The sequence below is a fragment of the Opisthocomus hoazin genome, chromosome 6 (assembly GCF_030867145.1).
Source record: "Opisthocomus hoazin isolate bOpiHoa1 chromosome 6, bOpiHoa1.hap1, whole genome shotgun sequence".
Taxonomy (NCBI): domain Eukaryota; kingdom Metazoa; phylum Chordata; class Aves; order Opisthocomiformes; family Opisthocomidae; genus Opisthocomus; species Opisthocomus hoazin.
This window is the reverse complement of record NC_134419.1, coordinates 58,278,099-58,387,018: the sequence shown is the minus strand read 5'-3', so window position 1 is coordinate 58,387,018 and position 108,920 is coordinate 58,278,099. Positions and strand designations below refer to the sequence as shown.

The 108,920-nt window shown below is 44.5% G+C and overlaps 2 protein-coding genes across 5 annotated transcripts; both read left to right on the top strand.

The window, feature by feature from the left end:
- The first annotated feature begins 14,089 nt into the window (after window positions 1-14,089).
- Window positions 14,090-17,894, top strand: LOC104330392 (lipase member M). The gene is made up of 8 exons (XM_009935594.2): window positions 14,090-14,255; window positions 14,721-14,919; window positions 15,035-15,144; window positions 15,463-15,599; window positions 16,278-16,424; window positions 16,907-16,978; window positions 17,415-17,480; window positions 17,661-17,894. Exons 1-8 carry the CDS (start codon window positions 14,090-14,092, stop codon window positions 17,892-17,894), a joined length of 1,131 nt encoding a protein of 376 aa, XP_009933896.2.
- A 5,661-nt stretch (window positions 17,895-23,555) lies between these two features.
- RNLS (renalase, FAD dependent amine oxidase) lies at window positions 23,556-102,912 on the top strand. 4 transcript variants are annotated; one of them, XR_012764272.1, is made up of 8 exons: window positions 23,556-23,698; window positions 23,775-23,880; window positions 24,953-25,095; window positions 26,318-26,479; window positions 83,944-84,117; window positions 96,499-96,674; window positions 101,872-102,104; window positions 102,504-102,592. XR_012764272.1 is itself a non-coding variant. In XM_075423261.1 (7 exons), the coding sequence occupies exons 1-7, from the start codon at window positions 23,587-23,589 to the stop codon at window positions 102,654-102,656; spliced, it is 1,026 nt and encodes a 341-aa protein (XP_075279376.1). In that variant the 5' UTR covers window positions 23,558-23,586; the 3' UTR covers window positions 102,657-102,912. The 4 variants fall into 4 exon arrangements, 2 of the variants coding, with proteins under 2 accessions (XP_075279376.1, XP_075279377.1); XR_012764271.1 differs by having other exon boundaries at window positions 101,872-101,955; window positions 102,504-102,589; XM_075423261.1 differs by lacking the exon at window positions 101,872-102,104 and having other exon boundaries at window positions 23,558-23,698; window positions 102,504-102,912.
- The last annotated feature ends 6,008 nt before the right edge of the window (window positions 102,913-108,920 follow it).

The window sequence follows — 108,920 nt, the reverse complement described above, 5'->3', positions numbered from 1 at the left end:
GGGGAGGAAGGGTTCTCCACGTCCACTCTGAACCCCCCAGGCTGTGATCTGGGGCCAGGACCCCCTTGCTGCATCGCCTGTTGCTTCCGACATCCCTGCTGTGCGGCGGGGCTCTCCTTCCCCAGGGGAAGGCAGTGGAGGGATCATTCCCAGGATGCTCCTGAGGAGCGTGCAAGTCTCTGGAACACACAGACAGAGGTGGGAGGCACAGCAAGGACGGCAGCCAAGTGCTCTCAACACAACCTTCCCACAGTTGCCTGGCACCAGACAGCTCTGGCCTTGTTACTTTAAGACTGCGCCTTTCAGTAAAGCAAAGAGAGACGGAAAGCATTTTTGTGGCATAACATCATGAGAATAGCATGCAAATTCAAGGGAGGAGCCTTGTCCAGGATGGTCCTTTCCTCCCAACAGCCAGCCTGAAAAAATATGCCTTTTGTGAAGGGTCCCTCAGCTCAGCAGACCTTGAGACCTCCCAGTGACCTCCGAGAAGTGACGCACGGTGAAACCTCTCCCACCAGCAGCACAGTCCTGACCCCTGAGCGTTCCCACTGCCCCTCCCGTGAGCAGAAACAACATTCCTTCCGACTCAGGACTCCAGGGGAAGCCCTGCTGTCCCATCCACAGGGCTCTTCAACTACTTACAGATATCTTCTGCTGTCCCCAGGGTTGGCCCCGGCTGGCAGCCTGTGCAAAAGCAGAGGCACCTAAGGAGGAAGGATTTCCCGTCACAGTCCAGGGGCTGCAGCAGAAGAGGTGTGAGTGCCTTTCTGCCTGATGTCTGCCGAGCAGAAGGTCCCTGCCGCCCAAGGACGCTGCACTCACCCACCACGCATTGGGCTATTACTCCCTCTGCTCCACACATTTGTGAACGTCACGGGTCGCCACTCCCTCTAATCCCTTCTTCTGTGAACACGTAATTTACCTGAGGGCTGGAGACTGCTCTGAAAGGAGGCACCCTTCCTACCTGCACTTGCTTAGGAATTTTTTTGTGGCACTACAGAAGAGTTGATAGTAACAAATTGGTTATTTCCACTTGATGCAGCACAGCATCAGCTGACTGTCACCTGTGACCTCTGTGGACTGGAGGATCTGCAGACTCTAGACCACTTGCTGCCTGCACTGGGGCTGGCATTGGTGCATGGGGGTGGTGTTGGTGCAAGGGGCTGGTGTTGGTGCAGGGGGCTGGCACTGGTGCAAGGGGATGGTGTTGGTGCACTAGGGCTGGGGCTGGTGCACAAGGGCTGGCATTGGTGCATGGGGCTCAGCAGGGTGCGTGGGGCTGGTAGTGTTGCGTTGGGACTGATGTTGGTTCTCAGGGTGCTGTGGGGTGCATGGGGCACAGCGGGGTGCATGGAGCCAGCCTAGCTCATCCCAGGAAGCTCCTGTGGGAAACCTACCCAGCTCTTGTTGCATCCTGGTAACGAGTCACTGCCTGGAAATGCAAAACCTCCCAAACCCAGTAACGACTGCTGGGGGTGCTCTTTAAAAAATGAAAAAGAAATCCGTCTCTGAGGAGGGAAGAAGCTGGAGATGAAGCTACCTTTCACTCCCACTGGCTGTGGGGTGCAGTTTTGGTGGGAGGGTGTGTCTTTCCTCACTGAGCACAAAGTATGCCTGTCTGGACAATGGCAAGAGGTGACTTTCTGTGCTGGGTGTCTGTGCCCACCCAATTTTCAGTTACCTCCATCTGGTCAGACTGTGTGTGCTTTGCAGAGCCCTTGTTTGGCGTTCTTTGCCTATCCCGTACTTTCCCCACAGACTTCACCTCTTTCCAGCTGGCAATGCCTTTGGCCAGCTGCTGCCTGGTGGCTGAGGAGCTCCCTGCAGGGACAATGAGGGGTGGCACTGGCTGTGGGTGTAATTTTTGGCAATGCTGCCTTTGAGACTGCCTCTCTGCTCCTTGCCAATGTGCCCACGCACTGACACGCTGCAGTGACCCAGTGCTGGTTTGGCATGCTGCAGGCTCCTGTCACCTCTCCTGGTGTTGATACCTGCCAGGTCTGGCCAAGCCACAATTGCTGAAATGCCAACATGCATTCTTTGGAAAGCCTAAATAATTCCACCTTGATTTGAAGCTGTGATGACTGGTCTTTACTAAAGACTAGCTGGAGGCAGTGCCAGAAGGCTTCCCAGCCTGGTTCACCCTCATGTGAGGGGTGACTCAGACCAGAGTCTGATTTTTCCCCTGCAGGGAGAGGAGGAAAGGTGGAAAAACAGGATCAAATATGCTGAGGCAAGAACTCACTCCCCCTTCCTCCCAACATATATTAACATCAGTATAACTTGCCTTCGTTTTGGGGACAGGACATCAGAGAGGCTGCTGGTAGAGCTACAGTGACTCCTGGTCCTTGCATCAAGTCTGGGGCCATGTTACCTCCCTTATATCTTGAGTCTGATGGAGAGAGATCAGAGCAGCAGCTGAGCCTTCAGCAAGGTGTTCCCAGAGATTTCCAGTATGCAGACTCTGACATGGCTCTTGCTGTGGCATGGAGACTCTCCAGAGAGGATCCAGCACATCTGCTGAGGCTTTTTTCACCACTGGGATGCAGACATGTCCCCCCCTCCCCTGCATCCCCTCGCCCCTCTCTGCACCAGTCCTAGCGGTATCTAACTATTGCCAGTGCTGCAGCCCCAGGGATGCTCTCTACCTCTCCTGAAGCACTGATAAAATCAGGCCTGGAGGAGCCCAGAATGACCTCAGTTCAGGGTGAATTACTACACGGACTATTCAGGCATGAGTGAGTCAGGAAAACCAGCCACAATCAGATCTCAGAGCATCAGCATTTTCTTGCTGGCAGGTTTATCTGCCATCTGGTGAAAGGAGACCTGTGCATGCTGCAGCCAGCAGCTGATGGGACATCTGGACTCTGTTTGCATCCCCAGCCAGCCAGCGGGTTGCAGAAGGGGTTTATGTCAGGCAGCTGCAAGCTCAGCCCAGCATCTGGCCCTGAACAAGGACAGCGAGTACCAAGTATCAGCTAATGAGGGAGACGGCTTAGGGGGCTTGTTAGGCTCAGCACCCCAGCACAATCCAGGCTTCCAGGCTTGAAAGTGAAGGTCATTACTAGAGAAACAATATATTTCTCCTATCTGTCTAAAAGCAATTAGAAAAAATTCATCTACAAAATGGGGATAAAAATGAAAGAATTTGAGCTTAAAAGCCAAGCTTATTCCATAGGTTTTGAAAGTTATTTTATTTTCTTCCTGTAACAACAAACACCATCTGAAGGGGAGAAAGAGAGTTTTTGTTGCTTTTTGAAACTGGGTTTGGAATGCTTTTTTTTCAAAGATACATGACCTTTGGGGACACATCTGTAGCCAGATTCAGTTTGTTTTGGTAAAAGCCAGGTCACATCGGATGCCGGAGCAGTGCAATTGCAACGGATGCTGGAACAGTGCAAGGAGCACCAGCAGCGTCAACAGCATGGTGACCACCTGGCAAAAAGCAATGTCATCTGCTTCTCCTGAGCTTCTAGTACTTGGTAAAACCAACGCAGCCACACAGACAGAGCTCCTGTTCAAGCATGTGACCACCTAGGTTTCCAGATGTGGGATATGTGAAGGGATATTCCTAGAAGAAGAAAGTGATTGCAAGCAAGCCTGTGGGAGGTGTGACCAGATTGATGAACTGCTCTGCTTGGAGGCTGAGCTGCAGGAGGAGGTGGGCAAACTGAGGAGTACTTGAGAGTCTGAGAAGGAGGTTGGTCAATGGAGCCGTAACCTGCCATCTATGATGCATGCAAGCCAACTCAGCATGGTTACTATGGAGGCAGGTCCAGGATCTGCTTTGTGCCAGCAGGAGGACTGTGGCACAAGGGATAGGGAGGGATGGAAGAAGGTTACAGCACAGAATGGTGAGAGAACCCCCTCCTTACCGTCTACCCTTACCATCTTATCCTTACCAAACAGGTACGGGGCCCTGGGTACGGTAGATGAAGTGTGTAAATGAGAAAGAGGAGAACCCAGTCTTGCCAAGGTCAGAGAGACAAACCCCTTGCAACAAAACCTGCATTAAGATCAGTGCCGAGAAGAAACAACAGCGAGTTATGGACACTGGGGAGTCCCTCCTGTGCGAAGGGAAGCACCTGTTTGCAGACTGGACCCTCTTTTCAGGGAATTTTGCTGCCTCCCTGGGGCCCGAATTAGGGACGTCACCACAAGACTGAAGAGCCTAGTACAATCTTCAGATGTTGCCCTCTCCTCTCCGCAGTCCCCCATCCTCTTGGTGTTGTGGCTCTGCCTCCGAGGAGACCATCCGCCCAAAGTCTCTTTAATCTTCTGTACTCTTTCCTAAGTTGCTCAGTGCTACCTGCTTTTCATCTAGCTACCGTCTGGTCATGTAAGCCCTGATGTCTTAAACTGATTGTCATCCATGGGAAGGTGCTTAGAGAAGGAAAAGGGAAAGCCTGAGCAGCAGAGTGTGCTGTGAAATCACTGGTGGGGGACATGATCTCCTGCCCAAACCCTCATGGAAAGTGTAGCATTTTGATATATTTTTTTAAAAAAAGGTCATCTACCTCTCCTGGAGCACGAGGTGCCACCTCATGAGATGGTTCTACAGCCTGACCCACAGCCACCCAGGGCAGGAGCTCTGCAGGGATGGAGTCCTCTCTGTTGGGAGGATAGGAAACGGCAGTCTGGCCAGGTCCAGCCCTCTCACCATCCATGTTATGAACTTTGATGCCACAGGCCACATTCGTGCTGCTTTAGATGGGCTAGAGTTGTGGCTTTGTTGCATTCGTTACAATGCGTTGTTAGATCATACTGTTCTTTCAGGCCCTCAACAACCTGCTACAGCTGTGAAGTTGGCCCTGATGGGGGCTGAGGTTGGACCACAGAGCCCCAGAGGCTGCTGCCAGCCAGCATCACTATGATGCCCTGGCTGATACTACATTTCTTCACTCAGCAGTTATGGAGGAGCCGGGGTGGGGGGAACAGAATCACAGAATCATAGAATGGTAAGGGTTGGAAGGGACCTTGAAGATCGCCTGGTTCCAACACCCCTGCCATGAGCAGGGACATCCTCCACTAGACCACGTTGCTCAGAGCTCCATCCAACCTGGCCTTGAACACTGCCAGGGAGGGGGCATCCACAGCTTCTCTGGGCAACCTGTGCCAGTGTTTCAGCACCCTCATGGTGAATAATTTCTTCCTAATATCTAATATAAATCTGCCCTCTTTTAGTTTAGAGCTGTCCCCCCTTGTCCTATAACTACACACCCTTGTAAAAAGTCCCTCTCCACCCTTCCTGTAGGCCCCCTTCAGTACTGGAAGGCTGCTGTAAGGTCACCCCGGAGCCTTCTCTTCTCCAGGCTGAACAGCCACAACTCTCTCAGCCTGTCCTTATAGGAGAAGTACTCCAGCCCTCTGATCATCTTCGTGATGCTAAATAAGCCCCTTCGTAAGTCCTCCGTGTTTTTCAGCTGCCTATATAGTTTATTTATGTTCCTTCTGATGCAGAGCAGGTGAGATGTTTCTTCTTGTGTGTGCATCTGTGCTGTTGAGTTTAATTTTGCAAGAAATGTGAGCTCAGGTTTTTCTGGTTTGTCAATAGCAGCATGTGAAGTCTGTTACTGAAAAAAAGCAAAGCAAATCAAAAACCCCAGGGCACCTCTGTCTCCAGTTTTCTTTCCTCCTTTGTCACCAGTTCATGCAGTCTGTGCTGAGCTCCATTGCTACCTTATTTTACTGCTCACATGACTACCTCCCTACCTCCCCTCCCTCTGAAGCTATTTCGCAAACCACCGAAGGCTGGCAGCAGGGTGGAAGGATGGTGTTGCCTTCGAAGAGTGGCAGTTGCCCGCTGGATGCTGGGCTGTGAGTGACAGAGCAGCCCCCTTGCAGGCTCCAGCCTGGGCAGTGGGGTGAGTGGCTTCGGCATGCTGCATTGGCCAAGGGGCAGGTCGAGCCCTGGAGATGCATCTTCCCAGGCTCCATCCCTTTCCACCTGAGTGTCCCCAGGCCTCTCAGCTCCTGCTTGGTGGGGGAAAGCACGTCCTGACTCCAGCTACGATTTTGTTGATTATTGACCATGCACATGCTGGTTGTGCTGAGGGCAGAGACACAGTGGTGGCTGAGCAGATGGTGCCAAAACAACCTCCTCAGATGCTCTCAAAGCCTATTGGTAAGGTGCAAATATTTGGGAGCCCACCCTTACGTGGGCGGATGGAGCCACAGGGAGGTGACACACATCACACTTGTGCTGGGTGCTCTCAGGCAACCTGCAGTAGCTTTTCACTCACAAATAGCAAAACAAACATCACGAGGTACTCACAAGCAGAAGGATTTGCCAGGAGGGACTTATGCTGACATGTGGCTACCCTGGCCAAGAGAAAAAGCCGAATGCTTGATTCAATGAGCGGTTTTCTGGATCTGCCAGGCAACCTGCTGAAACATATCGGAGCCTGTTCAGTGGGTGGATACCTTCCTTTGAGCTGGGGTGAGGAGATTGATGACACGGACTCTGATATCCAAATCAAAGACCCTTTATTTATCAGAAAGCTGCGTTTTATACCCTTACAAAGCTGTCCATGCGCTCCAGCCCAAATGCTTATTCCTTAACATACATTGTTCACGTGCCTATTCTACACATTCAATTCGCTAGCCTAGCTGTGTATCATTACTCCTTCGTTAGCTCCAGGCGTTCTGCCAAAGTCATCTGCAAGTGATAAAGTCCTTATTTTAGTCTTGTTCAGAAACTCCCAAGGACATCCTGACCTTTGTTAATATAGAATGTTCCCACACTGGGGGATCCCCCACCACTCAAGGCCCCATCCCAGGGATGCTCTGCTTGCACGGGGATGGGCTGTTTCCTTGGGGCTCCCATGCTGCAGCTTGTGCTGATGCCTCTGGAGCTCTTGCTGTGCCCCTCCAAGCAGAGTCTGTCCCCAGCACCTCCAGGACCCTTTTGGGCAAGAGGAGGTGCTGTTGGTGCCCCTTCACCTCCTTGTCTCCAGCTGAGCAAGCCCAGCTTCCCCAGCCTCTCCTCACATGCCCTGGACTCCACCAACCATCACCATGGTGCCCCCAGGCTCACTCTGATTTGGAAGTGTCTCACTAGTCTCTGGGAACCCAAAACTGTATACTGTGCCATGATTTGGCCTCCCCAGTGCCAAGCAGAGGGAATAACTCCCTCCCAGGGCTTGCATCCGCATGTGCATCTCCTTTGGCTTGAAGAGAACAGGAGGGCCAGATGAGGAGTCATCCTTCCCATGGAGTAGCTGAGCATGTCCGGGACAAGAGGTTAAGGAGGTGAGGCAGGAACTGGAGGAATAGAGTGAGCAGGCATAGGGAGAGCTGTGGGCTCACAGCTTGTGTGGAGAGGCATGGGGGGGGAGCAGACGGTCATGGAGAGAGTGTGAAAGGAAGGACTTCTGAAGGACTGAGGAAGACTTGGTGGGCTTTGCTGCAAGCCACTGTAGTAGATGAAGGTGAATCTAGAGGCCAGAAGCTGCCTGTGAGGACACAGGGAGCACGAGCAGAGCTGGGTCAAACTCCTTTCTACCTGCTGCCCTTGGTGGGGAGTGTCCGTGTGTGCATTCTCGTGGGAGCTGGCTCTGCTAAACCTGGGGGCTTTCTGGGGAGGTCTGTGCAGGTCTGCCTGCAGAGCTGTGTGCGTCTCAGGGCTCCTTTCTGAGGGTTACAGGAGTCTCTTATGTCTGAGCCTGCTCTGGTGACAGGAAGGTATGCGAGTGCTGCAGAGAACCACAGCTTGAAGTTCATGAGCCAGGCAAGGGAGGCACAGGCTTTGGGGAGCATCGCTGCAGCCATGGCAGGCTCCAAGGTGGTAGGAAGGAGGGTGTAAGGCTTCAAGGTATCACTGGATTAGTATTGGATGCCCAAGCCATGGTGATGGGGAAGCTGAGGGAGAAGGCTCTATGTCATATCTACTGGTGGAGGCTGTCCCTGATGCTGGAAGCTGTGGGGGAAAGGCAGCTTTGGGTTGGGACAAGGCTGGGATCCAGGTTTTATGGGCTGCCTTGATCTTTGAACAATAACAGTCAAATACAAGAGCTCTTCCCAGCCCATCTTTATGCAATGGACAAGGTAATTCCCAAGCCTGGTCTCTTCTCCTCTTGTTGCTTCTGTTGACTGCCATGGAGGGAGCCATGCAGCTGTTGGCTCCTGCTGATGGTCCTCAGTCACTGTCTTGCCACATACCCCGGCCACATCCGCATGTCTCTGAGCGATGCCTGGTGGCCTGAGTCCAGCTCGTGTGTGCTAGGGATGAGCTGGTGTCAGCCCAGCTTTGCAGCTTGCCTACCTTGTAATATCTTTTCTCCCTTTTCAGCTGAAAACAGTGTGTGGTGGCCACCGTCTCACAATCTGTTAGGCGGCACACAGGTGGCCGCCAGTGTTAACGAACGCATCTATTAAATACAAGGATATCAAATGCACTTTTGCTGCGGGGCTTGCAGGCTCCTGGAAGAGCAAGCCATGACCTGCTGGCTTGACAAAGAGCCAAGCTGCTGTGCTTATGTGCTGTAAGCCTTGAGGTCCCTAGGGAATCAGTGGAGGGCTGTGAAGGACTCAGGAGGCAGTGTGGAGAGCCATAGGTGCCATGAGAGGGCCAGTCTCAGCATGTTCTCAGTTGTGCCACAGCCATGGGCTGAGCTGTCCAGAGCTGCCCAGGAGCCGCAGACAGCTTTTCAGTGCCTGGAGGTGCCCAGCAAGTTCAGGTACCCCAGGATTTGAGGTGCTGGAGAAGCTGGGCACTGCCACCCTAGACCATGGTGACCCTGCTGTGGTTCCTGGAGTCTATATTACCCCTTGACCTCTTTCCTCCAAGGTGAATTTTCTCACTTCTGCTTTGCCCACCAGAAAAGCAAGGGCTCTCCACCTTGTCTGCACACAGGGACTGGGGCAGTGGAAGAAACAGCTCCTTCGGGAAGAACAGATGCATGACCTGCTATTTGACAACCACTTCTGCTCTACAGGAAACAGCTCCAGGGTTCCCCAAGGCTTTTTCTGATGGCCAAGCTGCCAAAGGGCACCTGATTTCTGCAAGTGGGAGTTATCAGTTATGCTTCACCAGCATCTCACCCAGAGACTTAACTGTTGACCTGTTGTAGATGTCAAGCCAACATGATCTGCTCTTTCTTGGGTGCCACTTTTTGTTCCCAGAACGAAAGAAGGAGCATCCTTTAGACCTCGTGGTCATCATGTTACTGGGGCAGGTGGGTTGTAATGGTCCCTTGCTGGACCAGTGGGTTTCTGAAAGGAGTGTCTCTGCCCTGCACAGGCTCCTGGAGTTACCTGAAAGTTGAGTTTTGGACTGAAGCACAACCAGCATCGCTGGCTCTAGCTGTCATAAGGCTGTAGTATGAGTGATGTGCTGGAGGGGAGCATGTCCCAGAGGTCTCAGCATTGCTGCGGGAACTCTGTGCTGAGATGAGCTCTTGCAAAGATTGCTCATGAGTCAGAATGGGAGCTGGGCCATGGGCAGAAGGCTTTGGGTTCAGGAGTGATGCTATCAGTGATGAGAAATGTGAGTCTCAGCAGCCACAAACACCTGAAAGCAGCTACTGGGCAGATGTGGCTGCCCTGGAGGTTTTGGGGAGCTGTAAGGCTTGTCACCACTCTTGATCCACCTAAAACACTGCTAGATGCCTATCCCTTGTCGGAAGGTTTGCAGAGCCGCACGCAGACACACTCAGTGTTAGTCATGTTGCATATTTGATGGGAGCAATGCCTGAAACTTAGGGAGCCAGGAAGAGACAAAACAATGTTTTCTCTGCACCGAGTACTTCACACTAAAAAGGCACAATTAGGGCCTTATAGGAAGCCTCGTAAGGTCAGAAAGTCTCCAGAGAGGAGGCTGCCACATGTGAGAATGATGTCTGGATAGGGAATGGCTCATCTAGAGGACAGCTGGAAATCTCTGCTGTGCAGGAGGAGCTTGGAAAGCTCAGGCACACTGACACTTGCTAGGGACACTCCTGCATGGGTGCCTTCAGACATGTATACCCATGTGCCCTCCTTTGTACCTTCAACAACTTCTGTTGCACTTGAACTGCCATGGGACCCTGCTTCATGGAGCTGGGTGGCTCAGCAGAGTGGTCCTGGCTGTCCACACTTTGCAAAGCTCCTAATAACTCCTCTGTGGGGGAGTCCTCTGTGGGGAAGTCCTACCAAAAGTCCTACCAAAACCATTGGTTTAGTCCTACCAAAGCCATCATTCAGGAGACTTCCTCGTGTGTCTAGCAGTCCTCTGGTCCAACAATGTGTGTGTCTGTCAATCAACAGTTGAGGCACCTCTCCTACTGTGCTTCTGCTCTTTAGCCTTCCTCAGGCAGGCATGTAGTTTAGGTTGGACAGACCCTTGGACGTCTCTAGTCTCTAGCAAGTCTCAAAGCAGGGTGATTTTGTAAGTAGATCAAGCTGCTTAGAACTTTGTCCTGTTCAATTCTGAGCATCTCCAGGGATGGACATCCCACCAGAACTCTGGGCACCTGTTTCAGTGCTGAATTACATCTACTGAGAATTAATTTCCCCCTAAAATCTTGGTGTATTGCTAGACCTTTCAGCAACTGTTGGTCTTGTTCTGTAGGGTGCTGGACAATAGATAATGTATTATGTTGACCTTTCTTGGGACAACACTTTAGGAGTGTTGATACAGGAAATACCATTCCTGTAACACTGTAGGGCTGGGTAGAAGTCATGAGAGTATAAAAGCATCTTGTCCCAAATGGGAAGCTGTTGCAAAATCTTCCCATTCTTTGAGCCCAGTAATATCTTGCATGTCTTCTGGTCTAGCAATTGCATGTCTCTGGTCTTTTCTGCCACTTCTTTGCCTTCTACTTTTGTTTATGTTCTTGGGTACCTGTGGTTGAGGCTTTTAGTACAAGGTACAACATCTTGCATAAAAGGAGCCTTGGATCTTTTTCTTGGTCAAGTTATTGATTAAATGCCTACTTTGTTCTATGGCACTTCTCAGCATGGTTTTCACTCTCTTTTCTTGTAGGAACACTCACTTCTGCTGTGTCAGGTCCATGCCTGATGCTGCCTGAAAGGTCACTTAGGTCAGGGTGTTCCTAGCCCGGTGTTTTGCCACCTCTGTGTACCTGTTTTCAAGGCAGGAGAGGTTGCAAACATGGCCATTCAGACAAAGCAGGAGTAAAGTCAGCAGCAGGGTCGTTGGCAGAGATGTTTGTAGGTGCTTGAATCAGTGGCAGTGTTCCTGCAAGACTTCTATACTGCTTATGCTTCCTTTGGGTTTCTTTGCATTTTCTTCAATACCCCAGATGACTCAAAAAAACCCCAGGCTAGTTTTGCACTGTGTCCTCTCCACATTCTTCAAAACACTAAATGTCCTCTGCTGACCATGCTATATCCACTAGAAGCACTAGAGATACATGCTCAGGTTTGCACAAGCCACTGTAAAAGAGTTTGGAAAAAGTTTGCAGGTAAATAAATGCTGCCTTTTGGATTGTTTTGACTGTTCTGTCAGCACCATTAGCCCTGAATTTGAGTACTGACATTTGTGCTCAAAGAAATTCCATGTGCACGGTTATAGCCTTGCACTGAGTTACCGAACCAGCCTTCTCCCTCCAGGACCTCGGCTGGGTGTGGGGAATGGCCCTGCAATTAAATGAAGTTCTTGCAAAGTGCCACATCCTGCTCTTTCATGCGAGAATTTAAATTTAGGAAAACAAAGAAACAATAATTCTGATGGTGAAAACCACAACAAGCGTGGGTCCATCCAATCCACAGATATTTCTCACCAACAGAGGAAATATTCTGCTCATGGGTGATACCACTCCAAAACAGTCACGAGCACTTTGTGACCCATTCTGTCTTCTGATGGGCTAATTCCCTATCTGGATGCTCATTCCTTGAGCTCCTTCAACCAAGGTGACACTGTCCTTCTAGGGCTGTGGATAAGCTTGGTCCATGGAAGACAAGGCAGTACATCTCTATGGCCTGCAGTTACCACCTCAGAGCAATCTGGTGCAAGAGCAAAACCTACTTGTTTTGGTAGGACTGAACATATCAGTCAGTAAGATGGAGATCCTCCCACTGCATGGGAGCGGGCTGCTCTGTTTCTCAGGGAGGATTGTTGTGTGTCTGCTGGCACCCAAATTCAGGAAGAAGTAAGCATCCATGGAGTGGAAGCTCCAGCCTTTGACCAGGCTGCTGCTGTGTGTGTGAGACACCTACATTCTCTTCAGCCAGGGTAGCTCCTCACCTTTTGTGTACATGGCTGCAGGTAAGAGCAAACTGCTCAGGAAAACCTGTCTTAGACCAACATATGGGCAGCCTGTGGCAATTGACCTGTCACCTCGTATCTTGCCGCACGAGTCCAATATGCTCTCCAAACTGATGTCCTTGAATAACTTCCCAATACAAACTCTGCCATTACAGCTCATGAGCCAGGACCCAAGGAAGAGAGCTGGAGCTGGTGTCAAAGGGATCTTCTCGAGTCAGGCTTGTTTGGTCCTGGAAATGACGCAGCCTGACTTGAGTATCAGATGGTTGTGCTATGAAATGAGCAGGTTCCATTTTGATCCTGGTCCGGGCTTTCTTCTAATCCAGATGAACTGTTGCATCACAAACTTTGGACTTGAAGCTGGCTGCAAAGATCCTTACTTGCTGGTTGTCCTGTGGAGACCTGATGCTGTCACAACACATTTGCTGCTTGTTCTGATCAAGGCAGCAACCAGGAATACCCTGTCTGACTTGCGGTTCCTGGGGCTTGTGTAACCCACAGGCTGGAGGAACTCTTTTTTTATGGGTTTGCATGGCAAGGTTTTGGTAGTGGGGGGGTTATAGGGGTGGCTTCTGTGAGAAGCTGCAAGAAGCATCCCCCATGTCTGATAAAGCCAGTGCAAGACGGCTCTAAGACAGACCCGCCACTGGCCAAGGCCAAGTCAATCAGCGACAGTGGCAGCACCTCTGTGATAACATATTTAAGAAAGGGAAGAAAAAATACTCTGCAGTGAAATGGCAGGGTAGAGAGAGGAGTGAGACTATGTGAGAGAAACAACTCTGCAGACACTAAGGTCAGTGAAGAAGGAGGGGGGAGGAGGTGCTCGAGACACTGGAGCAGAGAGCCTTCCCTTGCAGCTCATGATGAAGATCATGGTGAGGCAGGTTGTTCTCCTGCAGTCCATGGAGGTCCACAGTGGAGCAGAGATCCACCTGTAGCCTGTGGAAGGGACCCCATGCCAGAGCAGGTGGATGCCTGAAGGAGGCTGTGACCCCATGGGGAGCCTGTGCTGGAGAAGGTTTGCTGGCAGGGTCTGTGACCCCGTGGGGGACCCATGCTGGAGCAGCCTGTTCCTGAAGGACTGCACCCCGTGGAAGGGAACCATGCTGGGGCAGTTCATGAATAGCTGCACCCCATGGGAAGGACCCACGTTGGAGAAGTTTGTGGAGAACTGTCTCTCGTGAGAGGGACCTTCACACTGGAGCAGGGGAGGCGAGTGAGGAGTCCTCGTCCTGAGGAGGAAGGAGCGGCAGAGATGACGTGTGATGAACTGACCATAACCTCCATTCCCTGTCCCCTTGTGCTGCTCGGGGGAGGAGGGAGAGAAACGCGGGTGAAGTTGAGCCCGGGAAGAAGGGATGGGTGGGGGGAAGGTGCTTTAAGATCTGGCTTTATTTCTCATTATCCTACTCCGATTTGACTGGTGATAAATTACACTCCCGTTTCTCCCCAAGTTCAGTCTGTTTTGTCCATGGCGGTAACTGGTGAGTGATCTCTCACTGTCCTTATCTCGACCCTCGAGCCTTTCATCATATTTCCCCTCCCCTGTCCAGCTGAGGGGGGGAGTAATAGAGTGGTTCCAGTGGGCACCTGGCATTTATCCAGGCCAAACCAAAACACCTTTTTACTTAATGCCTTTGCTTGCATGAAAGTCACATCCAAAAGCAGTTCAAAACCAAGGGCACATCAGCATGGCCAGGGCAGACACGTCTCCAGTGGTGGCTGGTAATAAATGCCCAGGGAAGGTATGAGCAGGGCTGTGGCATAGGGAGAGGACTCTCAAAACAACGTTTATGGCCAGTACTTCAGATCTTACTGTTTATCTTACATGCGGTGACCATAGTCAAAGGCAGTGGGTGTCATTGGGTCAGGTGTGCGGTGATGGACACCAGTGAGTCACTCTTTCCCCTTGGACTGTTGTCTTTGCAGAGCCAGAAAATCCGTTTCCACGGGTACCCCAGTGAGCAGTATGATGTGCTGATGGAGGATGGTTACATCCTCAGCCTCTACCAGATTCCTCACGGCAAGGGGGACACTGGGCAGTCGGGTGGGTTTGGTTTCACTGAGGGTGAAGCAGCTGTGACCCTGCTTAGAGATGAGGTAGCGTGCAAGGGGAAGCCAGTGTGAATGGCTGTGCCTTCAAACACAGTTTTGGCAGCTGGAAGAGTGATGAGAAGTTTTTGTCCAGCTGCCTTGAGCTGCCCCTGGGGATGCAGGAGCTCAGCATTGTGTTTCGCTGTGTCCGGGATGGGGTAGCACGACCCAGCGAGCCCCAGCATCTCCTTCCCTGGAGCTACTCCCTTGCCCTGGTCCAAGGTTTCCTGATAGCTCAGACCTAGGGGTGGCAAAAGTCCTTCAAATCAAAAAAGCAATAGCAGAGCCAGACAAATCATGGGAGAAAGGAATATTTAATGTGCAGCCTGCAGAAAATAATACTGAGATGCATAGGGCCATTTTATTTCCATATGGGAAGGGGGTTTTTGTGTGAAGTACCCAATTTCTCCTCTTTCAGGATCCAGGTCACCCATGTTGATAGTTCATGGGTTCAGTTTATATGGTAGTGACTGGGTGGACAATCTCTCCAGCATCAGCCTGGGCTTCATCCTTGCAGGTGTGGGGTACGACGTCTGGATCGGAAACAGCCAGGGTAACAGCTGGTCCCACTGGCACCTGATCCCTTCTATTGACCAAGAGGAGTTTTGGGATTTCAGGTGAGAAGGCCGCCAAGGATGGGGCTAGGATACTGGGCTGTCAGCGCTGACCACCTGAGGTCCATGGGAGGTTGGGAGATGGACACCTCCTCCAGCTTCTCCCCTTGCTCCCCAGTTTCCATGAGCTGGCCATGTATGACCTCCCTGCCATGGTGGGCTTCATTCTAAGGCAAACCAGGCAGGAGAAACTGTTCTATGTTGGCCATGCTCAGGGCAACTCTCTGGGTGAATGAGGAGGAGGAGCAGGCAATGGGCACGAGTGGGGCGCCAGAATGACATGGGAGAGGGGCATTAATGTCTATCCCACACTGGAAACTGCTGGGGACAGGGTTGCATTGTCCCATGCTGCCACTTTTCCTACCTGTCTTCTTGGTCCTTCTGCATGGGAGAGGGTTTTTGTGTCTTGCCCAGACGTCCTGGGCTGTGCTGACATCCAGGAGCACTGCAGGTTCATTTTGTTCAGACCCTGCATCTCAAACAGGAGCTCTGGGATGAGTAGTGTCACTGTTGGGGTTATCGTCATGATCTCTTGCTGCTTTTCAGGTCTCATAGCATTTTCGAGCATGCCACATCTGGCTGGGAAAATCAAACTCTTCTTTGCACTGGCTCCTCTCTACACCTTTCATCATGTCAAAGGGGCCACGTTAAAGATAGCATTTTTACCAGACGTGATGCTGAAGGTGTATGAGTTGTTTGTATGTTATTACTACTGAAACTCAGGATCTTGTTGCAACTCACATCCCCTGCGTTGCCACTGTGCACTGAGCCCATGCCTGTGGCAGGTATTGGAGGTGCAGGTGGGGACATGAGCGATCTCAAGATCCCAAACAGCAGGGATATCCCTTTTCACCATTTAAAATATCTGTACCTCTCTATCATTACTGTTTATCTTCTCGCTTATTGACCTAACCACACTCCAGTCCCAGAGCCCAGGAGGTGCTCAGAACAGCCTCACACCGCCTCCCATCCACCCTCTGCTCCAGCAGCTGGAAAAGGGCTGGAAAGGGAGCTGGCACTTTCCCTGGACATGCTCCACCTGAGGATCATCTGTCAATGGAGCTGGCAGATGAGTGATATGAGTCTGGATGTCCTGGTCTGAGCTTTGGAAGCTGGTACCTTAGAGATGATGCACCAGGACAATGGGGATGATGGCATGGTGTGGAAAGGACAGTGGTGGTTTCATGCTGCTTTGAGAGTCAAGTGAGACCATGGGTCAACCTCCTCAAGAGGCTGGCTAGCTCAAATGTGTCAATAATCACGTTGAGGAGCTGCCTGTCAGCGCTGGCCGGGAACAAGAGGTTCCCGTGCAGAGAAGTGTTGCAGGACCCACTGTGACCTGTTTCCTTGTGCTCTTGCAGGCAATATTTGGAACAAAACAGCTGACTCCGGTGGGGAGGAAGGAGAGAGCCACCCTTGCCAAGACGTGCAGCAATCTGCTAACAGCTGAAGTCTGTGAAAATGAGATCTTCCATATTGGCAGGTACAATAAGAAGAACTTGAACATGGTGGGTGCACCAGGGTCTTCAGGTCACAGCCATCTCCAGTTTTCCTAGACACCTGGAGATAGCTGATGAGATACAAAATGAGCATAAAAACCTAAAATCAGGTATGAAAAGCACTGTTCAAGGCAGAAGTTTGGAGATTTCTTTCAGTGATGTTGGGGTATTAATCCAAATGGAGGCTTCAGTGGGAAAGAATCCCTTGTGGTCTTGTCTGCAAAGGAAAGGTAACTCCTGCCTCATTCTCTGTTGACCTGCAACAACTTCACAGAAAAAAATAACGAAAATTGACTGGGCCAGTTGTATTTCCATTTTAAAGTGGTGGTTAACTGGTTTACCTTTAAAACCTGCTCCTAGCTCTGAACAGAATAAAGCTGTTGGAGCATATAACATTTATATTGCAGTTATAAGATAGAATGATTTTTTTCACCTAGACAAATTTTCATCATTCCCAACTCGCTTAGAAAATACTTCTTTTTTCCCTGCAGAGTCAACTGGCTGTATACCTAGCACATTTTCCAGACTATACGTCAGTAAAAACTCTTCTCCACTGGGGACAGGTAGAGACTCTGATTTCATAATATCTGTAAACAATGCTTTTTCTTTTATTCTGTGAATATGGTATTTTATAATGCTGCTTCATTTGCCCTGGAGACAAGTAAGGAGGTAGAATCAGACAAAGCCAATAAAAGTGATTTTTAAGTTGCTGCACCAAGGCGTTTCAAAAGCCACAGCTTCTAGCTACTGCTTCTGGCTGGCCAAGGAAGAACCACCCAGATGCCTATCTCTGTCCTGGGTAAGGACCTCACGCAGGTGTTTTTTGGACTCCCTCTTTGCTGTGGCCCATGGGATGGGTGCCAGCAAGCACCAGCCCAGACACCAGGGCTGTGCTGGGCAGAGAGCGCTCACCTGGACCCTGCTGGTGCTCTTTGCTTGCAGTGGGGCTGAACCAGGGCATTACCCACACGGGGTTAACCTTTTGCCTCTACCTTCCAGATTGCCAAACCCGAGGAATTCAAGAAGTTTGACTATGGGGAGAAGAACCAGGAGAAGTACAACGAGGTAAATGGGCACTTGTGGAATGAGGAGCAGAGGACGAGGCTACTAGGACCAGGATGGGGTAGCCTCCTCCAGTGGCCAGCGTGGCCTGAGTCCACTGGGATGCCAGGGGCAGCACATCTCCTTGATTAGTGCTATTAGTGCCAAAGCTTGCAACTAACTGGAGCATTTCCCACCTCCCAGGCCACCCCCTCCTTGTACAGGATAGAAGACATGACGGTGCCAACTACCCTGTGGAGCGGCTGGGAGGACTGGGTGAATCCCCCTCCGGAGACCCAGCACTCGCTTCCCCACATCACCAACCTCGATCGTCAGGAGCACTTCCCCAACTGGAAGCGCTTTGATCACCACTGGGGTCGGGATGCCCCTCAGTGCATGTACAGGCAGATGGTCGCTCTGATGGAGCAAAATCCATGAACAGTCCACGTGTTGCCCTGGGATGGAGGAGCCACGGGTTCCTATGTGCCTGAGGGCACAGGTTTTGTGTGAAGGCTGCCACTCCACTCTTCTCTTCTTAAAATGTCTCCTAACACCCTATGCCACACTGATTTAATGCCTTAAATGTAACTGTTAATTTCTGCCTGCCCTCTGTGACTGGAGATTGCAATCAACTCTTGCATCACAGCAGAACTCCAACCCTTTGCTTAGTGGGCCTCACTGGGGTTGTGTTTGCACCCATTACCTGAGAAGTCGTGAAAGGGAAATATCTGGGCCTTGGCATTAGGCTAGGTATTTCCTGGGAAATAACCCACCCAGAACAGTGTCCCATGTCACCTCTTGTGGTATGCCTTAGGGTGGAAACCCAGCTGTGTTTTCCAAGAAATTGAATTTAACATGGCCCACAGTGTTACCTAAGAGTAATGCTCTGTTCTCAGCATGTGTATCTGAAAAATATCCATCTATCTACCTACCAACCTATCTATCCATCTACCTACCTAGCTATCTATCTATCTATCCCTCTACCTACCCATTTATTCTGTCTGTCTGTCTGTCTGTCTGTCTATCTATCTATCTATCCATCCCTCTCTCCCTCCCTCCCTCCAAGAGATGTGTGATTGCTCACCTGTGAAGTCTTTCTAAGTTTAAGATGCATGGGAAGAGCACTGTGAACAAAAGGCAGGGGTTGAAAAGAGAATTTCATGGGTCTCAGGGCAAGGGACCTCCCGCAAAGCACTGATGATTTTGGTGAGACATTCCTAAACCGCCTGCTCATCCCCTGTTATGGTTTGGCTGCGACCGGCAATGGAAGTGCCACGCGGCCGCCCCTCCCCCCGCCGGGGTGCGGAGGAGAATGGAAAGAAACAGGCAGAAACTGGTGGGTCGGGATAAGGGCAGTTTAACAGAACAGCAAACAGAGGGAACAGGAATGTGAAATACATTCATCTGATTCGTGTCAATATGAAACAATGCTAGGGCAGCATGATAGGATGTGATTTTCTGTCTCGCATATCCTTGTATAACCACAGACTTAAGGAAAACAGAGTGGTTAATATACATTGTTTCTGTATCTTGCAAAGTTGCCTGACAAACACCCTGGTATCCCAGTTTAAACCAGTTTCGTTGTTACATAGTGTTACATAAGACAAGCCCATAGGACACATGGGTAAAGTCCAGAACCTTCTATATGAATATGTATTAGGGACAAGAAGAATCTATCGGAAAGTCCAGAACCTTCTCTATGAATATGTATTAACAGACCATATATAAACTGGAGACGGGAACTGGACGCTGTGTATCTTGGTCGAGCAGAGACTCCCGGCACACCCAGCGCTGTTTGCTTGCCTTTATTCACCTAATTAATTGGATACTTTAATTGAAACCCTGTTTGGGACTACCTCATTGATCACAGGAACAACAACGATACAGATGAGGAGAAAACACAACAAAAACCGCACAACCCAGAGATCCACCCTCCACGACCGCCTCGAGCTCCCGAGCCACGAGAGAGTTCCCCTCACCCAGCTCCCCCCCACCGGAACCCAGCATGACAGCACATGGTATGGAATACCGGGCTCTGTTTGGCCAGGTGGGGTCAGCCCGCCCGGCTGTGCCCCTTCCTGGAGTCCAGTGAAAATTAACCCTGTCCTGGCCGAACCCAGGACATCCCCCAAACACTGCACACTGGGTCGCCCTGCAGAGATGGGACAAGAGGTGTGCAGATGTGATCTGAGCTCATGCTGTAGGTAAATAGCCCAGAAATTTCCTGCATGACCCCTGTCCCACATAAGCATGGGGATAAAGCGGCTTTGCTGACGTAGCAAGCAGCACAGGGGCACTGGTTTTCATGGGATGGATGGGAGGGGTGTTGCCAGCCCTCTTGCTCCGCTGTCCTGTCTCCTTGGGACCCTTCAGCCCCAGGATGGGGGGGCACTGTGGGAGGGACAGCTGCAGGGTCAGTGCAAGGGTCCATCAGTTCAGAGCCTCTGCTTAAGCCTCCTGCATTTAGGCCACAAGAGCCAAGCTAGTAATGGTGGTGAAAAGATGGAGGTATATTCCCAATTTAAGGTATTTCTCAGGGCAGAAATGTTTGTCCCAACTATGTTCCCATGTGGTCTGACTGGTCTCCATCTGATTAAGCAGGCTGAAAAGGAAATTTACGGGATGAAACTCCAAGCATGCAGGATCTGTGAGCTGAGCTGCCCACATGTCTATGAGATGCTGCTTTCATGGGCTGTTCTGTGAAAGTAAAGATTCATCTTACGAGCACCATACTCTGACCCTGTTTCTTCCAACTAGTTCCTCCCCTGCCAATGGTGATGGATGGATTCACTGAGAGGGAAACCAAACTGCATGTGGCCACAACCAAACAAGGGGTCACTGGCCCTGGACAGGGTGCTCTGCAGAGCGTCATCATGTGTGACCATGCCACTGCAAGGATGTGGTTGTCATGAGGGAGGGAAGAGCAAAACTGCATGTGCTGGCATGATGCAGGTTGGAAGAGCCCTGCCTGCCCCTTGCAACGTCCCAGAGGCCTGGGTCTGAGAAGGGTGCACAGGAAGGGGCTCGTAATGCCCAGAGCTGGGATCCCCTAAGTCCTGCACAGCTGCCCTGCAGCACAACCTCGGTGATGCCCACCAAGGGAAGAATCAGACTGGGCTTTAGCATGGGAGTTTATTACTTAAATAGTTCTGAGAAAAAAGGGAAATAAATATCACTCTGCAGCAGAAGAAGGTTGGAAGGTAAAACACCAGGGCACTCTGTATTCATAGAAGGCAGAGAGAAATCACAAAACTGTGTTAGCTCACTAACATCCGAAAAAGGCTAGTCTTCCAGGCCATGAGAAATTTAGCAGTATATAGAAATCACAGCAGCAATGGGATGGATTATCAGTTTCCTTCCTTCTCATTATTCTCCTGCCTGCCGCTGTTGCCAGTATCCTTGTTCCTCTTTAATTTCTGTTTTGGGTATGCCATGAACAAGGACAACAAGAGGTGGTGTTTCTGGTCCCAGAAAAGATGCCAAGGCAATAACCCGGGCAGGGCTGAGGACATGACATGGTGTTTAACATGGAAGCAGACCACTGCTTTCCCAAACTTTTGCCTGAGGCATTGCAGGGTGGAACAAGTGGCAGCCCTTGTTTGTTAAGACCAAGATGGATGTCCTTGGGTGACTGGGTTAGTGTGACCTGTCCTCCAGGATGACTGATGGCAAAGAAAGTGATGAAGAGCAACACAAGGACCCAAGCTCACCAGCCACCTCCAGGCACTGGGAAGCTGCCCTCAGCACCCACTCATTTCTCCATGCTGGACAGACAGAGAGACCTGTAGGGCCAGGAGGATCAGGCCAGGACCACCCTGACAAGAGGCTGGTGCTGAGGCTGTCCCTTTTGTAACACCTGTGGGTCTCTCCCCCTGCCTTCAGAGCCCTTCACAACCCTCCACAGCTCTCCCAGGGACCTCGGGGTTTCAGCTGGTATAGCAGCAGCTCGGCTCCTCCTCAAGCCAGCCAGCTGAGACTTGCCCTTCCAGAAGCCCAAAGCCTGTTTGACATCCTTTTATTTAGCATCATGTTTGTCTGTCAGCTGAGAGACAATCTCCTGACTCAGCAGATGGTCGAGTCCAGCATGCAGCCTAGTCTGCTTCAATTACCCTTTCCCACCAGAACAGCACACATGCAATAAAATAGGTCTTCTCCTTTCCCAGAGTGATGGCCTCATGGCAGTGTTGATGTGCACTGAGGACCTGGGTGCCATCCCAGTGGTCCCAGCAAGGACAGCAGACCAGACTGGGCAGCCGGGTAGGAGTAGGGTGGCAGCCTTCGGGGAGTCACAGCCTATCACAGCGGCTGTGGTGGAAAGGCGTGCTGGGGTCTGCAGTCCAGCCCTGGGCAGAGCAGCCATGGTCCTGTCTAGCTGAGATGGGACCATCCGACTGCTGGGCAGAATCTGGGTAAAAGCACTGTTGGAAAACAGCATCAGCGCATAGAAAAATACCCCAGGCTGGTAATCAGTCCATTCATGATTTCTGGTCTGCACTGTGTTTCCCAGCTCCCTGGGTGTCCACCAAGAACACCATACTGGAAGCAGGTGCGGGGGACCATGTCCGGGCAAGCTGGGTCATCCCCAACTCCTGGCTGAGGTGCGGTGCCTGGGGTATCTGGTCCCCTCCACAGAGCTGCTGCCCCTGGGGAAGGATTAGGGATTTGTTTATTTATTTATTTCTGTACACCTCCTGGGTCCAGCCATGTGCCATATGTCTCACCTGCAAATGTTTCCGGCTGCTGGGAGATTATTTGTTTTCATTTTAGCAAGGATTTGGGTCACGGCTTTGTTTCAGGGTTTTAAAAGAGAAAGAAAATGCTTTGGCACAACAAAGGAGACAAAGCAATCAAGGAAAAGCCCTCTGTACTGATGGCAAAATACCAAGTGAAGCTGCGTTTTTTTGCTTCGGGCAAATTATTTCTGCAGAACTGGAAACAGAATTTAAAAAAAGAAAGATGTGTTTAAATAGGATTAACTTAAGCAAGAATTTGTACTACAGAAAGATGCTTAGGGTATTTCTTAAAGATAGAGGGACACAGTGTCAAATGCCTTAGTGATGTCCAGATAGACAATATCCACTGCTCTCCCCTCATCTACCAGGCCAGTCACGCCATCACAGTTGTTTATTTAGTTGGTCAAGCATCAAGTCAACACTTCAAGCTACTCAAAACTCAGAACATTCCAGGTAGATGCAGAGCACTCCAGACTCACTGGGAGCAGAGGGCTTTTGGCAAGACATCAGTTCTACTGATGATCCTGGTGGATTACCATTGGGGTTTTCACATTTAACAGCGTCTGATCTGTTATTTAAACAGCTCTGTTTACTCCTTGCAGCTCCTTGCTTGATCCCTTTCTTTCATCAAGGTGGAGCATGGCCTTTCACAGGCTGATTTATCCCTGGTGGCTTTAGCGCTTGGCATCCGACTCTCCTTAAGAAGAGCAGCTCAGCAGCTACCAGCCTCTCCGCGTAGCGGGCTGTCCCACCATGAAGCTTTACAGCTTGGAGGTTCCCCTTAGACCTGTTGCTAGATGGCACCAGCCACTTCTTTGCTCTCATCCCAAGAGGCTGCTGTCACCGTGGCCAGTTATCCACGCCGCCCTTTCGCTTTGCACAGGGCTCCCACCTCCACCTCAGCCTTCCCGCACTCGCACCCCTCCCCGGGAGGACGGAGCCAGGGCCGGGGCTGAGCGGGCAGCCAGGGGCTGCCGGGAGCCTCCCGCCTGCTGGGGAGGAGCAGCGGCGAGGGCAGCCCGGGGCGGGGCGGGCAGAGGCCACCAAGGCGGTCGGGGCTGTGGGGTGCGGGGGGCTCGCGGGGGCTGCCAGCAGGGCTTGTGTCTGTGCGCGCGCGCGTGTGTGTGCGCCGGGTGGGTGCGCATGGGGGCGCGTGTGCGCGCACAGGCGGCTGCGCAGGGCGGGTGTGCGCAGCTGCGCGTGCAGGACGAGGTGTGCGCAGGGGTCAGTGCGTGTGCACGGGTCTGCGTGCAGGGCGCGCGCACGGGTGCGCCTGCCGGGGTGGGCGCGCACATGGGTGCGTGTGTCCAGGCATGCCTTGCCACCTCCCCCGCGCGCCTCTCTGTGGGGGCGAGGCGGCGCGGAGGTGCCCGCCCCCGAAAGGGGCGGGGCGGGCCATGGCGCGGGTGCTGGTGGTAGGCGCGGGGCTGACGGGCGGCGCGTGTGCGGCGCTGCTGCGGGGGGCGACGCTGGGTCGCATCGCCGTCTGGGACAAGGCGCGCGGTGCAGGTGGGTCGGATATGCGGTGGGAGGCGCGCGGCGCGGCGTGGCGTGACGCGGCGGTCTCTGACTGGCTCTCGCGCAGGGGGCCGCATGAGCACGACCCGCAGCACGCGGGACGCCGCCTGCACCGCTGACCTGGGCGCGCAGTACCTCACCCTGGAGACGGAGCGCGCGGGGCCGCGCTGCAGGTGAGCCCCGGCCCCGCCCCGCCCCGCGCGTGGCCCGACTGAGGGGAGGCGCCGCGGGCTCGGCGAGGGGCGGCAGGGCCGTTCGGGCCCGTCCCTTCTTGTCCCCTCCCCGTGCTGCGGCCGGGCTTCGGTCCCAGCCCTCCCGCGGCCTGCCTCCCGCCGCCCCCTGCGTGCGGCCGTCCCGCCCGTCTCCGGCGCCTCAGGTAGGCGGTGGCGCGAAGCGGGTGGCGGTAGGCGGGGTCGGGCGGATTTGGCGGCCTGCCCTGCCCTGCCCTGCCCACGGGTGTCGCGGCTCGGCAGTTTTCACCCGTGTTGCGAATCCGCCCACATAGGAATCGCAGAGGAATGTGGTCCCGCTGCTTAAATCCGCAGAGATCGTTGCTCTCAAGAGCTAACGCGCCTCGGGGTCGCCTGAACACAGTGACGCAGGCAGTGGGAAGGCTGGGCATGAGAGAAGTGCGGGGGGTCTTGTCTTCGTGGGGATGTGGTGCGTCTGCCTGGAAGAGCAGTGGGGTCTGACTCGGGGCCGGGAGAGGGTTGTGTTGGTGGGGCCTGCTAGGGCTTGCTGGGTGCACAGGATGGTTCGCGTTGGGCTGGGGAAGGGGATGGGGATGTAGCAGTGATGTAAGAAGGTGAAATCTGTATGGTAATTGGGGAGAAGGCAGGTGTGTTTCAGGCACCTGCATCCAGCTGCTGGAATATTCCTGCTCTCCACGGTAGCGGTGCAGTTCGCACTGCTACTGAGAGCTTTAAGCAACTGTCGTATATGCCGCTGCCACAGTTAGTCCTGAAGCCTTCAGGGCAAACCACTAACAGTTTCCGTTACAGGTAGCCGTGGTGTCACATACAAGGCCAGCCCCCATTGAAATGGCAAAGGTAGTTTGTTGTTTTATAGCTATGGTTCCTGTTTGTGCATAGGCTACCTTGAAACACTGGTTGTGTGAGGTTATTAAAAACTGTTCTCTAAGTTCAAAAGGTGGCCAGTCTTAAATTTAATTATGAAAAATAACAACAGCTGTCATGGGTTTTAATGCAGTGTATTTTCGTCTCTGTGTTGTTTGCTCCATTTAAGCTTCTATGAGGAACTTCTGTCTCATGGCATCTTGAAACCACTGACTGCACCTGTTGAAGGAATGGTAGTGAAAGAAGGCTTCTGCAATTACATGGCACCCCAGGGCATGTCTTCAGTTGTCAAATATTATTTAAAACAGTCAGGTAATTTTTTAGATGCCTTTGTATGAAATGAAAGGTTTTAATAATTATGGTTTTGATGGAATTCTTGCATTGTCTTTTAAATTTAAATCTCCAATGAGAATGTTGAAGTTCCTTGTTTGTTTGTGTATGTCTTGAAGTTGCTTACGTGGAAATTTACAGAGCTCACAGACATGTTTATCCAAGTCCTGCAAGCGCTTCACTGACTTCAGCTGCACTGCTGTCGTATAAAAATCTCTGTACAAATATAACATCTTTAGGATCATGGGCCAAGTTTATATTTACACCGTCGGCTTTAGCATAAGTCAGACCTCAAAATTAGGACAGGGAAAATTTAGTGGGAGTGGGATCACAGCTGAGAAGAGATTTGAGTTGCAACGTGAATGGAGTAAGTGTTTGGGTGTTTTTTCATGAGTATATGCTTAAGTTAACTGTGCTGTCTAATCAAGCAACCAGTAACACAGTGGTGAGCTACATCCTGTGTTTTGTAGAAATGAGGCCTTATGCAGTATGTGAGCCTCCTGTGTTGAAAGCCCTTTAGAATAAAGACTGAAGGAGAAGACAGTCTGCTAGTTCAAACTGTGTAACTGCCGCATTAGGTGTAATGTGGCAGAACCACTTGTACAGTTTAGTGACTAATTTAACTGTAGTTTGAAAACTGCTAACTTTATGAGCAGTCAGGCTTTGTTCCTTTCATGTGATTATTTTTGTCTTTTTTTATTAGCTGTTTTTTTTAGACCCTAATCTTGCAAATGATTAACTACGTTCCTGTCTTCTGATACGTAAGAGGTGCTAACAGGGGCAACGTTCTCTTTTTCGGCTCCTGGGGATATGCTTTGATTGCTCACCCTGTGCTGCCTCCTGTGCTCATTGGATGTCATTCTGAATTGGTTCAGCTCACTAAAGCCGCAGTAAACTAACCTGACAAAGAGAGCAGCTTGGTAGTTTTCCATCTGTTTACTGAGCTGAATCATGTTAGAGAGGAGTCCGATGAATACCAGTCTCTAGCACAGGGGAGTGGTCAGATCTTTTCAGCTGATGAGGATCTCCTCTTTTAACATCATATGCTGTCTGTTGAGTTGGTTCAACCTAATTTGTGAAACTTTGCACAAAGACTATCTGCATGCTTTGCTGTTTGCAAGTCATCCAGTTACAAAGTGGAACTACTCTGCATTTTCTCTGTGGAATTCACTGTTACATATAGTTCACAACTTCTTTTTCCAAGCAGGTGCAGATGTCTTCTATGAACAGCATGTAACCCGCATCTCTCTCCGAGATGGGAAATGGGAAGTCTTCAGGAAAATGGGACCACCGGAACAGTTTGATGTAGTTATTCTCACAATGCCTGTTCCACAAATACTTCAGCTGCAAGGTGACATTGTAAACAGTAAGTTCATACCTCATAACTGCACATATCTAGCCTAAAATGGCAGTTGAGCATCTTGCATAGCAAAGAAACACTCAACAGTCTGAGCTGCCTGTTGATTTCTGCAAGAATAGGATGAATCTGAAAATGATAGGAGGTGGGTAATTTCAAGGCTGTATGTGTGGCGCATGAGCGGTAATACCTTGATAGCAAAACTATCTAAATAGACGAGTCAGTTTTTAATCTGATCTTTAATTTTTTGCTAACTTCTAAAACTAGACTTGTCTTTTGGTAACTTGAAAATAGTTATTAAATTGGAAAAGATCCTCAGCAGGTCTCCACGTGGTGACTTCCTTGTCACTATCTCTTTTGTTGACATGTCGTGCTGATTTTCAGTGCTGCCTTTGGTAAGTCTGCAGAAGGGATGACCCAGAGAGTAAGACCTGAATAACAACTGTGCTGTGGGGAAGATCGCTAGGGCATTTCGGTGAGCCTAAAGTCATACAAAAAGCAGGGGAGGAAGAGGTCCAGATCAGAACTCTTCGGTCTAGTTCATAAGATTGAAGCCTCCAGCTTGTTTGCTGTTTCTGGCTGCCCCCTGGGGGTTGTATTCCCCAAACATGAGTAAAACTCAATTATCCTTTGATGATTTATTGGGGTGAATGTGTTAACAGTGCCAGAAAAAGCAGTTCGGTGCTAAGAAAGAAGTGTAAGTTCAGGTCTGGACAAGTTTACTAGCTTAGTTATGTCAGGTGTGAGGCTTCCATGGCCAGCCTTTCTCTGGAGTCAACCTGATGAATCCTGCTCACCCGTGCTAGCTCTGTGCACAGTCAGTGTCAGTCCACAGTGGGCTCCCAGCAGCATTGTTCCTGGGAGGCCTGGTTAACTGAGGTGCTGCCGAGCCTGTGAACAGATTTGACTGTATTTGCTGTGAGACTTGATCCTTGCAGAACAGCCACCGTGAGGATTTACAGGGCAGAGATCTTGACACACCTCTACAGGAGATGGCTCTGTGGGCCACTGCTGAGCAGAAGCCAGGAAGCCCAGCTGAGGCCTGTGCTGACCCTGGCAGAGCCATTTGGAGTGTGCTGGGCTGTGGATTTACCACCTCAGCTGCAGTGTTGTACCAAAGACATGCTGCATGGCTAGTAACCTCTCATTGAACTCAGCATGATGGCAGCAGCGCAGGGGCATTCATGTGGCTTGAGTCAATTCTTGGTAACACAGAGCTTGTTGCCTCTCTGCTGCCAGCTCCTGAAGTAGACACTTTAAAATCTGTGGGGTTTCTGCCCTCTGGTTGATAGAAAAGACACAACTGCTGACTTTAATGCTTAGCTGCTTGTACTGTGCTGTATCTTATATCTTACTGGATTTAAATAAGTGAATGTGATTTGGAAACTGTCTGTTAAAAGATAGCAGAGCAATAGATGGAGGCGATTAGAGCGAGCTGCCAGGTTCTATCTGAAGTTGCTGCATAGTAACCAGGACCTATATGAGGGAAAAGAAATGGGAAGGGGGAAGAGAAGGATAGATGGCAGCAGGATGCTGAACTGCAGCGCAGTGTCTTGTGGTAGCAAAGGGAAAATTGATGTATGATCACAGTAAAGAAGAGAAGTATTTTCATTGCAACCTCTTATTTTAAGCTTTTTGCCTACAGAGATAAATATCCTGTAAAAACAGGACTTCTCTGCTGTTTGTTGTTTTATAAGCTCTCTCATTTCACCTGTCCCTTTACCATGGAAAGTAATGGTATCCCCACTGAATTTTCTTGGTAAGTGAGCATGCTCTTTCATTTCGTACTGTAAATCATATGAGCAAGGTAAATGTGTAGACATCCTTTGCAGAATTATCTGTTTTCCTTCTAATAGCTGCATGTGTACTGTTCTGCTATGTAAAGATACAATAAACTAATGCTAAAAATTCTGCCTGGTCACTAACTGAAGCACAGCTTTTCAAGCATTAGAAAGTAAGAGGAGAGTGATGTAGTCAACTATGATGGTTTGGGCCATTCCCCTCTCTGCAAGGAGAGACCTCATCTTGATTTTTTTTTTTTTTGTTAAGCTTATTGCAACAATGTAACATGGAATATTGCTCGGAGATGTTTGCAGTCATGGCTGACTCTCAAGCTGCTTCAGTTTGGTTAGCTCAGCTCACAGCAGATAGGAAACCTCAACAGCCCAAGCTGTACAAGCACGCGGGGACAGCTGTAGCGAGGTGGCTGTTTGATTGCTCAGTGGTGTCATCATTGGGGTAAATGACTGTGGTCCATCCTGTTCTTTCTAATGGTCCTCGATAGTGAATGTCCTGGGAGCAGAAGAAAAGAAGACACAGTGTGTAGTACTGTTGTCTTGGAGTCTTCCTGAGGTTCCTCTAGTCTGGATCTCAAGGCCTTCCTCAGTCAGAGCTGATGCCTTTGCAAATTGTTTTTCTTGGGGTAATTGAATCCCTTCATGTCCAAAATGTGAGCAGGTCCCCTTCAGAAGATGTAGTTAAAGTGAACGGTTCATTTCACTTGCTCTTGGAATGCTGGAACTCTCAGATGCTTTCCACGACATCCTTTTCTTAATCTCCTGTATAACTGCAGGATCAACTTTTATCTGAGGGAACGCAGCAAGTTTTGTCTTCTCCTCCCCTTCTCCTCATTTCTCTTCTTCTCTCTGCCTGTGCCTTTTGTGAGACTGGTTTCCAGGCTTCCAACCAATCATTAATTCTTCATCTTGGGCAACAGGGCTGACTCTCCATACCCTGGTGATCCCTAGCATTGAAACTGTTGGCTTCTTTACTATTGTTTCTTTAGGCTAGGAAGTGAGGGGAAGATGGTGAGCAGAATCTAAGGAAGGTGTTTCAGAGCCTGAACAGGGTGTAGATTTCAGATCCTTTTTAACTTGCAGAGACTCAGGGTACATCGCTGGATCTCTAAATCTCTATCTTCTATTAATTGCATGTCAAAGAGCTGAGTTTTGTTGATGGAGAATGGGAATTTCCTCCCTTGGGATTGAAGATGCCATTTCCTGTTGAGCTTAAGGCAGTGAACTGTGGACAGCTGCTGAAAGGAGTAGTTGTCCTCTGCCCCCCTTGCTGAAACTGATGCTTTTACCTCCTCTGTTAGCACTAGTGAGTGGGTACCATGCTGGGAGTTGGATCTACTCGCTGTTTTGACCCAAAACTGACTCTGATAGTGCAAATGAATATGTTCATTTTCGCTTGGTAATGCAACCTGATCTGACTGGTTGAGCGACTGCCTGGTTGGTAGTGTTAGCCTGCACATGTGCTGAGGCTTCTTCTTTACCCATAAAGCAGTTCAGTCATCTGTGTGCTCTGGTCTTCCAAATACAGAGACAAAATCTGGTGATTCTAGTGGAAAATGTACTTGTGCATTCCTGGTATACAAACTAGCAATTCCACCTGCTCCTGGAAGGGGAGGTTCCTGCTCCTTATTGGAAACTTCCCCCTTGCTGTCACTTGGGGTGGGAGGAATCATTTTGCTGCTGTGCTCATGCTGCAGCTAAAATGAAAGGTATGCGGAGTTGGAGGAAGGGAAGGGCTTTCTCCTTCTAGCGACAGCTGCCTGTGCAGCCAGCTCAAAGATCATATGTAACTACTCAGACTGCAGGCAAGGGGCTTAAAGTGAAGGGGGAAAGGATTTGGGAGTACAGCTACTTCAGGTGCTGATCTTGAAGGCCTTTATTATGTAGAAGAATAGACACTGAAGCTAGGTGAAAGATGTGGCTTGATGCCTTGTAGTAGTATTCATCTCGGTCAGTGTTGTGGCTTGAGATGTGCAGTGTCAGTGGGGTGAGCTTAGGCATTTTCCTGAACGGCCTTGTTTTTGACCATAAGTAGCCTTTACTGCATGCTCTCCTTTGCTTCAGTGTAGAATCCCTACTTTGATAGCTTCTTGATTAGGGACACCTAGTTTAGAGATCTTCTGTATCCCCCACTATTTTCCTACACCACTTTTCCCATCTGAGGTTGCTCTTTGAGATGCCTTTTCACATCAATTTTGCTGCACACTGGAGATTGAACTGCTAACTGTGGGCCTGTGCCAAGTTCCATTTTAGCCATGTAGGTATAATTAGATCTATCAGTTCAAAGCCAAGTGAAGTTTTGAATGGATTTTGATAAGAGATTGTTAGCATTAACATACAGATAATGGCTGTAAAATGAGTGAAGGTGCAAAGGAACAGTTGTGTGGAGTGGGTGATACTTTGATCCGTTAGTAAGCATTAGAATTAGCCTTCGGTATTTGTGTGTAAAAGAACCTGAGTTAGAGAGTTCAAATGACTAGCTAGAAGTGGTAATTCACCCCTTGCAGGAATTCACCATTTTCCTGTTTGAGCCTCGAGGTTGACTCTGTCAGATGCTTACTTTCCCCTTGCTTAAGAATATTTAATTGTCTGAATATTGTATTTTTAATCAGTGGTCCCATAGATGACTGCTGTAAACATGCAGTATGTTTCTTTGATAACAAAACAGTTTGGACAGCTATGCCCATGTTTTCGGAGATGTTCCCTGAAATTTAGGCTGCTATATTTGTAGTCAGGTGTTTCAACAAAAGCATCCTGCGCATATGGGCGCTGTGAGTTCCTCTTCATTGCAGAACTGGTATGTGTGACTACGTGGATTACGTGAATGCCCAGCACCTGGCAGTCACGTTACCTTAATGTAGGTGCCTTTGCTTCCAGTGGCTGATCTGCTCTTCAATTTGCAAATGTAAACTTTTATCTTTATTTCGATGTCTTTAGGACACTTAGAGTCCCCAGCAGAAGAAGGACATGGACTTGTTGGAGCGGCTCCAGAGGAGGGCCACAAAGATAATCTGAGGGCTGGAAAACTTCTGCTAGGAGGAAAGGATGACAGAGTTGGGGTTGTTATGCCTGGAGAAGAGGAGGCTGCAGGGAGACCTTATTGCAGCCTTTCAGTACCTGAAGGGGGCCAATAGGAAAGATGGGGAAAATATTTTTAACAACGCCTGTTGTGACAGGCCAAGGAGCAATGGCTTTGAACTAAGGGAGGATAGATTTAGGCTGGATATAAGGAAGACATTTTTTGCAACGAGGGTGATGAAACACTGGCACAGGTTTCCCAGAGAGGAGTGGAGTAGTAGTAGTACTCCATTAGTGGAGGCCCCATCCCTGGAAACGTTCAAGGTCAGCTTGGACAGGGCTCTGAGCAACCTGGTCTAGCTGAAGATGACCCTGCTCACTGCAGGGGGGTTGGGCTAGATGACCTATAAAGGTGCCTTCCAACCCATAGCATTCTATGGTTCTGTTCTATTCATTCTGTGATCTCTATTTAGACACCTTTGATATCCTGTTGGAGAAAGGCAAATGAAACGAGGCTTATCAATTTGAAACAGACCAATGTTTTACCTTCAGTGAGATGACTTACTAGTTCTTGGGTTTGTGTTCTGGCTTTAAGAATGAAGACTAGTGAGGAGGGAAGTCACAGCCTATTTCAGGGAGGTCTTCTTTCCCCTCCCAAGCTTTTTGAAAATAATTTTTATTTATTTACATGATATTCAGAGAATAAAGATTTTGAAATAATGACGCTTCCAAATGTTATGTTCAGTGGCAAAGTTCTTATTTTTATACTTAAAGCTCTGCAGACTAGAGCTTTTGTTGGGTTGATTTATTAGTTTGTGTCTTTTTCCTGTTCTTTAACCGTTTAGATGAGCCTAAACATTATGTCATTGTAAAGCTTTATGCATTTGGGAGGAGGCAGAATTAAGTGGCCTTTAGCAACCAGGATTATCATTTTAAATGGACTATGTAAGAAATGACTGTTCCAGAATTCCTTCTGAATGCAAAGCCAAAGCTTATATTAATGGAGAAGTGTATGAATGAAGGTGTACACACCTTTATTTTTTTTACATATATAGATAAAGACATGCATGCACACATATATATCTATTTACGTATATACAGTATTTTGTTCTGTTACTTGTATTCTTCTGCTTGTTTGTATTTGAATTTTGCCAGCACTTAGCAATTCTTAACTGAAAGGGGGCAGAGAATAAAGTGACTTGCCTATGGCCAATCTTTTTATTCATCTCCATATTAATGTGGAGTAGTGGGACTGGAGCATCTGTCCTATGACGAAAGGCTGAGGGAGCTGGGCTTGTTCAGCCTGGAGAAGACAAGGCTGAGAGGGGACCTTATAAATGCTTACAAATATCTGAAAGGTGGGTGTCAGGAGGATGGGGCCAAACTCTTTTCAGTGGTGCCCAGCGACAGGACAAGGGGGCAGTGGGCACAAACTGAAGCACAGGAAGTTCCGTCTGAACATGAGGAAGAACTTCTTCCCTCTGAGGGTGACAGAGGACTGGAACAGGTTGCCCAGGGAGGTTGTGGAGTCTCCTTCTCTGGAGATATTCAAGACCCGCCTGGACAAGGTCCTGTGCAGCCTGCTGTAGGTGACCCTGCTTTGGCAGGAGGATTGGGCTAGATGACCCACAGAGGTCCCTTCCAAACCCTAACATTCTGTGATTCTGTGATCTTCATTTTCAACTTTTATTCATTCCTTCTACAGCTATTGTGCCCAAATAGATGTATCAGTTGCATATTTAGCAACAACAGAGACAGAAGTAGTAATAATGCTGCTGGAAGTCATAAGCTTTGAAATCTCTTAAACTAGTAATGTCATTTGAATTTGTAGTCTGTGAAACAGGCATACTTAGGGGTCTTTGATACTGGTAGCTGATGAAATTACTCTTCACTGATTTGATTTGCTTGGTTTCTATTCAGAAATTGCATGTGTTTACTTGAAGTTACAGTAGAATTACCAAACAAAATTAATCAAAAGAAAAAAAGATCTTTTTGCTATGTCTTCATTTTTCCCCTGCTTTCCTTTAGTTAAGTAACATAGGCTTTTAAAATAGTTGAGTACTGGTATTGGGTTGAGGCAGAAGCGGAAAAGGGTCATAGCTCCTTGCAACATGTTTGGAACAACAGTAGGTGGCAGCAATCAAATGCTGTTTAAGACATTCAGTTTGAATAACTAAAGTAAATTTGGTGCACTTATTTGGGCTTGACGTACGTTGGTAGTAAATATTATGGTTATGCAGAAGGTAAAAAGAAAATGAATAAATGTGTTTCTGAGTTTTGTATTGTAAATTCGGTGTCAGAAAAACATTAAATTTGCTTAAAAGCAGGATCTTCGCAAATGAAAAGACTAGATCTTGTGAATGTTCATCATCTAATAGTATTTCAGACATGCTGGACAGTTTTATTGTCTGTGTTAGAATCCTAGATTTCTATACCAGATCCTATATGATCAATAAGCAATATAGCCCTTTTTTTTGTGTATTTTCAAATCAGATTGACAAACTTATTTTTGGTTTTAGCAAGACATTTGGCAACATGGCAATTAAAGATTGCAACAATTTGAAGTGGTTTTTATCTGTGTGTTTAGAATGTTTTCATTAACTTGCTTTACTTGGAATTTAAAATTACCGTTCTGCATGTTTAATCTGCTAATAAAATGGAATAGCTTGGCTTTTGTTTCAAGCCTGACCTGTTTTTTTTTCCATCTGTGTGAATGTTCCACATGTTTTAAATAATACAAGCTCATGAGAAGATACAAGTAAAACAGGATTGTATTTACCCAGGGAGGCTTTATAATATGAATTAGGGAAGCACAATTCTGATAATTTTTCATGAATCCCAAGTTCTTGCTGAGCACTTTCTGTATACGTGTTTATTTTTGGATAGTGTGATGATACATTCTGAATTTTGTAATTCCAGTTCCAAGCAATCTTAGCAGGGCTTATCCAGGCTTTGATTTTGCTCTCATTACCTAACTTATCTAAAATGTCTAGTGTAAATATGTACGCTGATTTGTTAGTTACTTATCAGACTTTAGGAGCTGAGGTCATACTGTGCAAATATTTGTGCTTTCTGGAAATACAAGCAGTTATTAGTTTTGCATGAGAGTAGATGTTGATATTAATGTGGTCCTCTAAAAACCTGTCAGTCATTTGAAATGGAAGCATCCTAGTACTGACTGAGGTTGTGATAGTGGAAGGATATGTGTTGGTGAAATTGGGCAATATGCTCGTACAGCAGTGTGAGAGGCCAATGTCTGGATTATCAGTACTGCAGCAGAAATGTGGGGCATCTTACTCTGTAGATAAACCCTCTGTCCTTGCCCGTGGGAGAGCTGTTTGCACCATGCAGTCAGACAGAATGCAGCTCTCCTTAACTCTAACTGAACAGTTAGATGAGCTGTTCTGTTTAGCTTCTGGCTGTGAATTTCACTTGTGATTCAGTGAATGGCATCCTGTTACTGTCTCCTGCTGCTGGTGTCACCTCCACCTCTTACTTTCCACTGCAGTGTTTTATACCCTCCTGTGAATTGATTTGACTCACCTGTCGAGCAAGGAGATACTATAGAGAGATATCTATCTCTCTCTATATATGTGTAAGTACGGGGTTGGTTTTGCTTGGTCAAGAAGTTGGGTTAGCTCATTGAATGGTTTGACAAGCATGAGAAAGCAGGCAGAAAGCAGAGGGTGGGACTACACATCTGAGAGCAGAGGAGGGTCTAAGGAGGCGCAGCGTTCTCTCATCTGTTCAGCTGCCACTGAAACCACTACATCAGCCTTTAAAGCATGCAAAGGTGTTACATGTTCTCTGCCTTCTGCAGCTCACATATAGCCTCCCTTCTTAGGGAGCACTTTTTTAAAAAAAAGCCAACTGGAGCTGGAATTGCACATCAGCAAAAAAAAAAAAAAATCGAAGTAGGCTGTGTTTTAAGCATGTGTTTGACTTGGCCTGTTTTTAGGTGTTTCTTTATATGGGTGCTTATAATGGACTTGTTCTGTAGTTACTAGTTGAATGCATTGAAAGCCTATCAAAAGTCAAATAGGCTACCACACTGATTCCAGTGACCCTCTCTGTCTCAGAAGTGTGAGGATTAAACCCACTGTGTGTGAGCATAAGAGGTTTGAAAAGGAGAATAAAATAGAATATATATTAGATAAAGGGCTACTTTGCATTTTATTGTTGTCAGTCAGAACTGCCTGCCTTTGGTAGAAAACTGAAACTTTGATTTGACAGATCTCGGAGTAAAACAGAAGAGAAAAAGCAAGATACAATACTGGAAGAGGAAAATATGCTGCCTTTTGTCTTCAGACTTGACAGGAGTGGGGCAGCTGCTTCCCACTCCTTGGAAACCTGCACTAGATCCTTTGACCAAACCAGGATGACAGCTCTTAAAGAGAAACCTTGCAGAGGGGGTCTCACTCCATCACAGCGTCTCTTCTATTTGCCTGTAACGTTGGAGAAACATTTCTTCCAGCAGTCCCTATTACTTTTTCTACCCCACCTCCAGCAAGTCAGCTGTATCAGTCCAACTGCCCGTGGGACTGCAATAATGCAGTCCCCTCCACCCCCTTCCCCCCCAAAAGGCGGAGGGATTTATTTTTAGCAGGATCAGCAGTGTGATCTTCAGTTCACCGTGTGGCCCACAGTCTTACTGGTACATTATGCACTTTCAGCAAGGGCAGCAGAGCAGCACAGGGGCTGTGCAAGTGATTGAGCCCTATGAGCAAGAAATGCTCATGAATCTGTGGTTTGAATTCTAAGTTTAGGTTTCCTGTGTAGTCCCAGGAGAGATTCAGTGCACCTGCACATTAAACTGATAGCAGGTTGTGCTGATTTAGCTAACCTGGTTTTAAAAAAAGTTACTTCTGACATGTAAGGCAGTGCTGCTTTTGTGTGTTGACACATTTAATTTAGCCTGATCTGGCTATCTGTATTTACTGTAACCTGGACATGCTTCTTTTTTTTCTGTCCCTGCTGCCTATGCTGGTTAGCAGAGTGCTTCAGTACCAAGAGACTTGATCACAGAGACTTTATTTAATGCTTGTTTAGCCTCTTTATGCCATTCTAGTAGTGTATCTCAAAACAGAGAATGGGACCCCAGGAATACCAGATCAGCTAAACATGAGCCCATGTACATATGCACACGTTAGATTTTTTTTTTTTTCTAAATAATAAAGGTGATGGTATTTGAACACAGGACGTACTTGGAACAGAATAAATGCTCTAAAATTTGTTTATCTCAACAATAGACATGGATACCTCTCAGTTTTTCCCAACAGCAGACAGTCTTTGGAACTATCCAGGGATTATGTTTAGACAGAGAAGTCTTTCCAAAGTTGCTCTTTGACATGAGCCCAAAGAAAAAAAAAAGAGTCCCTGTCAAAACATGTAACCAAACTGAGCAATTCTGCAACATCTTTGTTTGTGTCTCGTGGGACATGCGTTTAATGAGCTAATGGTTTCTGTGTTGCAAGAAGCTTGGATGTGCTGCCAAGACCTTATTCTTCAGTGAATATAGTGAAGGCATTCATACCACACTTGAATTTTTAGATCCTGAATATCAAATGATTTTGATGGTTGATTTTGGGAAACAATTATAATGTACATCCAGCCTCTCCCTTTGAGTAAAATCCTTTTTTGTTTGAAATTTTGCTCTTTTTTTTGGGGAGGAAACACATTTAGAAAGGCTCTCCCTCCTTTCCTGTTAACACACCTGCTCAGCATACTGGGGAGAGAAATGTGCGAAGATGACCATAACCTGACTTTGATGACTTCATAGCATTCATTTTGGTGTGGAATCTACAACTCAGACTATTGTTTTATTGAGTTGAAAACCTTTGAAAAGTCTGGTGCAGGTTTGCAAGCAATCAACATTTAATTGCTTGATTTGGGATTTTTTTTTTAAGTAGTGCTGCAATCAAATAGGCAGACAGAAGTCTTCACTGGAATGCATTTTTTTTTAATGCTACATGCATTTTAATATATACTCATAACTTAGGCAGTGCCTCTAGACTGGATGGGTTTTTGTGGATTTCTAGGCTTTTTTTAATAGTTGCTGACCACTCACACCACAGTAATTGAGACTGTTCTTTGTAAAGATTATAGTTATCTCCCACAGATACGCCTGCAAACTTGTAAGTTATTTTTGCAGTCCACATCTGGATTAGAGCAGGAAAAAAATTATTAATTTTAAACTTAATGAGATTTTGGCTGTATTGAGTCAAACATAACATTTGCATTGAGCTTGCAGTCAGCTTTTCACACTTGGCATCATAAATTCCAAGAATGTATGGTATGCTCTTGTATTAAAAAACTTCAGGAATAACTTACTCTCAGACGCTTTTTGTAGAAACTAAGTTCTGTTCCTTTTCCTGTGCCATCAGGTGAGATGATGCGGATGGTAAAGATTTCTATTTTGCAGAAGAGTTTCAATTCACATTGTCAGGCTGAAAGGTATCAGGTGGGTCAGCTCACTGATGTGGCTGAAAACCAATACTAGGGGAAAAATCCTACAACTAAAAAGGTTTGTGTCTCCAGTGCCAAGGCAGGCCCTGAGGAATCCCAGGCCCTGGAGGTAAGAGAGGAAGCCTACAGAGAGGATGACTTTCCCTTGGTCGAGGAGGACTGCATGAGGGATCGCTTAAGCAATCTGGACTCCCACAAATCCATGGGCCCCGATGGAATGCACCCACGAGTGCTGAGGGAGCTGCCGGATGTTGTTGCTGAGCCACTCTCCATCATCTTTGAAAGGTCCTGGAGGACAGGAGAGGTGCCCGAGGACTGGAGAAAGGCCAATGTCACTCCAATCTTCAAAAAGGGCAAGAAGGAGGACCCAGGGAACTACAGGCCATTCAGCCTCCTCTCCATCCTGGGAAATATGATGGGGCAGCTCATTCTAGAGGTCATCATCAAGCAAGTGGAGGAAAAGAAGGTTATCAGGAGTAGTCAGCATGGATTCACCAAGAGGAAATCATGCTTGAGCAATCTGATAGCTTTCTACGATGTCATGACTGGCTGGGTAGATGAGGGGAGAGCAGTGGGTATTGTCTACCTCGACTTCAGCAAGGCTTTTGACACTGTCTCCCATAACATCCTCCTAGAGAAGCTGAGGAAGTGTGGGCTGGATGAGTGGTCGGTGAGGTGCATTGAGAACTGGCTGAATGGCAGAGCTCAGAGGGTTGTCATCAGCGGTGCTGAGTCTAATTGGAGGACTGTAATTAGTGGTGTTCCTTAGGGGTCAGTACTTGGCCCAGTCTTGTTCAACTTCTTCATCAATGATCTGGATGAAGAGTTAGAATGTACCCTCAGCAAGTTTGCTGATGACAAAACTGGGAGGAGTGGTGGATACACTAGCAGGCTGCCATTCAGCGAGACCTGGACAGGCTGGAGAGTTGGGTGCAGAGGAACCTGACGAGGTTCAACAAGGGCAAGTGCAGGGTCCTGCACCTGGGGAGGAACAACCCCATGCATCAGTACAGGCTTGGTGTGGACCTGCTGGAGAGCAGCTCTGTGGAGAGGGACCTGGGTGTCCTGGTGGATGACAGGTTAACCATGAGCCAGCAGTGTGCCGTCGTTGCCAAGAAGGGCAATGGGATCCTGGGATGCATTAGGAGGAGTGTGGCCAGCAGGTCGAGGGAGGTTCTCCTTCCCCTCTACACTGCCCTGGTGAGGCCCCATCTGGAGTGCTGAGTGCAGTTCTGGGTTCCCCACTTCAAGAAAGATGAGGAGCTACTGGCAAGAGTCCAGCGGAGGGCTATGAGGATGATGAGTGGACTGGAGCATCTGTCCTCTGAGGAAAGGCTGAGGGAGCTGGGCTTGTTTAGCCTGAAGAAGAGAGGGCTGAGAGGGGACCTTATAAATGCTTACAAATATCTGAAAGATGGGTGTCAGGAGGATGGGGCCAAACTCTTTTCAGTGGTGCCCAGAGACAGGACAAGGGGCAATGGGCACAAACTGAAGCACAGGAAGTTCTGTCTGAACATGAAGAAGAACTTCTTCCCTCTGAGGGTGACGGAGCACTGGAACAGGTTGCCCAGGGAGGTTGTGGAGTCTCCTTCTCTGGAGATATTCAGGACCTGCCTGGACCTGGTCCTGTGCAGCCTGCTGTAGGTGACCCTGCTTTGGCAGGGGGGCTGGACTAGATGACCCACAGAGGTCCCTTCCGACCCCTACCATTCTGTGATTCTGTGATTTAGTCGGTGGCAGTGTGGGCCCTAGATTTGAGCAAACCTGGGAGAGATGTGAACCCCCTATCTATTTAGAAATTTGCAGTCAGGTCAGTTGAAGCTGACTGCAAAGCTTAGGATACAGGCTTGTTTCCTCCATCCCCCCTCTTTCTGCCTGTTCTCTGTTCCATACCAGTTTAAAACCTGGGCCAATTCCTTAGTCCTCTTCCCTGCGTGGCCATCAGGCAACTGTGTCAACCCAGCTGAAATTAGGTTGGGGATTGTAGTTGCAGAAAAGACTAGACAGTGCTGGCTCATGTTGTCAGAGAGGCTGAGAACAGTGGCCTTTTCCTTCTGTAATTTCCATCCAGAATATTATCATATCCTGTTAGTATTTTAACTGTATGGTGTGTTGGATTTACCTGTCTTGCCTTAGAAGCCTGCGTTTACTATTGGTTGGCTTGCTGTTCCTTAGGAGTTGGATTCCCTGCTAAATCCACCTTCCCAGAGATACTTAAAGCACTGTGTATGTCTTGTGTGACTCTATTCTTAAAAAAAAAAAAAAAAAAAAAAAAAAAAAAAGCGCCCTCAAACTTTGTTTAGGGACTAGTGTAGTTGTCATCTCATTTCAGGACAGAATCTGAGTTTGTAACCCAGTATTACAGAAGTTACTGATAATACTGCTTTCTTCAGGTTTACTGTTACTTCCCGTATCTTGTAACATGAGTTGTCGTGAAGAGTTGGTTGATGTTGGTGATATATTTGACAGAATGAACTCTGTTTCAAGACTTGTAATCGTAAGACCTCTCTGCTGTTCTGATACACGCGAGTTTCCGGAGAGCTTTCAGATGACCATGGGTGCTCACCTTTCTTGTGCCAAGATCCGATGGCCAGGAGTGGTAGTTGAGGTCTGTGCGAATGAGTGTGCTGTGTCAAATAGCATGCCTGGGGTAAGGCCTTGTATTTATCATGTACCTTAATATTTTGAAAATCAGAAATATTGTCTGAGCTTTATAATAAAAGTTGCATGTGAGACTTCCCAAAGATCTTTAGGTCTTGAGTTCATTTATGTGAATTCCTGTTTTCTGTAGCAGCTGTTTTAGTATCTGCTATTGGTTCTTCATCCAGTGCTGTTTTGAGGGGCTGAGAACATTTTCACATGTGGCTTGCAGAACAACTTTACTGCTTCACTTTTTTATTTTTTAAAATCATATCATTTTTAGGGGCTGGACTAACTAATAAGTATAGCAGTTGAATGTAGTAAACTTCAAACATCTCCTGTTTGCCCCAAAGGTGTTTTGGGCTTTGCTTTTGCACCTTATTTTATTGACTGAGTATCGAAATTTTAATCTTGGAAATGATGAGTTATCTCACTCCAGATGAGAAGTCCTCACATATGTAAACTTGATGTAAGGAAGATTTAAAACATTATTATTAGCAGGTTGTCAGGTGGGTGGCTGTGTTTGGATCTCGCTGGTCAGGATTTGCCGTTAGGGCGATCAGAGTGGGCCTGAGCGTTGATTGTGTTTCAGGAAGCACTATGTGCGCAGTTGTTCTAGCATTCCAGTGGTGCCTAATAGAGTAAGCAGGCAGTCTCATGGTCCCAAAGCTCATTTAATTTAGGAAATGGAATAGGATAGGTGAGAAATGATTGTTGACTTTATTGACTTAGTTGATGAAGCACCCAATGTTATAGCAACGGACTCAGTTGCTACAAATTATTAAAAATGTAAAGAATGTATTGCCTTATTTAAAGGGATTAAAGCTATCCTTTCACTTGATTTATTCAAAAGAACAAGAGACATGCAAATATAACTTTCCAGAGTCAGTCCTATTGCACCAGTAGCCTCCAAGTCTATTCCCAAAAGTAGTGCTTTAAAAATACAGCTGGACTGAAATGTGGCTGATTGAGTGCTCCTTTGTAAAGACAGGTATGAGAGGGTAAGTGTATACCTCTGCATAAAGAAGGATTTATTGATCTCTTCTCGTTGGATTTGCACTGTAGGGAGAACAGGGTAGCTGCCTGTGGAAATTTAGGACAGCAAATTTTATTAAATGAACTGTGCTGCCAGCAAGTGGTTTGAGTGTCTCGCAGACTGTGAAGTGACTGCAGAACAAGAAAGTGGTGTACGACTTTGTAAAGCATAAGAGAAATAGATTTTCTGGATGTTTACATATCATTTTCTCATCAGCACAGGAGAAAGTGTGTTTTGGAACATTAATCAAAAATCCTTTTGTCTATTCTGAACTAAAGCATGCTTGTTGCAAAAGTAAGCTCGAAAAATATTCGCATTTTGTAATGTATGTTATGCTCAAAGATGACTTAAAATCAGGCAAAAAAATTAACTTTGAAATGATCACTTATTTTCAAATAGCTGAATTGCTTTCAGAATTTGTTTTGAAAGCTGAATTGCTTTCAGAACTCAGTTGAAAAGGTTGGTCGTTTTCATAATATAGAATTGTCTAAGCAAGAGTTTAATTTTCTACTCTGAAGAAAATGCTGTATAATTCTTACTGAAACAAAGGATCGTTGGATGAATTAAATACTGGCTGAATTGAAATTCCTAGGGCCTCAGTGTCCTTTTCTATACTTTTTCCATACTTGCATTTTAGCTCATGTAATTTACCAAGTAAATCCTTGCTTAAACTTCAGAAATACAAATTTCTGGTAACTCTTAATATTTTGTATGTCAATATTTCTTTGCATTTACAGGAGGTTGTCATCTCTTTGTGGTATGGTGTGAAATCTTAAACTTTTAAAAATATCTCACGTTTGAGAGTGAGAATTTGTCTCCTCAGTATAAAAATTGACATTTCTTCATCTCTATGTTGTTAGCACTTTATAGGGTGCTAGCACTTGACAAACATTTTCATAAAACATCACATAGTATCTTTAGATGTCAGTGTAAGTCTGTTTGTATCATGCTTGTGGTGCAGGACCCTGGCAAGGTTAGCCTCTGTAAGGTTGGATAAAGGTAGACTAATAAATTACATATCTGTGATGCTGTCAAAATGCTTCCAGGAAGGCATTCTAGTCTTAATTTGTGTACTGCTGAAAATACTGTGAAAGGTCATAATTTCGGCAGGCAAAAGAGGTAGCACTTTTTAAACTTTGAATCCTCAAAGTTTTTGCCCATTCATTCTTTAGAAGTATGTGTGTTTTTTCTAGCTCTCTCCTTTCTTATGAAAACAGTCACAGTGCTGTGTTTTCTGCTTCAGATGCTGTGGAAGTAGAAATACCATCAGATATTTGGGAAAAAAAATGTAACACATCAGTTCTTTTTCTTTTAAAAAACGCTTAGGAGGTGGTAAAATGCCGTAGTAATCCCATGGAGAAGTTGTCTGACATTTGCGTGTGAACAGCTTCAGCCTGAAGTTCGTTAGGGAAAATGGTTAGCTTTGCTGTCTTGTAGGTGCTCAAAAATGTGGTAGCCTGGGGTTTTGGAACCAATCTAAGTGGGATTTTTAATTGGCTAGCTGGCCTAAACTGGGGTTTATACCAATAGCAGATTTAATGGTTTAGCTTTGTATTTTTTAAGCCCTCATAAATCTTCTGGCAGTGTGCTGCTGATACATGTGTATTTATAGGCAATGAGATACATACTTAGTTGTTTTTTTTTAATATTTGTTCTTTTCTGTCATGTTGCCTTTAGTCGTAAGTGTTATCTCCCTACTTTTTTTTTTTTTGTCACACTGGCAATACTTGTATTTTGCTGTAAAGTCAAATGTCAAGATACTAGGTATTATAACAGTTTGTGGGGTTTAACGTTCAATTTTCAGAGAGTACTTGCGTTTTCTAATGGGATCTGCAAGGCAGAGAAGTATGGGCAGCATTTTGAGATCAGTATTTCTGCTTTTTTTTTTTTTGTCTTTGTCAGATTTAGCTATTGGAGTTGGTAATCACCGTCTATAGTTGAAAAAGGTGTAAACAATTTTCCAAGAAAGGGTTTGTTGTGGCAGCAGGAACAGAGTCTGGCTTTTGAATGCAGCATTTGATGTACTAATGGCAAGGATTTTTTTTTTTCTATTCTGTTTTTTTTTTTTTTATTCATCCTCTGGTGGGTTGCAGCTGATCTGTCAATAACTATCAAGGAACCAATCTTTTTTTCCACTGTTACATTTTGAGCATTACTATTTTATAGCACTGGCTTACGTTCTTAGAAGTAAAAAAAGAGACTGGGGAACCAGTTTTTAAAGTTGTATACTTGATTGTATGTCTAAAATTGTGTGCATGATATGCACACTCCAATTTATGGAATTTGGATAAATTATGGCAGAGAGGCGTTTTTCAATCAGGTACAGCTTTCTTAATTTATCTGTGCTTTCAGAACATGTGCTATGCATACTTGGTTGTGTGTCTAAATCCTTTGATCCTTTGGAAAGTCTGAGATGAGAGGCAGGATGCAAAATGAAAGTGTGTGTGATAAAAACAAAAGCAATAAAACAGAGAAGACATGCAGAACATATGATACAGATGAAGCCACATGAAACAATGTACTGATTGTGGGTGAAGCGTAATGTACGTAGCTTTAATTCCTTTTTTCATCCTGTTTTCTGTTAGTGATTATATTTTAGGCATATCTGAATACCATGCAAGGAAGTTGTGTAAAAAACAAGCAAAGCCACCTATTATTAATGGAACAGTAGTCTAACAACAAGTGTTGTCAGAACATGGACCTGCGAACTCCATAGTGTGAATGTAGTTTGCATGCCAGTGCTGTTTTCAGCTTTGAGGAAAGCTTAACTTCTCTTTATCGGTATCTCAGCCTGTGCAAATGGAGGTTAATGCTTACCACACAGATAAACACTGAGGGTAGGATAGGAAGGTTCAATTAGGACATGGTTTTGAGACAAGAAAGCCTGTCTCGTGCTTTTCCGCTCTCTAGCTCTGCAAACAAGCTTAGTTATGGATGTTAGAGAACATGGAGATGTAGCATAACGTTTAGTGAAATATACAGAATTTGCTAAATATATTTGTATTAATCTACAGAAACACTTTCCACTGTGTAATGCTGCGACTGTTGTCAGACTCTCTGAGCTGTTTTCCACTATCCTTCTCACACATTTAAATAACCTGACTTTTTAGCCTTGCTGATGTGCTTTCCCAATGTTAATTTTTCCATCGTTATGGAACTGCAACATTTAGAAAATGTTGCCTTTGTTGTTGCCCCTTTTGTTAAGGGCAACCTTAATAACCGGTGAGGTACAAAAGGATAGGAGAATACCACCATGATGGTAACACATAGTCAGCTTTATATGTCTGCATATTACCCGATACTAGCCAAGAACTGGAAATTAAATAGATTCATATTACACTGAGAGGAGTTACGGCACTTCCCCTTTGGTATGTTTTAGATCACTAAAAGAAGTCCTGATACGAGAGATAAATTGGGTAGTTTATCTTTGTTCACTATGTTCTGTATTAGTCTTCCTTTGTCACCAAAGCACGTATTTTAAAAGAAAATAAGGAAGGAAAAAGAAGAACATAGTTTCAGTTAAAGAAACTATTACCATGGCATGTAAGAGGCATATTTTACAAAATGTTACAAGGAATTGACAAAATTTCTTGATTGGTTTCATAGCTTTTCTGAGGAATGCTACACAGTGCATCACTAAAGTTTTTAACTGGTAGGTCAAACTACAGAACTTTCTAACCAGCTCTAGATAAATCTGTTATAAATTCCATTATTTTTACTAGCACAGTGGATTGATGCCTTTTTTTCTCCCCATCATCATGAGGTATGAGCTCAGAAGATCACTGAAGTATCAGACAGAAGCTAGAACATCAGACATCCATCACAGTTACCAGTTAACACCAATTCACAACTGTTTCAAGTAAGAAAATAAGAGAGGAAGCCAAATCATGTAATTCTTGTAGCATGAAGTGTCTTATGCATTTAACCTACCAACTAGAGAAATTATTCTGGTTTTATCAGTTTCTCTGCAAACCTTAATGTACATGTGTTTGCAGGCTTTTGTTCCTGCATTGAGGGCTACCCCCAGCACTCCATTCAGCATGCAGCAAAATGGGAGAGATGAAAATTTCTTCTAAGAGCATATGGTTTTATTTATAATGTCTTTCATAGCTGTGACATTCATAGACAGGGTTTACTTGTGTACTACACTCCCACTCACTCTTCAATCAAGCAAGAACTTCTCAAAAAAAACCCTCACATTTTTAAGAAAACTAAACACAAAAAAGCACATGGAAGTACATAGAGCTTCAATTTATTGAAAGGAGGATAAACATTACTAAGATAAGAAAATTAACTTTTTTGTAGTAGAAAAACATACACTTCTTAAAGTATGTTTCTTTGCATGATAGCAGGTAATTGTATGTAGAAAAATGCTGTATTTCCACCAGAAATTGATGATTGATGTTATAGGAATGCTTGGAGAAGGGAGAGTGACAGAAACTAGTCCAAACATAGATATTGTGGTGTGTGCATGGACAGAAAAATCTATCGTTAAATGAACATATTGCTTGCTTGTTTTCTCTACTACATGACGTTTAACTGAAAAATGCTTGTAAACTACAGTCTCTGATCACATGCAAGTGATTAATAGCATCTCTTGGTACTTTAAAACAAGTTTTTTTAAAAAATTGATGATTTGAGAAGTATTTGATGTTCATGTTCCCCTGTCAGCCTTCTTTAACATTTATACCTGTGATAGATATGATATGAAAAGGGAAGTACAAATATTTCAGATATAGATGTTAGTCTTAAAACAGCTGGCATTTTTTTATGGTGACTGTTACACAGTGTTGGATCATAGTGGTAGCATAGACTTGTCATGTACCCCTGTCCTTCTCAGAGTGTTCTTTCTAATTTAATTTATATATACAGGTATTTGCAGATTCATTAAATGCAAGTAAAAAATTGAATGATCTCAGCTATGACCATCTCATCTTTTTTTCTACAAATTTCTGTTTTTCCATTGACTGCTTCTCCATGCTTACAAGAAAACTAGAATCTTATCTTGGTCTCATCAGCTCATGTGAAACAGGATCATGATTTACTGTCTCTATAAAGCTGGGGACTTTCTCTGGTATGTCCCCATGAAAACGAATGGAACTATGGTCACATTACAGACAGTGGATTTTTGCCACTTTCTGTGCAATATGGACTCTATTTCTAAATGAAGACAAAAGCCTTTGTTCTGCTGAGTCACACTCCAGAACAATAGACAGCTACAGAGAAGTTGGTACACTTTGTTTCTAGTTCCAGTTTTGACTTTGAAGTTCTCCCCTGTACTTGCCTCTCTTTTTTGTCTCCCCCCCAGTGCTACAGTTGCAATATGATTTAGCATGCATGTTTCTGCATGTATTTTTTCTGAGCTCTGTTATCATAGTTCTGCCTTTTGGTTACAGCAATCCTATTGACTCTCACCAGTCTACAGGTTTTGTCTACTTCACATAAAGCTGCTTTATGAAAAAGGAAAGTGGAAGACACTGATCAGCTTTCATGAGTCCAAAGCATATCATCTCCCAAGGTGATGAGTAATACTAAATTGTTATTTTTGAGGTGCCCAGTCACTGTTTGATTGCTTGGAAATGCAGCTGACAACTCGTTGTAATGTATTTGAGGGATGCAGGTTTACAGCCAGTAGGGTGTTATGGTAATAAGAAGATACGATCCATGAAAAAGGCTGTGTAACATCTATGTTACAATATGCCTGGAGCCATCATGAACAAATACCATTTGAATCTTTTGCGCTACCACTAAAAATTAATTGTGATATTGCCTAGCATTAAAGCCAGTGAAAGTGACATTCAAAAAGTGTGTAAATGTGATATTGTGAAAGGGATGGAAATAAAAGAAAGGGAAAATAAAGCACCCTGTGGGTGTCATCTCACTTTTGCACCAGGTAACAGTGGGATAGGAGGACTTGCCATCTATTAAAAGCTGTGGAATCCAAATTTGGGTTTGAGATAGCATAGTGCTGACTGATGCTAGCAACAGGATCACAGGCTTGTGTGAAATCTGTGATGCTGTCATCAGTTAAATCACTCTCCCTTACAGAGTAACGGGGCTGCTGGTAGTATGGGCAAAGTGCGCCTGCTGAATAGCTTGAAGTGGGGAGAGGGAGGGGAAGGAAACCCATAGTGAAATAAAACCCGAGATTAAGTTTTACACTCAGATACTTAATCCAATGTCTGCATGAAGTAAAGCAGATTGCAAATTATTCCCACGGGAGATTTTAATGGGGTCTTGAAGGCTTTATCAATCTCTTCTTGAAACTTCTGGCACCTCACCTTTTGTTACAATCACTGCTTGCAGCTTTATGATATTATAGATTTAGCTCTAGGAAAATCTATACTTTGAGAGTTTTTTCCTCCATGAACATTATTAGTGGGTTTTTAAAAAGAATTATTACTAGCTTTCCACAATACTAATGGGCTAAACTGATTGATGCTCTTTGAATCAACAGACAAGGGGTATTTTGGACTGCAATAAAGAAATGACATGTGTGTTCCTGTGGGATGGTATTTTGAACCTCTTCCTTATCTTTTTATCACTTCTTCACACTTCATAGCATGTCCTTCACTGAAAAAGTGCATTGCAAGGTTTGGTGTGTGTTTCGCTGCAGTTTAGGTATATGTATTTGTTTTACTCAAAAATTAATTTTAAATTGAGTTGCCTTAATTGTACAGGGGATGTTTGAGATCGAGGTATTAGGAGACAACACTGACTGAATGAATTTCTGGTTTTAAGTATTTATTTTGGGAGAACATTGGTAAGTGAGAAAAAAAATTACAAAATTCAGGAACTGTCAACACAAAAACAAGTCCCAACAGAAGGAAAGAGAGGAAATAAAATGTGGAATCCCTAAACTCGGGAACAAAAGGAAGAATTGAGATGCAGTCAGCAGAAGAAATGCTGATTATTAAAACTGATGGAAAATTTGAGTGTCTGAAAAAACTCAGAATTTACCAGTACGTGCTGGATATTTACATGAATATGTGGTAGTGCATGCCTTTTCAGAACCACGATAAAGCAGGGGTAACAAAATCTGGAAAAGTATATAGAAAAACTAAATTTACTTTTAAAATAGTACTGTCACAAATTAATCACCAGCAAAGAAAGAGGATACTGGATCTGACAGTTTGTTCAACTCATCCTGCTCAAAGTTGATAACAGGATTTCCACTGACTCTTTTATCATGACTAGATTTTGCCTTGTTGCATTCTTCAACCATATTGAGTATTGAAGGTTGTGATTGCCTCTTTATCCAAGAAAGTCAAATGAAGGAAATTAGTTTTGCAGAGCTACTGGGAATAGTAAGGGGATAAATAAATTCAGGTGAAGGTGGAGAGCAAAAAGATGTTGTTTTTTACTGTGAAACAAGTGGTTAAATTGGAGTCTCCCTCTCTGGAAATATTCAGGACCTGCCTAGACGCGGGCCTGTGCAGCCTGCTGTAGGTGACCCTGCTTCGGCAGGGGGGTTGGACGAAATGACCCACAGAGGTCCCTTCCAACCCCTGCCATTCTGTGAGAGGCTGTGTTGTCCTGTTCAGATTCCAATGTGATCGAGGCTCTCCATGCTGTTTACAGGATTCATTCAGCTCTTGCTGTGGAAAGTATGCCTGAAATCCCCAGGCTGCCTTGAAGAACTTGGTTGTGTTTGTTACAGGCAGAATGCTAGCAAAGTTAATGCCAAACCTGAACATTGCCTGTGTAACATCCTGCTTAAGGAAGCACAGCTGTATTTCAGTCAGACAATTTGGAAGAAAAGGTAGTGGATGCCTGTGTAGTAAAAGGGTGTTAGCAAAGAGGAAGATGATGCATACATTAGTCTTGCAGAAGAGAAAGATAATTACTGTCAGCTATTATCTTTTTTTTTCCAAACTATTACTTGATTAACATAATCAAGTTGCAGTCAGAGCAGTTGCTCTCAATTAGTACCAAGTTTGCCAATTACAGCTTCTATTTCAGACTTGATAAAGGCAGACAGGATTGGTAAGCCTGAAAGTGTGTGTCTTTTTTTTGTACGCTGTATCTGCTGAACTAATAGGGAGTATGACTTCTCTCAACAGCATGTGCCAAACTTACACCCTTAAATGATCAAAGGCACAGCGACACAGTTGTTTAAGATGCCTTCATGTCTAAGAAGATTTAACACACTTATTTCGTGGCACAGTTTTAAATTTTCCCTAAAAAGACATGTCAGAGTAAATAAAAAAGCTAATTTAGTAGCCCTGACAAAACTGGTACAAAAGATGACACAGCTGTGAACTGATTTTGGAAAAAGAAAATGTACACACCATATTTCTGAATATTTACTAGAACGAGTAAGTCCTTTGTGTCTTTTTCCATGTGAAGACTTCTAATGTGTGATCTGCTGCTGATTGACTTTTTTATTTTTCACATCAGTGAGGGAAGATCTCCCCATCCACTTCATAATCGTAGCCTCTGTCCTCAATCCCTCCTCCATTTCCAGTGCAGCCTTACCCTGGGGAAAACTGACTAAAACATCTCCAGCAGGATGTCTGTCTTCTTGCCTTTGTGGAGTGCTGTGATTGACTGAGACTTCCCAGGCTCATAAAGCTGCCCTGGGGACTCATCTAGATGTCAATCTGGCCTTCCTGGGCACCACTCTCGTCAGGGCTAAAGCAGAGCCCTGCAAGATTGAGCCATCTACATTTCTTCCAGGAGTAGTCTACAGCTGGGTGGTTGTGGTTGTTAAAATACCCTGCTTTCCAGGGTTATTTTGATGCTGTCAATGCTGAGCAACCATGACTTGATGTTTGCAAAATTGTCTTGGATTTTCACCTGCTCTTCTGTCCACTTCTGACAACTTGACAGATCTTGCTACCATGGTATGACACTTGTTTTGTTGATCTTCATCTCTGCCACAATTGCCTTCGCACCAAGAGATGGGGTTCCCATGTACTCTGAGTTGTCTCCTGTGAAGGGAGTAATGAGAAGATGCATCTTCTGCACTTAGGTTTCCATCAAGATAAAAAGATATGACACTGTTCTTCCTTCAGCCTAACCTTTGCATTTCAGTCACAGGACTTGTTTTTTCTCTCCATGTGGAACCCACTTCAGCTTACTTTGAGTAAAGCTTTTTGTGTCCTCTGGTGGCTTTTACACCACCAGCAGAAGATAACAAATAATCATTCCATGGCTAGAAAGTTTAATCAACTTTTGCTACTAACACTTTGTTGCTCTGTGTCCAAATTACAGTTCATGTTTCTTTCCCTGTGCTGAATGTGCTTCTCCTAAATGCTTACTTGTAGCAAAACTACTTTCTATTTCCAATTATTAAGCAGTCTCCAGCACCAGTCTTTCAACCTGACCATGGTGCTTTTGTCTCTGTGCTAAGACTCCTTATGTGCCTAACTCAACCAGCCATACTTTGGATTGAACATACCTCGTGACTTCCAGAAGTGGTACTCTTTGTCTCAGTTATTATTTGCCTTCATATTACGTGATTGGCAGAAGCTTGTGGGATTTTATCAGAATTTTAAAATACCTCATTTGACTGTGTTGGTACTTTCTGCAGAGGAAATGTTTGTTGTTCTGTAAATAGTTGTTTTTCCAACATGAACCTGGAACTGAAAGCTTTCAGTCAAATAGACCTGAAATAAAATTCTGCAAAATCTGAGGGACTAAGAGCTTTTGCTATTACAATACATACTGTTTAGTGAAATGCTTGTGCCAAGATACTGCCAGTAGCACTTATAACAGCAAATAAAAAGTTGAGGCAGAAGAGTGAAGTAAAAAATATGTATTGTTCAGTCAAGATAGATTAATAGTCTTACACACAAGCCACACTTCCTTATTGGTTATATCAGTTCTTTGTATTCTTGTACGATCTAAAAATGTCTTTGCTTCTTTTTTTTCCATTTGGGGAAATCAGAGTGAGTGTTCCCTTTCTGTGGGAACAGTTGGTACAAAAGTGGTTCATTTTGGTATGTAAAAATGTTCATTTCGGGGTAGTGCGAATACTACTTTCTGTGACTTGACTAAGTTTTAGCACTTTATGACAATTTTTTTCACAGCTGGTTGTATCTTATGCTGTAGAGAGCAGTGATCTCTAAGGAAACATTAAATCAAATGGCTTACTGAGGTTTGGAGTGCCTGAAAAACTTTGCTATATTTTGCAGAGTGGCTGCTGTAACAAGTACCTTTAGGAAATGGAGAGTTTTGCTCTTCCCATACTACATCTACTGTTTTTGTATAAAATGTGCATACGGGTGTCTGCAGGATGAGTTCTGGATGGTTTGCTGGATGTTTCTGCTTAAATAGGAGCTGTATTTCTGAAAGGGGACTCTTGAAGGCTGTAGTGCTGACTATTGGCTTTTACTGCTCTGTTTCATAATTTTCATGGTTTGTTGGGGAAACACACTGCATAGCCCCTAGACCACTTCCTTAGACTTTCAGTTGCTGTTGTACAAGGATGTTCAGTTTCCATCAACACGTGAAACAAAATCTAAACATGACATGAGTCAGTAATGGATTTGTGTATGGACATCAGCATTACCAGCATTTAGTAAAGGCATATGCAGGTAGGTTGGTGAGCAGGGCACACTGAATATACTTCGGCTTTCTTACATCAGTTTCATCAACACTGCAGTAAAGTGAAGAGGTGTGGCTATGGTATTACTCGTCGGGAGAAATCTGAGATTCTTCTCATCTTAAAATGCCTGATGTGATTATACTCATGTGTCACCTTTTGCATGTAAATGTGCGACGGATTGCAGGGAGGGAGAACCTCCAATAAATGTAAACCTATATTGATCTATAGGGCCTGACAACTCCAGGAGCCTTTGTAGGAGACATTAAATGGGTGGAAAGAATCCCATGTTTGTGACAACAGAAGCCCTCTTCCTATAGCACGAGCAGTTTGGCTGTGCTGCTGGTGCTGAGAGACTCCTGGGAGTGGAGTAAAACATGGCCATTAATAGTCAAAGGCTCTTGGAGAATGTAAGTAGTGCAGCACAAAGCCTAGCTGGAAGCGTGCTCCCTACATTTCAACTGTCACCCAAGCTGGCTGTTGTCTCACTTTTAAGAGTCTGTGGTGCATCACAGAACAATTCCAGAGAAGTGGGTTGGATCCTGTTGCAGAAAAGAACTCTATGTTTCAGGTCTCTGGGTTGATACTCTGTAGGTAGTTTGTTTTCTGGTGTGTCTTGAGTGGCAGAGAAAGAAGTCATGCCCATGTGGAAGAGTGAAGCATTGATTCTCCTGTATGAAGCCAGACTTTGTGCCAGGCACTTGCCAGGTTTTCATGCCTCTGTTGTCCCCTGTGCTATGCCTTGCTTCTGGGTGATGTTTGAAAGTCCTTTCACTGTACCCTACTTCTGCTTCATGGGAGGCATGATGGGAGAATTGACAGGAAGGTGGGAGAAGTTCAGAGAAGTAAGCATGGTGGGAATATGAGATGTGGAGTGTGGTAGCATCAGGAGTGCGGGAACCCAGACGTGGAACAAGGAGACCACAAAGAGAGGGACCAAAGCTCTGAGTTAGACGGCCTTGGTCCCACTTAGACAGCAAAATCTCATCTAGAGTACAAAGTTGAAGCTAGTCTCCTTGATGAGGTGTCCCAGTCTGTTGCTCATCCTGGAGCATCCTGAGATGCTACAAAAAGCAGCAAAAATGACAGCTAATACCCAGTCGTTGTGAGCTCATGTTAATTATTGCTCAAGTCAGAAAGGCAGTGGCAGAAGGGATGTGGACTTCTGGAAACAGGAGCCCTGGGATGTAAGAAAATTAGGGAGATTAAATTTGGCATTTTTAATACAGAGGGCTCCAAAACATAGATAAAAGATGAGGTGCTTGCTGAAGGAGTTAATTTGTGCTTTTGTTGACCTCCCGGATGCATATAGATAGAGGCTCTGATTTTGCATACAATTCTGTGCTTTCTCAAGGTGCTTTCTGATAAAGTAGGAAGTAAACCAGTACTGCACAGGTGTGGTAAATGTGTTTTTGTAATAAATGGTTATGTGTAATCTGACCAGCCCTGAATTTCAAATGTTTTTACAAATGCATGCTAATTGTTCATTACCAGTTGAAGCTTACGCTGGATGGTACTTGAAAAAACTCTCAACACAGTTTATAGCTTAATCTTCATTTTACAATTGTCTGATGGTTGTGATCCTTTGTGCTTTCGTTGCTGGGGATCTAAAACATCTTTTCATAAAAACTAAAGAATTAGTTGTAAATATTTTACTCTGAGCAAAGGACAAAACTGCCAGGTAGGAGGTTTTTCACAGACCCAGTCATTAAACTGGAGTTTTAGTACTCTGAATGCTGCAGAGAATATTTACTAGAATGCTTGTAGTGGAATGGAAACCTTCTGCTGAGTTCTTATAACTTTTCTTTTATAAATGTGGGAACTCTGGTAATTCAGACACTTCTCATTAGACCTCATACCTCTGGGTCTATTTTTGGGAGGCAGTTGGCTAACTGACAGTAAGTGGGCATAATTATCATGCGAGCTCACCATTGGCAATGATTTTGATGTCAGCAGTTTCACTTACCAAGGCTACAAATTGTGAGTCATCAATTGTATTAGGTTCAGAAATCTTGTGTGAGTTTTAAAGATGTTTGCTAGATGATTTGTAACTTCCTTTAAGTGTTTTCAGAATGATGAAGAGAAGTTCTTCATATGCACAAGCGTAAGAGGGGATTACACATTCTGGAAGCTAGACCAAACCCCAATTTCTGGCTCATTTTTTCTGGCTTATTCTTGTGTTATGGATCACTTCCATGTACTTGTTTCCAGGCAGTAGTATGTTGAGGTTTAATATCCGGATCAGATGGCTGATGTGACAGTTCACATGCAGCACGGGAACAGAGAAATACTCCAGCAATCTTTATTTGTGAGCATGGGAGCAGACACCTCTGGTGTCTCTCAACCTCTTCAGACATTCCTTGAGCCTTGGTAAGAGTTGTGCGGGTCCGCAATCTAGAGGGAAAGCTGCCCACTGAGGTTTGCTTTTTAGGCTGTTTGAAACCACAGTAACGGAGCATTAGGAATGACATCGGCAAAGCGGAGCATACTGGCAACTTCAGAGAGAACCTCAATTTCACTTATCAGTCTGCTTTTGTGCAAAGTGATCTGATCCAGCTTAGCAGACTCCTTCTGTAAACTGTTTCTCTGAGAGCACCTAAGCACTGATGGCTGTGTGTACAAAGACTTGGAGAGAGCGGTTAAGCCTGGCTGATTTGCGCTAGCTTCAGGGATGCTGTAAGTTTGCACAGTTTTAAGAGTATATCTGTTGAATATGTGTGTCTGTGTAGGTGTGTATATATGTGTTGTGTACAGACATTGTGTATGTATACACACATAGACAAAGGCACATAAAGCTTTGTATATGATATTCTTTAAAAAAGTAAGGTTTACTGGTTTTCAGTGAATTTCCCAAGGCTGGCTAGGTGTGCATGTGATGTTTGAGAACTGCATGTCATCACAGTTTTATAATTTTGAATGGAAACATCTGGAATGTCAATAGTTTCTCATAGGAACTCTGTCCCTGAAGTGATTTCTCACTAATCATGGTACATAGCATCCTTTCTCCTTTTTCTTTTCTTATTAACTGATATGTCTTATTTGTTTCAATTTCTTCTTTGCATGGGTTCCGAGCAAAATAGAAATGATTGAACTCTGTCTATGAGGGATTTAAGATCACCAGTGGGACATATTTTCAGGGTATAAGCCAGAAGGTAACAAGAAGTTCAGGTTCATGGCAGCCAAATTAAAGCAAGTCAGGACTCTGCACAATAAACCAAAATATCTTCTGCAAAGTTTTCTGTTATTTTAATTTGCATGGTGTTATTTTTTGTAGTTAATTGGGAATACCAAGGAGAAATCCTGTATACCCTTTGATAAATTGGTTTCTGCCAATCCCAAAACATGGAGCGTGCCAGAAGTGATTTATTTGTTTTCATGTTTTGATGTGCAATCTAATACTACTTTTTTTTGCAAATGGGGCCTGGGATGTCTTTAGCCCTCAAATGAAATGAGCTGGTTTTGTTAGTGTTTTGAGTTTTTCTGTTCAGCAGACCAGATAGATACTAAATGGGCATTGCTTGTCACTTACAGACCGTTTAAAGTGAAGTCCTGACTTAAGATCCATCCTTATTACAATGAGCAACACTCAGCAGTGACTTTTGCTGTGTAGCACAAGAACGATGAGAGGGGAGAATCTGGCTCAGTATTTTGAAGGTGAGGTCTACCTGTGGCTTTAGTTTTTGCTGGGGTTTTGTTTTCATTCTTTTAATCAAGTTGGTAAGACATGTGTAGGCTAAACCGGATGTGATTATAGCAAGCGTTGTCTTGGGTAATTTTGAACAGACTGCCTGAAACTTTGGAGTGAATCCAGCATGACTGGTTAAACAATACTGTGATCAGATCACATCAGGATGGAGATTTCATTTTAGAAGCAGCGAACCACAGTACTTAGATCAGCATCAGATTTATTCATGCAGCCTTTAAATACAGGCTTGTCTGGGCAAGTGATGAGAACTTTGAACTGTCTTACTGTTCCCTACATCATGTGTACACAACTTGATATTAATTTGAAAATTGTCTGTGATGTACATGGTCTTTCAGATAAAACATTGACAGCTGGTGCGCTTGGTCTGATGGTGCCAAAGCTGAGGTGCAGCAGTGTTATCTGTGAGTGTAGGCCTTAAACTTAATTTTCAGTTGATGCTAGTACCCTTGGTTGCATGCAAAGGACTGTTTGGTGGAGGCCGTCGTGTTTCAGGTAGCTTGAATCACCTTCCTTGTTGTCAGGTTTTGTGCTTTTGAGTCTTGTTCACAGTCAGTTTGAAAACTGTATCTTAAATTCCTCCCCTTTGAAGTAAAATAAATTCCGTAAGTGTTCATATTTGTATTATTGGTTAATATGAATGCATGAAATATTTGAGACTTTCTTCCGCCCGATATCCTCCATGTGAATGTACAATTTACAAATCAGGGGGCAGATTGACTCTTTCCTCAAATTTAAGCCCAGTCCAAGTTTCTATAAAACCTTAAAATTGAACTTCTCATGTAATTTACAACTCTTTAGATGCTGTTAGATACCTTTTGTATTTCGTAGCAACTAGGAAAAGGTGACCTGCTATAATTTGGAGACTTGCTGAATTAAAACTCTAGGTGGATGTTCTATATAGTGTGAAAATAAGGTGGCATGTGAAAATGCTTGATTGCTGGGAGCATGCAAACCAATTAACCAGAAAGCACATGCATCCACCATGTTTTAACTGAGCAGTGAAGTGGTGGCCTCCAGACGACAGTGAGGCTGGCAGTTTGACTTGCCAGACAGCTTCTCTGTCTGGCAAACATCCTGGAGCTGCTGGAGGCTGGGGCTGGTTCAGACAGACCTCTGCAAGCCTGTGGGGCTGACATGGCTGTCGGAGAGGACTGAGACATCCAAGAATCTGCACAGGAGGCCAGTTATGGTGGGGACTTGCCAGAATAAGTAGACACTCTAGTTTTATGGCTGGCTTTGTCCAGCTCCAAGGGCTGTCACCAGCTAAAAGTTAAACAATAAAGCAGACAAAGAAGGCACATTTAGGTTCAGGTACAGATTAGGTCCCTTGGAAATAAAAATTTTTGTAATTTCAACTGGTGAAATGAAGGTTAGAACACAGAGTTTTAAAGAGGTTCCTCTACTGCCACAGGTAACTCTGTATTTTACAGAGGCATCACTGGGTATTTCTCTGAATGGTTTTCTAAAATTCAACAATTGTTTTGATTTAATAACTTTGATTTGGATGCTGGTAACTATATTAGTTTAAAATTGGTGAGCTGTCTCTGTAACCCTGTTCATTAGAGGTACCTAGTTCAATTAGGAGCATGTTCCCCCTGTTGCGGAGTTGGCACCAAACATTTTTTTGGCCTTTTCCATCACAGTGACTCTGGTCATCCAGAGAAGGTACTGCTGTAGCTGGGTATGTGCTGAAGTTATAAAGCTGTGAGTGTGCTTCCAGAGAGGGCACAATGGTGTGCACTGGGGGAAACCAAAATTAGCTTCCACTTTTCCCGATTTGCTTCCATCATCGAGGCCTGGATGCAGTGACGTGCTGTGTTTTGATGGCTGTTTGCCTTCACAAATGTAGGGGAAAGAGTTTTGTTAGGCTTCCTTGTCCACTGAAAAATTCAACCACCTGCCTATAGGGTGGGCTTTAGTGGGTCAGCTTCTCGGGGCTACAAAGACAGGCAGCTGCACCATGGAGGGTGAGGCCACCAGCAAGATTGTGCTGTGGTGTTTTTTCTCAAATATCCCAGAAACGTGAAGTCTGTGAGACAGAGGGACAAAATGAGCCCTGACCCAGTGACCAGCTGAGTTTCCAGTGGGAGGTTGTTCAATGTTTTAGTGTAGCCTGATAGTGGAATATCCCTCCAGGGCCTTTCCAAATCCTACCATCTGACAACCAAAAAATTCTCTTACCAGTCAGGCTTCCAGGAAGCTAGGGACAGCAGGACCACCCCTACATTGTGCACGGGGTCAGGCCCTCCCTGGCTGAGCTGAGTCCTGGGTTTCAGAAGTGCAAGTAACCACAGTTCTCTCCATGAGCTGATGGCACAGCATGATTTTCGTATTGACATGCTCCCCACATACAGCACTCTGGAGGAAATGTGGTAGGGGTGATGCTGACATTTTTACTTCCTCTCCTTACATAACGAACTGGATTTATTTTAAACAGGGTTTTAGGGTGGTTAAACAGCTACATTTCCACTTCTCTGTTTTGAGGAATTATGAATTTTTTCAAAACTGTGGAATTTCTAAATTAATGTGAACAGAACTCATGAGCCTTAAATCTACTTCAAGGACTGTGGAAATGTGCTAAATGCATTGTGACTTAACCACAGAGCAGTCAGACTGCTTCTGCTTCTCTTGTGCTAACTGAAATGAAAGAAAATAATTATGTAGCATTGCAGCTATAGTAGATTAATTCTTTTCATTTTCCTTTTCTGAGACACAGATACGTATTTTGAGGAGTGATTTGCATAATTTTTGGGCTTAGTTTCTTTTAGTTACTGCAGAGGAAGTTTGTAGTTTATGGGTATCCCAGGCTGAGTGACTAACGTGTGGGAATTGTTGTCTAGTTACAGAGCTACATGGGACTTAAATCTGTCATGCAGAAAAAGACATGGGATGTCGTAAACTTCAGCTTGGCTTATTATTCCAGTCCATTAAGCTATTGCTCTGAAGAATCAACAGTAATAAACTCATGATGTGTGTTTTTGGTTTGTTAAAAATGTATGTGACTTTTTGAACTTTTAAATAACGGGCACACATGCTAGACAAGTCTTTGCTGTAGTATCACAATCTGAGCTCAGTGAGCTATTTATTGTTTGTCTGGCTGTGAATATGCTTTTTATGTGTGCATAGTCCTTTCATGTTAAAGGACCTCCCACTCATAAGCTCACGAAATACAGACATCAACGGATTAAAAGAATGACTGTCTGTCCAGAACACTGCAGTGTTGCCTTCCAGAAAAGCTTAATTATACATACAACTCTTGTGGAATGAAAATTGGCCACTTGATATTTAATAAACAGAGATCTGCTTATCATATAAAAAGTAGGAGACTGCTGATTTCAGAACAGTACTGAGTGTTTTCATTTATACTCAAAAGATAAGTAGCCCAAGGTTTGGAATTAGATTTTTTTTCATACAATTTTTATCTAGGCTGTGAAATGTACTATTAAAATGTTGTTTAATATTTCTTTTCTGGAGCCTCATTGAAGAAACATGAGTGATTGTTTAGTTTTGTCTGTTTTTACAAATTACTTTGATCATTTCACCATTCCTGCAGTTTTCCACTGAGCTAACTTTGTGTCAATTAAACTTCTTTCTAATTACAGACATTCTTTTCAAAGAAACACGCAAGATAAGAGCATCTTTTGTCTGTTGATCATATGGAGAATTGGAGACACTAGGGCATTCTTGAGCCAGGTAGATTTATTATTATTTGTTACAAAAATCTACCTAAGCTTTTGGCAGAGCTGGCCCCTGCTCTGCCAAGTGTGAAGTGTGTTGAAATTAAGAGCAGTGCAGCAGTGTCAGGCAGGTGGAAGAGCTGCCTGGCCACCTCCATTCTGGCAAATCCATAGAGAATTAAGTGATCAGAAGCAAGCTGGAGCCCGTTAAATGCTGAGCATGGAGACCATGATCAGACATGTTTATTTTTCAGTTCTGTCCCATTTTACACACCAGAATTTGTCAACAAGACAGACACACCTGGTCTGTTCTTAAATATGATGTCACTAAACCCAACATGAATAAATATGTATTTCGCTCCCAGGCTTTTGGGGGAAACTGATGAATGGAAAATGAAAATCTAGTGGCTGGCTGAGGAGCAGGCCATCTTTACTCATTCCATACAAGTAGAATTACTGGATTTTCTCAGTAAATCTTAATTGTTTGATCCTTGTTGTGTGCCTCTTGCTGTGTCATCTGATGAATGCTGTGAATTAAATGTAGTACATTCATTTAAACCACCTACAAATAGCCTTTCCTCCCTATCTTGTCCCAGTCATCTTTAAAAATAAGTGCTATGTGCTTTTATTTACAACATCCTGTGCCGCATGACACTTCCAAGGATAGAACCAAGAAGAGTACATAGTAGTCCCGTTCCATGATTGAAAATTAGATTACTAATTAGAAAGCCCAGAGGGAGCACTATGACCAGAGAAGAGTCCCCTGCAAGCCATAAGACTTTTAATTTGGCTGATCTAGAAAGAAACATCCAATCTTGGCATGAACACTTTCAGTGATGGATGATCCAAACGATGCTTAGTATGTTTTAGTGGGGTTTGCTCTGCCTTGTGATTTTTCAGCTTTTGGGAAGAGCCAAAGGTCTTCCATTCCTTTCCTTTGACTGATTTATTTCTCCCTTTATGTCATGCCTTGAAAGGAATCTACATTTAGCTAGCCACTAGAACTTACTAGACTTGTATCTGCTGAAGTGGACAGTCCTCTACCAAATGTTTGTTTCCCATACTTAGACAGTCACAGTGGGATTAAGTTATTCCTTAAGCCCCTCTTTGTGGGCTGGATAGAGTGCAGTCCCCAAGCTTCTCATTAGCAGACATAGCTTTCAATCCTGTGTCTTCATATATTCCTAAACAGGGCTCCTTGCATGTGCTAGTACTGCATTTCTTTCACTGAATAAACCTGAATGTCCAAGGTATACTTTGTATGACTGTTTTTCTTGTCACAATATATCTGATGTCCTGCACATGCCTAACATTTTTTTGGAAAGACCAAATACAAAAGGAAGTTGGCAGTGGGGACATTTGCTGATGCCCAAGGGGGCATTTGCAAAAACTGAGGGGAGACTGTGCCTGCATTGTACCCTGGAAAAAAAATCACAGAAACCATTTAAAAACTGTTTGTGTCCAGGGACACCATCTATTCAGACAACCTTTACCATCCTCCTCAAAGCAGTGCTCCTACAGCAGACAGCGTGAGTTAAACCTGGAGCCAAAAACCTCCTTTTCTCCATCTTCCCCTGCGGTTTTGCAGCGGCATTGATGGTGTGGCCAGATTCACTGGCGTGGTGATGCAGTGAACTTCCCACAGTTTCCCTAGGGACAGACAAGTTCTTTTGCAATTAACATAATTGACTGGGAAAGAATCCTGTTTGCCTCAGGATAAGGAACTGTGGGATTAAACCTAGACACATGTTGCACATGCTGAAATGAAGGCTGTAGTAAGATGTGAGGCACGCGGCTCTGGGAACATTCTTACTTGGGATAGGCACACTGAATGCATTTTACACCTGGACTCTGAATTTCTTTGATGGAAGGATACTAAGGTTATTTTTGCATTTATCAGGTGCTATCCATCTTGCTCCATTTCATCAGCATATCACAAATTCCTGTAATAAGCATAATTTTTCTAAAAGACTTGATTTTTGTAATGAGCAGGTGATTCTCTGATTCACTTTGGGTAAAACTTCAGCTCTGAAGCGATTGGAAAACATTCCTGTGACTTCAATGAAAACAGAATTTTACCCTTTTTGAAAATTTAATAAGACAGAAATATTGTTGATATAGGAGCATAATTCTTTGTGATCTATGCACAAGATTTGACCCAAAGTTGAATTAAATCTCAGACCTGAAAGTCTGGTTTAAAGGTCCTTTTTCATTTCCCAGACAGCAACAATTCCTTGGTCTGTTGCAGGAGACATATGCACGTTCATGGTTTCAAACCACTGCCGGTGACATTAGCTACTGTTTCATCTCCTCGTTTCTGTGAAGTTCTCCATGGGCTGTGCAGCGGGATATCCGAGTGATCTCATTCAGATGACTGTATCGACAGTGCCATTTTGAAACAATGAGCTGAAATAAAAGCACTTAATGCAGAGGTCAGTGAGTGCCTGGTGTTCTTTGCAGAATCCATTTGTTGTGTAAGCAGCTCTACTGTTGTGGCGCCTACTTTAATTAAGGCTCTGACGGTATTTCCGTAATAAACCGTATGTTAAAAGGATTTATTAGTCAACTGCAAAATCTGCTGCAGGCTGAGACTTGGACTAGGAAAGCTTCAAACTTAGTGTTTTCTTAACTTTAAAAGCAATTTTTTTAAAAGTATGGCTGCAAATAAATCTCTTCAATTGTGTAGGTAAAATATTTATTTATAAAAGGAAGAGTTTTTAGTCTTATAGACAATGCTTTTTTCGGTTGCTTAGGTTATTTTTAACCATGAAATATCCATTATGGTCATTCTGTAATTTGATGTAATTTGAATACTGAAGTATCTTTTATTGTTTGTGTGATGGTATAAAAAAAGCCTCATTTAGCACTAGGACCTAATGTGCTAGATTATTTTCAAACATGAGGAGAGTTCCTGCACTTCAATACCCTTCTTGTAAATCACAACAGAACAAGAATAAGAAGGGGCATGTGTTAAAGCCAAGCAAATGAGCATGAAGGTAAATTGCAGCTTTTACACATGTTTAGGATACACTTGCTCTGCTTTGTTTTTAGCCAAAGGCGTGAGTAGAAAATGTAGAATAACATGTTTTAATGAGGCAGATGCATTATGTATGAACTAACAGGGCAGACCATCTGTTAAGGTCCAGGACATGATTTTTGTAAAGAATTGCTTCCGGATAACCAGACAGGTTTTCTTTGCCAGCTCAGTTTCCTGCAGAAGGGACTGAGCTGTAGTTGATTTTCTCTTCGGTAACTGGTGGTTCAGAGATTCTTGTAGGACAAGAACCTGTGCCAGTAGGTTCTCAGCAGAATGCTCTGAAATATAACAAGGTTTTTGTGGGGTTTGTATTGCTCCAAAAGAAGTTTCCTTTTTTGGGTTGTCTGTTTTAAGTTGAAAAGCACTACTGTTATTTACTATTAATGCGAGAACATTTAGCTGCTTATTCTGGATTATATTTAAATATACATGAGTCGATGCAGGAAGAGATGTAACGCTCTGCAAAGCCTGGACCACTCAGTGGGTTTCTGTTGCCTTTTTGACAAATCCAAGTTCCACAGAATAAAAGGATTTGTCGAAAATAAGTTGTTCCTAATCCTAGTGATTGAGAGTGAACCTTCTGAACTGTAGCCTGAAGATGTAGTAGCAGTTTTATTCAGCTTTAATTGTGTTAATTGAAGACCTTTTGAATTTTGTTCTTTACTAGATATGAATTAAAAATGATGCAACGCATAATAAAAGGGCAGAGTTAAACATTGCCTAGGAAATGAAATGATCAGTATCATCGTCTTTTCTAATGAAGTGATGCTTATTGCCACGGTTACTTTGCAGCCTGGATGTTTCTTCAGTAAACAGTTCGACCCAGATAGACTTCCTACGGGCATTGGTGGGATTTTTGCTGTGAATCAATATATTTGGTCCCAAATTTGTAGTCCTCAATCAAGAACTTGGTCTTTTTTGAAGTGTAATTCTGCTCCACTGAAGATTTTTTTTTTTTTTTGTGATCTGCCAATGTAATTCTACTACTATTCTTTTTTTTTTTTTTTTCCTGTCATGAGTATGTTATGGGGGTTTGGGGCTGCAAGATTTTTTTCTCTGGAAGTTTTTGGCAGAGAACTTTGACTATGTTATACAGCTATTCAGAAATAGAAATACTGTTTCTGCCCCTATCATGATGGTATTTTTCATATGGTTACAGCAGTATCAGTTTTGTTCTGCAACATATGGTGGCTTTGGTTTTGGTTTGTTTTTTAAATCCAGAGTTAGAGAATCAGCTGAAATTCTAAGCTTCTTTGACCATGTCTGAAAAATCAATTTTATTCTTTGTGTAACTAGTGAGAGAAGTTTTAAATATGAGAAAAATAAATCGGCAAACAAACAGAGCGCTACACTTACATTCAAAGCCTGATCTGGGAGCTGGAGATGCTGAAGTTTGATGGTGCCTATATAGCAACATAATGCTTCAGGCAGCGAAGGCTGTTGCCTTTGGTACCTTTCTGTGTGAGCACTCAGTCCTAGGAACAGGCGGTGGTTTGCCCCGCTCTGCGTTCCGGTGGTGCCGTTGGCTGGCATTTGGTGTGCTCACAGCAGAGGGTGGTGCTGCCAGAGCTTCGTGCTGGAGGGACCCAGTTTTCGGAGCTCAAACGCCTGGCTGCTTGAGGGCCCCACTCTTCCCAGTAGCCGCTCATCCGAGCCACCGGGGTAGGGCAGGAGGGCTGTGTGAATCAGTCCTGAGGAGACGGGCGGTCTGACGTTCACGGCTGCAGTAATGCCAGAGGGCTGTGTTGAAGTAAGTGGCAGTGCCACAACAGGTTGAGACCAAATGCTGTTCACCTCCTCTCTTCGCAGCCTGAGGCTTGTTCCTAACACATTTTCTTACCAAGCAGGCAACCTGGGATACACTGGAGTGGTTTTGTTCTTTTTTTTTTTTTTTTTAAGTTAAAGGTATTTTCTCCCCTCTCCCCCCCTTCTTACAAAGTTTGTATAAAACTTAAGATTTCTTTTTAACTAAGGCTTCACTGCCAAAATGTGAAGTTTCCTTGGCCTCCTTAAGAATTATTCGCTAATGCCAAACAGTTCCTGTCTTGAAATGGGAGGCTGTTCAATAGCTGTTCTTGACAGCTGTTTTGTTGAATAATAGCAGCTATTTCATATGTATAGCTTTCTGTCTAGTCAGTAATTGAGTACTGTGTTTCCTCTGTCAGACTGCATACAGTATGAAGAACCACAATCACTGAGAGGCATATAATAAAGTATCACTTTTCTGTCTTAGATACAAGGTCATATGTTGTATGTGGGGAAGTCATGTTTTGATCTTGACTTATATGAGTCATGTGGGCTGATGCTGCAGGGCAGGGGAGAGAAGGAGCATCACCCATTCCTTCAGAGCTGCTGTCTAAAGGTGCGGTTGAAAAGGCAAGTGCAGCAAACTCCCCTGTGCTCCTCATCTGAGATCTCTTTCCTCATGAGAGCACAGTCTATATGCTCCCAGTGGATAAATCAACCAAGCCTTTGGAAGGAAAGACAAGCTTTGAATTCTTGCCCTCCCATAATTCATTCCCTGCTTTGATGAGGAGTGGGTTATGCCTAGGTGACTAAGCATGAAGTTGTTTCAAACTCATTGAAATGTGCGGATTCATATCAGAGGGTAGAGCTTGCACAGGTCTCATGAATTGCTTAAAGTTTGAAAGGATCGAGCAGGTCATTCAATCAGTGACTATTTTCTGTTATGTCACAGGCCATCACCTTTCATCCAGATACCTTCTGTATTAAGCCCAGTAAACAGTATGACAATAAAGCATCCTTAGGTTTCCCTCTAGCACTTCAGTAGAGAAATTCATTCTGGGTTTGCAGAAACCATCAAAGATAAAGCAACTGTTAGTTAACCAGCTGTACTTTTGAAAATTTTTCTTTCTGGTTGTTGGCTCTAGAAGTTTTTTTCTGAGGCCAGCTGCAGATCCTCCTAGTGACAGGAATTCTCTGTTTAGAGAAGTGCTGAGCTTCTTTCAATGTCCCACCTCACAGACATCTTTTTCTTGCAGATCCTTTTTAAGATCAAAATTGGACACATCATTTCAGTATGCATCTGATAAGTGTACACAAATTTAAGCTCTCCTCCTACTTGCTACTCTAGCTTCCTGTGTGATGATGCAGATCATGCCTGACTGCCCACTCAGACAGACTTTGTGCCATTAGCAAATTTCATTGCCATTAATTTTTCAGCAATCAAATTGTTTGTATACTTTTAAGCTTCTTATCAGTCTCTGCAGAGACCCACTAGAAATACCTACTGACAGCTGCTCCTCGAGACCTGTCAGCCCACCAGTTCCTAAACCATTTAGCATGTGCTTTATGGTTGTAGTATGATGCTCTCTTTTAAGCATTATGCCATACAGGGCTAAATTTATACCTTATAAAGATTCATGTATTGCCTGTATGTACTTATTTTAATCAACCAAATGGGTAGTCCCTCTGAAGAGGGATTAGATTTGTTCAGGAAGACCTCTTTTGTTGCCATTAATTCTGCCATTTTATTAAGTGAGCTCTCCATCAGATTTCACTTACTATACTTGGGGACTGAGGTCAGCTTTTTTCCCTCTACTTGAGTCACTTCTGTTTGTCGTTCTGGCACAATATTCAAAACCTTCCATATCTCTCTGATTTCCCTACAATTCAAGGATATGTTAAAAATCTACAGCAAAGAGGCCGTGGGGAGATCAGCCAGCTGTTTTAGTACGTTTGAATGGAAACTATCTGTTATTTGTTGCTAGTCAAGCCTTTATAAATAGTAACAACTTTCTCAGTACTGTATTTCTGTATTTGAAGATGCTTTGTCCTCCATCTTTATGTGATACAAGTCCTCTTCCTTTTGTTCTATATTTGGACAATAATATAAATGAACATTTCTGCGTGCATTGTATTTTTAGTGTATTTTACCATACCATCTACTGGTGGGCCTGAATCATTATTCAGGTTTATTTGTTTACTGTCTTAGCCTTTCAGTTTGTTTTCTGAAAATGTAGAATGAACTCAAAACTTGTTTGGGACTGGTAGTGGTGCTGTGCATTCAATTATAGAATATAATGAACTGTAAAGATGACAACAACAGCTGGTCCACTAACCTCTGGTTGACAGGAGATGTCCAGTGTAAAGTCCCATAAACTTATTTCCCATTTGAGCTCTAAAACTGTGGAGCAATGCCCGCAAAAGCTGTCTGTAGAACATACCTGGGGAAGCAGAGCAATCCTTGATAGACACACTGGTGTTAGCAGTAGCAGCATGGGCTGCTGTGGTCCTCTGAGAGGATGATGTCTAGAATTTCTGCAGTTGCAGGCAACCCTGCATTAAATGTTGAGTCCACTGTGGTCAGCTGAACTTGCCTGAGTTATGTGAGACATTTTAAAAGCAAAGATTATGTTTTTTTTAGACAAAGTTAACTGCAGAGGCAAAACAAATTCCAATCATCTTTTTTCTTAAGGAACCAGTGACGTCTGTGAACCTCACTTAAATGTCTCCATTTGGATGGATTCCTGTCAGTAACAATCTCTGCAGTGTCCAACCAACTAGATTAATTCCACCAGCACATCCTTCGTGTCCCTTATTTCAATATTAAATATTTGTTGAAGTTTTAGATTGAAAACATCAGGAACTAAAGCGCCTGCCTATTTACATGGCTAAGGTCTGGACCTGAAAAAAGTGCACAGACCCTCAAACTGGCATGTGCTGCAAACCACTGGACAGTTGAAGGAGAAAATAGAAAAATTATTTTAGCATAAGCAGTATCTTCAATACCCACATTATCCATAGTGAAGATACCAGAATATGGTTGAAGCTTTCAGACATTTAGCACCAACCAAGACAACTTTAATTCTTTAACCACATAATCGAAAATAAAGTACCCTGCCAATTCAGTAAAAGGATTCATCCCATTGTCTATTCTAAATTTAGGGAGTCAGATGATCTGCCATGGAAATGCACAGAAGTAATCTTGGTTGTGAGCCTTCATTCTGGTCTGCCTCTCTTAAGTTCTGTGTTTTCCGCATTTAGTTTACATTTCTCTTCGGACATCCTTCACTTTCTTTTTGAAAAGTGATTTTCCTTTAACTTTTTTGTTTGTAAATTTGTTACCTCTACCGTGTTTTCCATTGTCCTTTCCTCCTGCCCTATTGTCTTCTATTTCATGTTGCCTTTCTTCTGCACATACTGCCACGTACCTTGATTCTCATCTGCCCTTCTGCTTATGTCCTTGCACTTCTTTATTCAGTCCTGTTTTTTTTCCTTTTCTCTCCTTCCCATCCTTTTCTAGCCACTGCATCAGATTCTTCCATTTGCAGTGTTGGAATATATCGGAAATTATTTTTCCCCTCTCCCGTGCCCTTTTAGTTACTGAAATATGCACACAAGAATTCAAATATGCTTCTAAAAATAGTAAAAGGATAAAACTGTTCGTTTCAGCTTTTCAGTATTTACTTTATTAGAACTTCTGGGAGGAAAGCTCCATAAAGTCTGTAACTAATTCAGCTGCAGGGAAAAAATAAAAGCAAAATATAAAAACAGGAAGAAATATAGCCACAACCTATTTGATTAAAAAAAAACAAAGCAATCAAACAAAAAAGAAAATCTCTACCTATGGGCAGTGTCAGTATGGCATATGTATTTCTAAGTGGCATTTTATATCCTGGGTCTTTTTGCTTATGTGAGAGGAATTAGTACGTATTTCACAGTTCTGGTGGTTGATGTTAAAGCTAACATAACTTGGAGTGAGATTAAAAGAAAATGGTTTATCTGGGACATTTTTAGAGAATGGGGGAGTCCTGTAAATTCGGAAAGACGTGCTGGATGAGAACTTTTTTCCTACAGAAAGCGTCTGTCCAGGCAGGTAGTTGTGAAGTCCTGGCATTTCCCATTGTCCAATAGACTCTTCTTCTCCAGCAAGTGGATTTGCTTTATCTTTCAAGACTGCTTAGATATTTCTCAAATGAAAATGTATGGATTTGGGTGGGGTTTTTTTGCATTTTGTACACAACATCATGAATATTTAGCTTTAAATTCCATCCAAATTTGAATCTGTAGATGTTCATGACATGATTATAAAGACTATCAGCCCTGTGACGCTCCAGTAATATCTAACTTTATCTCAGGATATGGATTCCTGAAATTGTGTGTCCCAAATTCTCTTGAACTAATTATTACAGTGCAGACAGCTTCTAAAAATTTTTCTCATTTCTAAAAAATTTTCCCACTAGATATTATGTTTTATAATAAATTTGCTCTTCAGAAAAGTTCTATATTCCTCTTGAAAGAATAAAGTTTATGATTTTATTTCCTTCCCCGTAACCCTCTAAAATACTCGTAAGGCAGCCAGGTTAATTTACTGGCTGCTTTTAAAAAAAGTATTTGGGGTGAATTAGAGGCTTCATAAAAGTCGTCTGAGACAGCAAGCAATTAGATGTGATTAGGCAAAAGGCTGATAATCAAAAAGCTACAAGATAGCATAGGCCCAAGTATTTGTTTTCCTTGGTAATGAGGTGAGAAACAAATGTCGTTGCCTTGTGTCATCTCTCTGAACGTCTCTCACTTTCTACGTAAGTGTCTTCCTCTCTTCGCTTGAAACCTATTGCATCTTCATACTGTTTGTCTTACAGGTAAGTGTATTGACAAACCAAGCACAGTTCTCTCAATCTTGTTTTAGTGGAATACAACCTCATCCTCTGAAGTAATTTGTATGCCTTTGAAAACATCGACTTGAAAGCCTCATTGGCAGTTTAAATTACATTTAAATGTATGCAGTGTTTAAGCTCATGATGAGAAGATTTCTTCCAACAGTAGAAAATCACAGACTTCCTCCAAATATAATTTAGTCCTTTTTTCTGGAAATATTTGTATGTGATTTGTCATGAATTTTCTAGCACCTCGATACTAGCATGTCTATTTGCCAGTGCCATTCCTCCACTTCTCACTGATAGCTTTCTGATCATGATCCTTTTACCTTTTAATTAGTGGATGCTTTTCTCAGCATATGGTGACATGAACAATAGGATTCGATATTTCTTGAGTTTTCAGCTCACCAATCCAAGACAGAGGACAGAACTTTATCAAGTGGGAAGACTGTCTCCTTGCAGCAACTCTGCCTCTCCTGAGTGGTTTTGGGATTCTTTATACTGAGTTCAGAATCCCTTTTCACTTTGGGATTTGTTCTATGCTGCTTTTTGTTTGCTTCTTTGCTTTAATACTGGTCCCAGCTTCGCTATGGTGGAAGCAGAATAGATTAGGCAGCTGATTCCTATCCCCTCCATAAGGGAATCATTCTTTGCAGATTGAAAAAAAAACATACTAAATAATATATCCATGTACACGTTTGACTGTACTATCATGGCTTACATCTCTTAGAGAAGTCAGGTGTCCAGCTTACTTCAAGGTATTTCAAAATCAGTAAATACAATGCAGTTCACATTTCTTCAGTAAAGTGACCACAGAAGGTCAGTGTGATTGGAGGTGTACCTAGCCATGCATCAGGAGAATAATTTTGGGAGAACACCATTCTCGCTAGCTCCAACACTCCTTTCCAAGAGATGTATCAGTATGCAGTGAGGTCCTTGTCAATAGGTCTGGGTTTACTGCAAGGGAAGAGTGGGGAGGTTAGCAGAGATGTTAGATGACCCATCTGAGGATGATAAAATATATAAGCAAGGGTCAACGGGCACAAATTGAAGCATAGGAAGTTCCGTCTGAACATGAGGAAGAACTTCTTCACTCTGAGGGTGACGGAGCACTGGAACAGGCTGCCCAGGGAAGTTGTGGAGTCTCCTTCTCTGGAGATATTCAAGACCCGCCTGGATGCGGTCCTGTGCAGCCTGCTGTAGGTGACCCTGCTTCGGCAGGGGGGTTGGACTAGATGACCCACAGAGATCCCTTCCAACCCCTACGATTCTGTGATTCTGTGAAGCAGCTTCAGGCCAAACTAATAAACTAAAGAGAAGCGGCTTGGAACCATTTAAGCTAAATTATGTGGCAGATAGAAATTCATGGTCATTACTATTATTAAAGAAGTGAGACTGTTTATGATGAGTTGAGAAAACAAAACTTAATATTGAGAATTAACAGTAGAATAGACATCCAAAAATTCCCTACAGACACGTAAGGTCATTTAGTTCCCCAGTAATCATTTTTCTTAAATAATTAGGACAGCAGACAGGTCCTCCAGTATTTAACACAGTGTTTCCTTACTAGTAAAAAATATGTGGAAACTATAGCTGTACTATGACAGGAGGGGATGGCAGCAAACCACTTCTTGGCTGCATCTTCTACTTCAGTTCTACTACATCTACTGTTTAGGAAGGAATTTGATTGATTAATTCCCACAACATTATAAGAAAGATCACTATAATTACTTCTGGCTTAGCACTAGAAAACCTGTATATAGGAACGTTACATGACTTGCCCAAGGCCATGCTGCAGGTCAGTGTCAAAGGCAAGGAGGTAGACCAGAACTGGCCACTCGGGCTCCTATTCAGATTTCATTAGGCCGAGCTCCTCCTATTTGTGTATTCCCTATCTGGAAAATGTGTGGAAATACAAGGTATTACTAAACTTGCAGTACCAAAGTGACAGCCAGCAAAAGTGCTAATGATGGGCTGGCGTGCACTCAGAGCTGACATTGGTTCTTCCTTGTGACAGAAAGCCAGGTAAGTGTTAGCAGAAGGGATGGGGAAGGAGAGACTTCTCTTTCTCTAGTGTTTTTACAAGTCTTGTGTAGTTGGCCTACTCAAATAAGATACAAGTTGATTGGAGCATCTTCTGTATGTATTCTTCCACTCATTTCCAAAATTCATATCAACACAGTGCTTCCAACATTGCCGCCTCTCACGTGATCCACGAGCTCCATTCAGATACTGTTTTAAGTGAATACTGACATACATCTCTATAACATGTTCTGTTTCCCTTCACAGAGGGGAATGGTTTCTTCTGTCCCCCTTTCATTTTGTGACTGGAAGCATAAATATGTAAAGTGATTGGAAAAAACCACCAATCCTAACTTCATATATCTGATGCAGAGACCTGATCTGACCAACTTCAGTGGGACTTTGAGATCCGATGAAAATATAAGCTCATCTCTCCCTAGGACTGTGAAAGAAAACCGAATGTTAAACATTAATTAAATAAATAGAGAACAAAAGAGGGGGATATCATGATGCTGCTAGATACATCCTTGGTATGCCTGCAACATTGAGTGCAGTTGTGTTTTCATCATTCAAAAAGTGTCAGAGGGATCCACAAGGATGGATGGCCAGAGGCACAGAGTGTCTTCTTGGTTCAGCCTGGAAGAGACAGGTGCGTTGTATTAGCAGTCTTTAGAAGTATAAACCTCTCTTCCAGCACAAGAACTGGAAAGCCCAATAAGACTGTTTGGATTGATTCAGAAAATGAGAAGATGTCCAAATAGAGGTAATACCAAAACTTAATAAGTCTGGCCCGAATGGGGGGAAAAAATCCCCTAAAAATCACCCCAAGAGGGTGCTTGTAAAAGTTGAATACAATTCTTGTGTCTTTTTGGTGTGCATAGCTCTACCTTCTGTTCTTGCCTTTTGAGTCCACTTGGTAATCAACTAGACATCTGCATCTACTTTAAAAAGAGAGGAAAATATGTTAATTTTTTTGTCTTAAGTGGAGATTTCCATTGGCCATCTGAATCCTTCCTCAATACTTAATGTGTGAAAGCATTTTCTCTAGTACTTACTTAAACTGAAATAACTTTGTTGTCCATTATTGTAAAGCTGTGTTTTGATTCTGTGAGTGTGCATTACCACTGTCTAATACTGCATTACAGATATTGGCTTGAGTTTAGTAATAGGGAAGCATTGCAATGAGTCAGTCTGTACTGAGACCTTGTGGATGAGCCTCCAATTGCTGCACTTCAGCTGTGCGTGCCATTAGGGTCTTCTAGCGTAGTCAGTGGGGAACTGCAGCCCAGAAGCCAGAAACATCAGGCAGATCTAATTCAATTTATTTACGTGTTTATTTGGTCTGAGTCAAAACATAGAGCAGTAAACCAACATCTATCTTTGTTGCCTTGAAGAGCTTTTAATGCTATTTGGGCAACTAGTGTCATACTTAAAGAAAAATAAATCCTCTCAACTTTATTATTCAACTCTGTGCTGTTTGCTGTAGGTGCGTACGTTATTTGCTAAATGTTTTATGATGAAGATTATGTAAGAAATATGCTTTCACGTTTTAGCACCAGAGAGTAACTGAACTGTGTCATACTTTGTAACTTGAGGTAGGAAGGAAGCTCTTCCAAGTCCTCTGTAATGACATGGCACAGCAGGAAGATGAATCTGGATTAATTTGCAAATTAATCCAGAGGAAATGTGACAATGAGCTGTATTTATTTTTTAAGTAAACTTTTCCAAGTGTCTTAGCTCAAAGATGAGATCTTAAATCTCTACAGTGGTCTCTGAATAAAATCAGCTTTTGTCAAAGATGTCTTCAGCTTTTGTCAACTTCAATGCCAGTCACAGAAACTAGCAGGTTTGTGAGAATAACACATAATAAATGTTACTCTGCCTATAGTATGGAATCTGTATCTGCAATCATGCTAATGAAAGTTATGTGATGGCGTGTTCTATATATATTTTATGTTGTTACTTATAAATGATTACAAAGTAGAAACTGGCATGTATATATGTGTTATATTTTTTATTTGGACTTTAGTGACTAATTTCTTGGGGTTCTTTGCAAGTGACTCTAATTTCCAAGCATGACCAAAATCTCCTGGAAAATCCTGGGTATCTTCATTCGTTGCTGGAAGGAGTCAGTCTGTCCTGGAGGCTCCACAGAGATATTTCTCTCTGCTCCTTCCCAGGCAAAACTGGAAGAAGTTTCACAGCTGAAGTATGGGCATTTTGAAACATTACAAGACTGGCTTGCTTTCCCCAGGTGGGTGGTGATATAACTAAAGGAAGAGTTTGGATTGTGAAAAATCAGTTCTTTTCTTCTCCCTTAGTTTTACTTGCTTGAAAATGTCATGTCCTCTTCTTCCCAGGGTGGAAGCTTAGCAGAGGTTCATACTTTAAACTCAGATGTCATTAATTTTGAATCAAAATCGTAGATACAATAAACCACAGTGAGCAGCGTTTCTGTGGTGTGTTGTATGTGGGCGTTGCATATGCTGCAGGTTCGTGAGACTAGAATGCTGTGTGCCATTGTTGTATGCATCTTCATGGGCTGCATTGCTTCCAATGGCATCACCGAGGAACTTCCTAGACTTTTGGTTAAGAGTCAGCTTCTGCATTCACAACCCAGTCATCCAAATAATGAGTCTGAAAAGTTATTTTCCCCGTTAATACAAACACAAAAATTGTGAATCTAGTGTCAACATATGCATTAAATCCACCTGCAAATTCTACACTGAGCATACAGGCTTAAGAGAACAGCATAGAGGTCCTCAGCTGTGTATAGTACAGCATACAGATGAAGAATAACCTACTGAATTGGGGAAGGAGGAGAGAGGTTTGTTAAATTTAAAAACTGAATTATGTAATAGAAGTAACAAAAAAGATCAGGGATTTTTCTGGTAAAAAGTATGATCTAAGCATATAAGTAGTATAACAGATCAATTTAAAGTGAAAGAAAGCAAAAATAATTTTGCGTTATGCTCCTATATCAGTCTCCTACAAGAAAAATGCAAGATCTGTGCCAGTCTGGGCTGGAGGAGGCAGGTACTGGGCTTGGCCTTTGGGGTGGTGCCAGGGTGCACACGCCTGAATGCATCAGGCTCTCAGAGCAGTATAGCCCTTTCTGTACCGCTAAGTGAATGTTAGCACAGCAGCTGCAGCGCGGTCCAGTGTCTGGCAAAGATCCCTTGGAGCATCTCCCCTGGTTCCTCATCCCTCCTCTTTTCTCACCTGCCCTTCCTCCAGGAGACAGGAGCTGGTGGCATTCTGCCCTTGTTCCAGCTTTGTCTCCAGTCCTGGAAATGGTGCAGTTTCATTTCTCTGTTGATAGTGAAAGTTGACTCAAACGCAACATGAGGTGCTGTAGGAGATTAATGTAAATGTTTCTTGTGAAAACTGATGGAGATTTTAGTTTAATCATTAGAAGCTTCATAAAAGCTTATTTGTACTGTCTTTTTTTCCCCAGCATCTTTGTTTTCCACTTAATCATCTACATTTCTAAATACGCCTTTCCTTCATGTGCCACAGACTTTATATAAGGAAGCTTTCTCCCAAGTCAGCCAGGACCACAGTGATTTGAAATATATTAAAGTTGTTATGGATGTTGCATACACACAGGAGTGAGCATTGCATTCAATCCAAACCGGATTATTCAAACAAAAGCTGAGTGTAACAGGAAAATGAAAAGTATATCACAACATGTAACTATGTTTAGTGAGTATTTCAAAGCTGATATAGACATGGTTGCATTTAACTGTTATGCTGCCTTTTTAAAAAAATCTTGAGCTGTTTGATAAGGAAGCTGAACTTAAAAATGAAGCCTTTCTCATAACCTCTGCTCCCTCCTACGCAAAGGCAGAAGCAGGAACAGCCTGCATCTTGAAATGGTCAGCGTGGTGGCAGAGGGCCAGTGTCATGGCGCAGTGTCAGCATCGATGACTGTGCAGGGGAGGATTGCCTGAAATGTCTGTCCTTTGTCATCACTCATCTAGAGAGCTCAGGGCAGCAACTTCTTGCTCTGGAGAGCAGTAGGAAAGGTCTCCACAAGCCTGCCAAGGAAGAAGCAGTTGCCATCCAAGGAGGCTTCATTATGTGAAGGTTGTGGTAATATGCGGTCCTGATAATTCATCTCTCAAACAGAGCTATGGCAGCACTATGTCAGCTGTGACAATAAACTGTATCTCCAGGTGCTTAGCTGAGCTGCCTGTTCTGATGGGTGAACATCTCGTTAAAATCTCTTTAATACCTAGGCTAAAAATATCTTTGTTGCCGTTTAACCACAGAGTTTCCTTTTTAACTTTTATAGTGGTGGTGATCACTAGCCACTTAAAAATACTGTGTCACCAACAACATCTAATTGATGCATTTAGATTTGTTGTCAGGGTATCAGTAATTCAGACGTTGCAAATAAAATCTTAAGTAAAGCAGTCTAAGGAAATAACAAAACCTTTTGGGGGATAGCCTTAGTGGCAGGGTTATTGAGGTCATAGCTGGGAGAGAAGCGTATGGTCACAGAAATAAAGGAAAAAAATTAAGAAGGTGGAGAGAAACCTTCCTAGTCAAGTTGAGTACTAGGGGATTACTGGGGAATTTGTGCACCAGCTTATCCATCTGCTGGAAAATAAGCAACACTCCCCAAGATCCTTCATAAATTCGTCAGGTTTTCTTAAATCCATGTCTGGTGGGAGACAGAACAAGAGGAAACAGGGGCAGGATGTTTTATTTCTCTTTGTGCCATCCCATGGCAGGTGAGGACTGGGAGCTGGGCAGGACTGGTTTTGTTTCCAGAAGAGGAAGCGAAGGTCCTGAAAACTGGAGGGTGGCTGGGCAGTGACAAATCTGGTTTCCTCCCGGGGCGCAGGGGCATCTCACTGTCCAGCCTTAATGCTGAGCCTTTCAAGAGATGAAAGCAGGAGCTGATACTGAGGCACTGCATAAGCCATGGTTGCCAGCAAAGCTTCAGCTTGCTAAAACTCAAGCAGGGAGGAATAGAGGGTAACTGTAGAACCGCCTTTTCCCACCTGTAGTCCTTTTGGACAGATACGGGGGGGCTGTTTCATCCCTTGATACATATCACAGTATCATTCAGAATATTTTCATTTTTCCTAATGTCTTACAGCCCCAGCAGGACTGTTGTGCTGAGCAGAAGCCTGTAGTCCCATCAGACACACCTGTGTCAGACTTGCTTGCTAGGAATGGCTTAAAGTGTTGAAATCAGGCCCACATAAAGCAGGAGTTACACTGAATTGGGAGGATACTCTGGAAAAGTCACAAAGCTCAAGCCAGGCTCTAATACTCTTCCCACCAAGCTAAAGCTGTTGGATTATTGAAAAAATAAGGAGTTCCCAGCAAAAGAAGTTAAGACTAAAAAGAGTGATCTTTTGCTAGAAGAAAAAACTAAAAGTCCAGCACCCTTGTATTTTGCTGCTTTAATAGCACTATCGTTCCCTAAAAGTACTGCTATAGGTTTTTTCCCTTAGTGCATCAGTGGCTGGTAATGTCTAGATGTCTCTAGATTTAGTTACATTGACCATACCTAGTAAGTGATTTTGGACATATCCGGCGATAGCTGTGTGTGATAACACAAACTACATCTGGCTGTTTGTTGTCTTCTTTGGAGCTGCTAGTTGTCAGGATGCAACATCCTCTGTGCCACCCAGGAAGACTGGACAGTGAAACAAAATAAGAGTGTTTTCCCTCTCATCCTTAGAAGTCTTTCAAACCAGGATTTAAATTTATTTACCCAAGTTTGCCCACACATCCTTACGTGCATCCAAGAGCTGGATACAAACATCCCAGCTGAGCTCTGAAATCACGTGGTGACTTGATAGGGAGATAAGTGTCCACAAGCCTTTAGAAGTGCTGAATTAGGAGTAGCAAAACTTTCCAAAGCAAATATTATTTTAGATGCGTCTCACATTGTAGCATCTGCTCTTCCCTGCAGTTCTGAATGTGGTTTCCCCCTGTCCCCAGCAGCTGTGACCTGCAGTGACAGGTACATGGGACTTTATTTGAAGTTAAGGGTAACCTATCAGCTTCAGTTATCAAACTGACCTGAATCCTTTACCAACCCATTGTGTCTCTTCCCCATCTCTGTTTGCTTAAAGTTTCACTTGTAAGTCAAAGTCCTTGCCAGAGCCTCTGACAACTGCCATGAGCTGGTGGTGAATGATCCAGGTGCTACCTAGCTCCTGCAAGGCCTTTCTGCAGAAAAAGGTGTATGTTGCAATCCCCTCCCTTACTTGCTGGCCAATGACTAAACATCCAGGATTAAACTTTTATCCTTCTAATCCCTTCTTGGCCATTGTAGCAGCTGGGTTTATTTTGTCTTCCCTGGCCTCTGCAATGGTAGGCTGGGGTCAGTCCTGAATGGACTCCTGAATGGCATGGTGCCTGTGCTCCCACCTGCCAGCTGAAGCCTTGGCTCCCCTCTCTCTTGCTGGCCCTAATGGGATTTCTGGGTCCTCTCCTTCCCACAACATGAGTGAGGCAGCGAGGTGACATCAAAGTGCTGGAACAACAGATAAAAGGCCCTGACTATATTTATTGAGTGTTACAGATAAGTAATCCACTCTGCTGTCAGTGTCTAGAGAAACAGCAAATAAAGTATATATGCGCTTTGCTTTGATGTGATGAAATCTCCAGAGGACATTTGCTTCAGTGGCATTTGCAGTGTAGCTGTAGCTGCGTTTTTCAATGGAAAATATAAGGTTTTCATGTCTTTATGCATTACTTTAAAAATACAGCTATGGCTGATTCTTGTACACTGGACAATTCCATGGTCTGAAAGCTGTTTTTTTTCCCCAAATGTTATTAAGATCATCTTAACCGTTTTTGTTGGAAGGGGAAAAATTAATAGTTATTTTATTGTTTCATACACAACATTAAAACAACAGTCTGGTTTTCATTTAAACTAATAAAAGTATGGAAATTCAAAATGAAGGCTCTCTTCATGTCCTTAGATCAACTTGTTGGACTTGCTAAATGCATAATGGATGGAGCAGGGGAAAAGCCTCAGTCTTACAACCTGTATCATTGTATTTGCTTTGTTCAGCTTTTTTGTTGCTGGATTTCAAACTTGACATCACTTTATTGCCTGTCTTCTCAGGCTATAAAAACTTCCTTGTTTTTGTAAATTTGCAGCAGTTTAGAATCCAGTGAACCACAGACATTATTTTTAAACAACCCAAGCAATAGTTAAGCAAATTGGTTAGCAAACGTACATCAGTAGTTGAATTGATACACTTCTGAATTCTGAGATAAAAACCTGACTGTTTGAGGCAATGGGTGCTAGTCATTTCTGATTTGTGGTATGGTCAGAAAGAGACCAGAGGCACTGGCACAAGCTGCAGCACGGGACACTCTGGCTGGCTCCAAGGAAACAGCTCATCCCTGTGCAAGCGGGGTATCTCTGGGACGGGGCCTGAGTGGTGGGGTGTCCCCATCCCCGGGCGTGCCCTGACTCAGGTGGACACGGCCCACAGCAACCTGCTGTGGCTGCCTCAAGCCCGAGTCTGGCCGTGAGTCCAATGCACGCGCCTTGGGGTTAACTAGCATTGCAGCACTGGCCTCTGTTTCCACCCTGCAGGTTGCCTTCCAGCTCTGCTTTATCCAAGGACAGAGCAGGACTGAGTCTGGAGAAACTCTTCAGTGTTTCTGGGGTTCACTTCTCGCCTGTGAGCAGCCTGCCATTGTCCCCAACATGCCTGCAGGCACTGGGCAGTATAACCGGGTGTCCTTAGCCTGTGTGTTATTCCATCTCCCCAGGGCTTTGAAAAGCGACTTCTTCCCAAAGCTGTTGCTTCCCTCTCCACTGTGAAAGAGCCGCCCTAGCTGTTTACAGCCCTTTGATCTGTTAAGTCACAGCTCTGTCACTTCTGGGTGGTGCCCACACCCTCAAAGCTGCTTGCCCTCCCTCTTCTCCCCTGCCGTGGGAGGGAGGTTGCTCAGCTGGGCTTGTTGCCTTTCTTCATCCTCTTTCCCCAGCATCCCTTGGACAAGCTACATGTGTACGTGTATACTTAAAGCTGATAAAATTGTAACTTACATTACTGCACTGCTGTTCAGCGTCCATCCCCAATGACCCCTAACACCTTCTGAAACTTTATATCTTGTGAAGACAGGTCCATAAAGTGATGTTAAATCTTAAATGAGGTACTTGAGAGCCAACTGGCTAGCTCAGCTTTGGCAACACTTAACATTGTGAAGGTAGTACCTGCTGAAGTGCTCTATGTAATAAACTATTTGCCCGAGCAAATTTAAACCCACCAGTCGCTTCCTCTGCAGCAGCCCACATGTGCTGCAGAGCAGAGACAGGGTAGGGGCTTAGGTGGCTCGGTGCCTGCAGCCCCCCAGGTGGGCAGTTCGTCTCTTCCTCAGATGCATTCCCACAGCGCAGAGGTTTCTGCACACTGAGCTTTGCCAGGGGAATCTGCTTCATAGGCTTGAGGAGGTCTTGTTTATTTTTTTTCCCCCAAAGGGAAATTAGTTGCCAAAGTAACATGGACAAAGTGTTTTAGATGGGATATTACAGCTTCATATTTTGATTCATATTATGCTTGTTTATAGGACTTTTTTATTATTTTGAAGCACAGGAAGAATGTGTAATACATTGTGATTATTTATCATAGCTGTAAGAAGAGGGTCTGGTGGTGATGGATGTCTCAGAACCTTGCTGTGCAGAGCCCTTACCTGAAAGAGGACAGAGGGGGCTCTGGACAAGATCTGTCCCCTCTGCCGTGCAGCATTGTGTTTAGCAGCTGTGTTCCCTGTCTGGGGTCTTGTGGTCTGCCAGGAGGAACTGGGACAAGCACTGCTGAAATTTCTAATGTCGCTGTTGAGACTTGGCAGTAAAGAGCCCCTGAGACAGTTCACGGATGCTCGCACCATGTGCCTGTGCTGTTAAATTCACGGCTTGAGCAGGGATTTAGCACAGGCCGGGGAACATTTCCAGCAGGGCGGGATGTGCGAGGTCCTGTCATGCTGGCATCCTTTCCTCCAGCCTGCCCCGTGCTCCTGCTTAATCCCCTCCCTTCCCCTCCTTGTCGCAGATTTTGACAAGTCGTGGTGCCACCCCACAAAATCTCCCAGTCCTGGGGGCTGCAGAAACTGGAGAGAAGCTGTGGAAGAGGGGAAGGATGGAGGAGGGCAAAGATCACAGCCTGCAGGAGACTCGCGAAGCTGGGGTAGTCCTGCCAGTGCCCGGGTCAGCACAAAAACTTTGGACGGTACGAGAAGCTGGGATGAAAGCCAATGCCGTCCTGCAGCCTGGGTCAGCCACCCTGCCAGGCTGCACTGGAGATCTGGCATGGAGTCCTGCACACCCAGGAGCCCTGGGCCCCAGAGGAGCAGCCTGGCCCAGAGGAAGGCAGAGCAAGGCTGGGCAGGGTCCTTTGCATGCTGTGGCTTTTGGAGCCGGCCGGCCGGGTGGCACACGCAGACAGAGGTCCACACCATGTCTGGAGTGCTGGGGCAAGATGGGGGAGCCACCAGTTCCTCAGGTGGGACATGCTTAGGACGAAGCAAGAAGAAATGACCTTGAAAAGCAGCGTTTGCAACTGCTGTTCTCTGGATTTCCCTGGAGCACATTATACACGGTTGTTCTTCCATAGAGAGCATGTATGTGTGCTGCAGAAGCACATTCAAGGCAGTAGCATACTGACAGCATCCTCCGTGCCAAACAGTTACTGGGTCTTGGTCACAGAACAGCAGTATGACAAATGAGAACCCTGCTGTGCCATAACTTACATGGAGGCAGCTTTGCCAAGGGAAGGCGACAGCAGAGGTCAAGAGCTCTTTGACTCAACACTCAAAAGAGTTCCGGAGGTCCATAGAGAGGATTGGATCCTCCTTGGAAAGATCTAGGTACGGGGGCGAGATGAGGGGCAACTGGGCCCCCTCAGCACCTTCTCAGAGGGGGCATTGAACTGGAGAGGGAAAGGGAGCTTCTTCAAACCCCATCTTGCTCAGCCAGTCCTACCTTCTTGGGGCAGCCCTGTCCTCTGGCTTCCTCTGTCAGGCAGCTACAGCAATACTACCCCTAGTGCCAGGTGCCTTCTTTCTCCTCCTTTCCTCTCCCCAGTTTTCATGGGTTGATTGGTGTTTCTTTCTCCTCCCACATTTCTCTGTTCCCCAGCATCTTTGTGTTAAAATCTGTGAGGGTTTTTCTTGGGGGCATTTCAAGGTTTGTTTCTGATGGGATTTGAAATGGAATCTGACTTGTGATTCTCTGGTGTGCTGGTGATTAGGTAAGCCTGGTGTGGGTGCGGACGTCATGGTGGAGTGGTGGACACCAGCCAGGAACCTGAGTTAGGAGAGTACTGTATACCTAAGGTCAATGTTTCAGGGGAGAAGGCAGAAAGCAGCCTCTGAAATCAGTCTTCTCCATGATATACAGATTAATAGAGTGGAGAGGCATCATGATAAAAATAAACAACTAGAGAAACTATGGGATAGTGCAGATAGGTATGAGTAGCCTGGAGGGTTTTCAGGTGAGAGATTGTGACTGCATACCATGGATCTTCCCGTAGAAGGCACCTGTCTGTGAAGAGTGGACTCGGTGTCCTTGGTGAACCTTCTCTGGTGGTTCACCAAGGCTTGTGAGTCATAGTAGGCTTCATGCCTTACTTATTGAGCCTTACAGAGGACACTGAACAGGGACATGAATCGTGTCCCTGCACATTTTGGGAGGCCGCATGGAAGTGTTGCCAGAATGGACCAGTCATAACAAGGAGTTTGGACTCGGCACCTGTGGACTTGCACAACTGAAATTGTCACCCACAGGTTGGTAAGAGCTGGGGTGACACCAGCCCTCCTCTCTACCAGGTTTGGCTCAAGAATGATACTCTCCCATGCTTGTTGTCCTCTGTATGTAAATAGACTCCAAACACAGGCAGGCTTGATGCTCTTTGAGAAGGGAATATGTCAGTAGCGGTGGTGGGAATGGACCTTGATGCAGGCCAGTGGTATGTAGGCTTTACAGGTTTAGTGGCAGGTGTTAGAAGGACCTCTCAGCATGGCTGAATGTGCTCTCAAAGATGCATACTGCTGGAAAATGCTCTGCAGCGCTGCTGGACCCCTGCCCCTGGCTGGCACTGTGTGACTCAGGGAGTGTCTGCATCACGGCACCGCACACGGAGGTTTGATTTATAGCCCTGGTTTCTAGAGTCTCACCATGGCACAGCAGGAAATATTGGTTCCTGGGGAGAGAGCTTGTGGTGGTGGAGTGAGTGTGTGATGAAGCCGTCCTGGCTGCAAGTTCCAAGGAGCAGCATTAGTCATGACAGCAAGGTCAGTTACGCCAGTGTTTTTCTTTGAAGCACATTAATTGCAGTAGCATGGAGGTGGCAGTGGTGTGGGCAAGGAACGCAGAACTGCACAGTCCCACCGACTCTGGCTGGAAGCACCAGGGTGGGGGTCTCCAGCCTAACACTGCTCTCAGCAGGTCCAGCACTGCAGCTGCAGCAAGTTGTTCAGGGCTGTGTCTGGGTCAGTCACAGCAGTCCCTGTGAATGGAGACCTGCTTTAGTGAACCATGTTAGTGACCCTGCACAGGATTTTATCCCATTTGTTGTTGTCGCTCCTGCACTGGGGGGCAGCACAAACTGCACAGAGTGCCCAGATGTGGCCTGACTTGAGGGAACAGTACCTTCCCTTGACCCGCTGGATGCTCTCATGCCGGGCTGGCTGGCGTTCATTGCTGTGATTCCTGGCCAGCTTGGTGTGCATGAGTCTGGATATGCCTCTCACCTGCGGAGCCTTGCATGTAGAGCTGCCCCTTCCAGCCCATTCCAGCCTGCCCTATGCGTGGGGCTGGTCTGTCTTGAGGCAGAACTTCTGCTGAAGTTCTGAAGATACCACTCAACACCTGGCCTGCTGCCTATGGGAAGTGCCATGGTGGATGTAGGCATCAGCTGCTCCTTTCTTCATACAAGATGTTCACTATGTTAGCTGAATTTTGCATAAAGTGAAGCACCTAGATTGTTGTTCTTTTGCCTCTCAATATCAGATCTCCATACAAGCCCAACAGAGTGTGCAGTTTCACGTACAAGTGGGAGACTGCTGTGATTTTTGTCTTTGCATGTCCTACTTCAGCTCGTGGAAGCGTTGGCGGCCCATTCGGTGGTATGAAGAGAGATGTGGTACCTAACTCCACGATTAGTCAAACTCTTGTATTTCTCTTTGGCATGAAAAAAAAGTATTTGAATGCACAGTGGGGCTAATGCTACTTTGTGCAGCTTTTTATGAAGATTATAAAAGGGAGGCAATAAGCAGATCTTACTGTAAATAGAAGATAGTAGAGTTAATCATAGGGAGGAATGTATTCATATTTGCTCTGAATTTTTCTAACCTACTTTGAAATACCTTCAGCTGAAGTAGCTGAACTTCACTATGAACCCTTTGTTTGCTGAATTGTAGAGTTTTCTTCATTTGAATTGCAACATAGCAGTTGCAGGGCTATTTTCCCTAGAGATTCAAGAGTCCTTGTGTTTGTTTTGTTGATATGTGAAGTCAGTTGGAGTTTTGCAGAGTTGTACAATCATTTACTTGATGTGCTAGAGGCACCCCAAACCTCTTATTACCATTTATTCACCCTTTGAGAAAAGATTTGGAAAAAAGTCACCAGTCATCAAAGTTTCAAGTCAGAGGCAACGAGCAGAGAACTGGGAGATAAACCACCAACAGATGGGGGAGAGTTGCATGTGAAGAATGTGCTCTGCATAATGCGCCGTTAAAACTTCATGAAGAGGTATGCAAGAAAAAATATTACAAAGCACTGGACTTAATATTAAATTCTTAGTTTTAGCAGTTTGGTCATTTTCAGGAAGGAATAATCAGCTTAGCCACAGCATTCACACATTTAATGTTATGAGAGAAAAGGGATTGCCTGATTTTTCTTTTTTTTTTACCCCCACAGTAATTAATGAAAGTCAAAAGCAGCAACTGGAATGTGTGAGTTACTCCTCGCGCTACGCTCTGGGACTTTTTTATGAAGCCGGTACACAGATTGATCTCCCCTGGGCTGCACAGTACATCACCGATAATCCCTGCGTACGCTTCATCTCCATCGATAATAAGAAACGCAATATAGGTCAGTGCTCCCATTATTTCCCTTAAATACCGTGACAATAGAGGGTGTAGATCATGAAAAATGCTGTTTAATTGACTGTTGCTATTCTGAACAGATGAAGTATTTAACTCCAAGCCGCAGCGGACAGCATTTAATGTCACATTTGGCCTGTAATAAAATACACAATGAAAGTGGGAAGGTCCTCAGAAAATCACCACCCAGCACATGGTTTACGTTACTGCATTTATGAAACCAGTGTCAGGGGATATGAAACATCAAAATGTTTCTATTCCAAGAAAGGGCTGGAGTTCCTTTGTTTAAACATTGATTCATACACATGCCAATTTATCTCCCATCATCCATTACTTTACAACTCGTTTTCACTAAGCATGCTTGGAAATAGTAATGAGTTATATAATTGAGGCTGTTCAGTCTAATTTAGAGTTAGCCAGTGTGCTTTTATAATCACGGAAAATCCTTGAAATGGCTGCACATAGTACGACTGCTCAGTAAAGCGTGGAGAACATCCCACAAGGCAGACACTTCTCATCTATTTCTGGAAGATGGCAGTCGAGTAAGTATATGTTTTATCTATTAAATGTATTTCATGTACCAAGAGTGTGTTGGCATAGAATAGCTCAAGAATAACCACTAGCTTTTGAGTTTAATCAAGTTTGTTTGGAGCTGAAAATGCTTCCTGATTGCATTACTTGCTCACATTGCAACAATTTAACCACTTCCATGAAGTGGGGGTGAAAACCTGCCCACCTTTGTGGTGACCTTCAACGCACTGTGACTCACTGTCATGGAATAAGGATGGATTTTTATAATCAGCTGCTGCATAATACATAATTATTAAGTAGTACTAAATTCACTGCACTAAAGCGTGTTCAGATTGAGACCTGGGAGTCTTCTGTTCCCAGTCTTCGTTGTTCGGTTGGGATTCATTGTTTCCTGCCTGCAGTCTGCAGACATCAGTGATGTTAGTACCTTCTGGGCAGGGCATTGAAACCTTGCCCTTGTATCTACATGCCATCACCATGCTAGAATACAGCCATAAGGTTGGGCATACCTTCCCTCTCTTACACTGTAAACATGCAATTTAATGTAATAAACTATCATGAGGGAGTGTCACAGTGTAATGGCAGTGTTGGTGACCAGGACCTCTGAAGACCTCTGCTCCACCTCCCACTCCCAGCAGGCTGTGCTAACATAAGATCGGGGCAAATGTGCCTTGTCTAGCTGAGGTTTTTAAAAAAAAAAAACAGGATGGAGATCCCCCACATTGCTGGTGACCTGCCCAGGGCTGCACCTCCATTGGGGTCAGAAGCAGTCATCTGCAGTCTGAACTTCCCAAGACTCAGCCTGTGGATGTTGCCACCTGTTCCATTGTGTGCCTCTACCAATTAGAGTCACAGTCATTCAGGTTGGATGGGACCACTGGAGGTCATATGGTCCTACCCCACGTGAGGTTTGAAGTTAGATCCAGCTACAAAGTTAGAGCGTGTTGCTCGAGGCCCTGATGTGATGTGGTTTGCCATCTTTGTACTTTTGGCTTACATTCAATGGTGGCTCCACCATAACCAGCAGGATCTTCTCAGAAAGGTCTGTTGCTCAGCCAGACTTATGCACGGGTTTGTCCTGTGTCAGACACAGGACCTTGCACTGCTCCTTGTTGTGGTGATAGTGCAGTTCAAGTCAGGTCTTCCAAGTATGCCCTTCTTTGCATCAAAGCCAGCTGGTTAGCAATGGCTCTTGAAATGCCTCCAGAAACAGCAGTTTATGCTGGGAGCAAAGGAGTTGGAGAGATGAATCAACTCACCACTGTGGAAGCTCAGTTTTGTTATTTCTCCTAAGAATTTAGCCTGTTGGTCTGAAAAGAGGGAAAATAAAGAAAAGAATGGCTAAACTGGCCAAAACAAAGATGCATCCACCCTGATATGCTTTCCTCCAGCAAGGACCAGTAGTGAATACGTGAAAAAAAAGTGTAAGGAAAGCCAAATACAGAGTGATTTTTTTTTTCACTGGCATTGTCTCCTTGTTGCTGACAATGTGCAGCTGGAGATTTTCTTGCATGTGAGATTATATTGCCATTGTTATGTTTCGCACATAATACTTGATAGTTGATAGCACCTACCAGTGTTGTCCATCCCAGCTGCCTGATTCTAGCTGTGCAGAAGAGGACACCGCCCGAGGGAGAAGTTCACCCATCCTTTCCTCACCTGTTTGCATATGTGGTCTGCAAGTGCCAGCACTGAGAACAGCAAATATGGAATTATAATGGAATTATCAAATAACTAAGTACAGTGTCTTTGCTGTCACCAAATGCAATTTAACCAAATAGAAAGCATATTAGCTGGGGCGTATTGTTAACAAATACATAGAAGCTACTAGAACATAAATGTTGAGCCATACCTTTCTCACTGAAATTTCCCTCATATTGTGGGAGAGATCTCTTTATATGAGCAAATTTTTCCAAGAAGAATAAATTGTATACCTTCATAGGGCTGGAGCAAGCTTGGGGCCAGCAACTGAAGATGATTTCTCTTTGGAAAGGTCATCCTTGTGACATACAAGCAGTCAACCAGCCGCCTTGACTGCTGTGGCTTTCCTGGTGAACTTGCATTTTGCAGATTTGCACTTCGTTCCAGGAAAAGTAGTACTGGGAGGAGAGCAGTACGTGTTAGCTGGAGCAGTTTTTCTGACTGTGAGCACTCGAGCTGAGCACAGGAGGATTGGAAAGCAAGCCTGTATCGTGTTCAATAATGCTGATGTACAGAAGTATAAAAATCAAAAGTGGGTACCAAGTGTTTCACTTTTCTTCAAACATATGCACAGCTCTGCTGATAATAGAGACACACGCACATATGTGCTTTTAAGACAACATGGGCAAGGGGGGCTGAATGTGAAATTTATTTACACATATGGAGTACTTCATCCAAAACACTTCAATGTAAAGTTCCTTTGTGTTTGTTTCAGCACATATGCAAGTATTTTGCATTTGTATTTTTCTTTCCGTGCTTCTGACTGACCCCAAGAACATTTCAATGGGAGGCACAGCAGCACCTCTCTGTCCCTTATTAACTATTTTTTTGGGGTGATGTTGCGGATGTTTTCACACCATGCTCCACTCACTCTTTGTTATTCCCATTCTTCCATTCTTCAACCTTGATTGATCATGATTCATCTGAAGAAGATGATGGTGACAATGAAGAAGTAAGCATTCAGAGAGACGAAGCAGAAATGCTTGGGCGAAGATTTATGTTGGGTCTCCTGGGTGAAGCAGCTTAGATCTTTCAGGAGAGTCATCCTTCCTAAAAAGCCATCACCTTCTCTAGTTGATGCCTGAATGGTCCCAGTTCCACCGTTCCTCCTCTGTGCCAGATACACTGTCCCCATGTATTCAGTTTTGTGTTATTTCTCAAGTGCCTGCATGCATCCCTCTCTCCATTGCATTGATCTTGAGGGAAAATTGCTTTGCTGCCCATCAGATGTGGCTGCACTGCTTATCAGGAGTACATCCTCAACAGATAGAGGAGCGTGGCTGCAGTTCTTAAGGCAGAAGTAAAAGAGACTGATGGATCAGACATAAACAGAAATTTGATTTTTCTGGTGTTTCTACACCTACTTTGATGTACCCACAATTAATGGAGGTGTATCTAACCCTTGTTACCAGCTCAGATGGTAATGTTATAGTAAACAGCATTGAACTATAGAGATCCAAAGGAAATAACTCTAGCTTTCTGCTGAGAGACTCTTTGTTAAACATGTCACTCTAGAAAAAACGGACTGCTCGCGCCTTGCTGTGTTGTGATGAGCTGCAGTGCCCTGAATTGCTGCTTGCTGCATGGCACTTGCAAACTCATAAAGCCTCTTCTTGCTAGGAGATATGACAGCATCCTCTCTCCTGTTGTTTTCTCCTTAATTCCTTTATGCAGACTGCTCAAGGGTTGCTGGTTCTTCATACTATTTTAGTATAATGATATTCTTTAAGTTGAAGTTTGCATTCAACATAATTCTCAGCAGCATATTCCCTGGACTTCCTCAATGGAGAACAAGCCAGGTGACCATACCAATCTTTCTGACAGTCCAGGTACGTGAGACAGAACAGCATGACTTCTCAGAGTTTTGTCTTTGTTTACACTGCTAGAAAGGAATACAGTCTTCTTTGATGGACTAACGCTCGCTGTGATGAGCAGAAGGTAGTGAGCCTGACTCGTGCACAGCTGAGCCTGCCAGGGAAGGCAGCGGCACCTAGGGAGTCGCTGGCAGCTCTTCCCCGCGGCTCAATGTGCTACCATTAGTTGGCTTCATTATGACACAGCCTATTTCCTTAACAATAACTACAGATGACGTGTTTTTTTCCCGACTTATGTGGAAGAATCAATAATAAAGCTGTTTCTCTGATACTGCTGTTACCAATGTAATCTGGAGTGTTATGAGCCTCCAGGAAGAAAGGCTTTTTGCATCAGCTGAGGATCTCAACTGCTGTTCATAAAATTGCATCTCTGTCTGGAAAGCTAACGCACTCGAAGATTACACAAGGAAGAGCCTACAAGAAGTGTATGTTGAATTACCTGTGCGATATGTATGTATATTAGATATTTGTGTGATTGACTGCCTTATACACTGTAACTGGTCAGGGGCACGGTGGAAATTCTTCAGTATAAATTATTTCAAGCCTCATTTCTGTAATACCGCAGTCTTTGCATCTCTTTGCATTCTGGAGGACTACAGATAGATGACACATAAAATGGAAGCAGTTCACTTTCACTTCAGGGTTGCGAGGTTATATAATTTGAAGGGAAGATTTGTCTTACAGGTTTTCAGGATCAGTGTATTTCTTGAGTATCTTTTTTAATTTTAAGATACAGATTCCTTTATCTTCTCATTACTGAAAGAAGATTTTTTAGGAAGATGGAAGAGTTAAAGAGTTCTTTAGGTTTTCGCCTCATTACGTGGCAAATTGCTTTGTAATCCCGTGCCTGCCCTGCCTGCCTTTTAGAAAACTAATCAGAAACTGTCTCTAAGGCTAGTGAAATGCTGAATTTCTGAATATAAAAAAGTTAGCACCGTTCTCTACACAGACTCTTCCAAAATGTGCATTGTGAGATAGAGCAGATTTTATTCCAGGGAGAATACGAGACCTTACGAACCACGGGACCTTCCGAGGATAACTTGGGAAGCTCACTAACCCTTTTGCTAAATAGCAGCATGGTATTTTGAAAGTGAACCTCCATCTCTCTTGCTTGTTTGCTAGATGTGGTAGAGTTAATCACGGTTCTTTTTTTCATTTTGGATACAGTCTTATGAGGCCTGCATGTTGATTTCTCTTTTGGCAGCCTCCTGATCCCTCCCAAGAAGCTGGGATACAGTTCCAGCCTGTCTGGAGGTGTCCAGCTTCTTTGCTGCTCTCTGTGCTGACACAGCAGCATTTCCTTTACAGCCTAGCTTCAACGGTTTGTTTTGCATGGTGGTGGTGTAGCCCTTTCCCTTCCCCTCACGCTATTCAGGACCAGAATGGGATTTGGATAGCAAAACACATCTCCCCAGTAAGATTAAAAAATGCTGTGGGGCAGGAAGCAATCATGTCTTGTTTTTCATCAGTATCTGTTCTGACTCTAGGTTTTGGGCAGGAACATGAAAAATATACTTGACACCATTCCTCTAGGAAGGAAGAAAACATTCCTGTAGCAGATATGCGTCTGTCACATCCATACACAGGTCTGTTCTGGAGACTAGATTGTAACTCTAAGATTGATCCCCTAGGGAGGAGAGACACAGTGCCTGCGCCTGCACTGGAGGGATTCCCAGCCATTCAGCTGAGCACTTAAAAAGTAGAGTACGATCTGACTTTGAAGCTGCCCCCTGATTTGAGCAGGAGGTTGGACTAGAAACCTAGAGGTCCCTCCCTACCCAGGTCCTGTGACTCTGAGGCAGAGAATGTTCTGGTGAGTATTTACTGATCACACTAATAAATTGACTGTGAAGTGATACCAACCAAGCCCCCTTGGTGAAAACAAGCAATTCTTCAAGCTCTGTCCACATGCACTGTCCAGCAAGTTTTAATGTCAGTGCAGCTGAACCAGTAAAAATTTTTAATCCTCTTGAATTTAGGGACTCTGAACCCTGAGCTTGGCGTAGATTCACCGAAGAAAAGTAGCTTTTACATTTTGCAAGGGAGAAGATTTTAGTGATCTCTCTGTCCCCTTCTTTCCCTGACACTGATTGTAAGGAGGACGTGGCCACCACAGGAGTTGACTTTACACCCTTAATATCATCTGAGAATTTCCCAGGGCAGAAGGACATCCCTGTGGGATGACTTGGCACCATGGGCTGTTCATATTGTCACTGTCCTGCAGTACAGAGTGCGTGGAGAAATTCACCCACAAGTCTTTTTATCCTACCGTAATAGTGACAGCTGTGCTTCTAGCCCAAGCAGCTTTGCTGAGCAGCTTCACCCAGGACACCATGCTCTTCCATTGTACCATTCCACGCTAAATGTGTTATTCAAAGCTAGGAGCCACCCTTGTGATGCCAGATGCTCTTGAGCCGCAAGCCACTGTGCTGAGGAACTAGCTCTGGGCTCTGTTCTCTGTGCTCTTCTCCAGGGCATCTTTTATTAGCTACATCCTTCTTCTGGAAGATAATACTCCTAGCAGGCTTAATCCTGTATAAACTGTCACTGTCAGCAGTCTGTCCTTCTTCTTTACACAGCCTGTGTGATTCCTCCAGCTGGGAATTAATGATGAGTATTGAAACAGTCCTGAAACATTAAGAAGCTGATGGCTGCCCTCTCCTGCTCACAATCCAAACACCTTTCCCCTCATTCCCAGGTTGTAGGTCAAGATCCAGTTTCCCCAGAGAGTTCAACATGGGGAGACTTTACTAGTGCTTAATTCATGGTTATAACTGGCTGAAGTGCAATGTATGGTGAGCTCTAATTGCTTTCATGCTTTCTGTCCTTGACACCCCTTCCAGATAGCTGATGTGTCCTCTACCTGTGACAGCTTGTACTTCATGCTACACAGTGTTGGAGATCTTCCCCATCTGTTTTCATGGGCTTATACAAACCTGCCAGGCTCCTGCTGGAGGTAGCGGGGTGGGAGCCTCTGACCTGACCCTACTCCTAGCAGAGGAAACGTCACAGATACAACAGGTGTCCAGGCGAGTTGGGGCAGTCCCCAAGGATGGAGACCCCGATCACTCAGGGCCTCGTCCTAGGGATGCTCCACTCACACAGGAAAGGGCTATATCCTCATGTCCAGTTGGGATTTTCTCTTGTTGTAGTTATGCCCGTTGGCTCTTGTCCTGTTGCTTTGACCTTCTGAGAAAAGTCTGGCTCTGTCATCTCTGTCACTTTCCCTTTAGAATGTGGAAGATGCAGTTAGATCAATTCCCCACATACTTAATTCTGCATTTATTTAATCTCCTGTCTTTTCAATTAATACATTTTTCTTTTCCATGTATGTGGTTTCAGAGTCACTAAGAGGGAAGACACTGCTGATCAGACTGTCAGCAGAGCCGGACTTTCGTCTGAAGTGCCTCAGTGTCTCCCGTAAGGTCTTTGTGGACTAAACTTGTCTGTGGGGGACTGGTGGAACTTCATACTTTGACTTTGAGACAAAAAAAAATGGGATTTGTTCACCTCTACTACTCTGTTGACCCTTTCAGGCTGCTCAGAACGACTGCATGTAGATAGTGGTGGTGGCTAAGACGTGGTGGCCACGACATCCCAAGGAGGGTGGCCATGTTAAATCTGGGATCCACTCGGAGTCTGGTTCTGGCCCTCTTCCCATCCCCACGAGCCAGCCGATCGACAGTCTGCAGGGTCTGCACAGCCCCTGCCACTGCTGCTGGGCCAGGCATGGATGTAGCAGCTCCTGCAACACCTTCTCTGTCATGGACGGGATGCTGGGCTGGATGGGGTGATACGCCAAGGATCGCACAGTTCTTTCCTGTTTATGTAGAAGCAAAACGAGCCTTAAAAGGAATGCGTTTATCCTCACATTCGTCATTTTGCATCTGCTGTCTGCCTGTGTCGGTCCGATGTGATGCAGCAGAGCAAAAGAAATTAACAGTAAAACAAGGAAAACTTGATGGAGAAGCAAAGGAATCCTGTAGTTATAGTTCCTTATGCCGTGGGGAAGAGGAGAGTCAACCGTGGGCACAAACTGCGATGATGCCGGCACTTCCCTCCCTGGCCACAGCCTCAGCAAGGTCTCTGCACAAAAAAACGCTTTCCTCCCAGTGCGAGTTAACAGAGGCAGGCCTGAGGGGATGGGGGGCAGGCACCCAGCTGCTGCAGCTGGCATCACTGCTGTGGTGATACAGCATGGCCTGGACGGAGCAAGGAGAACCGGGCGCAAGCTCGCTGTTCATAGGTTTTCAGTGGATTCCCTCAGCAACTGCGGATGCCGAGAACGCTGCCAGTGCTGGCAACATGGCTCCTTGCTCATTAAGTAGGTGTAAGCTACAGCCAACTCTGCCGTCTCATTCTAGCTCTGATCTGCCTGGCGTCTTATGCCTCCCACTGCATCAACTGATCGGATTAATTGCCGTGTAGCTGGGATGAGAGGAAGGCAGAACTGGAAGCAGATGAAAGCTTTTTTGATGCTTCCATTCACCCTCAGATCATTACCTCTTGCATTGCTGAGTGTTCCCGGCCTTGCCACATCTCCCATGCTACTTCATCATCTGCTAGCAGGGCCGTGGATGGCTTGCATCCTTGCCACAAATAAAGGAAATTAAAATCTCATGAGAAGCCCTGCCAGAAGACCTCGTTTTTGAGCTAGCTGTTGCAGCCTGCTCTATACGCAGTGGGAGGAAAATGATGGTTTTACTCCTGCAACAGCTGAATGGTCATTCATACCCAGTGCATCAAGGCTGAGATACCCCCATTGCTTTCAGGGAAAAAGCTATTTTACACTCCTCCCTTAGCCAGTACTTTGGCAGAAGAAAGGAAAGGACTTGAGGCTAAACTTGATCCTTGCAGGCTGCATATTTCAATACTGGAAGGCTGTGACTCAGTGGCCTCTGGAAGCTCTCCAAGCTATCAGTAGCTCAAAGGAGGAATTAAAAACTCAACAAACTGCCTGTTCTCCTGAAACTTGTTTTGTACATGCTATGGAAGAGATGAAAGATCTCAAAGAAGGCGGCCCTGTCCAAGAATCATTGGCTATAACAAGTCACAGCAAGTAATGAATATTTATTTTATCAAAATGCTTAGACATCTTTTAATGAGCCTTTTTGCAAAGTTTATGTGGAAGAATTTTCAAAAATACCATGTACACTATAATAAATCCCAAAGTACACAACAGACTTCCCCACTTGGTCTTCTGTCCCTGGCATTCTCTAGGTAGAGATGTCAGAATACCAAAGTGGGAAGGAGAGACTGAGTAGTTTTTCTGATGTTTTTCCAGACAGTTGGCAAAGCTGATGCAAACACAGGTATGTCCTGTGCTAGCCTGTGAAACCAGGCTTGGGGGTGGCAGGAGGAATCTCAGGAAGATGAGTCTGAGGCTGGATGTCACACTCAGGCGACCAGTTCATTAGAGCTCAGGGAAGAAGACGGCCCCTTTGGCTGAGCCACTGCTTCTAGACAAGAGTGGTCCTTGTTTCACTTTACAGTCTTAGTCCCCCGATCTGGCTTGCCCTCATCCCAGGTCTACGTTGGCTGGATATCTTGGACCTGTCCATCCCCAATGGTTAAGGCTTACTTTCAAGCCTAAGACACAAGAGGGCAAAATCACCACCTCAGATTAAAATAGGAAACAAAGTTTCTGGATGCTTCAGGATATCACCCAGGAAAAGAGCTCTTGCTCTTTGCTGAAAACAGAGCTTGGGAGTCCAAACCAGGGAGTGATGTGAGTGATCTTCTGCTCTTACAAATGCCTTACTTGGAAAAGGAGAATTTTAAGAAAAGGCAGCACTAGGCTTGGTGCCTTCAGACGTGGCCTGTCAGGGTGCATTCCTGACCACAACCAGGAAACATCTTCACACCCTTTTTGCCACGTTTTCCCAGCTCTTGAGAGTAAGGGTTGACTGAGCTGGCCCATCGCAGAAAGAAACTCAGTGAAGGGATCTTTCCAACTGAAGTTAAAGTCATTGCTTTCATGCTTGCTGTGGGTGCTAGGACTTCGTACTGCTGTGCCTCAGTAATGTATTCTGAAGTGGTCAGCCCAGGACAGAAAGCTTATCAGAGAAAGATGTCATTTGCCTTTGGAAAGCTAGAATTTGTCATCTTCTCAAAGGGGATCTCCAGGTGGAGGATCTCTTCACCGACACAGCAGAGAGAAAGATTTCTATCAAGCTTGGTACCTAACAGCCAGAACTGGTCAGAAAGTGTTCAACTGTGTCTTTCTTTGTGGATTCCATGGTGATAAAATGCTGATTTGTTGAAACTAAAATATTTTTCTAGAAATGTGCTAATTCAAACAGAAGTTTAACCAGAAAAGTCTTTCTGCTTCCAAAAGAGGGAATTTCCGGTTAATGGAGCAAGAGAGAATCACTTCATTTAATGACTAGCTCGGTGAGTTTGAGGTCTCATCTGAAATACAGCAGAACCCTGGTCATGTCCTTGCTCTAGCAAATGCATTCTGCTCATTTGAAGTGGAACAGCACCAGAAGGAACGACTCACACAAGGTTCTGATGGGTCTTCATTGTGCACAGGAAAATCACTGAGCCTGAAAAGCCCCTGTTCTAGGTAAATCCTCTGGCTGCTGGTTGTTGGCTGTCCAGATGAAGTCTTTAAGGTGACAAGCCAACAAGCTGGCAGGGACAGAAGTCCCTTGCTGTAGAGAACCTACAACCAGCTGCAACCATAACGAAGCCTGGCCATTTCCAAGTCTGCTGGGATGCACATCAGCACTTGAGATTCCTTCAGTTACTCCCCTGGCACTGCAGCCAGGTTGATTAATAAGGGACAAACCTTTTTTTTTTTAGTTTGGCTCACTTGCACATATTTGCCCGAGGACAGAAGCTGTATTAAAAGTTCACGCTCCCCAAAATGTGCATGTAGACAACTGCACATCAATTTCCTGGAAGCTGCCAGAGCAGCAAAATTTAAGTTGAATTTACTTGTGCAGGCCAAAAGGGAGTGCTCATTTCTCAAGCTAACCTGCCCTGGCTTCTGTTCCCTGTCTCTCCCTCCATAAATGTAAAGTATTGGTTTTATTCTAGCCTTTCAACTATGTAAATACTGTTGCATGGACAATAAGCAAACAATTGTGCAGGGAGCAGATGGTTTTCACAGTAATGCAACAAACACTCTTCTTTCTTGTCCTTTGCCTTGAAGATAATTTTTATTTTGTGATGATTTCATGTTCAAGTCTTCTGTATTTCTGTGTTGCAGAGATTGTCCCATTAAGGGGACATGCATTTCAAACATGCAGGGGAGGAAGAATATAAATTAGTCTGATATAGGTGAGTAAGCAAATTGGCTGTGGTGACCTGGCTGCTGCACTCCTCCAGCCCTGCAGACAGAGGAGGTGGCATGCTGGCAGAGCCGTGCCGTTTCCAGAGCAGTGGCTTGCGTGCATCGGGCTTGTGGTGGCTGCAAAGGTGGTTTGTTTGGTTTGCATTTGGCGTGCGCTGCTGCGCTCAAAAGGACTTCATGTGCCTTCAGCTGTGAGCGGAGTGCCGAGCCCCTGGGGATCAATCCCCGCAAGCAGTAGCAGAGCCATTCCATTTCTAAGAACAATCTTTCATATACCCCCAAACAAAGGTGTATCATCTAGTACCTTAATCTTACCACATGGCTGGGTGAGCTTCAGCATTGCCAGTGATAGCACAAGTCCCAGCTGCAAGTGCAGCCCTTTGGGAAGTCTCACCTCCACAACTACCACCCAAGCAAGAGCCTGCAGTTGGGCGGCTGCGACTGCATGCTGCCAAGTGTCCTGCTGTTGTAGGGGCACTAATTGTTACTGTTTGTAGACTTGGCTGGAAAAATTCCTACAAAGCAGTTTTACGTGTTTCTTTTTGTTGTTCTCTTGCCAGTTTGCCACAATTATCTGGTGGTTGCCCTCCTTGTAGAGCCTGTCGAAATGTCTGGGAGGAAAAAAGGGAAGAGTTTGTTTCCAGTATATTCCCTGCTCCTTCCAGCTGCTACTTACAGGCTGGGGGAATGCCTGGAGTTTCCTCTGGGAGACATATGTGGAGCTAGGGTTACTGCCATGGGAAACTTACGACGAATTTTGCAAAAAGCCTGTATTTCTTCAGTGTGCGTCTTGTGAACAACTTGTGTTGTGACTCCTTGTGTTTTTTCCAGGTGGATGAACAGGATGGTGGCACCGATATTTTTGTTCTTACTGACTCCTAGGCTAGAGGCACGATTGTCAGCATGCGGGGAGGGCAAGTACAGATGAGTAATCTTTCAAAAGCATCTCTCTCCTTTATTTCAGAGTCTCCTGAAATTGGGGCCTCAATTGTAGTTCACACAACTGTGACATTTGGAAGCAAGCACCTGGATTCAGACCCTGCAGAGGTGCAGCAGTTAATTCTCAGTCACCTGGAGAGGATTGTGCCATCCATACCTAAACCAGCCAGCATCAAGTGTCAGAAATGGAGATACTCTCAGGTACTCTGTGGTGGGATCAGTCAGCTGGAAGGATGCTGTTGGGGCAATGCTGCAGTGCAGACTTGCGGTGTATCACAAGAAACAAGACACCACAGGACCCAGTGGTTTTCATCCTCAGGGAGCAAGAGGAAAGGGGAGAGTTGCTTGATATCCATTATGCGTTCCTGCATGTAGCCATGAGCAGCATCAAAGGCTGGCCAACGACAGGCAGATCATTTCTAGTCATCCTTTTATGTACTGGACCTGGCTCAGCAGTAAGTTATGCAGCACAGCTGGTAAGTAGGGACAGGAGCAGTAAACAGGAAGGAAGTAAATCCCACATACTTTAGAGGGATTTTCACTGGTATTTAAAAACATGACTCAATCTGCCTCTTCTGTATCCAAAAGTATGTGATATTATTAGCAAAATTCTCACCCTGCCACAGAGTAGCAGAAGTCCTTGTGTTCAGATGTACTAATTGTTATTATTTGATTTGGCCCAGTTCAATCTAACAGTACATTATGCAAAAAATATTTTGAAGTAAACTACCTAAGGGTAATAATAGCAAAATGTGTATATTTTACAGATTTCTTTTAAAAATCCAGGGAAATTGTTGGCAGGAGTGTATCTACATGTTTGCCCAAAGCTTCTTAAATTACATTACATTGGTGAAAATGAATGTGGAAGTTGATGCAAAATATTTACTTAAATACTTTAATATGTAAAATATTTACTTAAATATTTAGTTAAATATTTTACCCTAAAAATTTTAAAATATAAATTACAAATAATTAAAATATAAAATGTAAAGTAAAAATATAAAAAAATTAATATATAGGGTTGTCATCAGCGGCGCTGAGTCTAGTTGGAGGCCAGTAACTAGTGGTGTCCCCCAGGGGTCAGTACTTGGCCCAGTCTTAGTCAACTTCTTCATCAATGACCTGGATGAAGAGTTAGAATGTACCCTCAGCAAATTTGCTGATGACACCAAACTGGGAGGAGTGATGGATACACCAGAAGGATGTGCTGCCATTCAGCGTGACCTGGACAGCCTGGAAAGTTGGGCAGAGAGGAACCTGATGAGGTTCAACAAGGGTAAGTGCAGTGTCTTGCACCTGGAGAGGAACAACCCCATGCACCAGTACAGGCTTGGGGCTGACCTGCTGGAGAGCAGCTCTGCGGAGAGGAACCTGGGTGTCCTGGTGGACGACAGGTTGACCATGAGCCAGCAGTGTGCCCTGGCTGCCAAGAAGGCCAATGGCATTCTGGGATGCATTAGGAGGAGTGTGGCCAGCAGGTCAAGTGAGGTTCTCCTTCCCCTCTACACTGCCCTAGTGAGGCGCCATCTGGAGTGCTGAGTGCAGTTCTGGGCTCCCCAGTTCAAGAAAGATGAGGAACTACTGGCGAGAGTCCAGCGGAGGGCTATGAGGATGATGAGGGGGCTGGAGCATCTCTCCTATGACGAAAGGCTGAGGGAGCTGGGCTTGTTCAGCCTGAAGAAGAGAAGGCTGAGAGGGGACCTAATAAATGTTTATAAATGTCTCAAGGTGGGTGTCAGGAGGATGGGGCCAAACTCTTTTCAGTGGTGCCCAGTGACAGGACAAGGGGCAATGGGCACAAACTGAAGCATAGGAAGTTCCATCTGAACATGAGGAAGAACTTCTTCCCTCTGAGGGTGACAGAGCACTGGCACAGGCTGTCCAGGGAGGTTGTGGAGTCTCCTTCTCTGGAGATATTCAAGACCCGCCTGGACAAGGTCCTGTGCAGCCTGCTGTAGGTGACCCTGCTTTGGCAGGATGGTTGGACTAGATGACCCACAGAGGTCCCTTCTGACCCCTACCATTCTGTGATTCTGTGATTTACTTAAATATTTTACCCTAATTTTTTTTTTATCTTATGAAGTCTGGAAAAGTTACTGTACATGACTGTTGTGAAGTCTGCTCATACCTCTTGATCTGCATCCAGTTTAGGAGCCTGGTCTCATTAGCACAAAGTTTGTTTTTCTGCAAGTAAAGTATTGGTAGTTTGCAAATCACCTCCCAGTGTATAGTATTTGTTCTCAGTGCTAAAAAAGCAACTTTAACACAGGTTTTAATGTTTCAGATGACTCATACAAAAATCATGGCATGTTTTGTATGTTCCTTTTTATCAGTTCAGGGGATATTTTGCTAGTAACAGTATCTCTGTATAGTTGCCGCTGTTAAGGCATCCTTTCTGATTGTGACTTCTGGTCTTTTCTGCATTATCTGTTTACCTTTCTGCTTCAAACTGCTTGTGAGCACAAGAGCTGTAGGTGGTAGGAATGAGAAGAATTGGGTCTATCTCCAACAGCCAGACACTTGGTTGACCAGCAGTGGAAGAGGCTCCCAAAACAGAGTAAGAAGTATTTTTAAACATAATTAATACACTCTGGATACTGCTGCTATCACAGAGCTCTATCATAAAATTTGTCAAGTTCAGCTACTTTGTTTATATGCGCAAGGAAGGGGCTTAATATGTCTTGCACTACTCACACTTTTAGCATAGTGTCAAAGGTGCCGTATAAGCATATGCATCATATATGGCCCATTCTGATTTATCTCACCAGGAAAACAAGGATAAAGGAAAAAGACAAGAATGGCAGTTAATTTCTTACTACTGAATAATAAAAAAAAGTCTCAATTGCATTCTACCAAACAACTATGCTTTTTGAATCCTGGCAAAATTATGGCCATAGAGGATTTATTATAACCTTGTACCTATTGCTTCATCTTTTAGGGGCAGCTGGAACAGTGACTGTGGTAATGAACTCTTGCTTTCCACAATTTCTTCAAAATTATTGTCTTCCTAAATCACTAGGTGTGCATCCTGTTTCCTCCATTTAAAAATTACATTCAGACGTCGTATTGCTGGGTGATGCTTTATCATTTTCTTAAACCACCGTACAATTTACAGCTCTTCCCACTTTCTTCTGCTGCCTCTGTTGCCTGCTATCGACCACGCTGCTACTAAGCAAAATCACCAGCAGCAGCTGGTTGTGTTTTATGGCTGTGTCACAGGAGGAATTATTGCCAGTCTTTAATTCAGTGGATGAATGTCAGTATGTCTTTGATTGCAAATAACTCAGTGCAGGTCAGATCTGTTATCTCAATAAAGAGATCTCTGTTGCCACCCTATAAAATAATCACTGCCTAAATTAAATATCTGGAACAGAGCTTCCTCTTTCTCTTAAAGTTATCTTTACTTTCATTTATAATCAGTAGTTGCCACAGAAGCAAAGGGAACTGGTAAGATGGGTGCATCTTTCCCCTGACTCTTTTAAATGGGATTTATTCTACTTGTTAATTAAATCTGGCTGTAACGTCCTTCACATGGCTGAATGCAATCCTGGGATTAAAATGCAAATGTTACAATTATCCATGGCAGATGAGGGATTAGGACTTCCAGACTTCTACTGACACTGCTTAGCAGCACAGCTGCAATTCTGGATCCCTGGCTTTAATTACGATAAGACACTGTTAGCATTCAGAGCCAACAGCTGCCCAACCCATCATGTCCCTTTGACAGAGTCACTTTATATGTAGAAGGGATACTGGGAAAACACAGAATCGTAGAAATCGGACCTGTCACAGAGAACTCCAGAAGAGACCTCTTCAGGTCTCTAGTCCAACCTGTTGCTCAAAGCAGAACTATCACCAGCCCTAGGTGACCTCAACCATGGCTTTGTCTAGCTGTGTCTTGAAGTCTTCGAGGATGGAGATCCAATAGGCTGTGCCATATAGCTGAGGGTAATTTGGAATTCATGTTGGACAAGACCTTCAGAAGAACTTGAAGAAGGGGCGGGATCATTCCTTTCTCCAGTGACTAGATCTAGAATGAGGGCCTTTACTACACTGAGCACACAGAAGCACAAGAAGGAAGGACACTCAAAAAGGCCTTTTTCTCCTAAACTTTTCTTCATTGTTTATGCTCAGTGACCTTGAGCTGTAAGAAAAATTTAGGAATAAATTAAGTACTGACCTAAAATTAGTCTGAGAAAGATGGTCTCTGGCTGGATTTACCATACATAGCTAGACTCTTATGTTAAGATGAATATTTGAAAATGGGTCACAACTGGCTACAAATTCATTTTGCATAATTGCCTCCTTTAAAGAGATGCTAACACGCCGGTAACACAAGATGCAGCCAGTAACATGAATGTGGGTGTATTGTAGCTGATCCGTGCTTGGAAATGGCAGATAATGTCATGGCAGTGGCTAGCTGAGTGTACATTTGAATCAATGGGAAAATCCTCTGGACTGAACAGGATGCCTTGGACTTTAGGTCTCGTTCACCAAAGCTGACAGTCACATGATGGAGTACAATAACAGTTTACTGCACAGGAATCCAAAACATACCTTTGGACCAAAAGATGTTTGAATCCAAAACATGTCTTTGGATCAAAGGCAGAAAGTCAAGAAATGATTGAAAGAAAATTGTGCTCTCTGTATCCTGCTTTATTAGCTCTATGGTTTGATGTTTATTGCTGGTCTACTGCTGTGCTTCTGCCCTTTTTTTTTCCTCTCTCTCTCTCTCTGGCTTTCTAGATATTTTTTGCTCTTTTTCAGCATTTCATCCTTATGGGTCTTGTTTTGTCATTCCTTTTGTCATACTATTTCTTCCCACCTTCCTGCTCCAATTACTTCATCATGAAGCTGTCCTGCATCTTCTTATCTTTTTTATCCCCTTTGCCTGAGCCTGCCTTGCCTTCACGTTTACCTTTAGGCCAGTGCTGATGCTGCTGCTGCCTCATCTCCATTCTGAAATTCACCAGTGCTGCTCTGGATGCACTGATTTAGTACAACATGGACACTCAGCCTTTGTATGTAGGTTTGAAACAGATGAGAACAATGTGTGACACAGCCAAGTGTGGTAGAACCACAAAAGTTGTGTGCTTTTACTCTGTCGTTTGACACGCATTGGTGTTTGTCATAAAGTACAATACTGAAAAGAGATCTTGTTCTCCCCGTAAGTTTCAGGTAGCTTCAAATTAATAGGTACTGGCCAAAGCAAAGTCCATTCACTTTTAGAAATGTTACACAGAACTGCTCAAGAGCTGCCAATCCACAGATACAAGTTTAATTGAGACTATAGTGCCAGGAAAATTATATTTAAAATGAATACAATGCATACATTGAGAATGACATTAAATATTTATTGAAGCAACCTTATTCAGAATTTGTCCCATGCTACTTACAGAGAAAGTGCTGGTTGTACCTCTAGCAGTGTCTATTGTGCTACTCGGATGAAAACAGAGACCAGCGTGGCAGAGCTGGAGAGAAGGTGAATTGTCCCAAGGCTGTGTGTATGCTTGCATAACAGCATGAAGCATGAGCAGATCGTCGTGACGGTTGTTACTCTGAAGTCCACCTCACTTCCCATCCAGGAAGGTCTTCTGGTCAACCCAGTCGTGTTGCATGTTCTTGGAAATGGCAAGCTCCCTTTCCTTTGTTGAACAGTTAGATAACTGGTTTTTTTTGCAAGCCCACCTTTGCTGATGTGAGATCATGTATCTTCATACCTCTTGGCTTAGAGACCTCCATGCCTCATCTATCCAGGGTCAGGCAATTCATTTCTGCTGAGATGGGCTGAGAATAAAACAGCATGGGGCTGTAAAGTGTCTAAATTTCCACAGACAAGAAAGCTTTTCTAATTATTTAACTCCAGAAGATAAATATATTACTATGGTACTTTGATCATTAATGCTTGGACCTACGATCTGGGATGGGAGAGGTACTTCGTATGAAGGCATGTTTGTCAGGAATACTGACCTTCCTGGCGTGACATTCAGGTAAATAAAATACTTTTCTTTCCATCTTTTTGTTTTTCAGGTTATAAAAGCTATGCCAAATTTTCCGGGGCAAATGATTCTTCATACTCAACCTCTCCTGATTTGTGGGGGCGATGGATTTACCTGTTCCAACTTTGATGGCTGCCTAGATTCTGCAATGAGTCTTGCAGAGGCTGTGAAGTCTCATTTGTAGAAATTTTAAAGTGTACTGCTAAACATAGTCGAGATTTATGACGAATTTTACTATGTTTGATTGAATTCTAGTTTAGTTTTAACATCACTGGCCTCTATCTTGCAAAAATAAATAAAGGAAGATCTATTGGTGTGCTGTAATATTTGTTGGGATGGAACTGAATTTTCCAGAATCTGTGCTGTGAGTGGTTACTTTGCTTGAAGTAAAGCTTTTTCTGGCTCTAGTCAAAGTCACTGAGCTCCAGCGGTCTTGCCGGGTCCCCTGATACTTTCACAGCCCATGAAAATTATGTCAAGGAGAGGAGCCTGACTTGAAGCAGCACAAAAACCCAGGGAGCTGCAGAGTTTTCTCCTTCTCTGAGCATTTGGAGCCCTGGAAGTGACAGAAGGAACATACACAGTTGATCCCAGGGCTTTTGTACATACATGTGGCCATTTCTTCTGGTGCAGATCAGCCCTGGGTCATGGTGAGTGTGTTGGCCATGGGGAATCAGTGATGGGGCATACCTTGTTATGCTGCTCAAGCTGGGCGACCTGTGCAAGGTCTAACCATATTAACTCAAGGTCTAACCACGTGAGGCATGGACAGCTTTTAAGTGAGGGACAGTAGCTGTCTGCTGACCAGCTTTCTTAGCCCACAGTTTTCTGAAGCCCTGATTGCAGATTGCTGGAAGAGCCCCATTTAAGAGCTTGACGAGATTACTGGCAATGATGTGCCACTGAAACATGGTACCTGTCCTGGGTGCCGTCTAAGCAGCATCAGCCCATCTGTGCTCATAAAAGAAGGAATGGAGAGAAAGTGAAAGAGAAGGTGTGCATGTTTCTAGCGCTCTCATAGCAATAGGGCTGCTATCCCAAAGTCATCTTGGGAATAGACATTGACCTCTGGGCTGTAACATGAGTTTAACACAGCAAAGCCAGGACTGGCCAGGGAAGTGGATGCCCTTAGTACAGTGTTTTCCCGGTTAGAAGGTCCCTGGTGCATTATGGCGCTCTGCTGCTCCAAGGATCCTCTGAGCAAGGAGCAGCCCTTTCTTCCTTCCAGGTGGTGGAGGAATCGGGACAGGAGCAGCCAATACAGAAGGTGGTTTAGCAAATGCCAAGAGGAAGGAGGGAAAAGAGTTTAAGCATAGTTCCTGTCAGTGTGTTAATAAGAAAACTATGCTGACAATTCAGGCGTAGGGTTACATCACTACCACCATAAAAACTCATTTAAAGTAAACAGCCACTCTGAAAGTGAGGTGAGTTCTAGACAGCTCTATACTGCATTTTGGCAGAACAGGTGTAGAAACAGAGGGACAGGTCCAGGGAAGGATATAAACACACGTGAGTGGATGAACAAGGAATAATTTGATTTGAAATACTAAAAAAAAATAAATAACAAGTAAATTGTGTTGAAAATACTACCTGTCACCATTTCAAGTATTCCTAAGCTACTAAACTGTGTTTCTGTGAAGTTAATTTTGAAATTTCTCAGAAAATAACCAAGAAATAATTTATTTATTCTAAGTTTGATTTTAGCTTGTACTTCCTCTTAAATCACGTGTCACAAGTTTAGTACCTCACTACTACAGCACTAAAAATAACAAAATGGTATTTTCAGCAGACAGAATTTTAAGCATTAGAGAAATACAATTCAGCCTCTTATACCCCTGCATTGCACAAAAATCTGACATCCTGCATTCACATCAATGAACACTGTAATTTACTGCTGCATTTGATTGTTTCTAATGCAGTATTTTAAGTGACACTAAGAACTTTAAAACTTAAGTTTTAATTTTAAAAGCATCTTTGAAGCATATTTCATGATACCATGTGGTTTTAATAATTTTTTTTTCTTCTTTCCATAAAGTCCTCGAGTTTACAACTAGGTGCTGTGTCTGAACCAACAATCTCCAAACCCTCAGGTTTCAATCACTGCATGTTGTGCAGAAATGGGAAAGATTGGTGGGCGTGTATGTCAACAAATCTTTTACAAAGGCATGTGATCTCCCATCTTCCATGCATCAAGGTTGCCACGAAGAGCCACAGGGTCGTGGAATAAATCTAACCTGTTGAGGCATTTAGTAATGGCTTGATTTAGCACCAGCTCAAAAGCAACCAAAGTCCCAGCTGAAACAAGGTTTATATTACAGTGTTGGAAAACCTTAATCAGAGAGCCGTACTACGCGGAGGATGGCATATAAAAGCAACCAAGCCCCGTTTTTCATATGTGTTCCTCAGCTTCCATGCAGGCCTGGGCATCCTGTGGGAGTCAGTCCCCAAGGGAGTAACATGCTGAACTGCACAAGAGGGTTTTCTACTGGGTTATCGGTTCCTCTGGAAGATTTTGCCATGGCAGGCACATGAACCATTGCTGGACTTGTGGTGATGGTTTCTGAGGACCCATCCCACCAGTCTGCGTTCATCCAAGCTCTGCCTTAGTGCACAGTGAAGGATGTGGGTCCTTTTCCTGCAGGGGTGAAGGAGAAGGCTGTAGCTTTAAGGGATCCTTCCAGACTCTTTGCTTGTTCGGTTTTCCTTATCATCACTCTTTGTTTTCTACTCCTTCAAGGATTGATTTTGCACTAAAACACGCTAAAATTTGTACTTCCTTCCCCTTTCTTCAGTTTAGGATGGAAGCAAGCCAAACCGCTAAAAGTCCAAATAAAGATCAATCCTGAAAGCGTGTGATATTCAGAAAACTGAAAATGAGGTGTCTTTGACTTAACGCTGTGTTCTTCCTCTTGGCGTCTCACAAACAAGCGTGCTCTGAAGAGCTGTGATGCTCTCACAGGGCGCTTATATCAGCAGCAGCCTTTAATACCACAAGTGACAGATAAGTGGAGATGTCTCTGACCCCATCCTTTCAGTAATCTTACAGCTTTGGTCATTATGAGACCTCAAAATGCCTGACAATAAGCAAATCATGGATTCAGAGATTTTTCAAATCATGAGATTTTCAATTTAGAGGTTTCGAACATGAATCACAATGAGTCTCAAATTGCTCCCATCATTCCCCATAACATGACAGTCTATCAAAATGCCTCTTCCCTGTAGCTTTCTCCCGGATGAAGATGATTTAAACAGAAACATCTTGGTTTTTTAAGGTGGAGTAGAAAAGTTCGTGGACGTGTTCCTCTGGACAAGCTCCAGACAGCAGGCACTTAAGGGTCTCTGTGGTGATATCTAAGTTTCTAGATGTGAGCAGGGTGACAACGGTATTAACTTTCCCACGGTAGGTGGCAGGTAACGAGTGGTGATACTTCAAAGAGGCCACTGTATCCAAAAGGATGGCAACAGAAAGAGACTTGTCTGGTTGATTTCCTGGGCTTTTCCCTGGATGGATGGACGTAATTTTTGATTAACCAGCAGATCCATCAATTACAACCTGTATCTGCTTGTTCCCAGACTAGGGTGACAGCTGGATCTGATCTCCTATATGGCACGAGCCACAGCTAACACCCAAAATTGAATTAAGGCATTTCAGCTCTCAGACAATGATGTTACTGTCTTCCTCATCACAAGGAAAGATGGGACCATAAATGCTCAAAGGCTTTTAACTCACAGTTGTGTTAACTTCCACCCAGTGAACATCATTTTGCAGGGCTGGCCCGTGGCATCTAGTGCAGTCACTGCTCTAACAATATATTCAGCTGCATGAGATGCATTTTGCTGATCTGTGAGCGTTTAACTGTACCTTTAGGTCTCTTAACAGCAATCCTTTCTTGTTAGTTACTATCCCACGAACAGCTGCATCAGCTATGTGTTTCACCAGGAAAGATTTTATATTATTGGCCAAACAGCAGACTAGGTGTTGGCATGAAGGCTTGGTAGACACAACTACACCTCGACATCTGCTGGCAGAAGCATTGCGAGACCTGTGGCTCAGCCAAGTGTGAACCACTCAACATTTGCCTCATTAGCACCATGGAAGGCACTGTCCTGTGATCCTCAACCAAATGCATCTGAGAAAGCCAAGCATGCTGTGGTGAGCCATTGGACCCTGTACTACTCTGCCACCCCTTTCCCCTTACAGATCGTCCTTGGATATATACGCAGCCCTTTATTCCTTCTTCTAGGAGCTGCCTGAACTGAGTACCATGTGCATCCACTCCTGCTTGCAGATCCCTGAGATGGAGTAAAAGTGCTGTGAAATGGATAAAAGCCTTTTAGAAACCAAGTGTCACAGGAAGCCACAGGACTCTGCTGGGAGCCGATCAGAGCCACAAAGCCTGACTCCAAAAAGTGCTATTCATGATGTGCTTTAAGAGCTCTCATTACCCCCAGTTATACATCTGGATCCCCAACAAGGACAGAACTGCTTGTCTTGTGTCCCAGGGGCTTCAGAGACCCATCACAAGGCAAGGAAGATGTTGGGAGCAGATACTTATCCCATGAATTGCTATGCCTTGGGGGGAAATGTTCAGCTCTAGGCTAAAGTAGCTCTAAGCGAGCTCCAGGGTGAGAAGTTGTGGCCATATGCCGTAGACCAAGCCCATATGCACCTTCGCAGCTGAAGGCCAGGACTCTGCCATGTGGAATGGACATGCTCCCATGTCGTGCTTGCTGGTGGGGGGCAACACCTTCCCAAGCCCTCCATCCACACCAGGGCTGCATCTGCCCCTGTGTTGGGCTGCAGAGACAATGTCTTTTTATGACCCTGCCTGCATGGAGAATATTGTGGCTATTAGTAGGAATAACTTTCCCAGATCTATAAAATCATCTGCACACCTCTTGGTGCATCTAGTGCAGTTTGTAGGAATTTAGCCCATTTCTAAAAACAGCTAGGAAGAGGAGACAGACGCCCAGCTCCTCAGCTCACAGTGATTCGCAAACTGTATGTCTCCAAGGATCTGGGCTGTATTTTTGTACAAGTGTATGAAAATAAATTAAGAGGTTATTTTAGTTTTGGGGTTTTGTTTTAATTTTTAAAAGGCAGCTGCAGATGGGAGGTGCTGCCCAGCTGAAAATACACAGTGGGTTTCCATAGCACTGAGCTGTGAAACATCCCTGCAGCCAAAGCCACTGAGCAAGGCCTACTCTGCCAGAGGCCAGGATTTGATACAGATCTTGCTGCCCTTGGGGTGTGCCAGCATCATCATATTTGGCTCTTCTAGAAGAGCAGGAAGATGTGGAGCTCTCTGGCCTGACCCTGCTCCCAGCAGGACCAGTGCCACAGCTGCAGCAGGTTGCTCAGGGCCATGTCTGGGCCAGCTGGGGCATTCCCATCATCCACTGTGACTGCACTTCTTCTTGATGGAGGGACAGCACTGTGCTGGTACAGTGTCAGCTTAACAGCAGACATCGCTGAGCAGCAGCACCAATGTGGCGTGCAATACTGACAGATGAGTTCCTCTTTGAAATAATGCAGAGGAACCTGACCCCACGCTGCCCAAATTATGCAGTCGTGTCTGTGTCATTGCTCCTGACCTCAGCTGCAGACTGACCCCTGGCACCGAAGAGCTTTGTTAGCACCTGGGCAAATGCAGTATTTTCTCGGCTGCTCCATGCTGCCGAATTCAGTGTAACAAACTCCAAATGGCTGGTGACATGCCATTAGCAGGCTGGTGCTGGGATCAGGAGCCCAAGCGCTCTCGGGGGGGATGGGATGGACAGGATGGACAAGGGCACTTTCCAAGCTGCCCAGCAAGCATCTTGAGCCATTGCACAGAGATTTCCCTGGGGCCAGAGCCAATTTTGCCTCTAATCCAGGTGCTGGCTTGGATGTGCTGTCCATAAGCTGCTTTGAATGGCAGAACTGAAGCCCTGAAATCCCACAGCCTTCTGCTGCTGCTCTGCCCATCTCACTGCGCTGCCTTGCTATTAGCCTCCTTAGGATTTTTGCTTAATTCTCACATTCAGGTGGAACCTTCAAGATCAGCCAGTGATGACACCACCGTGGTGCTGCAAAGCATAGCTAGTGCTTGCAGCCACTGTAGAAGAAGCAGCCTTACACAGGGGTGAAACAGCCCTTGCCGAGGACAAGTGAGAGTGACTGGCTTTCTTTCCGGGAAGAGCCGAGCGAAACTTTTCAGAAATTTTATTCTCTGGAATTAAATGAATGGAAACAGGTGAGAAATAACTCTGGGAGAGCTATTGCCAAATTGCAAGTGGAGAGATTTAGCATTGAGCAAAGACGGTGCAGGACAGATTGCTGTTGTTTTGGAGGTCGTGGTGCAGAAACCCACAGAGATCCTTGAAAAACCTCAAGATTCTTGTCATTCCCCAGTTTTCATCCCATAACAGCTGAGCATCACTATAACCAGGTGCTTTGGGCATCGTC

Excerpts from the sequence above, each read along its gene's own strand:
- RNLS (XM_075423261.1), top strand. The coding sequence starts at position 23,587 with ATGGCGCGGGTGCTGGTGGTAGGCGCGGGGCTGACGGGCGGCGCGTGT. Across the intron at positions 23,881-24,952 it reads CGCGCGGGGCCGCGCTGCAG|CTTCTATGAGGAACTTCTGT; the intron begins GTGAGCCCCGGC and ends GCTCCATTTAAG. Across the intron at positions 84,118-96,498 it reads TAATAAGAAACGCAATATAG|AGTCTCCTGAAATTGGGGCC; the intron begins GTCAGTGCTCCC and ends CCTTTATTTCAG.
- LOC104330392 (XM_009935594.2), top strand. The coding sequence starts at position 14,090 with ATGGACACCAGTGAGTCACTCTTTCCCCTTGGACTGTTGTCTTTGCAG. Across the intron at positions 14,920-15,034 it reads GAGGAGTTTTGGGATTTCAG|TTTCCATGAGCTGGCCATGT; the intron begins GTGAGAAGGCCG and ends CTTGCTCCCCAG. Across the intron at positions 15,600-16,277 it reads TACCAGACGTGATGCTGAAG|GCAATATTTGGAACAAAACA; the intron begins GTGTATGAGTTG and ends GTGCTCTTGCAG.